This window comes from Ursus americanus, chromosome 31 (genome assembly GCF_024610735.1).
Source record: "Ursus americanus isolate L20-20 chromosome 31, mUrsAme1.1.p, whole genome shotgun sequence".
In the NCBI taxonomy this organism is placed as follows: Eukaryota; Metazoa; Chordata; class Mammalia; order Carnivora; family Ursidae; genus Ursus; species Ursus americanus.
The window spans coordinates 32,124,959-32,269,137 of record NC_142157.1 but is presented as its reverse complement, the minus strand read 5'-3'; the positions used below and the strand labels follow the sequence as shown (position 1 = coordinate 32,269,137).

General features: G+C 41.3%; 2 protein-coding genes across 8 annotated transcripts; one reads left to right on the top strand and one right to left on the bottom strand.

Annotated features, from left to right (window-relative positions):
• Positions 1–30,297: 30,297 nt before the first annotated feature.
• Positions 30,298–106,400, top strand: TASOR2 (transcription activation suppressor family member 2). Of its 7 annotated transcripts, XM_045812949.2 has the most exons (25): positions 30,298–30,840; positions 53,693–53,780; positions 56,157–56,290; positions 60,387–60,532; positions 60,818–60,913; positions 61,958–62,030; positions 65,469–65,560; positions 67,684–67,821; positions 67,968–68,092; positions 68,172–68,191; positions 68,282–68,381; positions 70,277–70,377; positions 71,050–71,153; positions 73,913–73,985; positions 74,084–74,146; positions 77,044–77,763; positions 81,178–81,420; positions 84,911–85,790; positions 87,412–87,841; positions 90,719–94,573; positions 100,117–100,242; positions 100,891–101,044; positions 101,771–101,876; positions 104,640–104,821; positions 105,227–106,400. In XM_045812949.2, exons 2-25 carry the CDS (start codon positions 53,770–53,772, stop codon positions 105,343–105,345), a joined length of 8,091 nt encoding a protein of 2,696 aa, XP_045668905.2. In that variant the 5' UTR covers positions 30,298–30,840; positions 53,693–53,769; the 3' UTR covers positions 105,346–106,400. The 7 variants fall into 7 exon arrangements, with proteins under 7 accessions (XP_045668905.2, XP_087713882.1, XP_087713884.1 ...); XM_087857756.1 differs by lacking the exon at positions 67,684–67,821; XM_087857758.1 differs by lacking the exon at positions 81,178–81,420 and having other exon boundaries at positions 30,299–30,840.
• Positions 106,401–107,380: 980 nt separating this feature from the next.
• Positions 107,381–138,116, bottom strand: GDI2 (GDP dissociation inhibitor 2). Its single transcript, XM_045812954.2, has 11 exons — positions 137,821–138,116; positions 128,866–128,973; positions 126,959–127,058; positions 124,608–124,742; positions 118,447–118,645; positions 118,081–118,212; positions 111,381–111,480; positions 110,016–110,187; positions 108,644–108,788; positions 108,390–108,444; positions 107,381–108,307 (listed from the first exon to the last, which is right to left on the bottom strand). Exons 1-11 carry the CDS (start codon positions 137,863–137,865, stop codon positions 108,161–108,163), a joined length of 1,338 nt encoding a protein of 445 aa, XP_045668910.1. The 5' UTR covers positions 137,866–138,116; the 3' UTR covers positions 107,381–108,160.
• Between the last annotated feature and the right edge of the window lie 6,063 nt (positions 138,117–144,179).

The window sequence follows — 144,179 nt, the reverse complement described above, 5'->3', positions numbered from 1 at the left end:
TCCTGCCCTCTCTGATGTGGCCTCTTCGCTACATTTAGTCGGGAGTTTGTTTTGCCAGACTGTAGGTGATTTTCTGGGTTATAAACACTAATGTGAGTGTTACCTCGTTGTATCCCTGAAACAAGGCGAGCTTCGGGTCCTCCCACTCGGCCATCTTCCCTGCAATCCCTGCACGGGTCAGTTTCCATGCTAATGCCGGAGTGTTTTCATTACCATGGCCTTGTAATATAGTTCGAAATCAGAAGTGTGCAATCTCCAGCTTTGTTGTTGTTTCTCAAGATTGCATTGGCTCTTCAGGGTCTTTTTTGGTTTCATACAAATTTTAGACTTGTTCTGTTGCTGTGAAACAATCCCATTGGAATTTTGATAGGAATTGCATTGAAGCTACAGACTGCTTTTTAATGATACTAATTCTTCAATCTATGAATGTGAAATGCCTTTCCGTTTAGTTGTGTCTTCCTCAGTTTATTTCATAAATGTCATAATTTTCAGTGTACGGGTCTTTCACCTCCTTAGGTCAGTTTATTCCTTGGTGTTTTATTCTTTTCAATGGAATTGTTAATGGGATTGTTTTCTTAAGTTCTTTTTCTGACAGTTTGTTATTAGTGTATCGCAATGCAATAGATCTTTGTATATTGATTTTGTATCTTGCAACTCTACTGAATGTCTTCTGTTTTGTTTTGTTTTGGTTTTTTTTGGTGGACTCTTTAGGATATGTCATCTGCAAATAGTGACAGTTTTCTCTTTCTTTCCAATTTGGATGCCTTTTATTTTTCTTGCCTGATTGCTCTGGCTAGAACTTTGAATACTACGTTGAATAAAAGTGGCAAGAGCAGGCATCCTCATCTCGTTTCTGATCTTAGAGAAAAAGCTTTCCATTTTCCCTGTTGAGTGGGATGTTAGCTGTAGGCTTTTCACATACGGCCCTCATTATGTTGAGCTATGTTCCCTCTATACTCACTTCATTACGAGTTTACAATTATCTTTCACATCTATTGTAGGAATATCTATGATATTAATTAAAAGTTCTATTTAGCAAATATTTACTGATTACCTAATTTAAGGTAGGCAATTTTTAAACTAACTGTTACATTTTTTAAAGAAATGTCATTTTATAAGATCGTAACTTTTTAATGAGATAAGACAGCTATTTGGAAAATGGTATATTAGCGACTCCCACGCATCGTGAATTGAGAGGTCTTAAGGAGTTAGATGGCCTGCCAGATAACTTTCTATGAGTGGGCAATTAAATCAGTAAATAAAACAGCGTGATGATGTGGAATGTTAAGAGAACTCTCCAGAAAGAGATTCACTTACAGGAGGGAACCTAGTGTTCAACAGAAGTGTCTGTGAGAAAGAGGCACTCATTTAATAAATTGTATTCAGTCACATGTCTGTGTGAAAAAAGATAAAATTTACTTCCTACCTCACACCACACACAAAAATTAATTCCAGCTGGATTAAAAATCCAAGGGTAAAAAACAAAAATGTGACTGTAACATAGAAGAAAACTGTCATAACACCAGGATAGGAAAGAATTTCTTAAGACGCAAAAAGGACAAAGCATAAAGGAAAGTGTTAGTCAATTTACACAGAAATAAAAAGCTTTTGTATGACAGAAGACCCCATAAACAAACTGAGAAGATAAGCCACGGACAGAAAAAAGAGAGTTGCAATCCACATAGTCAACAAAAGATTGATCGCTGGTATAATACGATGAAGTTCTACAAATGTGTGAGAAAAAGATAAACCAATAGAAAAAAAATAAGCAAAGTATATGGATGGGCAATTCACAGAGAAAGAAAATAAAGCCTTGGATGTGCCAGTGAGATGCTATTTTATACCCACCAGATTGGCAAAAAGTTTAAAGTCTGACAATAGGAGGGTTGGTGATGAAGTGATGAAATACAAACTCTTACACATACCCAGCGGAAGGGCAAAATGACCTCACCACTTTAACCAAGCCTAGTAAATTTGAAAATGCACCCACCTAAGGCTTATTTGAGAAACTTAGAGTTGCAGCCTCTTGTCCCAGAATAATTATTAGTAAGACTCCCTTTCATCTCCCAAGTGTTTTGGGGTCACACAATAAATTATATGGTCATTCTCCGTACACCCTATGATGATGCTCTTCTGCTCTCTCCCAAGCATGCTTAAGAGATGTGCAGAAATCTTCATTCTTCATGTTTTCATGCTTTCAAGAGAAAATACAGAATCGTCTAATTGTAAGAGAATGAAGCAATTGTGTCATTTTATTAATGAAACAAACTACATTTAACAAAAATGTTTTAAAATTTTTTTTAAGAATTAATTTTTTTTAAGATTTTATTTATTTATTTGACAGAGAGAGAGACAGTAAGAGAGAGAGGGAACAGAAGCAGGGGGAGTGGGAGAGGAAGAAGCAGGCTCCCAGCGGAGCAGGGAGCCCGATGTGGGGCTCGATCCCAGAACCCTGGGATCAGGCCCTGAGCCGAAAGCAGATGCTTAATGACTGAGCCACCCAGGCGCCCCTAGAATTTATTTTTAATCTCTACACTCAACCTGGGGCTCAAACTCACAAGCCTGATATCAGGAGGTGCAGGTTTACTGACTGAGCCAACCACAGCCCCCAAAATTGTTTTTTAATTTTGAATAAAAAAGGAAGGGGCAAGAGAATATTTGCAATATGATGCCATTGTATAAAACCATACTTTCATGTACACCCCAAAAGAACAGGAATATGCAGAGAAATGATAACCCTTCCATTTCAAGATAATGTTTCCCGGGGGGGGGGGACTTTGCAAAATTTTAGTTCTAAGAAAGGAGGATTTCATTTATCTTAAATATAACAAAAGATTAGCATTTGTTTAATTTTCATGGTAAGTACATAAATATCTATTATTTATATTTTTGTATGTTTGAAATACTTCACGATGAAAAATAAACATCCTTCCCCCTAATTCTCACAAGAAACATGCAAAGAACACTGAATGAAATGTTTTTCAATGCCATAAAAATAGAAAGTATAAAATGAAGTATTGACATAAGTCCAGGCCAAACATATCTGTCCTATTAATAGTTAGAGGCTAAATTGCCCAGATTCCAAAACAAAATAAAAAGTAAGAATAATTCTAGAAAATACGGGGCACCTGGGTGGCACAGCGGTTAAGCATCTGCCTTCGGCTCAGGGCGTGATCCTGGCGTTATGGGATCGAGCCCCACATCAGGCTCCTCTGCTATGAGCCTGCTTCTTCCTCTCCCACTCTCCCTGCTTGTGTTCCCTCTCTTGCTGGCTGTCTCTATCTCTGTCGAATAAATAAATAAAATCTTTAAAAAAAGAAAAAAGAAAATATACTAACTAAATGATTAATTGTTTTAACATGTTATTAGCTGTAAAAAGCAAATTAAAAAACAAACAAACAAACCCTCACAAGTGGTAAAGCCAAACCAGACTGTGGTGTTGTGTTTGCTACTGGATCAAACACGAATTGAATACTTACTATCCGCTAGATGCTTTACACATGCTGCTGTTAATGCTCATAGAACCCTACGTGGAAGGATTCTTACCTGTTGACTTTCCCAAGGTTGCACATGGTAGGTGTCAGAGCTGTGATTATACCCAGGTTGGTCTGGGTCCAAAGCCCTCCCTGGGGTTTTTCCTATGACACTTCACTGAAGACGTAACAAAATCAGTCAACCATAACATACACCAGAGTATTCCCACCTCAGAATCACAGACATGCCAAATAAAACAAGAATTAACACATTTTTTTATCCTAATGGGGGATAATTTAATCCTAATTAGTTTATTTTCTAATATTAAGTGAGAATACTTAATATTAAGTAAAAAGCGAGGGAAACCTATTACGAAGCCATTACTGGCAAATGTGTAAATTAGGAAAACAAATTTTTTTAAAGTAGTGTTCATGCCCAATGTGGGGCTCGAACTCACAACCAGGAGATCAAGCATGGCATACTCTACCAACTGAGCCAGCCCAATGCCCTAAATGAGGAGACTTTTAAAAGTTGTCATTACATAGCAAGACAGTGTTTAGAAACCTCATACCTATTGTCTGATATCTGTCTGGGAATCTATTTTTAAAAATAGCAAATATAAAATAAATAAAAGAAGATATTCAAGATATTTAATTGAAGATACTCAAAACTTGTAACATTTAAACACAAAGTAATGGGTAAATGGTTAAGTGAATTATATACCTTTCAGAACACTAAGGGGTCCTTAAAAATGTTTGGAGCCAATATAAAATAACTTGAAAAATTATAAGGTTAGGTCAAAAAATCAAAACTAAAAATATGAAGATAATATGATTACATCCATTTTTTTGAAGAGTACCAGATTGTGTGTGGGGGGGAATATCTCAAAAGTAAATAAACCAGCCTATTAACAGTAATGGGTGGGATACGTTTTTTGAGGGATTGATAGGTGTTCCTTCTACTTGTCTCTGCTTTTCATGTTAACTATAAAATATACTGTCTTCATGATTTTTAAAACTGTACCACAGATTTTTATAAGTTTTTACAAGTTTTATAACTTGGTAGGGTAAATCTACCTTTTCTTTTTTAAAATGTTAGCTCTCACGTTCACTTCTTCTTCCAAATGGGTAAGAGTTAGGGGTTCAGGGTAAATATTAAGATGATGGTGCCACCCAGGAAAAGGAGCACCCTAGGAGCAAAGTTTGCACCGTGTCAGCTTGCGGCATCAGAGAGCCCCTGACAAAGACTGAGGGAGTGACTTCGCCTCCCTTTCTGCATAAGCAATAGCCACAAAAGCAGAGGAAGATGGATGTCAAGGTGGTCACGTAATGCTTTAAAAGACTCTTGCTTTAGGATGCCAAGTACAGGAATGATTTCATGCTTCTGAATTTATTTTTCTTAAGATTTTGTTTATTTATTTGAGAGAGAAAGAGAGAGCGTGCGCATGCATATGAGTGGGTGGGAGGGGGCAGAGGGAGAGAGACACGCAGACTCCCCACTAAACATGGAGCCTGATGCGGGGCTGGGTCCCAGGACCCCAGGAGCACGACCTGAGCGGAAGGCAAACACTGAACTGACTGAGCCACCCAGGTGCTCCTTATCCTTCTGATTTTATCCTGATTCGCCTTAGCTTCAAGCCTTATCTTCATCTTTCTATGGCAGCAAATACACATCTGATAACTCTCTGTCAAAAGGGAGAACATGGCGTGCCTGGGTGGCTCAGTCGTTAAGCGTCTGCCTTCCGCTCAGGTCACGATCCCAGTGTCCTGGGATCAAGCCCCGCATTGGGCTCCTTGCTCAGCGGGGAGTCTGCTTCTCCCTCTCCCACGCCCCCCCTGCTTGTGTTCTTTCACTCTCACTCTCTCTCTCTGACAATAAATAAATTTCTTTTTAAAAAAAGAACGTGCTCATGAAAGACAGCCTTTAATTATTCATTTACTCAACAAATTCCTTTTGAGAGTCTGCTCAGAGCCAGCTGTCATTCTCAAGGCTAAAGTACAGAACAGACAAGTCCCTGGTGGTCAAAAAGCAGGAACTTCTCTCAGAAGCAAAGGCAAGAAATAGGGCAAAAGGGTGGATAACCATGAGAGACTATGGACCCCGGAAAACGAACTGAGGGTCTCAGAAGGGAGGAGGTAACAGGGGATGGGTGTTAAGGAGGGCGTGTGCTGTGATGAGCACTGGGGGTATACATAACATCAAAAATAATGATGCACTACACAGTGGCTAGCTGAACGTAATTTATTTTAAAAAGGCGGATTTCGTTCTCAGTGCAATGGGAAGGCTTTGGAGGGTATTGAGCGAGAGTCTTTTAAAGACCAGGGAGTATTTTTATTGTAGTTTCTCTCTCTAAATGGAAATACGACATATCTACCACACAGGCATCAAATGCAAGACTGTCAAGTCTTGGCAATCTGGAAAATGTTCAAAAGTGTTCCACTCAGACCAGTGTCTCCTTTTTATAGACAAAACCAAGGCTCAGAGAAGTTTTATAACCCCGGAATCTCTTTTTGGACTAATGGGGAATCACATCTATGGTCATCTTTCCTTCCCACCCATCAGCCAGGTTTTATTTTTTCTGTGTTGGAAGTGGATAAATGCACACTCCCAGGCCCCGCCTCCTAAAGCAAATAATTATAAGAGCAGCACCGATTTTTCTAATAAAGATAGCCTTCATACCACATTTTTCAGTCTTCCAGGTCCTATAACATTCTCCTTTATCTTTAGAAAAAGGATAGCTTGGATGAGGACTGAACTCATAGGGAGTCCAATTGTCTTTCCTTGGTTAAGCCCATTTTTCTAAACTTGGTTAATAAAAGAATAATCTGAGATCTTTTTTAAAAATTTATACTCCCAAGTTCCTCCTGGAGATTCTGGACTGCAAGAAAGGGACCTGGGAAGCTGCCTTATAATTTTTAACTATTGCTAAGGGAGATTCTTTCCATAGAGGAATTGGGCAAAGATTGGTGCACCTTGTCCTCCAAAGGTTGTGAGGAAGCACGCTCAGCAAAAAATCCGTATAGGGAGATGATTTTTCTGATGATATGGGTATTGAAGAGTGCCCAAAGGTGTGCACAAGGATTCTTCAAGTGTTTGTTTGCCCCTCCCAATCCAATCTTCTGCTGCTGTTAAATTTGCAGAGACATTGGGAAGTTGCTTTTGGTGTTTGTCCAGTGTTTGGTTGTAACCAGTGGGAGACAGACTGTATTGGGCTGACTGCACTGGCTGGTATGGGAAGTCCTGCTCTGATTAGATTTAAGGCACTGACGATGCTGTTGCTAGTAATAACAGGAACACTGGTTGTCTATCGGACGCAGTGGTAAAGCAGTCCCTAAAGCCATCGCCAGTAGCTACCTGAAAGAAGGCGGGGCTTTGGGTGACCAAGTAGCTGCAGCCACAAAACACGTTAGTGAAAATAAAGCTTATGACGGAGCGAGGGGTTGCTTGAAAGTGCTTGGGAGAATTTCTCTTTCAATTCTGTCCGACTTTGTCTTATGTTTATGGAAGCTTTCATGAGAGGCATACTCAGTTAAGAAGCATCTTCTTGATGAATTTAACCCTTTGAACATTTTGGATGTTTCTCTATCTCTGTTTGTTTTTTTTTTTTTTTTGCTGGGCAGTCTGTATCATCTGATATAAATACAGCCACTCTTATGATTAGCAATTATAGCTATCTTATGATTAGTATTTACACGTGTATATATTTTCCGTCCTCTTACTCAACTTATCTGTCCATATTTAAAGAATGTCCCTTATATTAAGCATCTACTTGGTTTGATGATCTCCACCCTTTAATTAATGTGCATTTACAGTCAATGTAATTAGTGATAGGGTTGGGTTTGCTATTTATTTTCTATTTTCCCCATTAGTTCTTTTTTCCTCTTTTCCTGCCTTCTCCTGGGTCAAGGATCTTCAAAAAATTTTCCGTTTTGCCTCCTTTATTGATTTATTTTCCATACCTCCTTGCTTTATTTTTTGGAAGTTGCTCTAGGGTTTACGTAAGATTAGACTTAAAACAGTCTCCTTGCAAAATATATTATCATACTTCATGATTTAAGAAACCTGCAATAATTTGCCACATTTTCTCCACACCCACCCTTTGTACTATATTCTAGTATTTTCCTTCTACATGTGCTTTAAACCATGATACATTGTTATTTTTTCTTAAACATTTTTTAATGATAGCTTTGTTGAGAGATAATTTATACACCATAAAATTCACCTTTATAAAGTGTAGTTTTCTTAGCATACGAAGATTTGTGAAACCACTACCATCCTCTAAGAACATTTTAATCACCCCAAGAAAAAGCTTGCTACCCATTAGTAGTCACTGCCCATTCCCACCCTAACCCCAGCCCTGATAATCTACTAATGTGCTTTCTAGAGATTTGCCTACTCTCCAAATTGCAAATAAGTGGAGTTATAATATATGGTCTTCTGTGACTGGCATCTTTCACTTGGAATAATGTTTTAAGTTTTTATTTTAATTCCAGTTAACATGCAGAGTCACATTAGTTTTGGATGTACAGTGTCATGATTCAGCAAGTCCGTCCATCACCTGGTGCTCATCACGACAGGTGTACTTCTTCATCCCCATCACCTGTTTTACCCGTCACCCATCCACCTCCCCTCTGGTAACTAGCAGCGTGTTCTTTAGAGTTAAGAATCTCTTTCTTGGGGTGCCTGGGTGGCACAGCGGTTGGGCGTCTGCCTTTGGCTCAGGGCGTGATCCCGGTGTTGTGGGATCGAGCCCCACATCAGGCTCCTCCGCTGGGAGCCTGCTTCTTCCTCTCCCACTCCCCCTGCTTGTGTTCCCTCTCTCGCTGGCTGTCTCTATCTCTGTCGAATAAATAAAATAAAATCTTTAAAAAAAAAAATTTCTTTCTTGATTTGTCTCTCTCTCTCTTTTTCCCCTTTGTTCATTTGTTTTGTTTCTTAAATCCACATATGAGTGATATCATACGGTATTTGTCTTTCTCCAACTTAATTCACTTAGCATTATACTCTCTAGGTCCATCCATGTTACTGCAAATGACAAGATTTCATTATTTTTTATGGCTGAGTAATATTCTATTATATATATAAAACACTTCTTTATCCATACATCCATATATCAGTCAATGGACATTTGGGCTGTTTCCATAATTTGGCTATTATAGATAACGCTGCTATAAACGTAGGGGTGCAAGTATCCCTTTTAATTAGTATTTTGTATTCTTTGAGTGAATACTGAGTAGTATGATTGCTGGATCATAGGGTAGCTCTATTTTTAACTTTTGAGGAAGCTCCATACTGTCTTCCAGAGTGGCTGCACCAGTTTGCATTCCCACCAACAGTGCAGGAGGGTTCCCCTTTTTCTAGATCCTCGCCAACACCTGTTGTTTCCTGTGTTATTGATTTAGCCATTTTGACAGGTGTGAGGTGATATCTCATAGTAGTTTTGAAATTTGCATTTCCTGATGAGGAGTGATGCTGAGCATATTTTCATGTGTCTGTTGGCCATCTGGATGTCTTTTTTTTTTTTTAAAGATTTTATTTATTCATTTGACAGAGAGGGAGACAGCCAGCGAGAGAGGGAACACAAGCAGGGGGAGTGGGAGAGGAAGAAGCAGGCTCCCAGCAGAAGAGCCTGACGTGGGGCTCGATCCCATAACGCCAGGATCACGCCCTGAGCCGAAGGCAGACACTTAACGACTGAGCCACCCAGGCACCCCATCTGGGTGTCTTCTTTGGAGAAATGTCTGCTCATGTCTTCTGCCCATTTTCTTTTCTTTTTTTTTTTTTTAATAATGATTTTTTATTATATTATGTTAGTCACCATAGAGTACATCCCCGGTTTTCGATGTAAGGCTCAATGATTCATTAGTTGTGTATAACACCCAGTGCACCATGCAATATGTGCCCTCCTTACTACCCATCACCGGTCTATCCCATTCCCCCACCCCCCTCCCCTCTGTAGCCCTCAGTTTGTTTCTCATAGTCCATAGTCTCTCATGTTTCATTCCCCCTTCTGATTACCCCCCCTTTCTTTATCCCTTTCTTCCCCTACTGATCATTCTAGTTCTTATGTTCCATAGATGAGAGAAATCATATGATAGTTGTCTTTCTCTGCTTGACTTATTTCACTAAGCATTATCTCCTCCAGTGCCGTCCATGTTGTAGCAAATGTTGAGAACTCATTCTTTCTGATTGCTGAGTAATATTCCATTGTATATATGGACCACAACTTCTTAATCCAGTCATCTGTTGCAGGGCATCTCGGCTCCTTCCACGATTTAGCTATTGTGGACATTGCTGCTATGAACATTGGGGTGCATATGGTCCTTCTCTTCACTACGTCTGTATCTTTGGGGTAAACACCCAGTAGTGCAATGGCTGGATCATAGGGTAGCTCAATTTTTAACTTTTTAAGGGACCTCCACACGGTTTTCCAGAGTGGCTGTACCAACTTGCATTCCCACCAACAATGTAGGAGGGATCCCCTTTCTCCACATCCTCTCCAACAATTGTTGTTTCTTGCCTTGTCTATTTTTGCCATTCTAACTGGCGTAAGGTGGTATCTCAGTGTGGTTTTGATTTGAATTTCCTTGATGTTCTGCCCATTTTCTAATTGGATTATTTGGGTGTTTTGGATTTGAATCGTGTAAGGTCTTTATAGACTATGGATACTAACCCTTTATCAGATATGTCATTTGCAAATATCTTCTTCCATTCAGTAGGTTGTCTTTTGTTGACTGTTTCCTTTGTTGTGCAGACGCTTTTTATTTCAATGGAGTCCCAATAGCTTATTTTTGCCTTTATTTACCTTGCCTCAGGAGACATTTCTAGAAACATGTTCCTATAGCCAGTGTCTGAGAAATTACTGCCTCTGCTGTCTTCTAGGACTTTTATGGTTTCGGGTCTCATATTTAGGTCTTTAATCTATTTTGAGTTTATTTTTGTGTGTGGTGTAAGAAAGTGGTCCAGTTTCATTTTTTTTGCATGTAGCTGTCCAGTTTTCCCAGCATCATCTGTTGAGGAGACTTTTTCCCATTGCTTATTGACTCCTTTATCAAAAATAATTGATTATATAATCATGGGCTTATTTCTGGGCTCTCTATTCTGTTCCATTGATCTTTCTGTCTGTCGTTGTGCCTGTACCATTCTGCTTTGATTACTACAGCTTGTTTTTTAAAGATTTTATTTATTTATTGGAGAGAGAGAGCAGAGATAGCGAGAGAGAGCAGGAGCAGAGGAGAGGGAGAAGCAGGCTCCCCGCTGAACAGGGAGCCCAATGCGGGGCTTGATCCCAGGACCCTGGACGGAATCATGAACTGAGCTGAAGGCAGACACTTAACCTACTGAGCCACCCAGGCACCCTTGCTTTTCTTTTTTCAGATTGCTTTGACTGTTCCAGGTCATTCGTGGTTCCATACAAATTTTAAGATTATTTGTTCTAGTTCTATGAAAAATGCTGTTGGTATTTTGATACGGATTACATTAAATTGGTAGATTTCTTTTTTTTTTTAAAGATTTTATTTATTTATTTGACAGAGATAGGGACAGCCAGCGAGAGAGGGAACACAAGCAAGGGGAGTAGGAGAGGAGGAAGCAGGCTCATAGTGGAAGAGCCTGATGTGGGGCTCGATCCCATAACGCCGGGATCACGCCCTGAGCCGAAGGCAGACGCTTAACCACTGTGCCACCCAGGCTCCCCTAAATTGGTAGATTTCTTTGGGTGGTATGGACATTTTAACAAAATCTGTTCTACCAATCCATGAGCATGGAATATCTTTCCATTTGTTTCTGTCATCTTCAATTTCTTTCATCGGTGTTTTGTAGTTTTCAGAGTGTTGGTCTTTCACCACTTTGGTTAAGGCTATTCCTGGTATTTTATTATTTTTGGTGCATAGTAAATGGGACTGTGTTCTTAATTTCTCTTTCTGCAGCTTCATTATTAGTGTATAGAAATGCAATGTATTTCTGTACATTGATTTTGTATTCTGTGACCTTATGGAATTCATTGCTCAGTTCTACTAGTTTTTTGGTGGAGTTTTTAGGATTTTCTATGTATAGTATCCTGTTATCTGCAAGTAGTGAAAGTTTTACCTCTTCCTTACCAATGTGGATGACTTTACTCCTTTTTGTTGTCTGATTGGTGTGTCTAGGACTTCCAATACTTTGTTGAATACAAGTGGTGAGAGTGGATGTCCTTGTCTTGTTCCCGTTCTTGGGGAAAAGCTCTGTTTTTCACCATTTTGAGTATGATGTTACCTGTGGTGTATGTTCCCTCTAAACCTACTTTGTTGAGGGTTTCTGTCCTGTATGGATGTTGTACTTCGTCAAATGCCTTTTTTGCATCTATTGAGATGATCATATGGTTTTTATCCTTTCTCTTGTTGATGTGATTATCATATTGATTAATTTGATTATACTGAGCCAACCTTGCATCCCAGAAGTAATTCCACTTGATTATGGCTAATGATTTTTTTAATGTATTGTTGGATTCAGGTTGCTAATATATTTTGAGAATTTTTATATCTGTGTTCATCAGAGATACTGGCCTATAGTTCTCTCTCTTTCTCTCTCTCTCTGTCTCTTTGCTTTGTAGTATCTTTATCAGGTTCTGGTATTAGGGTAATGCTGGCCTTGTCCAATGAACTTGGAAGCTTTTCTCCCTCTTCAATTTTTTGGAATAGTTTGAAAAGAATAGGTATTAACTCATCTTTAAAATGTTTGGTAGAATACCTGTGAAGGCATCTGGTCCTGGACTTCTGTTTGTTGAGAGTATTTTTTATTATTCAATTTCATTGGTGGTAATTGGTCTGTTCAAATTTTCTATTTCTTCCTGATTCAGTTTGGAGAGATTATATGTTTCTAGGAATCTATCCGCTTTTTCTAGAGGCTTTTTTTGGTATTTATTTTCTTATTAAGTTTTTAAATTCCAGGATAGTGAACATAGTGTGTTATATTAGTTTCAGGAGTACAATATAGTGATTCAACAATTCTATGTATTATTCAGTTCTCATCATGATAAGTGTGCTCTTTAATACCCATTGCCTATTTCACCCATCCCCCCCACACACATTTCTTCTAGGTTATCCAATTTGTTGGCATAGGATTTTTCCATAATATTCTCTTACAAGCCTTTGTGGTGTCAGTTGTAATTTCTCCTCTTTCATTTCTGATTTGGTTTTTTCAAGTCCTCTCTCTTTTTCTTTCTTTTTGATGAGTCTGGCTAGAGTTTTGCTAATTTTTTTGATCTTTTCAAAGCACCATCTTCTGGTTTTGATGATCTGTTCTATTGTGGGGTGTTTTTTGTTTGTGTTTGTTTCTATTTTGTTTCTACTCTAATCTTTATTATTTCCTTCCTTCTTCTGGTTTGGGGTTTTGTTTGTTCTTATTTTTTCTAGCCCCATTAAGTATAAGATTAGCTTGTTTATTTGAAATTTTCTTACTTTTTGAGGTAGGCCTATATTGCTATCAGCTTCCCTCTTAGAACATTTTGCTGCATCCCAACGATTTTGGACCATTGTGTTTTCATTTTTATTTGTCTCCATGTTAGATAAATATTCTGGAGAATGTTCCATGTGCACTAGAAAAGAATGTGTATTCTGCTGATTTAGGATGGAATGTTCTGAATTTATCTGTTAGGTCCATCTGGTGCAGTGTGTCATTCAAAGCCACTATTTCTTGTTGATTTTCTGTTTGGATGATCTGTCCATTGATGTAAGTGGGATGTTAAAACTCCCTTACTCTTTTTTTTTTTTTTTAAAGATTTTATTTATTTATTCGACAGAGATAGAGACAGCCAGCGAGAGAGGGAACACAGCAGGGGAGTGGGAGAGGAAGAAGCAGGCTCATAGCTGAGGAGCCTGACGTGGGGCTCGATCCCGTAACGCCGGGATCACGCCCTGAGCCGAAGGCAGACGCTTAACCGCTGTGCCACCCAGGCGCCCCAAAACTCCCTTACTCTTATTATATAACTGTAGATTAGTTCCTTTATGTTTGTTATTAGCTGTTTCATGTATCTGGGTTCTCCGATGTTGGTTGCATAAATATTTAACAATTGCTATATCTTCTTGTTGGATTGTTCCCTTTATGATTATATAGTCTCCCTCTTTCCCTTCTTATAGTCTTTGTTTTAAAGTCTATTTTGTCTGAGAGAAATATTGCTACCCCTCACATCCATGTGCATGATAAATGTTTCTCCATCCCTTCCCTTTCAATCTGCATGTGTCTTTAGGTCTGAAATGAATCTCCTGTAGGCAGCATATAAATGCATCCTGCTTTTTATCCATTCTATCCTATGTCTTTTGGTTGGAGCATTTAGTCCATTTACATTCAGAGCAATTATCGATAGGCATGTATTTATTGCCATTTTCTTACTTGTTTTGTGGTTGTTTTATAGTTCTTCTCCATTCATTTCTTCTCTTGCTCTCTTCTCTCATGGTTTGCTGGCTTTTGTAAGTGATAGACTTGGAGGTCTTTCTCTTTATTCTGTACTTATCTACTACCAGTTTTTGATTGGTGGTTACCATTAGGCTTATATATAACATGTTATGTATATAACAATCTATACTAAGTTGAGGGTCATATTAAGTTGAACCCAATCTAAAAGCACTAAAGTTTTACTTCCCTCCTCCCACATCTTAGGTATTTGGTGTCCTATTTTACATTCTTTTATTTTGTAAATCCCTCGACTGATTTTTTACAGATATACTTAATTTTACTGCTTTTGTGCTTCCTACTTTTCTTATTCCTGCTATTAGTCTTTCCTTTCCACTCAAAGAGTCCCATTTAACATTTCTTAAAGGTTGGGTTAGTGGTGAGGAAATTCGTTAACTTTTGTTTATTTGGGAAACCTGTATCTCTCCTTCTATTCTGAATGATAATGATAGCCTTGCTGGATAGGATAATCTTGGCTGCAGTTTTCTCCCTTTCAGGACTTTGAATATATCATGCTGCTCCCTTCTTTTTAAAAAAAAATATTTTATTTATTCATTTGACCGAGAGACAGACAGCCAGCGGGAGAGAGAACACAAGCAGGGGGAGTGGGAGAGGAAGAAGCAGGCTCCCAGCTGAGCAGGGAGCCCGAATGCAGGGCTCGATCCCAGAGCCCTGGGATCACGCCCTGAGCCAAAGACAGATGCTTAACGACTGAGACACCCCGGTGCCCTGATGCTGTTCCCTTTTGACCTGCAAAGTTTTGCTTAAAAATCTGCTTATAGCCTTATGGGGTTTCCCTTTTATGTAACTATTATCTTTTCTCTCTCTCTCTTTTTTTTTTAAATTCTCTCCTTATCAATAGTTTTTTGCCATCTTAATTACTAGGTGTCTTGATGTGGACCTCCTTGCGTTGATTTTGTTGGGGGCTCCCCGTGCTTTTTGGATCTGGATTTCTATTTCCTTCCCTAGATTGGGGAAGTTTTCAGCTATTCAAAAAAAGTAGCTGTCCCCTTTTCTCTTTCTTCCTCTTCTTGTATCCTGATAATGCTAATGTTATTACACTTAATGGTGTCACTGAGTTCCCTTCATCTGTTCTCATATTTTACTTTTCTTTTTTCTCTCTCCTGTTTAGCTTAATTGCTTTCCGTTAGTCTGTCCTCCAGATCACTGATCCATTCTTCTGCCCCTCTAGCACCTGTTCTGAAATTAGTAAGCAAATCTCCCTCCTGTGTACCCCAGGGGGGTTTCAAACTGCTCTCTCTATGCTGTATATCAGCAAGACTGTTTGTTGTGCTGTCTCTTTAAGGAGAGGGACTCAGTTTCCTTTCACTCTCTAGCTTTCCCAGAGTTGAGCTCCCTGATTTTTAAAATTCCAGGTGTTAAGACCCACTGATTGTAAGAAATCATGAAGTTAGGTCCTTTTTGTTTTCAAAGCCAAACATTAGGGGAATTCTTCTTTCCAGTGCAGGTCCCCTTGCCTGGGGTGACTGCTGTAGGGTCTGCTCCTCTCCCCTCTTTGCGCCCATGCTGTCTCTCCCTCCTGCAGACAGTCAAGTGGGTCAGTTTGGCTCCCAATTGTGTCCACCCTTCCTACCCTCTTTTAGGTAGCCTCTTCTCTACATTTATCCGTGCAGAGTCGGTTCTTCCAGTGTTTGGGTCATTTTCTGGGTTATTCACACTGATGTGGGTGTTATCCAGGTGTGTCCATGGGAGCAGGTGAGCTTAGGGTCCTCCTACTCTGCCATCTTCTGAATATAGCGTCTTAAGTTGACAGTTTTCAATTTCACTTTAAGGATATTTTTCCGTTGTTTTATGACTTGAGTTATTCCTAATGAAATGTCATTTGCTATTATTATTGTTTTTTCTAAGTATCAGATTTTTCCTTTTTTCCCTCTGGTTGCTTTTAAGATTTTCTCCTTATCATTGGTTTCTAACAATTTCATTGATGTTCCTAGATATGCTTTTGTTTGTAATTATCCTCCTTCGGATTTTTTTCAAACTTGGTGGGGCTATGGGTCTATATTTTTCATTAAATTTGGCAATGTTTTAACTGTTGTTTCCTTAATTATGTTCTACTCTGTTCTTTTTCCTGGAATTCTGATTATACATATTTTAAACTGATGAGTATTTCACAAGGCACTGGAGTTTTATTTTTTTAGATTTTTCTCTCTGTACTGAAATGTAGTTTCCATTACTATGTCCTTCGTGTTCACTGATCTTTTCTTCTGCAATGTCTAATCCTCTGTTATGTCCATCTAGTGAATTTTTCATTTTAGATATTAATTTTTTTCAGTTCTAGAAGTTCCACTTGGTTTCTAATATAGTGCCCATTTCTCTTATTTCATGTTTTCTTTAATTTTTGAACATATTTATAGCAGCAATTTAAAAATCCTTATCTGCCAAGGGCAATGTCTCTGTCATTTCTGACTGTTTCTATTGACTGATTTCTTTCTTGTCATTATAGGACACATTTTTTCTGCTCTGTTCTATGTCCAATGGTTATTGAAGGCAGAATATCATAAATTTTACATCATTGAGTGTTTGGAATGTATTGTCTTCAAAGAACATTGAATTTTGTTCAAGCAGTCAGTTTACTTGCAAATCCGTTTGATTCATTCAAGCCTTCTCTTAACTTTGTTAGGGCATGTCTGTAGTACCTTTCCTTTCAGGCTAGTTTATCCCTACAAAAGCATGGCTTTTATTAATTTCTACTGGATGCCCCTGGTGTTCAACAAGGTCTTTCCACTCTGGTAGGTTAGAAATGTTTCCCAAGGGGTGCCTGGGTGGCACAGCAGTTAAGCGTCTGCCTTCGGCTCAGGGCGTGATCCCAGGGTTCTAGGATCGAGCCCCACATCAGGCTCCTCTGCTATGAGCCTGCTTCTTCCTCTCCCACTCCCCCTGCTTGTGTTCCCTCTCTCGCTGGCTGTCTCTATCTCTGTCGAATAAATAAATAAAATCTTAAAAAAAAAAAAAAGAAAGAAATGTTTCCCAAGCCTGTGAGCTCTGTACTAGGTAGTTCTTTCTTTTCTTTTCTTTTTTTTTTTCTTTTTTTAAGATTTATTTATTTCTGGGGCGCCTGGGTGGCACAGTGGTTAAGCGTCTGCCTTCGGCTCAGGGCGTGATCTCGGCATTATGGGATCGAGCCCCACATCAGGTTCTTCCACTATGAGCCTGTTTCTCCTTCTCCCACTCCCCCTGCTTGTGTTCCCTCTCTCACTGGCTATCTCTATCTCTGTCGAATAATAAATAAAATCTTAAAAAAAAAAAGATTTATTTATTTCTTCGAGAGAGTGAGGGGGAGGGGCAAAAGGAGAGGAAGAGAGAGAATATCATGCATACTCCCCAGTAAGGGCAGATCCTGATATGGGGCCCCATCCCAGGACCCTGAGATCATGACCTGAGCTGAAATCAAGAGTCAGCCACTTAACCAACTGAGCCACCCAGCCACCCCTGATACTTGGTAGTTCTATAGCCCCCCAGTAGTCTTTCTCTGGAAGTTGTTCTTCTCCTGACCTCTTAGACTCTTTCCTTATCCAGGTGCAGTTTAGTACTCTGTCAGAGACTCAGAGGAATCCCTATAAAGATTTCTGGAATTCTCTGAATACTTTCTCCTCCTTGTGTGCTGTCCCCAAAATTCAAACATGTTACCCTCTTGCAGCTGAAATTTGTCTCCTCAGTTCAAGAATACCATGGTTCTATGTGAGGCTCTCCTTCATGTCCAGGGTGCAATAAATGTATTTATTCAGAAAACTAGAACAATTATAGGATTCGCATTGTTCACTTTTGTCAGGAATTGAAGTCTTGAACTGTCTGTTGTCCAAGTCTGAAATAGTTGTTTATTCATATATTTTCCCCAGTTTTCCAGAAGTATATAGTATAGTAGGAAGACTGTACTGGTACCATTACTCCATCATGGCCAGAAAGAAAAATGCTGACTTTGGTATTTTTAGCTTTAATCACTCTTAATGCATTGCTAAGCTATAATTTGCCAATTCCTTATGCCACTGGATTATTTTGAAGCAAACCCCAAACAATATAATATTTAATCTTCTAATATTTTAGAACATATCTCTGAAATACAAGGAATTTTTAAATATAAACCCAATGCCATTATCCTCATCTAAAAATAACTCTTTCATATTAAAACTCTAACTAGTATTCTAGTTTTCCTTATTGTCTCCAAAAAATGTTTTACTATTTGTTTTAATTGGAAAGTAAGCAAGGTCAGTACATTGCTGATATACCACTTAAGTCTCTCTTGAACTAGGTTTCCTCATCTTATTTTCCCTCTTGTAATGTATTTTTTAAAGAAACTAGTCATTTTTTTTAAAGATTTTATTTATTTATTTGACAGAGAGGCAGCAAGAGAGGGAACACAAGCAGGGGGAGTGGGAGAGGAAGAAGCAGGCTCCCAGTGGAGGAGCCTGATGTGAGGCTCATCCCAGAACGCTGGGATCACGCCCTGAGCCGAAGGCAGACGCTTAACGACTGAGCCACCCAGGCGCCCCAGAAACTAGTCATTTTAACTATAGAATTTTCCACATTCTAGATTTTGCTGCTTACATCTCTGTGGTGTCATCTCTGTGGTTTCTTTGTTCTTTGTAGTTCCTGTACACTGAAAGCTGGATCTATAGTTCAGGTGTTTAATTAGATCAGGGTCTTTTGGTAAGAATACATCAAAGATTGTAAAATTCCTATTGCATTAAATCAGGAAGTTTCTGATGCCTGTATTTTCCTCTTTGTATAATAATTAATTTGATCAGTTGGTCTAGGAGTTGTCAGCCTGATCCATCTATTAAAATAACTAAAAAAAAAAAACCCACCACAATTCTTTTTTTTTTTTTTAAAGATTTTATTTATTTATTCGACAGAGATAGAGACAGCCAGCGAGAGAGGGAACACAAGCAGGGGGAGTGGGAGAGGAAGAAGCAGGCTCATAGCGGAGGAGCCTGATGTGGGGCTCGATCCCACAACGCCAGGATCACGCCCTGAGCTGAAGGCAGACGCTCAACCGCTGTGCCACCCAGGTGCGCCCCCACCACAATTCTTTACTGCATACCAACCCGTATGTTAAGAAATTAGATTCACAATCATATTTGATTATTATATTAATCTTATGAGGTAGGTTCTCTTACTATCTCCATTTTATAAATAAGAATACTTAAGTACAGAGTGCTTAAACTATCTGCTCAGCTGGTGAGTGCCACAACTGAAACTTGAACTTAGCTAGTCTGTCTCCAGAGCTTTCACTAGGTTCACTAGGTTTACTTCATTCTCACCAAGGCTTTGCTTTATGGCAAAGGTTGACAAAAAAATTTTCGTGTAAAAAGTCAGATGGTAAATAGTTTAAGCTTTATGGGACAATTACTATTGCAAAAACTCAACCCTGGTCTTGAAGTACAAAAGCATCCATACTCAATGCAAAAACAAATGTGTGTAATGGAGTCCCAATAAAACTTTATTTAAAAGGTAGCCAGCTAGATTTATCCTGTGGGCATAGTTTGCCAATCCACACTTTATGGCAGTAATTCTCTTTATAAATGCCATCAATGTTTTCATTTCGTCTTCAGCCCTTAAAAGTTTTGCTCTTTTTTTTTGCTATTATAGCATGTGCTCTTTTGGCTTGAATTGCTTTTGTGTTGCTGTTGTTAATAAAAATCAGGTTTAGTGCTCTTGAATTGGCTTGATGGTCTTATACTGGTTTGGAGTCATTACTATTGACGACAAGGTAGTGTTTCTTCAAATCTCAACTGCAACAGAAGTACCTGAAATGCTAGTAAGAAAGAGTAGTTCCTGACTCTTACCCAGTTAAAAATATATACCCCAGAGTCGGGGTCCAGCATTTGCATTTCTTTCTCTTTTTTTAAGATTTTATTTATTATAAATAAGCATGCAAGCAGGGGGAGAAGCAGAGGGAGAGGGAAAGGAAGATAATCTCCAGCAGACTCCATGCTAAACCCAAAGCAGGGCTTGATCCCAGGACCCTGAGATCATGCCCTGGGCTGAAACCAAGAGTCAGTTGCTTAACTGATTGAGCCACCCAGGTGCCCCAGCAGCATTTGCATTTCTAATAAGCTCCACAAGTGTGCTGGTTGGGTTCTCTGGAGAGCAGATGCTAAAATTAGAGTTAGGAGTCTAAAATGTTTATTGAAGAGTGTTCCAGTTTGACTCCTCTGGGAATCAGATACCAAGATGGGATAGATGTTGAAGGGATTAGTGGAAATTCCATAAAGGATAAATAGAGGGAGAGAACAGGGAGAGGCAGGGAGAACCTACAGATGTGCTGAAAGTCTAATAACTGTGAAAAAAATACAGAAGATTTTAATATAAGGATTCTCAGGCGGCAGCTCAGCCCTGAAAAAGTCTTGGCCAGGCTGATGAGCGTCCCTGAGCAAAAGGTACCCACTGGAGGAGTCAGATGGGAATGCACCAGCACTAGTAACCCCGGTGTGCTCTGTAACGATCTGGGAGCATCCTGGAGGAAGCTCGAACGCCATGATGGGGTCCAGTGGGTTGGCAGTTGGAGTCCATGAGTCAACTATGCTTCCACAAGAGGTTCTCTTGAAGGAGATCACTTCTGTTGCCACCACAGTCTAACCCTTGCACCACACAGATCCATTTCTCAACATATATTTGGGGAGCAGTTACCTCCATTGTTACCAGGGGCCTCTCAAGGGGAACTTAGAAAATTTATAGGATACACTACAGCCTCTGTCTGTGAAGTTAGTCTCGTCTTTTTCCTCCTCCACTATCCATTTTAAATGTCTCCGTCATCCCTCACTGTCAGCTATCATCTCAATAGGTCGTGATGGCTCACTTGGTGTGACTCAAACCTTGATTCTTGAGTGGTCTGCACGCATAGTGATTATTTCATACATTGGAATTGCTATGTTTGTTCATTCACAGTTATAATGGGGCATGGGAGGACCAAGACACACCCAATTGGCTCCTGGGGTAAAAGCAGCCCTACCTCGTCCTGCTAATCAGTATAAATTGCTACTCTCAAGATAGTGACTTGACTTCTCGCCTGCTGCTCTCTGGCTATAAGAGGCCAAAATGTCCTGGTGGTAGCTTTAGCTTGTAATGTAGAGGGCACATGTTGAATCTCTTGATAAGAGTGTGCCTCTTTGGGGAAAGACAGGGAGATGGCAGAGTAGAAGATCCTAGGCTCACCTCGTCTAATGAATACAACTAGATAACTAGCAAATAATCCTAACTACCCTAGAAATCATCCTGAAGACTGGCAGGACAAACTCCACAACTAAAGAGAGAGAAGAGGCCACATCAAAGAAGGTAGGAAGTATGGAAATGAGGCTTGGGAGAGAAACAGATCCTGGCTGCTACAGAAGAGAGGGAGCCGTGATTGCAGAGAAGGGTGAGAGAGAGCGGAACACACAAAAAGAACATTTCCCCATAGCCATGGGCTTGGAAAAAGAGAAAGGCCAAATTTCATGAGTTCGTACAACCAGTGGGGCTTAAAGCCTGGAGTTCTAAGGTCAGCAAGCTTGGCGGGGCATGGATCCCAGAGGGTACTGTGCTGATCCTGGAGAGAAGGCAGGCAAACGACCCAGGGGCAGGCAGTGCGGAAACAGCAATTTGAAGAGCTCCCAGGGCGCAGAGCAGGAGGGTATTTGTTCTTCTCCGAGCACGTACCTGAGAAGCCCCACTCACAGAGACCCCTCTGGGAACAAAAGAGCTGGCTGGCTCCATTTCCCTCCCCAGCACCTCAACATAAACACCTGTGGGAGGGAAGCAGCACAGCACTGTCTAACTTGCTTACACCCAGCCCCACTCCCCAGTGCTCTGGTGGGACTGTCCCTCTCAAGTCAAGCTTGCCTCAGTGCCAGTGCAGCAGACCCCTCCTCCAGAACACCAGCACAAACCCCCTGCCTATAACACTTCTCCCCATCAGAGAGTTTTCCACGCCCTCGGTTCTGGTAGAGGTAATGACACATCTCATTTCATAAGCAGACCAAAACTCACCTAGTTAAAACTCACCACATTCAGGCCAGAGACCAAAACACTGCCCACAGTAGGCAAGGAGACACTCTGCAGAAGACTGGCCTAAAGGACAGAGCAGCCAGAACACAACAGCGGAGGGCACACAATACACCCTGGAGACATTCCCTGAAGCACCAGACACTGGCTATTATATGACCTCTTCTTCATAAGGCCATTGCTTTCAGGAGCAGGAGACATAAATGGCTTTTCTAACACAGAGAAGAAAGCAGAGACAGACAAAATGAGAAGCAGAGGGATTGATCCTAAATGAGAGAATAAAATAAGGCCATAGCCAGACATCTAAGCAAAACAGATATAAGTATGATCGTGAGGATGAAAAGGTAAGCAGAGTCAGCTCTCAAAAAGCCTTCCAAAGCATACAAAATTATTTTGACTCTTGTTAGGAAAATAGTCATAAGTAATATTAAGCAACTTCTTTCAAAATCACTTCCAAATGAGTAATCAAATAAAGACTATCTAGGGGTATCTGGGTGACTCAGTGGGTTAGGCACCTGACTTTTTTTTTTTTTTTAAGATTTTATTTATTTATTTGACAGAGACAGCAAGAGAGGGAACACAAGCAAGGGGAGTGGGAGACGGAGAAGCAGGCTTCCTGCTGAGCAGGGAGCCCAATGCAGGGCTCGATCCTAGGACCCTGGGATCATGACCTGAGCCAAAGGCAGACACTTAACGGCTGAGCTACCCAGGCACCCCTAGGCACCTGACTCTTGATTTCAGCTCAGGTCATGATCTCAGGGTCATGAGATCGAGCCCCATGGCAGGCTCTGTGCTCAGTGGGGAATCTACTTGAGATTCTCTCTCTCCCTCTGCCCCTCCCCCCAACTCACACATGCTTTCTCTCTCTAAAATATATTTTTTTAAGATTTTATTTATTTAAGCAGGAGAGTGAACAAGAAAGAAAGCATGAGCGGGGGGAGGGGCAGAGGGAGAGGGAAAAACAGACTTCCCACTGAGCAGGGAGCCTGATGCAGGGCTCAGTCCGAGGACCCTGGGATCATGACCTGAGCCAAAGGCAGATGTTTAACCAACTGAGCCACACAGGTGCCCCTTAAATAAATCTTAAAAAAAAAAAAAAAAGAATATCTAATATTCTTTCTGCAAGTAAATGCTAATCTTCACTGTTTTTACCTTATGATTTTTTTAGTACTACTGTTTTTAAAGGTTTTGAGCTATGAATAATACAAATGTCAGTTTATACACACATATACATTTATATTTGTGTGTGAATATATTTATGACATTATGTATATTGTGTATTATATATATATTTGTATTTATATATATTTGCGTGTGTATAACTTTACATCAGAAAAGTGGTGAATGTGACCAGATTTTCCATTTCCTTTTGATAGTCTGGGACTTGAGAGCAGTGTAAAAAAAGTTATACACACACTATTTCCTTAATTTCTGTGCGAATTTTTATTTCCATCTTACTGATTTAGGTTTAGTTTGCTCTTCTTTTATGAGTCTCTTAAGGTGGAGGTTAGATGATTGATTTGAGATTTTATTTCTTAATATAGGCATTTACAGGTATAAATTTCCCTCTAAGTATTTCTTTATCTGCATCCTATTGGTTTTGTCATTTAGTGTCTTAATTTTCACTTAACTCAAAATATGTCTTTTAATTCCCTTTTGATTTATTCTTAAATCCATTGGTTACTTAGGAATGTATTACTTTCCACATTTTTATAAGTTTCCTCATTTTTTTCTGGCTCTTGATTGCTAATTGCATTCCACTGTGCTCAGAGAAACACATTAAATTTAATGAGGTTTGTTTTATGACCTAATACATTGTCTGTTCTGCAGAATGTTCCATGTGCACTTGAGAAGAATTTATATGCTGTTGTCAAGTGTTCTGCAAAAGTCTGTTAGGTCTAGTTGACTTGTAATGTTGTTTAAGCCTTCTACTGTTGTCTTTATTGATTCTATCCATTATCAAAAGAGGAGTATTGAGGTTTCCAACTATTATTGGCTATTTCTCCCTTCATTTCTGCAATTTTGGCTTCATGTATCTTATAGTTCTGTTATTACATGAATATCTATTTATGTTATATTTTCCTTAGAGATTGACCCTTTTATCATTTTAAAAATTTCCTCTTTAGTTCTAGTAACTTTTTTGTTTTAAAGTATATTACCTTAATACAGCCATTTCTGCTTTCTTATGGATGTTATCTTCATGCTATATCTGAATCCTTTTACTTTCAATGTATTTATATCTTTGAATCCAAAGTGGATCTTCTGCAGACAGCTTATAGCTGGATCATTTTTAATCCATCTTACTGATCTCTGCATTTTGATTGGACTGTTTAATCCATTCCCATGTTATTATTGACATAGCTGGACATATGTCGCACATTTTATATTTTTGTTTTCTATGTCTCGTGTCTTATAAGTTCCTCTGTTCCTCCTTCACTGCTTTCATTTGCATTAAGTGAATATCTTCTATTGTATCATTTTTGTTTCTTTAATTTTACTTGTTTTTTTTTAATGGTGGCTCTAGAGTTTGCCATATACATCTTATTAGAATCAGCTCAGATTTATACCAGCTTAATTCCAATGATGTATAGAACTGCTGCACCTATATAGCTCTAATTCTTTCTCCACTCTTTTGTGGTCTTATTGTTATTAATGTTAAAGCCCAACAGTATATTGTTATAATTGTTACCTTACTATCAGTTGTCATTTCCTTAGCCTTTGCTTTGCTCCCATCTACCTCCTTTGTGCTTTTATTAGCAGATATAACATACATATATTACATTTCTATATGTTATAAACCCAATAAATCCAATATTATATACATATTATTTCATGGCTTTTAAAATTAATTAGAATAAAGGAGAAATTATGCACTTATACTTTTTATATCATTACATAATTAACTTTACCAGTGTTCTCTGTTTTTTCACATGGATTCATATTACCATCTGGGGTCCCTTGGTTTCAATCTGAAGAACTTTATATTTTTTGTAAGGCAGATCTGCCTACAACATATTTCAGTTTTTGTTTATCTGGGACAGTCTTTTATTCACCTTCATTTTGATAGATGTGCTGGATATAAGATTGTTGGTTGACAGTTTTTTCCCTTTGAGCACTTTGAATAGTGCTTCTACGTTCCATTATTTCTTCTAAGTAAGCCTTTAATCTTATTGGATATCTCTCGTAAGCGGCAAGTTCTTTTTCTATTGCTGCTTTCAAAATTTTGTCCTTGTCTTTGACTTTCAGCATTGTTACTGTGATGTGTGTGTTTGCAAATCTCTTTGAATTCATCCCACTTGGAGTCCATTGAGCTTCCTGGTTGTGTATATTATTGTTTTTTAAATAAATTTGGGGAGTTTTCAGCCATTGTTTCTTCAAATATTTTTCTTCTTTCTTTCTCTCTCCTGGTCCTCCCATCACACATATATTGGGGTACTTCATGTTCTCCCACATTTCTGTGAGTTTAACATTTTTCTCCATTCTTTTTCTCTCTTTATCAGCTTACATAGTGTCTATTGATCTATCTTCAAATTTGCTAATTCTTCCTCCAGTTCAAATCTGTTGTTGAGCCCCTCTAGTGGTTTTTTTAATTTCAGTTATTGTACTTGTCAACTCCACATTTTCCATTTGGCTCTCTTAAAATAATTTCTCCTTACTGATATTCTCTATCTGATGTGACTCTGTCATATCTATTTCTTTTATCATATTTTCTTTAGTTTGTTAAACATATTTATAATGGCTACTTGAAGTCTCTGTTAAATCCAACTCTAGTCACTTTTATAGGAGTTTCTGTTGCTTGTTTTTTTTTTCTCAGTGTCTAGGTCATACTTCCCTGTTTCTTTTCACACCTCATAATTTTTAGTTGAAAACTGCTACATTTTAGATAATAAGTTTCCTCGATTCTGTGTTTTGGTCTTTTCTCCTCCCTTTGGGTCTTGTTACTATTATTTGCTTATTTGTTTAGTGACTTGCTGGATTATTTTAGTGATATCTATTTCCCCATTCACACAGTGTGAAGCTTCTATTATTCCTTCACAGGGAGGCATAGCTCTGGGTATGCCAACAGTCATCCTGGTGTGACAGTCATATTAGTAGAGCTATCTTCCTCTGAAATAGATATTTTTTAATAACTCTACATTAATAGTAAAAAAAATTGTACTTAAAAACCTTTCTATAAAGAAAAAACAGACCCTGCTGACTTCACTGGCTAATTCTATTAAACATTTTTCCAAGAAATATTAGCAATTTTAATCAAAGTAATTTGGAAATTAAAAGAGGAAGGAATACTTACCAACTAAGTCTGTGAGGTTAGAGTTACCTGATAACAAAACTAAGATATTACAAGAAAAGTAAAATCTATAGACCACTATCCCTCATGAATGTAAATGCCAAATTTTTTTTTAAATATCTGCAATTCATGTTCAGTAATATACAAAAAGAATAATGCATCCTAACTAAATTGGGTTTATCCCAGGAATTCAAGGTTGGCTTAACATTTGAAAATCAGTTAATGTAATTCACCAAATTAATAGACTAAAAAGGAAAACTATATAGTCTCCAGTAGATGCAGATAAAATTCAGCACTTACTTAGGATAAAAGCTCTCAAAAACTAGGAATAAAGGGGAAAATTCTCAACCTAAAAAAGGACAAAACGCCAAAGCCAACATTATACTTCATTTATTTATTTGACAGAGAGAGAGGCAGCAAGAGAGGGAACACAAGCAGGGGGAGTGGGAGAGGAAGAAACAGGCTCCCAGTGGAGCAGGGAGCCCAATGCGGGGCTCGATCCCAGAACGCTGGGATCATGACCTGAGCTAAAGGCAGATGCTTAATGACTGAGCCACCCAGGCACCCCCAAAGCCAACATTATACTTAATTGTCAAAAACTGAATGCCTTTCCACTAAGATATATAAAAGATGTTCGTTCTCACCTCTTCTATTCATCATTGCATTAGAGGCCTTAACATAATAAGGAAAATACAGATTGGAAACAAAGAAAAGTATTTTTATTTGCAGTCAGTATGCTGGTCTTAGAAAATCTTAAAGAATATACATATACAAATAGCTATCAGATCTAATAAGTGAGTTCAGCAAGTTGCAGGTAAAAAGTTAATATGGAAAAATCAATTGTATTTCTGTGTATCAGCAACAAGTCATTATAAATTGAATTTTTTTTTAAAGATTTTATTTATTTATTCGACAGAGATAGAGACAGCCAGCGAGAGAGGGAACACAGGCAGGGGGAGTGGGAGAGGAAGAAGCAGGCTCATAGCGGAAGAGCCTGATGTGGGGCTTGATCCCATAACGCCGGGACCACGCCCTGAGCCAAAGGCAGATGCCCAACCGCCGTGCCACCCAGGCGCCCCTATAAATTGAATTTTTAAATACCATCAAAAATATAAAGAGATAAATATAACAATGTGCACAATACCTGTATACCTTAAGCTTTAAATACTGCCCAGAGAAATTTTAAGACTTCAGTAGAGATATCATGTTCATGAATGTGAAGATGAAATATTAAGAAGGTAATTCTCCCCAAATTGATCTATATTTTCAACACAAGCCCAAACAAAATCCTAGCAGTTTTTTTAGATAGAAAATAATTTAGTTCTAAAATTTATGTGAAAATCAAAAGACTTAGAATACCCAAAACATATATGAAAAAGAACAATGTTGGGTGTCATGCAAATTCAAACCATAACACACCCTCCAGAGTAACTAAAAAAGTTGCCAAAAATGTAGGGCAACTAGAATTCTCATATGTTGCTTGTGGGAATGTAACTTGGTAAAACCAATTTGCAAAAAATTTGATATTATCTATTGAAGTTGAACTTATGTCTTTTTCATTGCCACAATAATGCTGCATAATAAACCACCACAAATTCAGTGGCTTAGGACAACAGCATTAATTCTCATGACCATCAGTCTTCAGGAGGTCTAACATTCTGTGAATCTAAGGTGGGTTTATGCTGCACGTTGGATTCTCATCTGCTCCATGTTTGTTCTGAAGGCCCAGGCTGAAGGGGCACAGCTATTTGAGACACAGTCTCCTTATGTACATCATCTGAACTCAAGAGTCAAATGAACTACATATGAATACTTAAGACTCCTGCTCCTGTCATGTCTGCTAACATTCTATCAGCCAAAAATATTTACATGACCAAGAGCAATATCAATGGAGTAGAGAAGTAAATTTGGCCAACAGCAGGAGGAGAGAATAAATACTTGCTGAAACAATTCCAAATTATCATGTCCAGTGTGGTATACACCCAATAGAAATGATGCACATGTGTACCAAGAGACATGAAAAAAAATATTCAGGCAGAACTTTCATAGTAGCCAAGAACTGGCAACTATCCAAATGTCTATCAACAGTATAATGGACAGGTGCCAGGCTGGCTCAGTCGGTAGAGCATGCAACTCTTTTTTTTTTTTAAGATTTTGTTTATTTATTTGGGGGGAGGGGCAGAGGGAGAGGGAGAAGCATACTCTCTGCCAAGTGTGGAGCCCGACACAGGGCTCAATCTCAGGACCCTGGGATGATGACCTGAGCCAAAGCCAGATATTTAACCGATTGAGCTACCCAGGCACCTCAAGCATGCAACTCTTAATCTCAGGGTCGTGAGTTCAAGGCCCACGTTGGGTATGGTATACATTAAGAAAAAAAAACAAAACCAAAAAACAAAACCAACACAGTAGAATGGATAAAGAAAATGTGCTATGGCCACATCTACATATATAGCAATGAAAACGAAAGCATGAGTACCCATGAAAACATGTCTCACTAACAATGTTACTCCAAAGAAACTAGGCACAAAATTATTCAATTTATATGAGGTTCAAACCACAAGCAAAACTAAATGGTGAAGTTTAGGGATGTATATTTAGGCAGCAAACCTAATATAAAGGTAAGGGAGAGATTACCATGGAAGTTAGATTTGTGGTTAGGTATCATGGTAGGGAAAGTGACACAAGATGGTGCTTCTGGAGTTTTGGCAATGTTCTATTTCTTGACCATGGTGGTCATTTCATGAATATTTGCTTTGTGATAAATCACGGAGTTGTACATTTTGGTTTTGTGTATTTTAAAAATAAGTCGTATTTTGTTGTTTCTACACCCAACCCTCTTGTTTTTGAACACACCTAGTTTCACTTCTAAGGACTTTGCACTGCTTTGCCTTCTGCTTGGAAAGCTCTTCCTCCACATCTTCCAAGGACTGGTTTGGTCTGCTTTTACTATTGAGATTTGGCTTCAAATGTCCCTTATTCAGTGAGCTCTGGCAATTGTCTCTTCGGCCCCAGGCCTCTAGCCTCCAACCCGATTCTCTAGCATTTCCAGCTTGCTTTCACAGCTGTATTGTTCAATCAAATTCTGTTTTTGTTGTGGTGGTGGTTTACTTGTTAATGTTTGGTACCCACTTCTAGAGTAAGTTCTGTTATGTGCAGGGTGCTTATCTGGCTTGTTCACAGCTGTAATCCTAGTGCTTACTTTAGTAGCTGGCCACAGTAAACAGTAAAAGCTGCTACTGAATGACTAAATCCTCTGTTCCCAGCATGTGGTACATACCTGGCTCATGGTAAGCGTCTGCAGAGATTATAAACTTCTAGAGGTGTTTTCCTAGGGAATGAGCGCTTAAATATTACATGTGTGAAAATGAAAAGAAACCGAATTCAAAACGGAGTCAAGAAGCAATGAAGGGTGCCCAATAAGCACCAGTACTGGAAGCTTACTTTACATACCCCAGCAGGAAGATTTTCTCCCTGCTGGCAACAACCCAGCCAATGAGAAGCCACCACGACCCTGAACTCTGGCTCTCCGCCAATGAATTGTCACAACCACCTCTCCCAACGTCTTCCTTTGCTCTATAAAAGGACACTTGCCGTGGTTCAGTATACTCTGCATGTCTTGAACTACAGTTTCTCTGGTTATAAGTAAGCCTGGTAACATATCAGTTCTGTTTTTAAGGTTAACACTCTTAAGGTTATTTTTAAGGATTTACTAAATTAAAAGATTTTATTTAATGTCACTTTGAGGCAAGACCAGTGTCACCACCATACCCTCAGGAGACACAATGGCAGACAAACACCACAACCCCGAGTGAGGCAGCTGCTAGAACAAACACACAGACTCTTCAGGGTGGCTACACATCTCCCCCTGGACGTCTTCCGTATCCGGCCACGCACCAACCTCCTGGCGACAGCAGGCTCTGTTTCGCCCTTCCCCCAGTTGCGCACGCCAGACTCCGTCCTCCAATCCCAGGGCGAGCTGCAGCCTCGCGCCTGCGCACAGGAGAGAAGCGAGCGCCGCGTGGACGCCGGCCGCAGTCCGCGCCTGCGCATTGGCTTCTCCTCAGTGATTGGCTCCCGCCGTTCGCCACGGTTCAGTTTTCACTTTCTCTTTTTCCACCCCCTACCCTCTTCTTTTCCCGAGGCCAGAGGTTTTACTTCCGGTTTCCTACCGCCGCACCTCAGATAATCGGCATGTTCTCTCAGGCCGCGGGGCGTCTCGGTGAGCGTTCCTTCCTATGACCCTGCCGGAGAAGAACGACGTTTGGCTAACGAGCGCGGTGGTGCCTGCGGGCTGGGAGCCTGGGCGCCAAGCCCTCGTGGCCAGCGCGGCCCCAGGGCGGGGAGGAAGCCCAGGCTGCGACGTGGAGGGTCCTGCGCGCCCCTGAAGAGCCGGTGCAGACAGCGCTGAGGGCGTCCGCTGGGGACCCCGGGGGCGGAGAGTCGCGAAGGCGCCTGGAGGGCTCCCCCCCGTCGGGGAGAGGGCAGAGCGCGGCGGGGGACTACTAGGGTCCGGACGTACCTGTCACGTTTGGCCGCGGGGGACCGAGAGAGAGGAAGTGCATGTGTGGAGAGGCGGATACCCATAAGCATGGGGAAGAAATTGAACAGTAACCTCAAATCCTCGGGGGCAGCGGCCGCACGGGAGACAGGTAAACCTTACCCGCGGTGGGCGCTTCTGTTTGTGCACCTGGAGGGAGGGAAGGAGCAGCCCCCGCCTCCAAAGCTGAGTGTACGGCGTAGCTGCTTGGGCTTTTGTGGTTGTCTGCTGGGGGCTTCGAGGCTGTCATGCACAAAATTGTTTAAATTCCGGTGGACATTGCATGCTTTCCTTGGATGGTGCGTGACTAACGCTCTCTTGCCTGTTTGCTCCGCTCTCGGGGTGAAGGGGCGGGAAGGGGGGCGGTAGTTTTCAGAATCGTTTTTGCCATGCTGCTGTTTAAATGAGTCGGCCTGTTATAACCTGTGGCCATTCTGAATATTGCTGACGCTTCGATCCTGACTTGATTCTGCGGCGTCGGTATTTTGCACGTTCTTATAGAGCTTCGGACGCCCAGAACTGGAGAAGCATTGCCTTTGAGTTGCTTGTCAGAGGACAGCTTCATCCTCGTGCACGCCACGATAAATACTGAGTTCAAGCTTTGCTCATTTGCTTTGGACTCGCTGTTAAATAAATTGTAAAGGCTTCTGTATGAAGTCTGCATCTCAGGTCTCCTTCTGTCGTGAATCCATGGCAGTGCATGACATTTTCTCCTTTAAAGTAGTTCTAGAAGGAAGGGGTCTATCCCTAGGGAGGGTCATGTAGCAGAGAGCTCAAGTAGTGCACAAGGAATGTCGTAGCTGTGTTGGTCCACGCAGCCCAGCAGTTTATCCGAAGGTGGCACCGAGCAGCAGGTTGTAGGGGCACATGGCAGGTTAACCTCAAAACTTGAGGAAGACACTTTGAAAATCCTCTGGTTTCACTTAGTACTTGTCCATTTGAAATCCAAAAATTTAAATACACTTGTCTTACCCTTCTTTATTTTCCCTATAAGGTAGTTAGAATGGTAGGGTTTATGAAAGGACATTGTAAACTTAAGTGTTGAGCGAGTATCTGTTATTTTAGTAACGTTAGTGATGGAAGGCCCACAGTGTTTTCCTGAAGAAGCTTTAGAAGAGGAAAAGGGTGTGATACGTAAATTTATAGGATCTGAAATTGGTAGTAAGCCTACTCAGTTTTATAACAAAGCAGATCTTCTTTAACAGTGTAAGAATATTTTCTGTTGAAAACTGCCTTCCAGAGCTGGAGAATGCTGTGCAGTATGTTCAGCACTCCAGTAAATAACCCAGACTAGAGAGAAGTAAAAAGGGACAGGTTGTATATAATTCTTTTTAAGAAAGACCAAGAACAGTGTTTGAAATTTTGGGTTTTCAGGACGTTGGCCCAAATGTAACCACTTCTCTTTTTAGAACTGTATTTATAAGCGTCTCCTGTACTCCAAACGTAGTTGCTTAAATGAATTAAAATACCCAAAGTGCCTAAAAACTTGTCTGAGACATAGTGTTTAACAAATGTAGTATGGTATCTGCTTGGTATGATTAAGTAGGTATGGTATCTTTATCAAATGAGTCTTTCCGTTTTGCCGGATATTTATTTTCAAGTTTTCCCCTATAACTAACAATGATAGTATTTCTGTAGAGTTGATTCCCTGTAAGAATGCTGAATAATAATGCTGTGAAATTGTCCTCAAATATCATACCCTTTAATAAAATGCACTCTCAAAAGGTACGCTTTATCTCCCTGCTAGCCAGCAGTGGATGATAACAGTATTTCTCGAACGTCTTACTAATTTTTCTAATAACTGAAAGTAACTTCTCATTTTAATTTTTATCTTTCTTGGGTGATAAAAAAAGAAACATCTTGGCTGGCTCATATCCTTTGCTCTTTTTTTTTTTTAAACGGGTTCTGAACTCTTCTTTGACCCATTTATTATCACACTGTTTTAATTATTGTACCTTTATAATATATCTTGTTACTTTCTTTTGAAAAAAGCTTTGGGCATTTTTTGCATTTTTCTTCCAGATGATGTTTAGAACCATCTTTCCAAGTTCTACAGAAAATCTTGTTAGGATACTGTTTGTGACTGCATTGAATTTATAGATTAATTTGAGAAGAGACATTCTTTTGAGTTTTTCCTTTTAGGATGGTAGGTATGTCCCTTTGTTTCTTCAGTTAAAATTTTTGTTGCTAAGTATACCATTTATAGGTACTGTTTTAAAAAAAAAAAAGTATATCTGTGTACCTAGCTTGGAAGGATATCTACCTTACAAGCGTCACTGTGTACCTCTCCCCAGAAGCAATGTACTGCCACCGCCACCATCACCATGGTCATCCGGAATTTTGCATTAATTATTCCCTTGCCTTTCTGTACAGTTGTATCACATACATATTTTTTAAATCAACCTATTTACTTTCACCTGTTTTTGAGCTTTATCTGTGACTTATTAAACGTTATGTTTCTGAGATTCATCATTGTCGAAGCATGTGCCTGTAGTTCAGCAATTCAGAAGCTTTTTGGTCTCATGGCTCCCTTTATGATTTTAAAAACTAGTGAGGACCCTAAAGATCTTTCATTTATGTGGATTATATCATTAGATATTAAAACCGATTGATCTTAAATATGGTACATATGGCATCTGTTGGTGTATTTATTGGTATCTCTAAAAAATAATAATACAATATAAATAACATTTTAATGAAAAAACTTTTCCAAAAAAAAATAAGTGGCATTGTTTTTACATTTTCACCAATATCTTTAGTGACTCAGTTTCATGTCTGCTTCTGCATTCAGTCTGTTGCAATATATTGTTATGGTTGAAGGTATATGAAGAAAATCCAGACTCATCTGTGTATTTAGAAAACAGAGGAATGTTTTAATAAACTTTTAAGATAGGTTTTGATGAATATCAAAGGAAAATAAAACTAATAGTTTCTTTACAGGTTAGCTGCAGTGTAAAATTTGAAGCCATGTCAGTGAACTTCTCGAACTCTGTGACATGTAAACTCATTGGTCTGTCTTGCATTTTGAAGGGATCTTTTATCCACACATTGGTCATGCAATAGATACTAGTTCTCTGAGTTGTGTAGATCTCTCAGATGATGACACATTTCAATATAGATCAAAAAATCCACCTAAGCACCATCACCACTTTGGGAACCACTGCTATATTTCATTCATTTTCATTGAAGTATAATGGTCTACTCTAAGAATATATTATAATTGCATTATATTCTTAGCTGTTTTATTCTTTATGAACATATTGGTTATTTCCAACATGGGGCTATTATAATCAGTGCTGCCATAAACGTTCTTGTTCATCCTCAAGTGTGTATATATGATACTTTTGCTTGGGCATATTAGTAATAGAATTGCTGGATGCGTTGGGAGGATATATGCATGTTTGGTTTCATTAGATAATGTCTAACTTTTCCCAAATGGTAGTTCTGATTTATACACCACTAATTTTGAATGAAACCTCCCATTGCTTCCCATTCTCTCCATGTATGGCATTGTCCAGCTTTTTACTTTTTGCTAGTCTGGTGGAAATGAAATATTGTGGCTTTCAACTGCGTTTCTGCGATTACATAAAAAAAGTTAAACATTTGTTTTCTTTGTAATGTTTAGTCATGTTTTTGCCACTTTTTCTATTGGGTACTTGTTTTAATATGTATGAATTTTTAAAAAACGCGTTATATATACAAGTTGAACTCTTCCTGCTGCTTAAAAAATTACTGGAATAATTTATTTAAACATTTAAAACATACATAAAGACCATACAAAGAAAAGTCTTCTTTCCTGTACCTATCCACCTCATTCCCCAATGTTTGTTTTTATATTCCTCTTAATCTGATTTGTGCTATGCTACATTTTTTCCCCTCCATTTTTCAGTATATCCTGAAAATCTTCACAAATCAGCATATAGGTAGATGCTTATTCTACAGCATAGGAAACCAGTTTCTCATTGTGTGGCTGTACCAGTTTATTTAACTAGTTTGTAGTAGATAATTAGTTTCTGGTCTTTTGCTGTTAAAAACAGTGGTGCATGGAGTAATTTTGTAGAGTTGTCATTTTGTATCTGAGCAGGTATTTCTGTACTATTAATTTCCAGAACTGTGATTACTGGGTTAAAGCCTTTGAAATTTTGAGACATATTGCCAGACTGCTTTTCTTGGGATTTTGCACGCTTACCTGCAGTATGCTGCAGTGACTGTTTTCCTAAAGCCCCCCCTCACAGGGTGCATTGCTCAACTTGTGTGTTTGGTAGTTTGATAAATCAGTTTACAGATAATTATGACTGAATCTGAGCATCTTTTCATGTGTTTAGAGGCCTTTTTTTCTCCTTTGTACTGTTCATATCCCTTGTCCATCTCTGTTTTTTATTGGGTTGTTGGACTAAAGGACTTTTTTTTTTTTTTTAAGATTTTATTTCTTTGTCAGAAAGGGAGAGAACAAGTAGGGGGAATGACAGGCAGAGGGAGAAGCAGACTCCCTGCTGAGCAAGGAGCCCAATGCAGGACTCCATCCCGGAACCCTGGGGTTATGACCTGAGCTGAAGGCAGGTGCTTAACCTACTGAGCCATCCAGGTGTTCCTGGACTATAGGACTTCTTTACCCACTCTGGGTACTAATCTTTTGATAGTTAAATGGATTGCAAATACCTTTTCTCTCTCTTCATGATGTTTTTTGATGAACAGAAGTTGTTAATTTTAAAGTTTTTCATTTCGTGTCTATATATTTGGAATTGTTAATTGTGGATAGTTTGGAGTATAGATAAAATTTAACTTTATTCTCATGTAGATAACCAGTTGTGGTAGAATTTACCATTGAATCCACTTGGGTCTGAAGGGTTTTTTTGTGGCAAATTTTTGACTAGTGATTCAAATTTTTTACTGGTTACATGATTTAATCAAGATTTGAAAAAGATGTCCGTATTGCTTAGATTTTTCTAGGTCCCTGTTTTGTCTGAATTTTTAATATTTATGGCTGTTAACAGTGCCCTCTTGCTGTCTTTAATGTGTGAAGCATGTGTAATTATGTCTCCTTTTTTCAGTTTTGATATTGAATATTTCTCCCTTCTGTACTGTTAATTCATCTTGCTTATAATCATTTATGCTTTGTGATTTTCTCTTTAATACATTTCTTCTTGTTTTTTAAATGCGTTTATTTTGAAATAGCTGTAGACTCATGCACTTGTATGTTTTAGATGTCTCTTTTAAAGAGCATCTGTTGGAATTTTTTAATGCAATTTTAAAGCATTTCAGCTGGGACATTTAGCCTATTTACACTCACTGTAATTACTCTCATTTTGCGCTTTCTATTTGCCCTGGCTATTCTATATTTCTTTTCTCTCCCTTCTGTTACTTTTTATTTATTTATTTTTATTTTTATTTTTTTTTGTTTTTTAAGATTTTACTTGTTTATTTGTCGGAGAGAGAGAGAGAGAGAGAGCGCGAGCGCGAGAGCACAAGCAAAGGGAATGGCAGGCTGAGGGAGAAGCAGGCTCCCTACTGAGCAAGTATTCCCCAATCCGGAACTTGATGCTGGGACTCGATCCCAGGACCCTGGGATCCTGACCTGAGCCCAAGGCAGCCGCTTAACCAACTGAGCCACCCAAGCGTCCCCCTTCTGTTATTATTTAAATATCAATTTAGTATCTTTATCATTCCATTTTCCCCATGTACTAGTTTGGAAAATACGCTTTTTTTTCCTTTTCCTAATTCTCTCAGAAATATCATGCATCCTTGACTTTTCAAAATCTAAAAAATAAAACAAAGAAAACCCCAATAGTTTTATCTTCCTCTTAGATGGTACAAGAACCTTAGAAGTTTAACTTCATTCAGTGTCCCTGCGTGACTTATATGTTATCATATATTTTAATATTTTAAGATAATAATCTTACTGGACAGAAGAGGGCTTGTTTAGAATTATTGTGTTTTAAGGTCAGTGTTTATTTACATTTCCCACATTTTTACTACTTTTCTCTATTGCTTCTTTTATCTTTTAGAACATCAGTCTAGGACCATTTTCCTTCTGCTCAAAGCGTGTTCTTTGCGATGGTTTTTTTGTTGTTTTTGAAGGATTGCTTGATGATGAACTCTTTCCATTTTTGTTTACCTGAAAATACCTTTGTTTCACTGTCACTTATGGCAGATGTTTTTGCTAAATATAGCAATTTAATTTGGCAGTTGTTGAGCACATTGTGAATCTCATCCCTTGTTCCTTTGTCTTTTCCATTATTGCCACTGAGAGGTCGGCTGTGTCTCAGTTCTTTTTTCTCTGGCTACTCTGGTATTTTTCTCTTTTGTCTTTAGTTCTGTGCTATTTCAATGCAATGTATCTTTATCTTGCTGGGGATCGTTTGGCTTAAATCTGTAAGCTGGAGGTATTTTGAAATGTGTTTATTAGCTATTCATAATTTCTGAACTGTGAATTTCCATTTCTCTTGATCTATCCATCTTAATGTATAAATCAGTCTTTTATCATCTGTGTAGTATTTTTTCCTCTTCTTTTGCTTTTCTCTTCACTTTGTTTCCCTCAGCTCCACCAACAGAATGCATTGCCAAACTTGTGGATTTTTGATAATCTGATAAGTGAGAGGTGAAATTTGACAATAAAACTCTGGAACGAGTCTTTTGGGGAGAAGGGGTAGGACTATGAGTATCCTTTCAGTTTTTTCATCATAATTGGTTTATTTAGATGTTTCTTCTGTTTAGATCAGTGTTGGCAAATTATATTTTTATAGTTTTCAAATTAATTGGTATAAATTGTGATATTTTATAATTTTAGGAATGTTTTCCTTGTATTTGTGGTTATAGTCTCCTTTTTGTTCTGCTTTTTAATTTTTCTGTTTTGAATATATTTGCTAAAAGATTATTTCATTTATTCTAAAAGTAACATTTTTTATTTTTATTGATTAACTCAGTTGGCCTTTTGTTTTTGTTTTAAATTTGGCTTCTCTTTTTAACATTACTACTTTTATCATAAGAAATATGTCTGGAGCATATTTTGTTTTCCCTTAATAAGAGAAGGAGAATTGGAGAATTAAATCTCTTGCTTATATTCTGTGTAAAGACTCACTACCTTCCTTGGCATGGTGAAATAGACCCTGTTTAGAACTTTTGAGTACACCTTCTCCCTCCCTGGTTAGAAGAATATTCAAGACCCCAACTTGTGAGATTTAGTTTGGCCAGTTGAAGTACCTGTTTTACCCTGTGGTTTTCCCCTACTTCTCTGTGAGCCACTGTTAGTGAACAGTCCTGTTCTTTGCGCAGGACTTTCGGGGTGGGTATTTCTAGGGGTGTAAGCAGTAAAAAAAAAAAAAAGTCACCTTTGTTATGGCATGGATTAGGTCACTTTATATTTCATCATCTGTAATCAAAAGAATCCAGAGCAGGCTTTAAAATGTAATTGTCTCTGAGAAAAATTTATTTTTAGGATTTTCTTTTAAGAGGTACAAAACAACTTAACAGTGTCCTTGTAATAAAGTACAGTTTAATGCAACCATCTCATTGGAGGCTGATAGTTTAATTTAAAGCACAAATTAGGAGTGCCTGGGTGGTTCATTTGGTTGAGCGTCTGCCTTTGGCTCGGATCATGATCTTGGGGTCCTGGGATCAAGCCCCACGTTGGGCTCCCTGCTTGGTGGGAGTCTGCTTCTCCCTTTCCCTCTGCCTCTCCCCCAGCTTGTGCTGCCTCTCTCAAATAAATAAATAAAATCTTTTTTAAAAAATAAAGCACAAATTAGTAAATCCAGTTTGGTAAGGAGCCAGAAAAAGGGCAGTTACTTTATACCCATGTCTAAAAATGACACCATATAAACTTAAAAGGTGCATAACTTGAACATGGAAAGTATGGTCTCCAAAAGAACTTATATAGCATAGCAAGAGAACAAATTTTGTAGATATAAGATTATAAGCATCTATTTGATATACAAAAATACTTTTTACTGTCAGGTTGGATTCTGAGGATGTTAAAACAGTCTTCAAAAATTGAATATTAAATCCAAAAGTAAATATGCCACAGTTAAATGAAAAAGTCCTAGTACATAGGTATATCTCATTTTATACAATGGATATAAACTTCCAAAAATGTTTTTAAAAAAAGCAATTTCTCTCCCTTTCGATATACTAAATTCTCAAAGTGATTTGCGGTTTTAAGTAGTACATAATCAATCTACATGGTTCTTTATGAATTTAAGTGAATTTTGTGAGTTAAGATTTTCCTGTATGTTTTCTATATGTAGCACAGTAGTGGTAATGATTCTCTAGGATCTCCTGAATAGTTCCTCCAGCAAATGCAGATATGTTCAGGAATGCAGATGCATGTCTTCAGTAACTTTGTTCAAGCATGAGCCAAAAGTAGAGATGTCCTTGGGTCAGGCCAAATACTTCATGCGCCCCCAAAGTTCTATTTTTGGTAGGTTTTGTTAGGGCTGCCTGGCTTAGTGGGTGAGCACTCCCGTCCTGACCACAAGTGCTAATATCAGCATCTCCTGGGGATCCGTGGAGCACTCAAAATCATATTCAGTAGACCTTCTATTTTTGTAAATTATACAGAAAAGCCTTATGAAACTTTAGCTGGTGAATTTATATAGACGATAATGGGAAAGCATTATAGGGGCACTGATTTAGAGTAATTGGGGATCACTGTAGTGAAAAGATGTGGATTTCACATTAGGTCTGGGGTTGGCAATCCATCATCATTACAGCATCATTACTGAGAGCCTGTGAGCAAGATCCTTGAAGACATTGAAGCTTGGAGCCCTCACTGTAAAATAACAAACACCTGAGGGTATTGGGAGACATCAGAGGAAGACCAAGGGCACTTTGCTTCTTTGACCAGCCCTCGAACCAGATCGCAGCTCCCATTAACCCTCTACCCGGTGGCTGGGGTTCTGGGGTCTGCGCCTGCCTTCCGCGGGCTCGCGGTCAGCCGCCCTCGTTGACTTTTAAAAGGTGCCGCCCCGCGCTGCCCCAGCCGACAGGCCTGCTGGGCCGAGGTGCAGCCCCCTCCCCCACACACCATGAGGTGAGGAGGAGGAGGGGCTGGCCTCCACCCGCAGCTCTGCTCCCCAGTGCTGCCAGGGCGCCCCACCTGGCCAGCGGGCTGTCTTCCTTAGCGCGGGGTGCAGAGGAGACTGGGAGAAGGGACAGACGAGGTGTCTAGCCTTCAGGGGACTTTGGAGAGTGAAGCTTTGGTGGGACCGCCAAGACAGGTCGGATGGTACTTACAGGTTTACGGAACTCCTTTGCTCCTAACTCCACCGAATTCTCTCAGTATGGTAGTGAGGAAACCCTTGCAGAACTTCTAGAGAGAGGGCATCACGTCTGACAGCTCTACTGTGTGTATAGATTTACAGTATTATAGGTCATCTTCTGAAGTGACAGTCCACATGTTTTGTTCTTATAGCAAAGGTCGTTTGGTTTTTATTCCTTCTGGTATGATTATCTGGGCATTAGAAAACATTTAAACTTCGTACATGGCAAACTTCTTTATATTTTTAAAAAATTTTATGAACATCATATCTTTCTTCTATAGTATTTTATCTTTTTTAACAGGGATGCTTTGTTTCGTGGATCTCTATTATTTTGCCTCATGGGAAATGTTATTTCCATTTATTTTCTCTGCTTTGTCTTCATATTTAAAAACTAGCTTGCTGCTACTTAAGGCTATGGGAGATCTTTTTTTCCAAAATGCAAATTGCTTTACTTCTCCCAGATTGTATTTATGCTTATGTAAAATTTTAGAGAATACAAAAAGTTACAAAAGATAAAAAATACCTATATTTGCCCTACCTAAAGATAACTCAATATGGAGTGTTTCCTGTGGTGTTAGGAGCTCTTCTGGACCCTGGGGGTCTTTGGTGAACAAGTATGTGCCTCTATGGATCTGACATTCTGGTGGGGAAGATGCACCCCCAAAAAGTAAATTGATAAAAGAATTGGCATGTCGTAAGGAGTGCTTTAAAAGAGAACACCTACTTTAGGTGGGGTGATCAGAGGTTTATCTTAGTGACTCTTTCCATAATTTGGCTATTGTTGATAATGCTGCTATAAACATTGTGGTGCATGTGCCCCTTCAAATCTGTGTTTTTGTATGCTTTGAGTAAATACTTAGAGGTACAATTGCTAGATTATAGGATAGCTCTATTTTTAATTTTTTGAGGAACCTCCATACTGTTTTCCAGAGTGGCTGCACCAATTTGTATTCCCACCAATAGTGCAAGAGGGTTCCCCTTTCTCTACATTCTCACCAACACCTGTTGTTTCCTGTGTTATTAATTTTAGCCATTCTGACAGGTGTGAGGTGGTATCTCATCATGTGTTTTTTTTTGTTTTGTTTTTTTTTTTTAAGATTTTATTTATTTGAGACAGAGAGAGAGTGCACAAGTGGGAGGAAGAGAGGGAGAGGGAGAAGCAGACTATCTGCTGAACAGGGAGCCAACATGGGGTTTGATCCCAGGACCCAAGCTGAGGGCAGACATTTAACCAACTGAGCCACCCAGGCACCCCTGTCATGGTGGTTTTGATTTGCATTTCCGTGATAATGAGTGATGTTGAGCATCTTTTCATGTCTGTTAGCCATCTGGATGCCTTCTTTGGAAAAGTGTTTTTTCATGTCTTCTGCCTATTTCTTAATGGGGTTATTTGTTTTTTGGGTGTTGAGTTCTTTATAAATTTTGGATACTAACCCTTTATCAGATACATCATTTACAAATACCTTCTCCCAATCCGTAGGCCACTTTTTAGTTTTGTTGATTGTTTCCTTTGCTGTGCAGAAGTTTTTTATCTTGATGAAGTCCCAGTAATTTATTTTTGCTTTTGTTTCCCTTCCCTCCAGTGACGTGTCTAGTAAGAAGTTGCTCCAGCTGAGGTCAAAAAGGTTGTCTGTGTTCTCCTCTAGGATTTTGATGGTTTCCTGTCTCACATTTAGATATTTAATCCATTTTGAATTTCTTTTTGCGTATAGTGTAAGAATGTGGCCCAGTTTCATTCTTTTGTTGCATATGGCTGTCCAGTTTTCCCAACACCATTTTTTGAAGAGACCGTCTTTTTCCCATTAGATATTCTTCCCTGCTTTGTCAAGGATCAGTTGACCATATAGTTGTGGGTCCATTTCTGAGTTCTCTCTTCTGTTACATGATCTAGGTGTCTGTTTTTTGTCAGTACCATACTGTCTTGATGACTACAGCTTTGTAATGTAGCTTAAAGTCCAGAATCATGATGCCTCCAGCTTTGCTTTTCTTTTTCAGGATTACTTTGGCTATTCCACGTCTTTTGTGGTTCCATACAAATTTTAGGGTTGTTCTAGCTCTGAAAAAATGCTGTTGGTATTCTGATAGGGATTGCATTAAATGTGTAGATTGCTTTGGGTAAGATAGACATTTTAATAGTCTTTATTTTTCCAATCCAGGAGCATGGAATTTTTTCCCATTTCTTTGTGTCCTCTTCATTTCTTTCATAAATGTTCTATATTTTTCAGAGTACACATGTTTTACCTCTTTGGTTAGGTGTATTCTTAGGTATTTTACTGTTTTGGGTACAGTTGTAAATGGAATCAATTCCTTTATTTCTCTTTCTGCCACCTCATTAATGCTATATAGAAATTCAACAGATTTCTGTACATTGATTTTATATCCTGGACTTCGCTTAATTCATGTATCCTAACAATTTTTTTGGTGGAGTCTTTTGAGTTTTCTACAGAGTATCATGTTGTCTGCAAATAGTGAAAGTTTGACTTCTTTCTTGCTGATTTGGATGCCTTTTATTTCTTTTTGTTATCTGATTGCTGAGGCTAAGACTTCCAGTATTGTGTTAAATGGTAAAGGTGGGAGTGGACATCCCTGTCTTTGTTCCTGACTATAGAGGAAAAGCTGTTTTTTCCCATTGAGGAAGATATTAGCTGTGGGTCTTTTGTATATGGCTTTTATGATGTTGAGGTATGCTCCATCTATACCTACTTCGTTGAGGGTTTTTATCAAAAGGGATGCTGTATTTTGTCAGATGCTTTTTCTGCATATATTGAGAGGATCATAGCATTCTTATCCTGTCTTTTATTAACATGGTGTATCATGTTGATTGATTTGCAAATATTGAACGACTCCTGCAACCCAGAAATAAATCCCACTTGATCATGGTGAATAATTGTTTTAATGTACTGTTGGATTCAGTTTGCTAGTATCTTGTTGAGAATCCATGTTCATCAGGGACATCGGACTATTTTTTTCCTTTTTAATGGGGTCTTTGTCTGGTTTTGGAATCAAGGTAATGCTGGCCTTGTAGAATGAGTTTAGAAATTTTCCTTCCATTTCTGTTTTTTAGAATAGTTTGAGAAGAAGACGTATTAAATCTTCTTTAAATGTCTGGTAAAATTCCCCCAGGAAGCCATGTGTCCCTGGACTTCTGTTTTTGTTCTGAAATTTTTTATTATTGATTCAGTTTCTTTGCTGGTTATGGGTCTGTTCAAATTTTCTATTTCTATGTCAGTTTTGGTAGTCTGTATGTTTCTAGGAATTTGTCCATTTCTTCCAGACTGCCCTGTTTGTTGGCATATAATTTTTCATAATATTCTTTTATAATTGTATTTCTGCGGTGTTGGTTGTGAATTCATTTGTGAATTTATTTATTTGGGTCTTTATCTTTTTGATGAGACTGCCCTAGGGGGTTATCAATTTTATTCTTGCAAGGAACAAGTTCTTAGTTTTGTTGACCTGTTTTTGTTGTTGTTGCTTCTGTATCGTTTATTTCTGTTCTAATCTTTATTATATCCCTTCTTTTTCTGGCTTTAGGCTTTATTTGATGTTCCTTTTCTCGCTTCTTAAGGTGTAAGGTTAGGTTGTGTATTTGAGACTTTTCTTGGTTCTTGAGGTAGGCCTGTATTGCAATATACTTCCTTCTAGGGACTGCCTTTGCTGCATCCCAAAGGTTTTGGACTGTCATCTTTTCATTTGTTTCCATGTATTTTTTTAATTTTTCTTTAATTTCCTGGTTAACCCATTCATTCTTATAGTAGGATGTTCTTTAATCTCCATGTATCTGTGGTCTTTCCAAATTTTTTCTTGTGGTTAACTTCAAGTTTCATAGTGTCGTGGTCTGAAAATATACGTGGTATGATCTTCTTTTTGTGCTTGTTGAGGGCTGATTTGTGACCCAGTATGTGGTCTGTTCTGGAGAAAGTTCCTTGTGCACTTGAGAAGAATGTGTATTCTGATGCTTCAGGATGAAATGTTCGAATATATCTGTTAAGTCCATCTGGCCCAGTGTGTTTCAAAGCCGTTGATTCCTTTTTTATTTTCTACTTAGATTATCTGTCCATTACTATAAGTGGGGTGTTAAAGTCCCCTACTATTACTGTATTATTATCAATGAGTTTCTTTATGTTTGTTATTGATTGATTGGTATATTTGGGTACCCCCAAATTGGGGGCATAAATATTTACAGTTGTTGACGTCTTCCTTTTTTTTTTTTTTTTAAATGATTTTTTATTATATTATGTTAGTCACCATACAGTACATCCCCGGTTTCCGATGTAAGGCTCGATGATTCATTAGTTGTGTATAACACCCAGTGCACCATGCAATACGTGCCCTCCTTACTACCCATCACCGGTCTATCCCATTCCCCCACCCCCCTCCCCTCTGAAGTCCTCAGTTTGTTTCTCATAGTCCATAGTCTCTCATGTTTCATTCCCCCTTCTGATTACCCCCCCTTTCTTTATCCCTTTCTTCCCCTACCGATCATCCTAGTTCTTATGTCGTTGACGTCTTCTTGATGGATACACCCCTTAATTATGATATAATGCCCTTCTTCATCTCTTGTTATCATCTTAGGTTTAAAATCTGGTTTGTCTGATAAAAGTATGGCTACTCTGGCTTTCTTTTGGTGTGGTAGGATATTTTTCTATGTTATTAAAGCAACAGCTTTTATTTGGGAGCATTTTTTTTTTTTTAAAGATTTTATTTATTTATGTGACAGAGAGACAGTCAGCGAGAGAGGGAACACAAGCAGGGGGAGTGAGAGAGGAAGAAGCAGGCTCATAGCGGAGGAGCCCGATGTGGGACTCGATCCCGGAACGCCGGGATCACGCTCTGAGCCGAAGGCAGACGCTTAACGACTGCGCCACCCAGGCACCCCTATTTGGGAGCATCTTAATTTGTTTTTTAGATTAAGTATGGCAAAAAATAATGCATAAATTTAAAAAATACTCTGCAGCAACAAAAATTTACACATTATAAGGCATCATAATATAAACAGGTATATAGTAACTTTGTTTTGACAGTCTGACGTTTGGCTCTCCTACTTTATCCCACAACCCAGCAGCCCCTCTGTGATTGTTTTGTTTTCACCTATTAATGTAGTTAGTTAAATTTATGGATTTCCTATTTATTGAACCAATTCTTAACAATCCTATAATGAATCTGAATTGATCTCTGTTATTTTAATATCCTGGTAGACTTTCTTTGCCAGTGCATATATTTTAGGATTTTAGTATCAATATTCATACTAGAAATAAGTCTTTAATTTCCTTTTTTATTTTGGTACTGCATTTGGCTGCTTTATTAAAAAGTTGGGAAGCTTTATTCCTTTTACTGAGTTTTGGAACAGATTAAATAGCATAAATATTACTTACTCTTTCATTTAGTTACCAAATACATGTTTACTGTATGCCAAGCATTGGGCTGGATGCTGAGTAATCAGAGGTAAACAAAACAAATGGTTTCTGCCCTCATAGGGTTTGGTTCATTAGGGAATTAGCCATTAATGAAGTAATTATGAATATGTAGTTATAAATCATGACAAGTACTCTGAAAGAAAGGAACAGAGTGCTTTGAGAGAAATATCATTGAAGTTCTACTTGAGATCGTACTTTTTCTGTGTTTGAGGACGTGCTTATTGAGTACATACGCACTAAAAGGTAATTCTTTTTACGTGAAATATTTATTGAAGATTTGATATGCTCTTAGCTCTGCGGTAAATAAAATGAAGTCTTCATAATTATAGAAGTTAAAATAAAAAGTACTGGTAACCATAGCTACCAGAGTTAGAGGGTATATTCCACATTTTTTAAATGAAGAAATTAAGATTTAGTTTAAGTAGACACTTCTAGTTTAATATGTCCAATTGTATACATCCTCTAGAAATCCCACTGAGGTGGTAGGAAAAGAATAAAGATATGAATTGACAGAAAGAATGGAAAAGTATCTACTTTTCCATACCAGGTGAAATCACCTTTGGGAAACTAGAAAGAAGATGGTCCAGTGATAAGTGACTTTATGGGTTAGGGGATACTGAAGGCTGAACAGCAGTAAACCGACAAGAAGCAAGCTGATTCCCACCAGTCAACCTGGCAGCTCCTCAGGATTTGGGAATTACAAGTACTTCTCAAGGCAAGATCATAGGATGGAGTAGAAGTAGAATGATTAAGTGAAGATTTTTGTAGTTTTGATGCTCTGGATTCCCTTCCCTGCTCCTTGCACCTAGACAATTGCCTAGCTCTCTTTTATCCAGAGCACTGAGAGATTACCTGCAGGAGAGAATTGCACTCAGGAGGCAGGCTCAGACAGCTGAGGTGGAGCGAAGCACCTACACGAAAATGAGGATTAAGTGGAAGTCAACATACTGAACAGTGAAGCCAGAGCTGTCTTTCTGTGTGACACTCACAACTAATAGTCAAGCTTATGCTCCCCTAAACAAGATAGTGAAGGATTCTTTTCTGGAGAAACATCAACCCATGATAAAATATTTAACAGATACAGACTTTGGGAGTTCACCTGATTAAACAGCTGCATCACCATCACATCACGTGAGGGGGGGGGGGGGCTTCTAGTCAAGAGACACTGTTCATGCACCAGACTTTCAGTCAGCTGTAAGTGCCTCACAGGTAAACATAAATGGACAGCCAAGGATCACCAGCCATTTGGTGGAAGTCTCTAACATGAAAGAAACCAAACAGGAGGGGCTCCTGGGTGGCTCAGTCAGTTAAGCCTCTGCCTTTGGCTCAGGTCATGATCCCAGGGCCCTCGGATTGAGCCCGAGTCAGGCTCCCTGCTCAGAGGGGAGTTTGCTTCTCCCTCTGCCCCCTCCCCCTGCTAGCTCACTCTCTCGCTCTCAGATAAATAAATAAATATTTTTAAAAAAGAAACCAAACAGGAATAAACAAGTAGGAAATAAAAGGAGCTTGGTAGAAATAGATTTACTGCAGGTAACAGAGGAAACTTGAACCAAATAAAACTCTGGTACCTTTTGGGAGAAAAGATATGACATCTGTGAAAGAAGAGGTTCTATTTTTTAAAAAAGATAAATTATTCAGAAAACAGAAAAGGTCTCTGTGAGAGCAGAGAAAGATATGTAAGGATTGGATAATAAAGCTGAAGAGTTCTCCCCCAAAATAAAACAGCCAAGAATTAGAAAATAAGAGTGAGTGAATAAGAAAAATGGAGAACCGGTCAAGGAAGTCTTTTGTCTTATACAGTGGGAGGAAACATCATCTAAGTCCCAGAACTGGAAGCGGTGAGCTTCTGGTTGAACGTGTCTTCTGTCTGGTGTCCTGAAGAAGAAAACACGAGAACAAAACCAAATCATCAGACCGAACGTGTAGTTCCAAAAGGAAGAAGACCCGATTAGTTCTTAATCATTCTACTTCTAGAAAGAAGAATGGGGGGGGGGGTGGAGGTGCAGTTCTCAAACTGCACTTTGAACAAATACAGGAATAAAAGAAACCTTGTAAACTTGAAATTATATGTAAGTACCGTTGGGAAGTCCCACCAGTTCTGTGAGAAAAGGCAGAGTTGGGCAGAAGGGGCATAGCTCAGAAATCACCAGCAGCTGTTTAGTCCAGAGGCAGTCCCGTCCTAAGAGAGAATTGCTGCATACCAGGCTAAGACTGAACAGCCGTACGGTGTCCATTAAGGAAAGCAGAGAGGAATTGGAAAGTGCCTTGGTGGCCCAGAGATCTTAGAATGTGCTAGCAAAATACCCCTAGAAGTGAGTATATGACCTTGAAAAGCAAGGGGTGTGGCTCTTAGTAATAGTAGTCTTGAAGAGGAAAACAAAGCTGGAAGTATAGGCCCTCCTGAACCAGATTACATTTGCAGGTTAGAAGAGGACTGGCAACAAAGGCACCGTATGCTTTTTTCAAAAGTCCTTGGATGCAGGAACAGAGAAGGGTTATCTCTTACATTAAGAAACCTAAAGACTTCTCTGACCCCTCCCTGCACCCTGAGTCTTCTGCTGGTTCAGGATAATTCATCTTGTTCGAACACAAAAAGCAAAAAGAATCTGCACAGCATCCTTACAGTGATATGTGGTAGATTGCATTTCTTTGTTGGTTTGTTTTTGGTTTTTTTAACACAATATTTTTAATATTGAGATAGAATTCATTGGTTTTTAGTATATTCACAAGGTGTACAACCATCACCACCATCAATTGTGTTATGAACCCCAGGGCTTTATTTCCTCTTGTATTCCTTCCATGATTCTGAAATTCTTCCCACTAAAAACACGGTATTTTTCCCTCCCCGTGGACTTTGAGTTTGGCCATATGACTTGCTTTGGGCAATGATATCAGGTACAAATGACAGTATGTCAGTTTCAAGCCTAATAAACCTTAAGAGGACTTGGGTATTCTCCATTTGTGCTCTGCACCTCTGGCATTTCCATGAGAAAAACATGCCTTCCTAACTCATTGGTCGAAGCAAGATGGGGGACAGATGGATCAGGGCTGCCCCAGCTGAGCTAAGCCTAATTCAGCCAACATTGTAGAAATGTGAGCAGTAGTAAATGATTGTGGCTATAAATTACTGAATTTTGAGATGGCTTGTTACTAAGCAGTAGTTAACTGACACAAATGTGTAAGAAAAGGCTAAGGTAGGGGGATGTGCACCACAATTTTCTACAAATGTTAAGAAAAGTCCAAAATACTGGTACAGTGTAGATCAGGGCTGGGCGAGCCCTTGCCTGTGGTCTTGCCTATTTTTCTAAATAAAGTTTATTAGAACATAGTCATTTCCATTCATTTATGCATTGTCTGTGGCTGCTTTTATGCTTCATCAGCAGAATTGAGTCTTTGTGACAGAGACTGTGTGGCTCACAATCCTAAAATATTTACTGTCTGGCCCTTTATGAAAAAGCTTGTGGACCTCTTGAAGTAGGTGAAAAGTTGTAACCTAAAATTCCAATATAAACTTAAAAATAAACTAATAATACATCGTTTCCACACCTGGTAGGATGGCTGTAATCAGAAAGATAATAACAGGTGTCACAATGATGTGGAGAAAGTAGAACTTTGCATGCACTGTTAATGAGAATGTAAAATGGCACAGTCAGTTTAGAAAACAAAATGGCAGTTCTCCAAATGATTAAACATAGATTTATCATATGATCCAGCCGTTCTCTTAGGTATATATTCAGGAGAAATGAAAAAAATGTGCATACAAAAACTTGTACCTGAACATTCATAGCAGCATTATACATAATAGCCAGAAAGTTGAAACAGACCAGATGTCCATCAGTTGATGATTGGATAAAAGAAAATGTGGTATATCCGTAAAATATCATTTGGCCCTAAATGAGCCAATGAAATGAAATGTGAGTGAAGTACAGTACAGGCTACCATATGGGTGACCCTTGAAAACATGATGCTGTGTGAAAGAAGCCAGTCACTAGGGACCACTTATTGTATGATTCCATTTATATAAAATGGTCCAGTATAGGCAAATCTGTACAGACAGAAAGTAAATTCGTGGTTGCCTAGGCCTGGGCATAGGGAGCAGTGAAGGGTGAGGATGGTGGCTAAGGGGTACAGGGTTTCTTTTTGGAGTGATGAAATGATCTAAAATTAATAGTAGTGATGGTTGCACAGGTCTGAATAAAACTAAAGCCATTGAATTGTATACTAGAAATGTGTGAATTGTGTGCTATGTGAACTATATCAAATAAAGTGTTAAAAAATAAAAATAAATGAGGGGCGCCTGGGTGGCACAGTGGTTAAGCGTCTGCCTTCGGCTCAGGGCGTGATCCTGGCGTTATGGGATCGAGCCCCACATCAGGCTCTTCCTCTGTGAGCCTGCTTCTTCCTCTCCCACTCCCCCTGCTTGTGTTCCCTCTCTCGCTGGCTGTCTCTATCTCTGTCAAATAAATAAATAAAATCTTTAAAAAAAAATAAAAAAAAATAAATGAAGCACAGAAGTTATGAAGACCACAAAGCAGAATTATAAGAATTTGAGGAAGAGATAGCCAGACCACAGAAGGATGTGAAATGGACACTAGCAGAACAGAAAGGAAAAGGAAGAAAAAGATTAAACCATTTCAGAAGCAGAATAAATTATGAGGCGCATGGGAGACTAGGTACCATGCGAAAGGACATAAAGATTAGATGTGAAATGTTATGATATGTTTATTTTACCATGATTTTTACTGTGTAAAACAAAACCAAAGATAACGTGAGAAAAGTGAATAAAAGCCAACAAATAGATCTTTCTAAAAAGTAAATACTGAGATAGTGATATGGAAGACCACCAACAGAGATCCAAAATATACATGCAAACTTGGAGCCCCCAAAGAAGAAAATCAAAACAGTGCAATAAATCAGATACCTTAAAGTATAATTCAAGGTATTTCCTTAAAAAAAAATTTTTTTTTAATATACTATTGGAAGGATGCCCAATGTTCCAAGGAAAACTGGCCCAGCACTGAGACATATTCTGGTAAAAAATTGGGACTGACGAAAGATCTTAAGGGAAAGAAAACCAGCTTTGTGGCGGAACAGAAGCAATGCCAGCAAACTGTAGGCTCAGGGCTTGAACTCACAACCTTGAGATCAAGACTTGAGCTGAGATCAAGAGTCAGACATGGAACCGTTCAGCTGAGCCACCCAGGCACCCTGATTTTTTTTTTTTTTTTCAAAGAAGTAATCTTTATTTTTCCTGCTCTTTAGTTCTTTTTTCTTCCATTTAATTAACTTCTGATCTTTATTATTTATTTCCTTCCCATGTTTTCTTTGAACTTACTATGTTTTCTGAGTTCTTGAATCGACTCTTTAGTTCACTGATTTTCCAGTGTTTTTTTTTAAATATTTACATTTAAAATTAATGGTTTTCTTGTAGATATTTTTTTCTTGTAGACATTTTACATGTGTCTAAGTTTAGATGGTGTTTACATTGTCATTCAGTTCAACCATTTTAAATTTCATTATAATTTAACTTGTGAGTCATTTATAAGTAGGGGTGTGGGTTTTCTTTTTTAAACACGGGGCTCTTGAGATTAATTTTTTTATGGTCACATTATAATTTTACTAGATCTTGGTCAGAAATTGTGTTCTATACTATATTAGTATTTGGTGCATTTTAAGTATATAGTTCAGTGAATTTTGATAAATGTGTGTGTACCCTGTAACCAGCATACAAATAAAAAGAGACTATCTCTGTCACCCCAGAAAGTTCCTTTGTGCCTATTTCACTTGCAGTCAGTTTCCTTATACCTACCCCGGCAACCACAACCACTGGTGGGATTTTTATCACTATAGATTAGTTTTGCCAATTCTAGAACTTTATATATATACGTGTGTGTGTGTGTGTGTGTGTGTGTGTGTGTGTGTGTAAATGGAACATATATGGAATCCTACAGTGTGTACTTTTTTATGTCTGATTTCTTTTGTCCAACTAATGTTTCTGAGATGCATGCATGCCTTAGCAGTTTTCCTTTTTTATTGCTGAGTAGTAGTATATTATATGAATAGGCCATAAGTAGTTTGTTTATCCATTCACCTATCATGAACATGTAGGTTTCCAGTTTTAGCTTACTGAGAATAATGCTGCCGTGAAGGTTCATGTACAAATCTTTTTGTGGACATCATTTCTCATTTTTCTTGGGTAGATATCTAAGAATAGAACTGCTTGGCTGCAAATAAGTACGTTTAACTTTAGAAGAAGCTGACAAAACTATTTTCCGAGTCGACTGTATAGCTTTATATGCCTACCAGGAATGAATGAGAGTTCCAGAGGTTCCTCATCCTTGTCAGCACTTAGTATTTTCTGTCTTTTTAATTTTAGCCATTCTGGTGGGCAAGCACCACTTTTTATTTTGAGACAAAAACATCACCTCCCTAATAACTAATAACATTGACTATCTTCCCATGTACTTAACTTGCCATTAGTATGTCCTTTGTGATGTGTTTAAGAGTTCTTTGTATATTCTGGACACAAGTCCTTTGCAAATATTTTTCTTAATGATGTCTTCTGAAGCTCAGAAGCTTTTAATTTTCAGGCAGTCCAGTGTGTCAGTTTTTCTTTCATGGTAACTGATTTTTGTACCCTACACAATCTTCACCTGCCCGCTGGTCAGGCTTTTTTTCCTGTGATCTTTCTCTAGAAACTTTACAGTTTTAGCTCTTAGGTTTATATCTATAATTCATTTCCAGTTGAATTTTATGGTTTGAGGTAGGGGTTGAAGTTCATGGTTTTTTTTTTTTTTTTTTTCTGTTTTGGTTGTTATAGCACCATTTGTTGTAAAGATGTTCTTTTCCTATTTATTTATTTTATTTTTTAAAATTTTATTTATTTATTGGACAGAGAGAGACACAGGGAGAGAGGGAACAACAGCAGGGGGAGTGGGAGAGGGAGAAGCAGTCTTCCCGCCAAGCAGGGAGCCCGATGAGGGGCACACGATCCCAGGACCCTGGGATCATGACCTGAGCCAAAGGCAGATGCTTAATGACTGAGCCACCCAGGCACCCCAAGATGTTCTTTTCCTTTGAATTATATTGGCAGTGTTGCTAAAATTGAGCTCTCATGCTGTTCCACTGATCTGTATATATTATCTTTACATCAACACCATAGTCTCAACTTATGTTCCTTTGTAATAATCCTTGAAATCAGGTGGTGAGTCTTTTAACTTTATTCTTTTCTAAAATGGTTCTAGCTGTTCTGTATCCTTTGAATACAAGTTTTAAAATCAGGTCATCAGTTTCTGCAAACTGGGAGTGTGGGGAACTATATTTATACATCAGCGTCGTATCTCAGCATCTCCCAGCAAGGTCACAAAGCTCCCTAGTTACCGGAGAACACAAGTCTAGACTGAAGCTGGATAATATAGCGCTCCACAAAGGATGCCTCCAAAAGCACTTGATGTATCTATCTGTTCAGAGGAGATTTTTGGTTCTCTAGAATTCTAGGCCGAATTAATGATTGGTGACTGAAAATTAAGCAGAGACAATTTGAAATTCAGTAAAATGAAACATCCTATAAGAAAGGAAATTACCCAGTGTGGCCCAGCTGTGATTAGTGCATACAATTTAGAGAAACATTGAATTCTGATACAGCAAAATCAGTGATACGAGTTTATATAGGTATTTTATTTAGAAACATGGAGTTACACAAGAAGATACAGCTAAAGTTGAAAGTGGTCACCTAAGAGGAATGGAAATAGGGGCTCCCTTGGAGCTTGTGGACAGCGATTAATAAGCCTAGTGGTATTTGGCTTTTTATTTTGTGTATATGCTTTGTTGAAATTTATTTTAAAAAACAAGGGGAGGGGCGCCTGGGTGGCTTAGTCGTTAAGCGTCTGCCTTCGGCTCAGGGCGTGATCCCGGCGTACCGGGATCGAGCCCCACATCAGGCTTCTCCACTAGGAGCCTGCTTCTTCCTCTCCCACTCCCCCTGCTTGTGTTCCCTCTCTCGCTGGCTGTCTCTCTCTGTCTAATAAATAAATAAATAAATCTTTAAAAAAAAAAAAAAAACAAGGGGAAGAAAGTTTAAGTAGCTTTCTCCAAGTCACAAAGCTAGAAAGACCTAGGTTCAGAATCCTGTCTTGCCAAGACCCCTGACTCCCTCCCTTGAGTCTGAAGAGGAGCTTGTCCTGAACATAATTGTTTCACATACAATTCTGAAATTAATGACCTCAGTGTTAAAGACCACTCTTTCAGATAGACATGCAGTCTCCTGTTTTGTTTTGTTTCCTGTATTCCCTAGCTCCAGCCCAGAGCCATACATGTAACAGAAGTACAGTGAATATCTGTGGGACATGGGTGAAGAACAGTTAAAGCAGGATGGAAAAATCGTAAGTCATCAGAGAAGCTAGATTTGGGGGTGGGCTTTAAACATGAGGACAACTTAGACATGAAGTGGGGGAGGAGTGTCAATGTCAGATTTTGTGGAACTAATGAGGGAAATTATATCAGGAGTGCTCGGAGTTGGACATTTTTCCTTTGTGTATGGAGGGGAGATAGACTTTATCGAGAAAGTGGGCATCAAAGGCTTTAAATATTCTTATATTTTAGGTTTCAAGTTTTCACAGAAGTTATATTAGCTTTTGTGATTTCTTACTAATAAATACTAGGATAAATGTCTCCATGCATGGTAACAAATAAAAAAGGAATTTGATAAATTATCTAGGGCAATGCATAATGCCTCATACATAAGAGGCCTTCAGGAGGGCAGTCTGAAAAATCATAGTGTTAGAACTGAAAGGAGCCTTAGATAATTCCAACTAAACGAGACCTTAGAATAAATAATGTAACAAAGTTCATAGTGTGTTTTCAGTTGCCAAAAAAAGTGGTTGAAACAGTAGGAAACATTTATTATTTTACATCTCTCAGAAAACTCAAAGGCAGGGTGGCTCTAGGTGAATTTGTTCAACAGTTCAAGGACTTCATCAGTGATGGAGATTCTGTTTTGTTCCACCCTCAATATGTTTGTGATCAGTCCCATCTTGGTTACAAGGAATTCCAGGCAACAAACACATCCTAAGACAAGGCTAGGGGCGCCAGGGTGGCTCAGTTGGTTAAGCATCTGCCTTCCACTCAGGTCTTGATCCCGGGGTTCTGGAATCGAGTCCTGCTCAGTGGGAAGGCTTTTTCTTGCTCTCACTCTGCCCCTCCCCCTACTCGTGCACGTGAGCTCCCTCTCCCTCCCTCTCTCAAATAAATAAATAAAATCTTTTAATTAGAAAAAAAAAAAGACAAGGCCTTACGTCTAGAAGAAGATGGAGGCAGGGAGAGTGCATCTTTTCTTCCAGTGCTTTTGTAAGAAAGCTTTCCCAGAGTTCTCTCTGCTGATGTCCATTCACATCACATTAGCCAGAGACCATATGAGCTTAAATTCTCTCTCTTTCTCCCCTTCTCATCCCCCCCCCCAACACCTCCCAAGCCTCTCCTAAAGCATGGGATCACCCAACACCTAAACAAAATTGTGGCTTGGGGGATGGAAAGAAAATGGGGCATGATTATTGGGAAGGCAGCCGACAATGTCCTCACACTAATGACTCAGAACAAGTTAGTGGTCAGCCTACACGAGACTCCTGGTCTCCTGTTTCCCAATTTAATTTTTCCCTCTAGACATAAATAACCTATTTGCTTAATGAATGAATATTATCAATATTGCTACTTTTTCTACAGAATTTTGAATATATCCATACAATTCTGCCTCAAATGCTTTTTGAAAAAAGGTGTACTAATATAAAACTAGACATGCTAATTTTTTGTGTGAAGCATATTGAATTCTTCAAATCAACTACTGTGGTTCCTTATATGTATAATGTTTCTGCCTCTGCTCCTACTGTTTCTATTACCTAGAAAACATGCAGGCTAGCCCCTTTTTTGGCTCCTTTATTATTTGAATACCTACTCAGATTTCAAGTATGAATGCCTCTGAAACTTCTTGACATTTCCCTGTCTTAATGAAATCCCTATTATGCATCCACTGCATTGTGTTCTAGATTCTCCTACACATTTAAAGTACTGATTTCTGTATAGGTTTGTCTTCCTTTTCTAGTCTAAGCTATCACTGTAGAGACGGTTTCTCATTTCTCTTGATGAATCCAGGGTATAGCATGGTACTGAATATGTAATAGGCACCACTAATCGTTTTTTTTTAAAGAATGGATGGGTCGGGCGCCTGTGGCTCAATCAGTTGAACCTCTGGCTCTTGCCTTCGGCTTGGGTTGTTATCTTGGGGTTGTGGGATTGACATCACATCAGGCTCTGCACTCTGCAGGAAGTCTGCTAGAGATTCTCTCCCTCTCCCTTTGCTCCTTCCCCCATCTCTTTCTCCAAAATAAATAAATAAGTCTTAAAAAAAAAGAATGGATGGATCATATACTAATTTTGTTTTCTATTTGATTTTGTTATTTTCAACCAGTGAAACATGAATGTGGTTCTATAATCTTTACTTTTTATTTTGAGGCAAAAGTGATTCCTATAAGCATAACTCATTTCTGTGAAGAGATTTTCTTTAGAACTTAAATATTGAAGGAAAAGCATTTCATTTAATATGTTACAAATTTAGTCTTAGCTCTGGAGACTTGTCAAAGGAAGTAAACATTACATAATTGTACCTAATGTAAATTAGATGTTCAGTAGACATTTGTTTATATGGTAGATATGCCGTAAATAGAACTATTCACTTTGTGATTTAATTTTTTCTTTTCTCATTTTAGCATTTATGACATTAACAGAGAACAGGACTATGTCAAGAATTCTGGGGGTATACTTGGTGAAAATGAATTAAGACCACCCTCCCAGCTACATTCTTTCTTAGAGAAGACCGAGCCAGGGTTCATATCAGAAAAGAGTGGGTATTAAACTAAATGCTATGAGTTATTACTAATGAATCCAAGTAGAACAGTACAATTTAAATTTTTTTAATTTAGATCATGTAAAATGAAAGGACTTTCTTTAAAAAAATTTATGATTTCCAGTGACTACAAATTTCATTAATCCAAAATAATCATTAATCCAAAATTAGTAGGTGATTAAATTTTTGAATTGCATCAGAAAAGGTTCAAGGGAAATTGTCACATTTCTCTATTTGAATTTCTTTGAAATTATGATTCATTTTACTTGGTTTTGAATTGAGATATTTTAAATACTAGAAATAATACATGCTTATGTAAGAAAAACCTGAATTGTAGTAATATATGTAAGGTAAAAAGTTTAAGTTCACCTTTTTCCACTTCCATTTCAGTAACCATTGGTTTAGACGCCGTTAACAATTTGGTTTCCCATCTTTCTAGATCTATTTCTGTAAACTTTCAAACACAATTTTTTATGTTTTTTTTTTTTTTTTACCAAAATGACATTATATAATGCATGTTATTTACTCAGTAGTAGAGTAGATATCTATATGTGTCAGTACATACAGGTTTACTTGGTTTTTTTATGTAGTAGTTGTAAGGTGTTTCCTTATTGGTGCCAAGTTAGTTTATCACCAGGTTTTTGCTGCTATGGATGCTGGTGCGTGGAGTAGCCTTGTACCTATCTCCTGTGCACTCATGCTAGTATTTCTAAGGAAAAGATTCCCAGAAATGGACTGGTTATTAGGTATGCACATTTAAGTTTTTGTTCGGTCCTGCCAAATTGTGCTATAAAAAAGTTGTATTTATCTTAAACTGTCAGTCCCTTAAAAATAAAGGTAACATTTTAGGATTAGATGATTAAGAAATGGGTTCTTTAGGGGCGCCTGGGTGGCACAGTGGTTAAGCATCTGCCTTCGGCTCAGGGCGTGATCCTGGCGTTACGGGATCGAGCCCCACATCAGGCTCCTCCGCTATGAGCCTGCTTCTTCCTCTCCCACTCCCCCTGCCTGTATTCCCTCTCTCGCTGGCTGTCTCTATTTCTGTCGAATAAATAAAATATTAAAAAAAAAAAAAAGAAATGGGTTCTTTAATTATCAACGGGCCTACTTAGACTAGGTCCAATATGTAGGCATCGACAGTGTTAACGGAGGTAGGTTGCAGTCCATACTGTTCGGTTCTGGGTGTTCCTGTCTTTGATGAGTGCTATTGTATAATGCACAAATAGGAGGAGTGGTCATGATAGTCCCAGGGAGATATAGAAGGGGCTAATTTTTGTTAGAATTATTGTGACACTTAAGTTGTTGGCATTAGTTCATCTCATTATTAGCTTTCAGACTAGGCGCTTAGAGAATAGGAAACAGATACGTGTGCCATAGCATCGGAGATCAGTTTATCATTTTCTAATCCCTCTTATTTATTAGAAGTTAAAAAGAGAAACAGGTATCCAAAAGCAGACACTCCGTATTGCTGATGGATTTTGAGAAAGGGGGAGAATCCAGCTTATGTCAAGCTTGACTTAACTTTTAAGACTGAACCACAAATAGTGGAGAAATATGCCCAAAGTTAGGTGCTATGGGAAAGAATATTAACTCTGTTTCTAGAATTATTGTGATTGAACTTGAATTTTCCCCACTTGTTTTCCATTGGTCACTTAAGCCCTAAGGGACACTCTCACTTTACAGACAGGTACTTTTCAAGTTGTTTCAGTATTTCTCTGTAGAATAGCCCCCTCTTCATTCTCTCAATATTCTGATAACCTTGAGTGTTTAAGTGAAGCATGTGTATTGCTCAGCAAAAATGCAGCCATCCATTTATTGAGTGCTCATAATGTTTTGTACACTAGTTTGACTCTTACGTGAGAGTACATCGTGTGAGAAGAGGTAATGTCAAATAATATCTTGATAAAATGTTTATCTCCTTAGTTATACAGCAGGAAACTTGTGCTTTCTTAAAGTGTGTAGTTGACCTCATTTATTATAATTCATGAAAGATTCAAGATTTACTGTGGATTTCTAACAGTTTTGCTTTGGGCATGCTTTTTCTTCTGTTAACTATAAAATGGTTACTTGTAAAATATATTGCTGTTTGGAGAATGCTGACCTAAAGGGGAAGCATTTTTAACTATAAATAGTTTAGGAATAAAAATATGTTAGCACAAAATCATTTCCTACTGTTTATTTTAAACCATTTTCTCTGTTCGTAGCTTTATGGAGAACAGTATTCCTCACATTGGTAAATAGTGTTCTGTGACCACATATATTTGGCACACTTCAGATGGGCTGGTTTTGTTTACTTTTCAGATTGCACTATTTTTCACAGTTTTTCGTTTATTTTTGTGCATTGACCCTCAAAAATGTGGCTATATGTAGTATTTGGAAAAGTTAAAACCTGTGTCTTCATATTACATTTTGTGGAATTTAAGAGTTGATAACCATAGAATGGTCATTTCCAAAGCTCTGACAACTTTTATTTCTTTCGCTGTAAGCAACGTATTTCTAAAATATTGAGCCTCAGAGTTTACATAGATTTTTAAATATTATTTTGCCCTTTTACAAATATTAAATACAAGGTTTCCCAAATTAGGATTTTTGGAGGAATCCTGACTTGCTTTTGGGCTAGCAGGGAAGCTTGTTTGTAAGACAGAATCACAAATGCTTAGGCTTCCCAGTTTGTTTTGAGCTGATATAGTTAAAGAAAGCCATCATTTTAATTATCATCCCTGTTGTTTTGCTATTTGAACCTCTTTAGAATATCCATATTTTTTTATAGCATTCATATACTGATATTGAAGGAAGAAGTGAAACTGAGAAAAAGTTGAACAACTGATATGGATCAGATGTACAAACTTCAGGATATTCTTAAATGTTCCATCCTCTTTTCTTTCCTTCCTTGCTACTTAAGTCTTTGACTTTTGATACTAGGAAGTTTATTAAAGCATTTTTACGTTACTTGGATAATTGAAGTGTTAGGACTGTTTGTCCAAATTAACTTTACTGAAATGTTTGTTTTCATTTTTATAATAGTTTAGTTTTTTACTGTTGTTCAGAAGTTAATTTTAATTAAAGTGCTTGTCTTTCCTTTAGCTTTTGAACTTTAATTAGCAGAGTTCTGGTAAAAGCAGGAAGCCATATTAATGTATTTATTTATACTATATCACCAAAACTTCCAGTGCTCTGTATATTATTCCATTCTCTTTATTATTTGTAAATAGTTTGTTACTTCCCTGCCTTGACCTTGTTAAAGAACATAGAGAAAGATAAAAATAGAAGGGAGTAACCAAATCAGGTAGTTAAATGTTACAAGAATTCATTAGGCTCAATTCTTGCTAAAGTAAAAACTTGTAAAACAAAAGGCACAAAGCCTCAATCAAGGGTCAAGTCAGTAATTCTCTGTGAGGAAACATGCCTTTCTTGGGAGGGTCATATCAGAATTTCTGGGCTAGCACATGGGTAGGGTTTGAAAAAAGCACTTTCTAAAAGTAATAAAGTTTTATTTTTGTGAAATGAAAAAAAGTAATGACTTCAAATATAACCCATAAGAAGTAAAGTCAACAGATGTGTCTAGGCCATGAGGAAACCCCAAAGGTAGAACAATTTCTAATGTGTTTGAGTGTGCAATGGTAGGCCCCTTAAAAGGAACCTAACAGGCTTACTTGGGGGATTTGATGAGAAGATGGGAGGGGTAAGTTTATCAAAATGTGGCATAAGTTTAAAAAAACTTAAGGTTGAGAAACATTGGTCTAAGTGATTGCTGACCACCACTTTGATGCTACCACATTTGATCTGCTTGTCCCAACTGTGGTTATAACACACGGTTTTAAACCAAAAGGCCCAAGGAGTCTGGCAGGGTTTATTTTACTGTTGTATTGAAAGTAATTCACCCTCAGTAACTCACCTCTGTGTAATGTTCTTCACATGAGAGGTCTTTTAAGATAGTACAGATAGTACGGATGTGGAGCCAAAACACAATGTAAGTGTCTGAGTTTTACAGGAAGGAAGTAGACGAAGTATTCAGTGATACTTAGTATGCCGCTTTTAACCCCATCCTTTGGTTATCTTAAACAGTTGCATTATTTTTGTTTGTGTTTTACAGTTTTTGAGACAGTGTCCTTGAGTTCAGACTCTGTCTTCCAGAAGGCAGTTTCAATTCTTCATACTTCTTACTTGGACTCTGCATCTGAGCATGGTTTTCAGTACAGTCAAGTGACTTTGGTGAAAAATGACATTTTCTTAAATGAGGTGAGGTGCTTGGTACACACTGTGTCTGTGTGTTAGTTTTATTTTAGTTTTTAAGAAATAAACCCATCATTGTGGTATAAAAGCCTATCTAGTTCTTCTCAGCTGTCACTTTCAAATGAGATAAATCCTTGGAAGGTAATAAGAATATGTTTTAGTAGGGACTAGGAAAATAATAAATTTCGTTAGTTCTTTAACAGGAGGAATTCAGATGATGCATTTTTAAAATTTAATTTGCAAGGCAAAATAATATGTTTATAGAATTCGATTATTCTCTCTTTTATACAGTACAAAACTTTTTACCAAGAAAAAAAAGCAAGTAATTATACTCAGGAAGAACTTCAAGAGACTTACGGGTTTCTTCTGTTTGAAACTGAAAATCAGGTAAGGGCATTAGGTCGTAGAACGTTAATTTTGTGATAGTAGCGTACAAAATTAATGATATCATTAAACTTAAATATTGGTATTTCACATCTCTGAAATTTGTAAGAGTACTAGTTCTCCACTCTTTTTTGTTGCTGAGTCTGGTGGCAGTGGAAATGATCGTGACAGCTAGTCCTGAAAGAGATTGGATTCCTTTTTGCAGGCCTTCTTTAATTTCATCGAAATACATTTGTCAGCTCAGGGTGAGATTTGGATTAATACGGTTTCCTAAGTATGGGCAATGCCTTTTAATGGAGTGAATGGGTATTTCTCCATTCTGGATCATCGTTCACATAGATACTTTGTTTCTTGTGGAGGTTTTTCAGGTTTCAGTTACATGGTTTTAGGGATAAGGTGAACACTTTTGGCAGTTGAGTTACTTGAAATTATTTCATGCCTGTGTTTGAAGACGGAGCTTCCGTATTGTTGCTCGTACCCAAATTGTGGGAGAAGGAAACTGCTGTGTGGAACGTGTCCCCAGAGATGTATGTGGCTTCCTAGATACAGTTTTAACAATACCAGAGATTTATAATTCAACTTAAAATAATTTAGTATTTTGATTGGGTTCGTGATTTTTAAAGGGTAGACTTGCTTAAAGAATACTTACGTTAGCACATAACGTAGGAATTATATAGTAAGACCAGAAGAGTTTGTGTATTTACTTAATCATCTACTTACAAATAAGATACACTATGGATTCATACTAAAAAAGGCATTAGGGGATAAGACATTTTCAAATTTAGTGATTCCAAAGCTATAATTGAAGTCTTGAAGAGAGGACTTAATCTGGGAGCTTGTTTAATTTACTTTTGCTGATGGCATTTTTAACAGAAATGATAAAATTTCGTGAACTATTAACCAAATACAGTTGCCTTACATAAGCTTACTTTGTGCCGTAAATACATACCGTGTACAGATTCTGTATTTATTTGAAAGCTTATAGTGTTATTTCATTGTCTCTCCTAAGACTGATATGATAAGCAAAGTACTGTCTTTTATTTAAAGGCAAAGTTAGTATGTCAGCGCGGACTCTGTGTGGGCAGCAGTGCTATTACCACTCTCGGTGACCCAGCAAAAGGTAAGTCTGTGAGAAAGAAAGAATCTCTTCTTTTACAAGATGAGGTGGGGTTTAGTTCACTTCGTAAGACACTTATATTAAAAGCCAGTTTCATTAATGATGAATAATAATCTTTAGAATCAGGGCTTTAAACATATGAGCTTCAGGTCTAAGACTTAAGATTTTCCAGTAGGAGTTACATGATAACTTTTTCTTAAAGGTTGGTTGGACTAGAAGAGATGCTGAAGGTAGTTTTCAGTACCAAGAGATTAGTGCGATCATCCAGGGCTAATGAGGATGTCTTCTAAACTATCAGAATGGCAGTAGGAATAGAGAAGAGATGGAACTGGCCAGACTTGGCAACTGTGGAATGTGAGGAGTAAGAGGAAGGAAGTATTCAGATACAAGCGTGTAAACTTAAACTACAGTGATGTTGTTAATAGAGGAGAGACACAGAAGGAAAGGAGATTGGTAGGGAAGCAGGAGTTAAAAGAGAATGGTCATCTTACAGTTAAGAATGTGGATTAACACTACATTTCTTTGAGCTTCAAGCTCCTCATCTGTGAAATCGATAAAACTGTCTCTTAGATCTGCTGTGAGGATCGTGTGAGGCTACATGAAGCACTTAGTTCTCAGTAAATGGACGCTACTCCTTTCATGAATTGAACTTGAGAAATAGTGAGATTTTCCTAGGTGTTTCTGAGACATACCCTGCTGATGGTAAAGAATAGCCGGGTTAGAACTGGAGATGGGGCTCAAGGTGGCAGGACTAGGTGTTAGTTGAAGCCAAGGATACTGTTAACGTGGGGCAGTATCAAAGGAAAAGATGGCAAAGAACAGGACTGTGACTCTCTGTGGGCCCGGCAGGTGGGGGGGAGTGGGGGAGGGTGGAGAAGGGGAGAACAGTCCAGTGGAGGAGGAACTGGGGAGTAGAGTTTGACAGCAGAAGGATTAGAGGACAGGTATGTAGCACTCACTATTAGGTGCTACCAGTGTGGAGATCAGGAGCGGCTAGCTTCCTGCTGACCTTTTCTTTTTCACAGCTCTATTGAGATGAAATTCATACACCCTGTAATTCACCCATTTCAAGTGTACAGTTCAGCTTTTCTTAATGTATTCATAGAGTAGTGCTGCTGTCAGTGCAGTCCATTTTAGAGTGTTTTCATCCCCCCAAAAAGAAGTCCTGTGCCTATTAGCAGTGATGCCCCCTTCCCCACTACCGCCAGCCGAGGCAACCACTACCCTGCTCTTCACCCCTCCAGGTTCGCCTCATTCCGACATTCCACATACATGGAATCCTGTGTGATGTTTTGTGACTCTTTTTCTCAGTTTAATGTTTTCAGGGCTCATCCACATTGTAGCTCATACCAGTACTTCATCTGCCTTTTGGTGGAATAGTGCCCCATTGTGTGGTTTTACCACGTTTTCTTTATTCTTTCAGCGCTTGAGGGACCTTTGGTTGTTTGCACTTCTTGGCTCTTATGGAAACGCTGCTGTGTGCGTTCACGTACAAGTGTTTGTGGAGTCATGTGTTTAGCCTTCTCTTAGGTGCAGACGCATCAGTGGAATTGCTGGGTTATGTGTCACTCTGTGTAACACAAAACGGTTTAAAATTTACATTTACATCTTCTAAAGGCCATGACAGAGAATATATTCATAAACCCGATAACATTTTACATAAAACCTTTTTTTCTTCCTACTCTTTTTCACCCCCCCTCTCATTGTAAAACATAACTAACATAGGAAGAGAGGAGGGTATAATGTACCCATTCCCTGGGTTTAACAGGTCACGTTGTGCATTATTCCCTTCATTTGGTTAAAATTTGTTGTTGTTGTTGTTGTTGTTGTTGTTGTTGAAGAATTTGAAAATAAATTACAAGTAAATACTTCAGCTTTCGTTTCCAAAATATAAGGCCCTTGTTCTATATTACTTTAGTCCCTAATTATATGGTTGATGTTTGAAAGGCTGGCTTCAGTGGGGTGCTGGAGTAGAAACTGCATTATTCCTAACAAATATACTTTGTTAAAACATACTGGAGTGGGTAAGAAGGTAGCACTACTGCCTGCGTGTATTTTATAGTTTTGTCTCAAATAGAAATGGTTAGTTCTGTGTATAATAGTAATATTTTATATGAATGTAGTGTCTTACAGTTTTAAAAGTTTATGGATCTTTTTAAATCTTCCTGAAAACCCTGTGGCTTATGTGTCCAAGCCCCCCCCCCCCCCAAGTCACATGGTTAGTAGTAGCAACTGAATGCCTTGGTGCTGGAACCCAAGCTTCTGACCACAAGTTCATGGCTCTTTCCAGGATATCCAGGTGGTCTCACCATTGTCTCATATTTCAAGAGATGCCTCAGTTTAGGAGTTTCTGTGGGATCTGCTCTTCCCTTGCCATTCCCCTGCTGCTGCTGCCACCCAGGGACCCTTTCCTGTCTCAGCTCTGATGGTAGCTTTCTGGTTGGTCTTGCTTCTGGCCTCTCCCTTCTGCATACTCCACTGTCTTGTGAGTGGCAGTCTGTTGCTGAAAACCCTTGGTGGGTCTCTGCTGCCCACAGGGTGAGGTCTCGCCTGAAGAGCAAGTCCTGCAAAGGTCTTTACCACTCAGTTCCAAGCTTCCCTTTCAGCCTCAGTTTCCCCTGCTTTCGCCCCTGCTTCCCCATGCTGTGGCCCACCCTCCTGCACAGTTTATAGTCTTATGCTTCCATACTTGCGTTCACTCTGTTCTCTGAGAATGTCATTCCTCTCTCTGTTTAAAGAACTCCTTTTCTAAGCAAATATAAGTGCTTATTTCCGTTTCTTTGTGTCCTCAAATACATGTGTCTGACAAATAGCTAGGCACCTACTACATACTGGGCTGTGGTGTGGCCGCAGTGGTGAACAGAACAGCCGTGACCCCTGCCTGAACTGGAAACCTCACAGACTAGCGGCATAAGCTGCTTCAAGGCAGGACCTTGTTCTATTTACTTTGGTGCCACTGCTGCCCAGCACGTACCTGGCACGTAGCAGGCTTTGGCGCTTATTATTAAATAAGAGTCCTTACTGAGATTTTTTGCAAAAGATAACTGAGCATCGAATTACTACAGATAGGCCTTTTCACTGAATGATTGCCTTAAACAAAATAAACTTAGAATTTGCCAAGAATTGTGATGCTTTTATCCCTTTTTAGTTATTGTACCCCGTGTGTGTGTGTGTGTGTGTGTGTGTGTGTGTGTGTATGGTACCTAATTAGAACATTGGTTGTCCGTCAGATACATCCTGTCTCATCTTAGCTCTAATGTTTCCATACCTTTAGAATATCTCAAATAGTTTTTAAAAGGTAAGCAGTTTCAAAACAGTTTAATGTTGACTTTTGTCTTTTGTGTTGTCTTGTTCAGTTAAAGGTAGCACCTACATGTGAAATGTATATGAGTAAACAATCCTTTTAAAGTGTGAATTAATCTATATCTTATACTTTTATAGGTGTGTATATTTCCAAATACTCAGACTATCTTCATGCAAGACCATGGTATCATGGGAAGTCTGGTTATGTTGTAATTTTTAACCTAATTAAGGTAAAGCCCAAATGCGCTTCTATGTAATTCTTCTTTTAAAAACTAAAGGTTATCAGTCTGTGATAATGTTCTTAGTATATCATTTGCTAAACATCATAGTCACTGAAGACAGCTGTAAATTCAGAAAAAATAACTGTTGTTCTTGCTTTCCTTTAAAGACAAAGCTTTTTTTGTTCATTTGATAGATGATCTATGAATATGTCTTTAAAAAACAAAACAGCTTTCTAAATAACATGTAAGGTAATGAGTAAAAAGCCTTCCTCTCACCCTGGTCCACAGTGCCACTTTTTAAACATTAAATAACAACACAAGTAGCAACCTATAAAAACAACGTGATTACAGTTGTAAGAGAGGAATTTAGAAAGCGACTTTTCATTTTCTGGTTTAAATTGTTGAAATAAGAGAGCCTTTTTTCCTTTATCCCTGAAACATCCAGACCTGTTCACAGTTTTATGTGGCATCTATAACTGCTGATCTCAGAAATTCTTAAACACCCTCAATAGTTCAGTATAAGTGAATCGCACAATTAGAGTTTTTACTCAAGTAGTTTGTAGGAAAACTCTGACTTTAAAGATTGGTGGGCTTTGTAAGGACATACTCCGTGGTCTCGTTTTGTTGTTTTTTGCTTTGGTCTTAGCTCTTACTATCTTGAGTTCTCACTATCTTGAGTTCTCTGATTATAAGCCAACACTACTGATGTGGTTTTTTTGAGTGTGAACTGTTCACATTCCAAAGTGTGTCCCCAAGGACTGGAGGGAAGGTAGCCTCACAGTGGCGGGCAATCCCCGCCCCTCCTCCCTCTGTCCTCCTGCAGGAGAGCTGCTGCGGTAGATGGGCCGTCGGCTCACACAACCCTCCTTAGGTGTTGTAGCTCTGTCAGATTGTGCTTCGCCCTGGGTTTCTTGGCCCTGTACCCCCCTGTCTGGTGGATATTGCTGGTCAGTTTTTACCTATATGCTCTCAGTTCTCCTTACTTTACTGCTCAAAAGCCAGCCATGCCCAAGATCATAAAATGTTGGAAGGGGGCGCCTGGGTGGCACAGTGGTTAAAGCGTCTGCCTTCGGCTCAGGGCGTGATCCCGGCGTTATGGGCGTTATGGGATCGAGCCCCACGTCAGGCTCCTCTGCTATGAGCCTGTTTCTTCCTCTCCCACTCCCCCTGCTTGTGTTCCCTCTCTCGCTGGCTGTCTGTATCTCTGTCAAATAAATAAAATTAAAAAAAATAAAAATAAAAATAAAATGTTGGGGGGGGAGAAGATACAGGTTGATTGCTCACTGAGAAGTACTATTTATATTCTTCGGCTTTTTATTATTGCTCCTGGTGGTCCTATGAATGAAGAGGCAGGACCTTAACACCCCCACCCCCAAAAATTCTTCCTGTAAAGATAAAAATAAAAGTTTCCTATAACTTTACCTCATTTTGGTAGGTATTTTGTGTATTTTTTCACATATGTCATTATATTATTCACAACAGCTTTCAAAATCATTGTATGATATTTCATTGTATGGTAACCTTGACTGCCCCCTCCCCCCGCCTTGAAAGACCTGTAACCCTTGATGAAGAGAAATCTGTTGTCAGAAATACTATCGACTATTCAGTAATCGGGCCCAGCTAAGCACTTTACTGTATATTTGCCCCTTGCTGATTTACTGGGTCCTGGCATAGTAGAAATACCTTGATCTAAAAATTACAATTGATGGCTAATACTTCAGTTTGAAAATTCATCTTGTGAAATTTTGTATTTCATTTGTCACCTTTTATGTGACAGTCTTTGACTAAGCTAATCTGTTCAGTTGGTGGGCTATCTAATTTTTCTTTTACAGAAATGTTTCTCTTAAGTTTGGGGTGATTCATGTACTCCTTTCATGTTGTGATAAAAGCTGTGATCATTTACTTCAGAAGGATGCCCAGACATACCAGATTTTTAAATATAATGTTAAGAGGCTCGTGGATAATTAAAACTATTGTTGGCCTTAAGATAATTCGCTCAGAACCATAGTTGTTAACACAGTTTGTTTAAAACATATCCACATCCTTACTTATTAGGCTACTTTTAAATGAATCCTAGAGTAAGATTATTGCCATTTGAAGACATCTGATTAGTCTTAATATTTTTATTCTAGGGAAAAGTCAAATTTGTGTCTGAGAATTATACCACTAACTATACTAGTCCATCTTCTGGCTATGATTGCCACGTGGCTGCAAATACTAACAAGGTTTCTCACAAGACGAGTCATTTTCGCGCATTTGAACTGAGTCAGGTATAGTCACCTGGGAATAAATCATTCCCAAGATACGTTTCTGAATCTCATGTGTTAAATGTCAGGACTGGGTGGAGTTGAGATAAACTTGGTACCAATGGAGTTCCGTAGTGCTACTCTGATAATCCTTATTTCTTTTCTTTCAGTATTACCTCTATGAACTTTCAGGCAGCTCTGTTATTGAGCGACCCAGGCAGATCTATCCTTATATTATTGTAGCTTTTCAGTACAGGGAACCTAAAACGATGGCAGCATCAGCTCATAAAAGCATGTAAGTAATTATGCACATACTTTGTTTTACTGGATATGTTCTGATTGCTCTTATAAGCATGCCTTTCCTTTTTCCCTAGATGTGAACTCAGTGAAAATGGTAAGAAATTATTTAATTGGTTCTTTTATGTCTTTTAAGTAAATGTTTTGCTCATAAATAATCAGTGTCTTTCTTACTCATTTCTTAAAGCCCTTACCTCTTCGTGGCAAGGCAAATTAATTATTCAAGGCTGTCTGCTGTGTGATATAACTCTTTGGTCCTCTTATAGTACATCTGTTCCAACACAACTGTAAGTATTGAGTTTGTGTCCTTTACTATTTAATTTTTTTTTTATTCTCATTTTGTGGTCTTGTTTGTTGTTACTGGTGTGAAACAAAGCAATTGTACTTGGTTTTTGATTAGAGTACTTTGGGGTAGATGTATAGAGCATAGGAAACTTAAATTCAGGTCTAAATTCTGACCTTGGCTTTGAAATAGTTTTATAATCTTTGACAAGTCACTTTGGAAGTTTTAGTGTCTTAATCCATTCATGGGAATATGACCTCACAGACTAAATTGAACTGATACTAGATGTTTGACTTTTCCAAGAAACAAATTGGATTTGCCTGGATAACAGATGCAGCAGATTATAGGCACTTAATACTATTATTGAGTCTTTATTAAGAGTTGCAGGAGCTGATTTTGTAATTTTCCCATGATTTTCCTAGACCCCTATTAAGTAGAGTAGCTATTACATATATTTGCATTATAATGAATTATTTGCTTCTGGGGCACTGTGAAAGGCATCTTATGAAATCTTTTTATTTAGTCTGTTCTTAGTTTGCACCCCAAACTGTTGAAAGATACACCTGTTTTGTTGAAATATAAGCTGAAAACAGGTGTGCTATCAGAATTCATTTTTTTTTTCTGTTGACTGACTTGTTCTAAGAGGGAGAATGGAGGGTTATTACAACCCAGAGAATAAAGTAAGAATTCTGTGAACAGAGGCACCTGGGTGGCTCAGTTGGCTGAGTGTCCCACTCTTGACTTCGGCTCAGGTCACGACCTCAGGGTGGTAAGTCGAGCCCTGCATCGGACCCCACGCTGGGCGTGCAGCTGCTTAAGATTCTCCTCATCTCCCTCTCCCCCCCCACGCCCCTCCCCTGTGCATGCGTGCTCTCGCTCTCTCAAAAAAACCCAAAACAAAACAAATTCTGTAAATAAATAAATGGAAGAGCTGGGAAAGTTCGTTGTCACTGTGGAGTACAACTAATGAGCGTAGAGAGAAGTGGCTGGAACCATTGCCTAAATGGTTAACATCACCAGTGGTGGAATAAATATCACGTGCTTCCTATCAGGATGCATAGAGAATGACACAGTGCCACCCGTGTGCTATTCCTGCCAGTCTAAACAGCAGGAAGCATCAGCCATACCCAGATTGAGGGGCGTTCTGCAAAATACATAGTCTGCATTCTTCAGAAATACCAAGATCATTAAAGACCAAGAGACCGTCCAGATTGAAGGTGATCAAAAAGACATAACTAAATGCAGTGTGTCACCCTGGCTTGGATCCTAAAACAGAAAAAAAATTGTTTTCTTTTCTTATAAAGCCCCTTAGTGAGACAGTTGGCAAAATTTGAGTAAGGTCTGTAGGTTAAATAGTGGAACTTATTAATTTCTTGATTTCGTTAGTTGTTTTGTGGTTGCATAAGGAAATGTCCTTTTTTAAGGACACACACAAAGAAGTATTTAGGGGCAAGGGGCATTTATAAGTCTACAAGTATTAAAAATGAGTTTTCAGTGAAAAGTCGGGGAAAGTGGTGAAGAAGTCTGGATGTGATTCATTCAGTAGCACTGCATGGTAAGCAGTCCACTATTGTCAAAAGTTGGCAACTCTTACATAGCATAATTTTTAGAAAATTCTCATTCCAGCATGCATAATTCTTTCATTCATCTAGGTATTTTGCTAATTTCAAAAATACATGCATTCAGAAAATATGAACATATTTTTAAACTGTGGTCTGTGGGGTCATATATTTGAAAATCAATAATATTTATAAATATGCACATTATTTGATTCAGATTTTATCATTTTAAGGACTTTCTTGTTATGGTATTTTGTTTGCACTTATTAGAAAATAAAGAATTATGAAGCTATAGTTTAAATGTTTATTGAATTGCGTGGTGTCGTTTTTTTTTTTTTAGACCACATGAGCTAGATTTTAAGTATGTAATGAAAGTGTCATCTTTGAAAAAAAGACTACCAGAAGCTGCCTTTAGAAAACAGAATTACCTGGAGCAAAAAGGTCTGTTCAGATGCAGTGATACACTGCACGCCCTGGGCTTTGTTCAGTTATTTTCGTCTGTCACACGCACACGCATACACGCTTGTTGTGGCTTTGCCCTAAGTGATCCGCAAAAGGGCCTTTTGTAAAAGTTGTAGGGTTGCTGTGATTTAGTGCCTTGGAGGCTAACTAGAAAGTGAAAGGTGGTTTCTTCTAAGGTGGTAGAGACTAGCTTTACTATAGAGCACTGAGGGAATTCAGCAGAGATGATTACGAATAGTTGGAAACTCATAACCGTGCCTTTCAAGGAGAGCAGAGGCTTTGTGGCGGTGTTTTTTATATATTTATGGACTTCTGACTGAAGAAGAAAAGCAGAAAACATGACAAGGAAATTTCCTGGTCATTTAGATTAATTCATGGAACACTGATGTCTGTATTATTTATATAGTATATATTTGTCTTGTTAAATCCTGTCGTAGAGTCCATATTAATGAAAGCATTGTTTTCAAATACTTGACACAGTAACTTCTTATTGAGGAGTTTTATAACAAAGACCATTGAATATTAAATGTTTTTTTAAGAGTATTTCTAGTTCTTTCATCTTTTTAACATACCAAATGAAAAACTTGGTATAAAAAAGCGTAATAGTATTTGAAAATAAGAAATGTTCTGTTTTTCTGATTTTCTCCATAGTCTGTTGCCAGGATATGTGCTTCAGGATGTATGAGGTGGAACTGTCAAACAAACAAGGGGAAAAAATAGATAAACTAACAGAGTACATTAAAAATAAGCAATTGGTAAGAATCACCTATTTAAAATGTAATTAGTATTTCTTCCTTGAATTAAGAAATTGCTATCTCATTATTAGTTGACTGTGCCTGGAGTGAATTATTTTAGTTTGCTGAAAGGATTTACATCACTTAATATGTGACATATTCTTAATATTTATTATCTAATATTTTCATCCCCCTTTGTGTCTCAGTTTACTTTCGTGTTTCGCTGGTTAGTTTGTACTCCTGATTTTAAGAATAAGAGGAAAGTTTTCGCAAATCCTTTGTTGTTCTTGTTTTATGACAGAAGAATTGAGTAGATCCCTAGTGTTTCTGAATTAATCAAAGGACCACTTCTGAGATCCTTCTTTAAAAGTGGCCTGTGTTGATCTATGGGTATGTAAGGGAAAAGAATCAAATGCTGGTGCTCCCACTGTTTCCATATTGTAGAAAGTAAGATGCTAATGAGGAGTATGTAACAATCCAGACTTCTGTCCATTTCTCCCCAACGAGGGGAGGCAGCCGGGCGGCAGATGCGGAGCAGGGGGCTGTCAATGTCTGCGGGGATGGAGGCTGTGTTGCTCTGCAGTAGCATAGTCCATTTTCTGTTCGGAAAGTAAAAGGAAGAGAGCCCAAAGATGTTTTCAGGACATGTATTCCTGAAGCGACTGTAAGTGCAAATGGTATCACAGATCGCAGATCACAGATCTGTGAAGTCACAGATCACAGATTACATCAGGTCCTTCCTCCTTGGTGTCCATGCTTTTTCTTCTTTTTTTTAAGTTTTTATTTGAATTTCAGTTGGTTAACATACAGTATTATATTAGTTTCAGGTGTACAGTACCGTGAGTCAGCACTTCCGTCCAGCACCCGGTGCTCATCTTGACAGGGGCTCTCCTTCATCCCCATCACCTCTTGCCCCACCCCCACCCCTCCCCTCTGGTCACCAGCAGTATGTTCTCTAGAGTGCAGAGTCCATGTCTTGTTTTGTCTCTCTCTCTTTCCCCTTTGCTTATTTGTTTTGTTTCTTAAATTCCACGTGTTGAATGAAATCATATGGTATTTGTCTTTCTCTGACTGACTTAATTCACTTAGCATTATACTCTCTAGCTCCCATGCTTTTTTTTTCTTGCCTCGTCATTGTATGAATAATTTTTACATATTCATCTCTCCACCTAGACATTGAGTTCTTTGAGGGCAATTATCATCTCTTAAGCATCTTTGACGCCTTGGTGCCTGTGCCTGGTGTATAGAGGACAAGCAATAGATACCCCTTGGATAAAGTGTATGTGGGCTTGTACCTAGAACACTGACCTTCAAGAACAGTACAGACCAAGGTGTCTTTAACGGGGTGTTAAGGACATGTATGGCTGTGTTTTTCTGTGTGTAAATGGAAGAGTCTACTAGATATGTAAAAGACTGTATGATTCCTCCCCACAAAGGTTCAAATAGGAACTTTAGCCCTTTCAGTACATAATCTGAGAGACCAGTAAGGCATCTATTTCTCTTTTATTTGCACATTTCATCTGTATCGCAAAACTAAAACGCAGAAGAATGTAGAGGCTGACTCTTGTCACTTTCACTTTTTACAACAGTAGAAAATGAAGCCAGAATTATACCTGCAACTTACTAGGTACCAAAGCTATGGGTATATATAACTACTGGTATATTTATTCAGTAATTTTTTTCTTCAGTCCCTACTGTGCGCCAGAAGCACAAATACAAATACAGTTCCTGCCAATCAGAGAATTTGTAAGACTGGAGGAAACAAAAGCAGAAACTATCAGGTGCCCAGGGGCTTATCAGAGAAGCCTGCGGAGTGATTGTTCCTGTGGTCGTAATCATCGGAAGTCTTTTTTTCGTACTTTAACTGTTACTGAATAATTTATTGATTCCCCATATTTGTAGGCTTATGACCTATCAGTCTTTGAAATAGAACGTTTTCTCACTTTATTCTTAAAAATTGTTTATTTTGTTTAGATTTCTTTTTTAACTGAAAAATTACAATATGAACATTGGATTTTCTCTTTGTTATGGATATGTAAGCTTTTGAAATGGTGACTAATGGAAAAGCTGTTATCTTTATGATTTACAATGGCAGCTTTTAGATAACTTCCCCACTATCTGGGGAAAAATTCCCAGAGTTACTGGAAACATGACAATTTCAGGATTTTTTTTTCTTGACCTCCAGATTCCCCTGAAGACTGTGGTAGAGGAAAATAAGAAGAAAAATTTATTTTTATTTGTATCTCGTGTTGCCACGGGACCTAATTATATTATTTTCTATTATTTTCTTCTCTTAGGATGCTGTAGAAAGGATTATTTTATTGGATGCTATCTTCCAGTCTTGAGTTCCAGGATTCTGTGATATTTTTTGTGTAAACATGAGCTTAAGATGCTAATCCCAGGTCTGAGTCACCTTGAATTTGTAGTGGCTGAATGGTGACAGATTGGCTACGTGGGCAGCAGTATGAAATGTGAAGCATCTTTATGAAAAACTGAAATGTCTTTTCTAATTGATTTGTTACATAGTTGAGCGCTATCCTAAAACTAACCTTGATGTTCTGGTGCTTATACACAGGCCTCACAGGGCCAAGATTATTTGAGCACTAAGAAACTTGCAGTTTCTGATGCTGGGGACAGAATTCTCCTGATTCTCACAAACACATTTCAAGAATTGTTTTATATTTATACTTTTCGTGAGCTCACAGTTCACTGCAGAGTGTGGTAGAGGGAGAAGGAGAGAGGGACTAAATCTTCTTTCACTTCTTTTCTTGATGTTTAAGGCACTCATCAAATGCTTAGAAGATCGGGGGTTTTTCATCTTATTTACATCGTCAGCCTTAATACCAGAAACAAGTAAGGACAACTTTTTAGAAAACCTGTTTTTTAGTATGTTCACTTTTGTTTTATAAGATCAACAACCTAACTTTTCTTATGATTTTCATTCTGTGTAGATTTTGGAGATGAGCAAACAGGTCTACATGGGTTACATTTATTCCATGCATCCCTTCCAGCAGGTAAGGGCACAGTGACATCCAGTTCTTAGAGTCTGCGGGATATTTTCCAGTCTTCATCTTGACCTCTCAGCAGCACTTGACCCTGGTAACTGTTTTCTGCTCTGAAATCACTCTCCTTTAACCTCCCTGAGTGATCCCTCTTTATCTCCTTTGCAGACCTGGCCTTTCCTCTGAGCTTTACATGCCCATATTCAGCTGCCTGTTGACATGTTCACTTAGATATCTCAGGTGTTCCTCAAACTCAGCACGCCCCAGATGGAGCTCCCCATGCTAGTGAACAGCAGTAGCTAGGGGATACGGTCGTCACCATCTGCCCAGCAGATAGGACTTGGGACCTTCACAGATGCAGCTCCCTCCGTCCAGACTGCTCATCTCCTTCCCCTTCGGCAGCCGAAGTTGGCTCCTACGGGACCACGGATGGGCTCGTGGGGGCAAAAAAAATATTACTCCTACAGTATATAAATAGGTGTATCTGCGGTATTAAAATTTTAGAGGGTGATCAGGAAACAAAGTCTAAAAGGGCTCTGAGGCAGAGGGAAATAAGGACTAAAATGAGAGGAGCAGCCCTTGAGTCTGTTACTGCTGTCTGTCGGGTCCACTTACTATGACAGTATTGCTTCCTGCTACCACGCTGCCCTCAGCAGTATCATTTCAGTATTTCTTTGTGTAATTATTTAATGCTTGCCCTTCTTGTATTTTATTGTATTCCTATCACCTACTGGTGCCAGGCAACTGAAAAATAACAAATGTTGGGGCCTTGGCTGATTCAGTCGGAAGGAAGAGCGTGTGACTCTTGATCTCAGGGTCGTGAGTTCAAGCCCCATGTTGGGTGTGGAGAGTACTAAAAAAAAAAAAAAATAGACTTAAAAAAAATAACACGTTTGCTGAACAAATAAATGAAAGTAAATGAGTCACTTCTTTTTGTCCTGTGAAGGTATTTCCCTCAATTTTATAATCACACTGTGTATCTTTAAACACAAATTATATACAGCATTTATAAAGCTACAACCAATACAAAAATGTTTTTAAAGTTGATTTTTAAAAATTGTATTCAGTTACTCAAAGCAGAGAATTATACTGTCTTGGGCATCAGTTTGGACGAAGCACGACATTACCAGTTATAAGAACATAATGGCAGTAGCTGTGCGTGCTTCTCAAGCATTTGCTGTGTCTAGTAGTGTGCTGGGGGTGGCTGGCTCGGTGGCCCTGACAGCAGGTCTGCGTGTGAGGACTGCTTCAGAGCAGACGGACTGAGACCTGAGTTTGCCCACAGTCAGATAGCGGACTCCTGAGCTGCCTTCCAGCCCCGATCCCGTACTGCCTCCCTCTTCTGTGAGAGCTCGGACATTAGCCTTATTTTTAAATGTACGTCCAGACAATGAGGAACACTGGTCCCCACACCACTCACGGTCACACAACACAGGGCTCCTAGCAGAGTGAACAGTGGACAGTTACACTACCACGTTCACATCTTCCTCTGGATCCTTGAGATATTTTCTACGTGGGCGCATTCAGAGGTTCAGAACTGTGGTGGTTTTAAATGCACACTTTGCTTAGCAGACTTTAAAAGTTCCTTTTCATAGACTTTATAATGGTTTATTACAAATCATTCTGTTTCCACCTTTCTACCTTTTGAAATAACAAAGTTGTCTAGGAAAATACTACTTGATTGTGAAGTTAGTGCTACATAAAAACTTTTTAATATTTTTCCTTCACTTGTTACTTTTTAAATGATGAACTGCTCAAAGAAAGGAATTTTTATTTTAATGTGTAGTCACATTTTCCTGTTTATCCGTATTTGCTCTTCTTTTCCTTTTTGTAATATCAGCTCAAGGGCAAGTGTATTCAGCTAGGACTAACTTGATGTTTCTTAATTTTGCAGTTAATTTTTCTTTAAACAGAGTGGCATGACTCAGTTCAGTTCAGTAGACACCAGAGACCTTTATCATCTGTGGGTTGGGTTTTTTTTTTTAAGATTTGATTTACTTATTTGACAGAGACAGCATAAGTAGGCGGAGTGGCAGGCAGAGGGAGAAGGAGAAGCAGACTCACCGCTGAGCAGGGAGCCCGATACAGGTCTCCATCCTAGGACCCTGGGATCATGACCTGAGCCTAAGGCAGATGCTTTACCAACTGAGCCACCCAGGTGCCCCATCTGTGGGGTTTTTAATATAAGAGTTACTGATGTCTTACATTTTTAGGACTTCATTGCCCATTTCTCAGTGACCTGACCTTTTCTCTCTCTTTTTTTTTATTTGCTGAAAAATTAGCATTTCAGTCAAAGAGTGAGCCAAGGAGAGAGAGTGGAACACAAGACTAGTCAGTTTAGTTTATTTCTTTAAAAATGTTTATTTCGTTTTAACACCAATAGTTACCATGAGGTTTAGGGATCACTTAAAGGTTTTACTTTCTGCAGGTCAGTTAGTTTGCATTGTAACTTCTTTAAAAGAATTTGAAGTAGGTTAAATAAAGTACAGATAAAATAAGACCGATTTTAAAAGCAGGAACTGAGCATTGAAAATAGTTGAAAACCAATCTGCGATGGCATGTGAGCTCGTGCTGGGCTCCTGGCCAGATGAGGTGGAGCTGCTTTCCTCACTTTAACCCAGTGATTGCACTGGGATCACTCGTTTTTGGTTCTTGTGTGTGTGTGTGTGTGTGTGTGTGTGTGTGTGTGTGTGTGTGAGATTTCATGTAAATAGAGATACATATATTCATGAAACGTACCCATAGGTCTTCTTTTCACTGCCAGTTAGATTCCCATCTGAAAGACTACCATATTTAACCATCCCATAGTTTTGTAATCTAAAGCGTTTTCTTCCTGTATGTTTTTGTAAAATTAAAAAAAAAAAAAAAAAGACCAAACTTGAGGTTTGAATGTATGGTATATGTTTTAGGGCTGAAAGAATCGAAAGGTGAAGATGACATCTCATCGAAGGTGACACCTGTTTTACCTGCCCTTAGTTGTGCCCTGCTAGAAGCAAAGAAGTCATTTACTGAAGAAGGAGTCTGTCCAAACACATTAGTAAAGCGTAGTTTCCAAGAATTGTACAAGGTAGACAAAGGTCCTTCATTGACCGCTGCTTCCCAAAATGGAATTCAAGGGACTGCATTCTTTGGCCAGCTGTCCAATGGATTTGATTTGGTTCCTCCAGCGGAAAAGTGCCCTTCACAGTCTTTAACTCAGCTGAAGTCTTACTTTTCCGATCCTGATGGGTACGTTTTGGAAGTGTCTACTGCGGTAGATTTACTGGCAGAGCGGCCTCAGTCCCCTTGTATCTCAGATGGAATTTGTGATGCTGGATTTTCTTTAGTAATGACTCCAGATCCTGAATTTCTTGACTCAGAGGTAGAAGTAAGAAAAGAAACTGAAACCGAAAAGAATCCTGAAGAAATGTTTAAAGCCAGGCAGGGAGCTCTGGTTCCGTTAAGCGCAGCATCAAATCTGAGAGTTCAGCCTAAGAGAAAGGCCAGCGTGCCGCCCGCCGTGCAGAGTAAAAGGGTGAACTTGTGCCGTCCCTTCCCCAAAAGAACTCCTGCTGGAGCAAGCAAGGGCTCGGACTCTCCAGCAACTCTCAAATTAGTTAAAGGACCGTTCCCTCAGAAAAGAAAAAGAGGTAAGTACGATTTCTGTGGATTATGAAATGAGCATTAGTAGTAGCTGTGGTACTCTTAACGCGGGTCCTGCCTGATTGTCGTGGCCCAAGCTGGGCAGTACCAGGTAGAAGTTTGCTAGAAACACCAACATTTCTCTCCAGGTGATTTGTATACATGCTAAGATTTGAGAAGCACCGATCTAGATGGCAGATAAAAATCAAGAAATAGGAAAAACTCTAAGATACCTGGAAAGCCCACTCACCAAAGGCTCATACTTCATTTGTTAAGTGGTTCCACCTGTCACTCATTTATACTCCGTCCTAAGCAATGATGAGTCAGTTTCTGAGCTATCCTCGGACAAATAAGGGTGAAGAAGAGGTTCTTCTAAAACCAGGCTCACCAATAGCAGCAGGAAGTGATAACCAGTAGTTTGTGTATAAAGAGGGAATTAAATGCCGGGACTCTCCAAACCGAAAGCAGTCTGGGGCAGACTTTCCCATCCTTGTATGCATCAGTTTTAAAAATACACCTGGATCCTGCCATAGACCTACTGAAACTGTCCAGTGGCCTAGAGACTTGTATATTGAAACAGCTTTACAAATGGCTTTGTTGCCCCCTGTAAACTGCATGAGAATCAGAGTGGGGAGCCATTGACTGTACAGTCAGATGGGCTGTGGCAAACACAACACAGCGAACAACATGATTTTGGCGTAGAGTCATCTTAGTTGTGTGTAGTGTACTTTGCTTAAAAGTAGGGAACCATATGCTCCGTGACCCCTTACAGAAGGGGTCAGCCAGCTGGGCCAGAGGGCCCTTCAGGCGTTTACCTGTTGTCTCTGGCTACTTCACACCTTGCTGGCAGAGGTGAGCAGCTGTGACTGAGATCGTATGACCTTCAAAGCTGAAAAGATGTACTGGCAGCCCCTCACAGAAAAGGTTTGCTAACTGTATGTGTAACATTTTGAATTTAGAAATGTTGGTGCCTAAAGAGGAAAATATCAGGGATATGCAGATCCTCAGAATTCTAGATAATTAAGACTTTAGCCTGTGGCTTAATAAATAGTTATTTCTGGCTTATTATAGTTTGAGAAATGGGGTGTGTATCCACACACACGTGTGAGGATGATGGAAAGTGTGGCAGTATAAAGCAGTGAATCAGACTGTACAACCACTTACAAATACAGTCCAGGCCAACCATGTTGAGTTTCTGCTGTATATATAAATAAGTAAATATATATATATAACACCAATTTACTTCAAGCTATTAAACAATCTGTAATTCAACATAGATGTTGTCACTGTTTCTCAAATGTTTTTAATTTCATCCATTGTAAGAAATGTTTTCTGTTATACAGTCCAGTGCATGCAAATACATACATGACTGAAAGAAAAATTTCAAAAAACATTTACCCTAACTATGCATAATCTGTATTTTCAATTCTGTTTCATTTAAGAGAGGATTCTGGTTGCAACCCATTAAATTTATTTTACAGTCCACCAATGAATTGTGCCTGCAACTCCCAGAAACATGGGGACTGAGTGACGCAGATGATCCCTGAAAGATCACCTTCTCCCGTGTCTCTCTCCCTCCCAGGACCTGTGCTGTGTGCGGTCTCACTGCCTGCCTGTGCAGCTGCTAGGAGCCTCCCCAAGCTCTTGGTCCTCTCGTCTTATTTTCTTTCTTTTCTCAGTTTAGTCTGAACTGTTTTCCTGCTTGATTTATATTTTGCCTTTTTTGTGCTAAAAATTTTAGAAAATAGCTGCAGTAGAATGAGAAGTCTTGAAAGAAAAACAAACGGTATGTTGCTTTATTACTTGGAATAGTTTAGTAGGGAGGAAAATAATTAGACCCAGGGAAGTGTACCACGTTAAGAGATGCAAGAGCTTTTTTTTTTTTTTTTTCTTTAAACCCACTCCTTTCTCAGACTCCCAAACGAATGAAATGAAATTGGTCTCTCTCCTACGTTTCAGTAACAGTCATCACAATTTATTAAACTGGTATCGTGTTTCCTTTTCTCAGTTAGAAATACAGTTGATCCTTGAACAATGTGGGCATGACAAGTGGCCTCATACAGTGAAAAATCTCTATAGCTTTTGTCTCTCCAGACTTAACTCCTGATAACCTCCTGTTGACCAGGAGCTTACTGATAATACAAGTCACTGACTGACACATACTCTGTTTTACTTATTATACACTGTATTCTTACAACTATGTAAGCTGGAGAAAAGAAACTGCTGTAAGAAAATCATAGGGGGTGGCCCCTGGGTGGCTCAGTCGGTTAGGCATCCAGCTCTTGATTTCAGCTCAGGTCATGATCTCAGGGTTGTGGGACTGAGCCCCACGTTGGACACTGCACTTAGTTTGGAGTCTGCTTGAGACTCCCCCTTACCCTCTGCTCCCCCCATCCTCCCACTCGAGTACTCACGTGTGTGCACTCTCTCCAATAATAAATCCTTAAAGAGCAAATCATAAGGAAGATAATAATACATTTACAGTAGTATACTTAGATTTATTTAAAAGGAATCCATTCAAACCGTGTTGTTCAGGGGTCAACTGTAGTGTTTTCTGTATAACGTAATTTTAAAATACCTGCCAGTACTCATGTGTGATATTTTTATTGATACCTTTGGGACTAAATTTTTGGTGGGAACAGCTGAAAGTAAGTTTTCAAAGAGAGTATTTATTAACTTTTTTTTTTCCTTAGAAGGTTGAAACACTTTCTGTTGTTAAATTAGCAGGGTAGTCATGAGGTGTTTTTCTACATCCTTGCCTCTTAGCTGTTCCCTTCCATGTGAGAAGCAAAGCTGAGCACTTTGTAAGAGGTGAACCACCGTAAGAGACTTGTAGAAAGTTAAATCAGGTGAAGCCTTCTTCAGTGGACCTTCCTCTGTCTGCTCTCTGAAGACGATTTTCCGAGTGGTATTAAGACTTGTATATTTAGGAATAGTCAAGTGAAATCTAGAAGATGGCTCTTTATGAATATACAGTCACTTGTCTGCAGTGCAGTTACATCTAATCACCTCGTGGGCGCTGTGTTGCCTTTCCATAAATGGGATTCTCCATTCCCCAGGGCTGTGAACTCCCATCTTCAGCCTTCACCTGCCTCGTCAGTCAGGAAAGATGATGGAGAATTTTTTTTTCTTTAGTTAAGTCATGCCTTGTTTTTATAAAGTTATTACTCTGACCTTCTTCTTCTTCACCTGACAGGCTATAGTCCAGCGCTTAGAAAGTCATATTTTTTTTTATATTTATCTGAGACCTTTTAACTCATGCTTTATTAAAAAAATATTTTAACGAAATACCCCAAATTTTATATTTTCTTCTCTGTTACTAAAATTACCCCTCCGAAAACAAAAGAAGTCAAAGGAGAAGCTGTTGCTGATAAATATTTGAGCCCCCTACCCCTTAAAAAACGGTGTGTTTTCTACATAAGGTGCTGACGTGCTGGCTGCACGGTTTGTACAGACAACCAGATTGGATAGGAAAAACCAAGAAGCTCCCATTTCTAAAGATGCTCCAGTGGCAACGAGTGTTAAAAGGGCAAGGAAACAAGAGAAATCTCCAGTCAAAACTGTTCCAAGGGCTAAGCCACCCGTGAAGAAATCTCCACAAAAGCAGAGGGTAAATCTAGTAAAAGGCAATCAGAATCCCAGAATCAGAAAGCAGCCACAACCTGGTAAGAAAACACTTCCTGTCAACTTAAACACCACAATGCAGATTAATTGAGATTGCAAGATAGTGTATTGAAATAATCTAAGAGCATTTGAAATTTACCAACAGTTCCTGCTATACCCTTGAGTTCAAACACTAACAGGACTAAGTAGGCGGGTTTCCTGTTGTAAATAAATCTGTCAAGTGCAGGTTCAGGCCTTCAAAAAATAGATCCTACTTTTTAGTTTGCATAAAGCCTGAACATGAGCCGTCTACAAGAGTGTCAGTGTAGAGAGGCTTTCTTATAACTAAGTGCACACAGACAGTATCTGGCAATATTTTTCTGGGCTGTAATCAGTTTAAAAAGTAGAAGGTATAAGTTTATTTGTCCAAAGGGAGTTAAAAAGAGATCGTTGAAGACAGTAATCCAGAACCCTGTGTTTGGTTTTAAAAGGCATTAGATTAATTTTAAAAGCGGTTTTACTTTCCTAGTTTCGCTTCAGTGAATAATAAAGTTTAGTTATATGAATAAATGCCCAACTGCTCTAGTTCTGTATTTTCAGCTGCTAGACAGAAAGCCCCACTGTGCCCGCAGAGTTCACCTCCCAGGCGGAGCTCACCGTCGTGTCCATGTCCTGTCTCACCTCACGTGTGTGTGTGTGTGTGTGTGTGTGTGTGTGTGTGTGTGTGTGTGGTGTGTTTCTTCCAGCCTGCGGGGTCTCGGACTTCTACTTCGTCTTCCATATTGAGGCCTGTGGGGTTGCACGTGTGTTGTTTTTCTTGTTTTGACGAAGATGTAATGTCCTCACATGTTTGTATTCCTATCAGTTTTCTGTCTAATCTCCCTGATTCTGCTCTCTCCCTCACCTATTTTTGGATTTTTAAAAAACCTCACGATTAGCGGGAATTCAGAAAATATTGTTTTGTTGAGGTGTTGGTATTATGGATAAGTGTGGGTTTTTTTCTACTTTTTTTTTTTAATATTGTTTCATGACAGAAGGGTTTTGTTTTGTTTTCAATGAGTGATGATTTTTTAAGAGCTCGTCCTGTGATTTGAAAACCCAGTGTTGCGGTTTTGAGACACACACATACCAAATGGAAACTCTGCTGGTTTTTGGGCGGTTCATAAGGAGGCTTTACCCCACACCTCCCTATTGCCCTCCTGCTGTTTCTCGCTCAGCGTGTCCCTGCTCTGCCACAACTCCGTGCTTCCCCACACGTGTTACCCCGATGTGCATTTCTCCTCCACCACATTCTGTGCAGCTTGGTCCTGCCTCTTCCGTGAGGCGTTTCCCGATGCTCTGATCTTCACTCAGCTCTCTGTTTCATTTGTTCTAGGTTTTTGAGAACACTGTGGAATCAAATTCACCCTCTTCTCTGATCATTTGGTGTGTCTTTGTCCTGTCTTCCAATGAATTTGTAAACATTATGAGCATAGATACACGTATAAATGCCATGTGTGCTTAGCTGTGTCATTTGCATTATTTGTACCGAATTGGTACAAATATTTGTAGATATTTGTAGACTAATGGATTAATGGGAGGACTGCAGTTGGGTATTGGCAGAGAAGTGCACCCAGAAAATGAAAAGTTTTTTAAGTACGTGTTCAGACATGGGCTGATTTGTGTTGTAAATGTCTGTATGATTGTGTAGCCACATCCCAGGTTAAAATTTTAAGATTGCTACCTTTTAAATAATCTCTTAATTTTCTTTTATTTCTTAGTCACCTATACTAATCTGTTTCGTTTCGTATAGTTGAAGTATCAGAACTTAAGGCTCAATTTTGTTCCTGAAACTAATGCTTTTCTGCCTCTTTTTTCAAGTTTTCAGTATAGGTCTTATTTATTGAACTCTATATTTTTTATATATTTCATTTGGTGTTGTCTTATTTGTATTTTTTTTTAAAGGGAAGAAAGGGATAAAGAAAGGGGGGTAATCAGAAGGGGGAGTGAAGCATGGGAGACTATGGACTATGAGAAACAAACTGAGGGCTACAGAGGGGAGGGGGGTGGGGGAATGGGATAGGCCGGTGATGGGTAGTGAGGAGGGCGCGTATTGCATGGTGCACTGGGTGTTATACGCAACTAATGAATCATCGAACCTTGCATCAGAAACCAGGGATGTACTGTATGGTGACTAATATAATGTAATAAAAAAACATTAAAAAATAAATAAAAGAGATGACCAGTGTTCTATTTTTAACTGATTGAGAACTTCTAACAAGTCAGGAATTAAATGATTTATCTGAGACACATATTTGTTAAAATGAAGCCTTTTTCTTCAGTGCAGTGTTCTTTATATTAGGCTTTACTCACACCTGTGTGAGAGCCATAATAGTAATGACAGTGGAATGGAATTAGTGTAAATAAACACATCAGGTCACAAAATGGATTTCGTGTTTCCAGTAGATCATGGGGCTGATGAGGTGATTCTCTGCTCTGGGTCACTTTCTTCCACCTAATCCCCTTGGGTTTTGCTATTTTAAAAGTGGACAGTGGTTGATTGCTTTTATCCTTCCCGGCATATACATACCTTCTCGTTGTTTGATGACCTCACAGGCCAGGGTTTTCTCTTTAAATGGAGTAGTCATTGGCCTTTGCAGGCAGGTTAATAATTCATTTCAGACCTGCTGCTGCGGTTATAAAGAACACAGTTGGCTTTTCTGTCCATACACCTGCTGCAGGGCATTGTTGCCTGGTATTGTGAACTCCGTCTTTCATGGTAGCCGCGTGTGAGGAGGCTGAACTGCATCCTGAGAAAGCAAGGAGGCCACTGTAGAAGGTCGGCTTTCTGCTTAAAGGCAAATGGGTGGATCGGATCATCTACAGGAAGGAGAATTACCGGTAGACAAGGAGATTTGCTCTTTGCAGACAGAGTACAGAGGAAATGTTTTCAGTACAGAAATTAAAGTTCTTGAAGGGGATGAAATTGGTGATTCTGAATGAATAATCTTATGACTCTTCTGATCTGTTTGTATCATTACATATTCTAATGAAACATCAGTACGGTTAAAAGTTGTCTGTAGTTTGAACTTAGGCGATTTCTCTAACAAAGCACTTGTTAAGGGACATGCTTTCCAAAATATGTTAACATACTATAATATACACTTCAAACTTAGAAATTCTTATGTTCTCACTAGATTGTAAGCTCTCTGAGGGCAGGACTCTTGTTTTCTATTCTTGTTTTTTTTTCCCCTCTGTATATTTCTTTAGCTGAGCAGTCTACCTTGTGTGTAGTTCAGTACAAGCATTTTGGAGAGGTGATTTCTTTTTAAATCAATATGCACATTCCTTAAGATTTGTTCCTTTGGTAAATACATTATATTAGAACTGGCAGTTGGAAGAAACCTGTCTGATAGTAAAATTTCAACGTATAATCTATGTAACATATCCAGAGGTTCTTCTTGAATATATTGACTTAACCATTGATTTTTCACTAAGCCATTGTAGTAATATAGCAGGAAATTAAAATATATGGAAATCAAATGTTACATGTCTTTTTCTTTTATACTGAAGCAAAAGGAGAAACTGGGTCACAGCTTCCATCAGAAATCTCATCAGTTGGTCAAGAGGATGTTATTAGCATAAATGCAGCTCAGAAGGAAGATATCTCCGTGGCTCAGGAAGACCTACCTGAAAACTCCATCGTCGGCTGTGACTCCCAAGCCCTAAATATGCTCGCTGACCTAGCGTTAAGCGCCGCTACTTCTGCCACGTCGCCGTCGGAACCCGCAAACTTCCCCTGCTCCTCCGAGTCACCAAAAAATGATGCTTTGCTTTCTAAAGAACATTCTGTGCGCGGTACCTCTGACCATGAGTATCACAGAGGAGTTAAAAATCAAAAAGGCGGACTGTTACCTAAGCCCCCTTCTGAGAAGAAGAGTAATCCGGGGTCAGACTCCACTGTCAGCCCAGAGGAAGACAGCTTGACTCCTGGCAGTCTGGCCCCTGTGGAAGCCCCATCAGCACTTCCCGAGGAAACGCTGGAAACTAATGATGCACGCCAAAGCTCTTTTGTTGCCGTGGAACATTCCTATGCCCTGCTCCTTGCGGAACATTCAAAGAAGCATCTACAGCAGAGAGGAATTCCTGGCCCTGCCTTCACCAAGAACGGCCCAAAAGGCCCCGAAGCAGGAACCCCGGTGGGGAAAGTAATGCCGTTCCGGCACCAGCAGAGCACCTCCCCGCTGCAGAAACTGTCTGAGGACCCGGCGTTCAAGCGCAGGAGCAGATTGCTGTCCTCCAGCCTGAAAGATTCTTACTGCTCTCATACCGTGTTCAGCTGTGACGGCTCCTTTAAGGTCACTTTCACATGTGACACGGAGTATGTATTCAGCTTGGACAGCAAGTATACCAACAACCCACTGGAGAAAACTGTCATCAGAGCACTGCATGGGTAAGTAGGAGTGACGCTCCATGAACGTGGACGTGACTTTTGTGTTGAGATAAATGTAGTGGGAAGGAATCCTTGTGCCAGGCTTTGGGGAAAGAGAAGTACTGTATGTGAACCCAGGAACTTAGTAATAATATCAAGCAGTCGTGTTTACTAACAACGAAGAAAATGAGGCTGGTTTGGCCACTGTCAGTGGTCACGCGGAGACCTTTTGCAAGCTGACTTTAGCCCTGTGAGCAGCTTTCCATTTTGAGATGCCCCTACATAACTTTGTGGTCTTTGAATTATACTATTTAAGTGAGATCTTAATGTAAAATCGTGAGATAGAGAAATAATGCTTTACAGACTGAATTCCGGAAGAAACATTTCAAGAGTTACTTCCAGCTTGTTAAGCTGGTCAGATTGTTCTGAGTGAGCAGGATTACATTGGATTGTTCTGTAAACCTTTAAGGGGCCAAGGCAGGAACAGCAGAGGGACTGAAAGCACGGGCTTTGGAGTGTGGTCTAACCCAGGTTTTTAACGTAGGTTCTCCCACTGAACTAGCTTCTGTGACCTGGAAGAGGTTCCTGTTCTTTGGGGAAGTGCTTCTCAGTCTTCACTGTCGGTACAGCTTATCTAGGGACCTCATTGAAGCACAGATTGTAACTCAAGCCTGAGAGTCTGCATTTCCAACAGATTTCTGTGTGATGCAAAGGGTTCTGTGGGGAACCCTTTGAAGTATGGGTTAGTAACAGCTACAAGTCAGGTTGCTGTGTACTTGCGGGTTTTGCGCAGTGACTGGCACAGACTAGCAAGTGGTGACCATTACTATTCACGAGGCGTGCTGTCTGTGGGGAATGGCACTCAGCTGCCTCTTCGTGCAGTGTTTCCCCTGGGAGCCACTAAATTGTACCAGACTGCTCTCCGTGCTCCGGTTACAAGCTCGCACTCGTGGGAGCATACACTTAACGTTCCCATCTACTCAGGAGGGTCAGTTCTTTAGCCTTCATCCTGCTTAACTGAAGCCCAGCTCTGCAGCCCCTCTGACTCTTCTCCCTGCCGCTCTCTGCTGTACTTTCACTGGGCAAATGGCCAGAAATGTTTTCTTCCTGTGTGGTTTCAGGAGATTTTCCAGGACTGTAATCTGAAAATAGCGTAGTTCTGCTGAATTGGCCACAGAGGTATTTTATTCTTCAGACTTTCCCAACTACTAGAAGATAAACTCAAAAATGGAAAAGAAGTGAGTTGACCAGACTTGGCAAAAATGAGGATTTGGGTGGTTGCTGGAGCCATTATTCACATAATAGGCATATTGTGTCCAGGGAGAGTTGGAGTAGAGTAAAAGAAAAGTCCTAGACCAGGACCCCAGAGATCTCTGTTCCAGTCATGGCTCTACTGCATAAGGGTTTTGTGATCAATCTGAAAGAAATTACTTTTCAAAGCTCTGATTTTCAGTTCCCTCTTCTGACTCTGGTAAGTGAGGGGATTAGATCCGTTGTCATTATTTGTTAAATCAACTTCTTTTTTATCTTATTCACTGTTTCACATTTGTGTATTTTTATTATAAAAATGAATACATTTAAAACTAAGATTAAAAACACCAGTTTCACTGATTTTTCCATGTTTTTTTCTTTAAAATCTCAGGCCCTGGAACACTGACTTACCTGATAACGTGGAAGAAGTGAAGCTTTTACTTCATATGTGGGTAGCTCTGTTTTACAGCAATCAGAACAAAGTCATACGCTCATCCCGAAAAGTGGTAGAACACAGCAACCCAGCAAAATATGTGTCTATAAATAGCACATTAGAATCTTTTGAATTCAGTGAAATTGAGGAGTCCTCCAGTGTGGAAAGATGTTCTGCAGACCCTCTGCTGGAGACCAGCGAAACTCCCAGAGGTCATGCTGCCGAGGTGTCCTTCCCTGACACTAACTCCTTGCTTCCCTTCATGAAACCACCACCCAGAGGAGGCTTGGAATTCTGGGTACAGAATGGACAGAAAGAAATTTTTGCAAGAGAGGGTCATCCAGATACCCCAAAAAGCCAGAATTTCATTTATTCTTGTAATAATGAGGTAAGTAAAGCTGAACACTATACGTGCTGACATTTTTGAAGAAATTCCGTATTTTTTCTTGATATGATATATAAAATCATATTCAAAACACGGCATTGGTTTCTTTTAGGAAGGTGGATTCTCCATCTATGTAAAGATGAATAATACCAACAATTTAGTTTCCGTAAATGTTGTTCTGGATTGTCTGCAGGTGGAGCTTTTCTCCATCCTGATTGAAGAAGCAGAAGTAGAAACAAACCATGGGGGTCATATGGGTCTGGAGGCCAGCCATAATGGGGTCACTTATTAGTTGTATAATTTCGGGCAAATTACTTGTTCTCTCTGAACATATTTATCTTTTAAAAGAGGTAAATAATACCTATTTTTACTTAGAATAGGTTTTTTGTTTTGTTTTGTTTTTTGTTTTATTTATTTGAAAGAGAGCAGGAGCAGGGTGGAAGGGCAAAGAGAGAGGGAGAAGCAGACTGTCCACCGAGAAGGGAGCCTGACAAAGGGCTCGATCCCAGGGCCCTGAGATCATAACCTGAGCGAAAGGCAGACGCTTAACCGACTGAGCCACCCAGATGCCCTAGAATAGTTTTTAAGGAGCAAGTGCAGGAATAAATATTAGAAGTCTTTGATAAACCTTAAACTGAAATTGAATATGTTAAAAATTATTTGTGAAAACAAATGCTGGAATAGTAAGTACAATGCTGGACTCCCTAGGTCTGTCGGTAACTATTTGTAAATATGGAAAATACACTTTGTTTCTTTCCATTTTCTCAACTAATGTTCAGCAAGACCAGATAATCACATTTTAACTGGAGTAGAGAAAAAAGTTGAATCAAAAGTCTATAAGTAAATGGATTGACAAAATATATGCCTCTTTAAGGTTTCAGCCTTGATCTCTTCCAGAATACTTTTGCATGGGTTTGGGCACCTGCAGTGCCTGTCTTAACATTGAGTAGACAGTGTTTCTATACCTGGGGTTACTTGGGGATTTGCGGGTCCAGGGGCGAGCCTCAGAGAGCTGATGTCTCCAGATGCTCATCTTTATCGAAATGAAACTGTTGGTGTGCTGTGGGCCAGACAGTGGTCCGCGCTCTTTATTCACAGTTGCTCAGTCTCACACCACCCGGTGAATAAGGACCACTGCCCCCATCTTACAGATGAGGAAACTAAGTCTGCTTCTCTCTCTCCCTCTGCCCCTTCCCCTGCTCGTGCTCTCTCTCTCTCTCTGAAATAAGTAAATAAATAAATTAATAAATCTACCTTAATTAAAAAGAATCTCTACCTTAGAACAAGAAAATGTAGTTTAGAAGACTTTCTTACTACCTGATCAAGTATTTTTTGTTGTTTTAATCTGTAATCAGCTATCATCATTACTAATTCTAGGAATGGTGTTTTTGCAAATGTGAAAGAGTATTAAGAAGTAGAAAGAGTATTAAAACTAATTTCTATAGCATATACTTAAGGTTTTTTTCCATCATCTCCTTGGCTACTGTGCCCGAACTTTAAAAGTGTGTGCACGTGCACTGTCCTCCTTCCGCCTTCCCCATGTGGGCACACTAGATGGGACGAGAACTCCAGCACCATAGGCATTAGAAACCATTGGCATGTTGCTCTTAGTCGTGTGTTTAATTTTGTGTGTGAATGAAAAGAACTAAGTAAGAAATAAATAAATAGTTCTTTTTAAGTATCAGGCTTTATATTAAACACATTACATTTCAGCAATAGTAAAAAAATATCTGTCAATATAAACATAGGAAGTTGATGACAATTTGCATTTCACTAAGTCCACAGGCCTGGTGAGATTAGCAGCCACAGCATGATTGAAGGGTCACAGGAAAGTTTTCAGAATGACTCTTACCATCAAGACTTTTCTATGCTTTGTGTCTGGCCAGTCATGTCCTCTTAAAACTCTTGAGTCTCATCTCTACCCTGCCATTTACATGGGTCAGTGTCTTTCTTTGTTTAAGACATTAGTCTTTTTAACAGATCTGAGACCCAGGTCCTGACTTTCAGCATGATCGCCTCAAGGCGTGTCAGGAAATCTGTGAACGTAATGTTCCAAATATTACGGGTGTACAGTCCATGATGACCGGTCTGTTGTACTGTGTTCTGGACAAGACCATGCTTTAGCCTTAAGACAGCCCGTTTGTGAGGTCATCAGAATGTCCAGAGGTATTCCGCTAGTGTTCAGCCAAAGTCCTTCCTGCTTCAAAGCAGTCCTTCTGGTTCGGTTTGTTAATGCAAACCACATGTGTTTTCTGTTGTTCTGTAATGAGAGATGGCCTCCAGTTACAAGCAAAGAAGGTAGCTAGGGGGTAAGGGATCTTTATTTCCAGCATGGAGATTGACACCTTGGAAAAACCACTACAAGAGATCATAATTTACTCTTTCCTCATGGGAAAGTTCTAGACAACAGTGTATCTGCAGTCTCGTTGAAAGCTGTGTTTAAAATAAGTTATTCTTTGCTTTAAAAACTGTCTTTTAATCTTACTAAAAAATACTTAAAACCGAGTCCTTTTTTCTCGAGTACTGCGTTTCTGCATTAGGTGATGCTAGGTAGCAAACAGGCTGCGTTTTTCAGGTCTCTGCATTGTCATGGGTCCAGCCACTTTTCTTCCCAGAAGTCAATTTAAAAAAAAAAGTCTGTGCAGTTAAAGCTTTGAAGCTCTCATTTGTGTATATTTAAAGAAAAATTCCTGTTTTGGGCTGTTGTAAGTCTATCTAAAAAGAGAGGGATTTGCTTGATATCTACCCTGTGATATTTTTGAAAGTTAAAAGATTCAAAATGAAAAACAAATCGATTCTCGTCCACTCTGTTTTTCACCATATGTAAATGTGAAAAAAGAGTCTATTTGACTCTTGATTTTTTTCCTTTTGTCATTTCAGATAATTGGGGAAAAAGCCAAACAAGACCCATCAGATAAACTAGAGACTTCTAATCTTATGCTCTCTAGTATTGGAAGTACCCAAACTAATGGACCTTCTATTCCTGAGGAAGATAAAACCTTTGAGCCACTTGATAGCACAAGAGCGTCGTACAGTGATACCGTCACACAGACCCCGTTCAGCAAGACTTATGATGGGCTCAGCAATCAGTCGGTGATCTGTCAGAAGCCGGCGTACAGCACCCTTGAAAGCAAAGTTGATATTTTTCATGCAGCAGTGCAAACAAAAACCAGTGCATTACAGGGCCTCAGCCAGCAGAACAGCCCCGTGAGCGACGAGTGTCAGCCTGCCTTGCAGAGGAAGGATGATACAGAGTACGTGATGATTAATCTGGAACCAGTTACATTCACTCTCGAAAAAAATACCTACGTACCGATACAGACAGAAGTCGTAAATAGAAGCGACGAGCCTACAACCTTTAATACAGAGTTGATGAAACAAGAGTCACCTGCTACGAGTCTTAGACATCCTGTGTCTGCGTTTGAAAAGGCACAGACACAAGGCCTTAGGGACGTTCCCTCTCCAGCAATGTCCAAACAAAAAGGCACCAAGTACCTTTGTGCCTCCTCAGTAAGTAGAGAGACACTTGGAAAAGAAATGTGTTCGCTACAGAAAGAGATCCCTGCTCCAGGCTCATCATCGCCATCTGATAACTCAGTGGTGGCAGAGGCGTTGTCACGAGTTAGAAGTTCTAATTATTCATTACCCAGAGAAGAAATGAAACGCTCTCAAGAATTTGTCCTGCAGACTCAGAGTCTCTTTGGCGTATCTTCGGAAGAGATCATAGAACCGTCCCAGGTTGAAGAAGTGGTCTCGGCATCTGCCTCTGCCACTTTGGGGAAAAGTTCCTCACGTAACTGCATTCCGTCGGTGGGTGATACGGCAGATAGCTCCTCAGAACCGGGGAATGACACGAGTGGTCTAAAGAGCGAAAACAGGAATTTTGAATCCTTTAATTCAGCTTTTACCAAACAAACCAGCCTCTCTGTGAGTAGAGAGGAGGCCAGCTTGGAGTTCTCAGAGGAAGATTCTGACATTGACCTCACTCTCACGATATCGCCACCCACCAGCCCCAGAGAAGAGATGCTGGCGGGGGGACTAGAGCCGCGGCAGGAGGCCCCAGTGTCAAATTTGGAACTTCAGGACACGACTGAAGAGATCATCGGGCCAGAAGAGGTGACTCTCCTAGAAAACCCAGAAGCGGATTCTGCTAGTTATACATGTGTGTTCCCTGCAGTGCCTGAGAAAGCGTTAGAAAGTAAGGAGAGAAAAGGGGATAATTTACAAACAGTTACCTTAATACTTTCTAAAGAAACTTGCGCCCTTGAGATTGCAGAGGAAGTGAATGTGACCTCGGACTTTCCCTTTGCTTCTTTCATTGAAGAAGTGTCACCAGCTTCCAGTCCTGACCCCCAAGACCCAGCCGAAGCAGCACAGCCATCTCAGGCTATGTCTCTGTGTAGTTTACAACTGGCCGATACGCGGGGTGAGAGCAATGACACATTCTCCCGGGTCGAGTCGGTAGATTTGGCCTTAACGGAGAAAGACAGTTCTTTTGTTGGTCCTGCCCATCCAGTGGGACAAGATAACTTAACTGGAGTACAACAGATGCCGCTTTCTGCTGAAATGCCTCTAGGAGGAAGTAAGCATCCAGGAAGGAAAGATAGCCGTTTGACCCTTTCTGGGAAAGTAACTGAGGAAATTGTCCCAGGGGAGCATGGTGAGGGTTTCTCTTTCTCAGAAAAGATGCCATGCTGTGATACAGCGGAGCTGAGCCAGCCTGCCTCGGCTGCCAAATATGGAGAGGATGTCACGCTTGCTCTAGAAAAATTAGTGACATCAGGAAATCCACTGCAGCCAGTTAGCGTACAGAACAGGAATTTAAGTCCTCTTGGCTTGGAGACTGGTGAGCCTCCATCTAGTCCTAGAAAGATGATTGAAAATAAGTCTTTGGCGGACCCATTTGTTTCTACAGCTGCTCCAAGTGGTATGGTGAACGTGTCACTAAAACAGGCCAGCCCTAAAAGTATTAAGAAAAATCTCTTTAGCAGCGATGTGGAGACAGATGGAGGCGTTTACGTGCAAGCTCAGTCCTTGAGTTCTGGCTCCGTTGGCGGAGCTGATACACAGACACACGGGCACTCAGATGTCCCCAAACTTGCTTTTCCCTCAGATGGTGCTGCCTTACCCCACTGTCCCAGACCCACGGACCCAGAGACTGGGTTCCAGACACAGGAAACCCCAGTAGTGAGAATGGCCAGTTTGCTTACGAATAGTGACGCTGAGGCCAAGTTCCGTGAAGAAGCCACAGATCCAGGAGATGTTGACTCCCAGTCAAACACCACATCTCCAAAAGGCAAACAAGAAACAGTTCATGTGCTGCAAGATAGGGCGGTGTGGGAAACAAAAGATCTGAATGCTGGGCTTTTCCCCACGTGTGTACCTGCAGATTCATACCATCAAACAGCCGTCACCGGTGGAAATACCAGTAGAGAGCCTTGTGCTGCCATTGTTCCCCAGTCTTGTGCCCCTCTTGTTTGTGGAGTCTCTGAAGAGCAGATGGCAGATAAGGGCTCTGGTGAGGGGCTCAGAGCTGAGGAGAACTCAGGGACCGTGGGTGGAGACGTGGATGTCAGTGGGAATTCTGACATCCATTATGAGCCGCTTTCTGGAGAGTCTGATCAAGACTCTTGTGGGGACTGTAGAGATAACAAGTCAGAGGTAGAGGGTTCCTGCACTTTGAGGTGTAGTCAAACCAAGAAAGAAGAAGATGCTTCAAAAGATGATTATGACTCTTTCCTGAGCCTAAATAACAGTGATCATGAAGAGTGGGGCTACTCTACCCACACCCCAGGGCTGGAGATGGGCACTGCTCCCAGACACTGGCTCGTTGGATTCAAGAAAGAAGACAGGTGTGTGCCATCTTATATCCAGATCCGAGACCTCCGTGGCATCCCCAGGACTTACGCTAATTTCACCGTCACCAAAGAGCTCACAGACACCACGAGAGCTCTGCACAGCCTGAAGAGACACCCCAGTTTCACCGCACAGTGTGGCTTGCTCAGCTCCTGGACGAGTACCTGGCAGGTGGCAGATGACCTCACCCGGAACACTTTAGACCTGGAGTATCTGCGGTTTGCACATAAGCTAAAACAAATTGTAAAGAAGGGAGATTCTCGCCGTTCTGCCTCCTCCACCAGTGTCTTTGCGAAGGAGCCCCCTCTCCAAAGTGGTGCTGGAGCTTTCCTCCTGACGAAAGTACCTGAGCCGCCGGCCCTGCCCCTTGCCTCCCGGAGCAGAAGTCCCCTTGTGGTAACAGTGGTGCACTCCGGCACCAGGCAGCAGAGTCCGCGCGAGACAGGCCGCACGCTCGCCAGTGTGGACGGTTCTTCCTTTTGGAAGGAGAGTGGTCCCAGTAGAAATCGTCTTGCAAATTCTGAAAGAAATCAGACTGTTTCATTCCACCTCAACAAACTGAAATATAACACTACTTTAAAAGAACCCCGGAACGATATTTCACTTATTCTCAACGAATATGCTGAATTCAACAAGGTGATGATGAATAGCTGCCCAGTCGGTTTCCCAGAGAAAGGGTCAAACGTGGCTTCTGGAGAAGCCGCCTCTCGAGAGCTGCTTTCCTCTTTCCCGCGGGCAGCCTCCTATGAAGACATGATCACAGACCTGTGCGCCAGTTTGCATGTCAAACTGAAGAGCGTGGTCAAGGAGGCCTGCAAGAGCCCCTTCCTGTTCTACCTCCTGGAGACCGAAGACCAGTCCTTCTTTGTGAGAACAAAGGTACGGTGCCGGCTTCATCTCGGAGTGCGCATGAGTCTGGCTGCCATCTAAGTCTAATTTAGAGGTCGTACAGTTAGCGTTCTCGGCTTCAGAGAGAAATCAGGACAGGAAGTGGCCTTCGAGTCTGACAGCTGTGTCTTTATGTGCATGCTAAGTGTTCCTCTGCCGAGATCACAGATCCTGCTATGGGTCCCGCGTCACGAGTCACCTCTACTTGTCCTGTCTGTCCATTTCCGTCAGTCTGGAGTAGGCCCTCTGTCATTTGTTACCTTTTGTGACCTCGACAGTAGTGAAGAGTGTAGGCCAGTTAAGTGATAGTTTCCTTCCATGTGTGTTCATCTCCTGTTTCCTCATGATTTATGCGTTTTGAGTGAAAATGCCCATACGATGTTGTCCTCTTAGTGCCTCGTAGGAGACGGCACACCGCGTCGATTTGTCCCATTCCCGTGTATTAGTTCTTTTCACGTGAGATGGTTTCTGCCGGGTTCCTCCACCTCCAGTGTAAAGCTAATGAATGTGCTGTAATTATGAATGAATGGGGAGGTAGGATAGGATATATATCAGTATCCTGTTCCTCATCAGACTTGCACCCCCGTGACTTAATATCCATTGACTATTCTGGCCTGAAGCAGCTACTAATATAATGGGGGGGTTTCAAAGTCCATCCTTCCTTGTGCGTGTATCAGTGGGCGTTCTGCTGCAGGGTCGAGCTTTCCCTTCTCCCCCATTTGCTTATTTCTGTCCCGTGGACCCGCATTCCATTGTATTTTATTCGGTTACCATCCAGGCCCTCGTCACTTTTTGTTCATCCTACGTGTGCTCCTTAACCCCCACCTCCCGCCCCGCCCCCCAGGGAGCAGCAACAGTTCTCTGTAGGTCAGAGTCTCTTTCTTGGTTTGTTTCTGTCTTTTTTTTCCTTGTTTGTTTTGTTTCTTAAACTCCACATAGGAGTGAGATTCTGGGGTATTTGTCCTTCTCTGACTTATTTCACTCAGCATTATACCCTCTTGGCTCCATCCACATCTTTGAAAATGGCAAGATTTCATTCTTTTTTATGGCTGAGTAATATTCCCGTGTGTGTGTGTGTGTGTGTGTGTGTGTGTGTGTGTGTGCGTGCGCGCGCGCGTGTGTACACACACATACATCATCTTTATCCATTCATCAGTCAGTGGACGCTTGGGCTGCTTCCATGATTTGGTAATTGTAGGTAATGCTGCAGTAAACACAGGGGTGCATGTACCCCTCTGAATTAGTGTTTTCGTATTCTTTGGGTAAATACCCACTGGTGAGATTGCTGGATCGTAGGGTAGTTCTATTTTTAACTTTCTAAGGAACCTCCGTACTGTTTTGCAATGTGGCTGCACCCGTTTGCATTGCCCCCACCAGTGCACAGGGTCCCTTTTTCTCCACATCCTCGCCAGCACTTGTTTCTTATGGGGGATTTTTAAAGTTTTATTATTATTATTATTATTTATTTGAATAATCTCAGCACCCAGTGTGGGTGCATGACACCGGGGTAGAGAACTGCTCTTCTGGCAAAGGTGGCCAGGACAAGCCTCCTGGTGCTGTCACGACCCCATGATCAAGAGTTGCACAATCCTCCAGCTGAGCCAGCCAGGCGCCCCTCTTATGTTGAGTTTAGCTTTTCTGACAGGTGTGAGGTGGTGTCTCGTGGTTTTGACTTGCATTTTCCTGATGATGAGTGATGTGGAGCGTCTTTTCATGTGTCTCTTGGCCACCTGCATGTCTTTGGAGAAATGGCTGTTCATACCTTCTGCCCATTCTGTAATTGGATTATTTGGTTTTTGGGGTGTTGAGTTTGATAAGTTCTTTATATATTTTGAATACTAACCCTTTATCAGAGATGCCATCTGCAAATATCTTCTCCCATTCTGTAGGTTACCTTTTAGTTTTGTTGATTGTTTCCTTCATTGTGCAGAAGCTTTTTATTTTGCTGTAGTCACAATAGTTTATTTTTGCTTTTGTTCTCCTTGCCTCAGGATGTGTCTAGTAAGAAGTTGTGGCCGATGTGAAAGAGGTTACTGCCTGTGCTCTCTTCTAGGATTTTTATGGTTTCATGTTTACATTTAGGTCTTTAATCCATTTTGAATTTGGTTTTGCGTATGTGAGAAGGTGGTCCAGTGTCATTCTTCTGCATGTGGCTGTCCAGTTTCCCCAACACCATTTGTTGAAGAGTCGTTTTCCCATTAGATACTCTTTCCTGCTTTGTGGAAGATGAATTGATTATATAGTTGTGGGTTTACTTCTGGGTTTTCCGTTCTCGTCCACTGATCTATGTGTCTGTACTCCCTTGTTCGAATCGCTGCTGTTTTGTAATTGACTTGAAGTCTGTAATTGTGATGCCTCCAGTTTTGTTTTTCTTTTCCAAGATTGCTTTGGCTGTTCAGGGTCTTTTGTGGTTCCATAGATTCTTTGTTCTAGGTCTGTGAAAAACGCTGTGGTATTTTGATAGGGATTGAATGAAATAAGTAGATTGCTTTGGGTCGTATGGACATTTTAACAATATTTGTTTTGGTCCTTCATTATTTATGGTAATGCTCAGATTGTCCCAGACCCAGGAGTCCTTCATAGGGGCTTCCATGTCCTTCTGACAAGTCCCCATGATTGTTTGGATCCCTATCTTTTCTTCCTTTGTGGTATAACTCCATGTTCCAGATTTATCTCCTGTATTCCTTGCTCCAGCCTTGAAGTCTGCCATTTCTCTAAGGAGTGCTGATTCTTTTAAGGGAGGAAGGGCATTTGGAGTTGGTGTCTGGGCACTGGGTTAACTCCATGCCACTGGGTGTCACTGCCTTTCGGCTGTCCCAGCAGAGCCAGGAAATCTATGGATGTGTTTACAAAACTGAAACGGCTGCACACGCATCCCAGGGCCAGTCCAGCACCAGGAGGCTTGTCCTGGCCACCTTTGCCAGAAGAGCAGTTCTCTCCCCCCGGTGTCAAAAGCCGCCAAACCGCGGATAGTCCCACCCCTGGCCTGCAGCTCACCCCTGGACATCCAGCCCCTCTTCATGGCTTGGGGCGCCCACCCAAAGCTGGTGCCCAAACACACCGCCTCCCTCAACCCTCTACACTCGCAGCAGGAGCTGGTTCAAAGGACGGCAGTCCTTGATACCCATTCTGGAGTCCCAGCGTGTAAGGGGCGGGGGATTCCTGCCATTCTGTTATAACCTTCACAGCTAATGGGACAAGCAAAACACCCTCAATGTAAAATCCACAGGCCTTGTAATGGCGCGGGTGCTTGGATGTTGTGAGGGCAGCGGGCCTCGTCGAAGGGTCAGGGCCTTTTTCGTAAGGAAGCGATGCTGGCCTCTTGTATGAAGTGTGGACAGCTAGACTAGTAAGTGTGTTGCTTCTGAACGTTCGCCTAGATTTGTTTCAGAGGTGGTTTATGTCAACACGTCCAAGAAGTCCAGAGTATCTGTCATGTAAGTGTCACTTGGCAAGCCCACGAATGTTGAATTACTAACATTAAACATCAGAAGAAGTTTGTGACCATCACCGCGGCACAGCGTGGTAGGGGAGGCCAGTTCTGCGAGTGCGGGGCTCTGCGGAAGCCGAGCTGGTGGCGGCTCCCTGGTCGCCCTGCCGGCCTCGGGGTGGGCGGGCAGCTGGTGGCACGCGGCCGGCAGTGCGGAGGGCCGTGCTGTCACACCGCTGTCCGGAGCGAGAGGCCGTTCGCCCAGCCTGAGGTCAGTGGGGGGCCCTGAACAATGCTTGTAAAAGATAAATAACGTCATGTTTGTGTTGAGAGGAGCTCTTTGGCTACAGTGTGGGGAATGGACTGGAAACGTGATGGGTAGCAGGCCGGCGTGTGAGGCTAGAGTCAAACACATGTTCTCTCTAAGATGCCTAATGGCTCCTATTTTGTACCCTTTAAATATGATTTTAGATTATTTAAAGTAATGGATTTTTATTCCCCATCAAGGATCCTTTGGTTTCCAAGGTTTTCAAATAAGCTGTTGCCAGGTCTGTCCCCCCAGCCCCTCTGCCGTCATCTTTGTTCTAGTTTCCATGCCGCCTTGGTGAGCAGTGGAGTTGAAAAAATGAAGCAGTTTTTTTAGGTGCTTGGCCTCCAAAAGTAACCTAAAAATGAAATTTTTTTTTTTTAACCTTGAATTAAAGTTCATTTTGTTTGGCTGATGACATACACTGTACCTTGACCGGTGCTGGAGTCAATCCAGGGTCAACTCAGTAGTATCACAGCCACAGTGAGCAAAAAACCCGCTTTATATTTTGCTTCCATCTGCTCAAAAGCAACAGTGCCATTCACACCCCTGACAGAGCGCAGGGGATCCTGGTTTGTGTGCGGGGGAGAGAGCGAAGCAGCCACACGGCGTTCAGGAGCGCACGTGTTTCGTGATCCTCTTTATCACGTGGCTGCTGTTTACGACAGAAAATGACACGTTTTGTGCAAAGGTAAAACTAATCTTCAAGTGAGAAGGTGGACACAGTGTAAAATCAGCTTCAGAATAAAGATAATCTTGAGCAAAATGTTTTTAAGAACTCAGAAAGCTACCCCGGATAAGTCTCCTGTGCTGGAGGGTGCTGAGGCGTGCGGGAGAGACGGGGCGTCAGGCCCCGTTTCTCCGTAAGTGGAGGAAGCGCTGGGTGGTCCATCGTGACCGCGATTCAGGGTGCGTGAGAAAACAGCCCGCTCCACGGCCCGTGGCGAAGGTGTTGAACGTCTCCGAAGTAGTTTGTTCATAGTAAATTAAGTCAGAGCTAAAAATTTATATTTAACTATTTTAGTGGGCTCTTTGTTAAAAGAGATCTTACCTGGAGGAGTTTCTTTGAAGATACGTTGCCATGCGTTTTGAGCGAAGAATGGAAATAACCAGATTTGAGTTGTTTTGAGATCCAGGGGAGGTGGACACCGTCCTTTTACAAAGGAAATAACAAGTGCTGGTCAGACCACAGTGTCCTGGTGCCAGGAGGAACGTGGAGGTGTGCGGCGGAAACGTCCAGAATCCTTCAGACAGCAGCGGTGCCAGCATGGCGGAGGGGGCAGAGTGGAGTTCCTTCCCGGTACACGCACGTAGGCTGCCCGTCAGGCCTGTGGCAGGCGGGCCCGTGAGCGCGGGCACCGCAGGGCCGGCCGGGGGCTCGCTCCGCGGCTCTCCATGACGCTCCACGTGTGCAGAGGGGGCATTTCCGGGAGTTCTAGAAACGTTTTGACTAGAGGTGGCATTTTTGGAGGGACTGCCTGCCTCCCCAGGGTAACTGCCTCAGATCGGGTGGGAGCCTGTGTCTCCGCATCGGTCCGCTGTCGGCCGCTCGACGGACATAAAGGATCGATGACAGCGTGCTTGCCTTCGACGTGAGCCTCGAAGGCCAGTGGTGAGCCACGCCGCGGGCTCCGGTGGAGATGTGGACGCTCATTTAGGAGGAGGACTAACGGCCACTGACGGGGCCTGGTTAGGACAGTCAGTGACTAGACGTGCTTTTCGATGCGTTTCGTGGACTGGGAGAGTAATCGTGAGCAGACGCCTTTCTGTAGTAACGGCTGTTTGTAAACCTTCCAGAGCGTCCTGAGGAAAGGAGGCCATACGGAAATCGAACCTCAGCATTTCTGTCAAGCCTTTCACAGAGAGAATGACACGCTCCTGGTCGTCATCAGAAATGAAGACATCGCCTCGCACCTCCATCAAGTACGTCCGCCCCTGTTTCTTATAAGAAAGGTGCTCCGGGCGTTTCCGGGGTGTCCCGCGGGGGTGTCCCGCAGGGTAGCGTCCTTAGCGAGGCGTGGGTGGGGCACTTGGGGCTCGGAGTGGGCACGTCATCGTAGCTGGGGGGGAGAGGGTATGGGGACATTGCCTCGGCTGAGAGTAAACCTGCATTTCTTAGGCCCAAGAGTAGTTGGGCTCTGAAAGGACTTGTGCAGGTTTTCCGGAGTCTTCGTGAAGATTTCTACGTTGAGGAAAAGGAGTTGCCCGGCCCCGCAGCACCGGCTGGGCTGCAGGGCTGCGGTCAGGGCGGGAACGGAGCCGGACACAAACGGCCGAGTGAGCCTGTCGCCTGCTTCGCCACATCACGGGTCCCCACACCTGAGCGGTGCTCTTCCCTCGCTCACGCTCTCCAGCCCGTGGGGTCTGAGACCGCGTTGTAACGGACGAGGTCTGAGGGGCGTGCGTGGGGAACGAGCGTGTTCCGCGGGAGAAGCGCGTGGGCTTCCGAGAGGGGTCGCGGAATTCCCAGTCATCCAGGTTGAGCGTATTTTCAGCTTCCCTGAATCTCGAAACCGGATAAAAGCGACCCCGCCAACCTCTCTTCCCCGGGGACCCTTTTGTGCTCGCTAGATTCCCTTTCTGCTGAAGCTGAAGCACTTCCCCAGCGTCCTCTTCGCTGGCGTGGACGGCCCCGAGGACGTGCTCGAGTACACCTACCAAGAGCTCTTTCAGACGGGAGGCTTCGTGGTCTCGGATGACAAGATCCTGGAAACTGTAACATTAGGTCAGTCTTCTATTTTCCTTCCTTGGTTCTGTCTTTGAAATCTAGTCAAAGCCGTTTCTCTTCACCCAGCGGCCCGAATACTACTTCATCGAAAAGAAACGGACCCAGAGCACTACCCACCACCACCTCTTGGGGCCTTCGTTTTGCACACGTGCTCTGCTGAGCGATCTCCCGGGTGTCACCGGCTCATCTCCAGCACCCACCCCGCTTCTCCGTTCCTTGTCTCCTACACTTGCCCAGCAGCCCTCTCTCCTCCGTGTCTCTCGCTGTCAGCCCTGCCGTCTTGGTGATGTTCTAGAAATCAGAAATATGGCCCCTAAAAGTCTTCTGAATTATGTGCTGAACACTCTTAATTCCCTTCCCTCTGCGCAGTGATTAGACGGAGAGGGCAGTTAGAGCAGCGCTGGGCAGGTGCTAATTTTAGGGGTGATCAAAACCTGCCCCCACTGATGTCACATTAGAGCTCACCGTAGACGCCACTCATGGCTCAGAAGAGGGGAGTGGACCCCCACAAGCATGAATTCCGCGTGGAGACTGAGTTGAGAGTATTTGCAAGCTAGACAGCTGGACGTCCTGCTTGCCGCGTGCACGCGGGGGATGTCTGGGGTCGGCACTCCCGCCGCGGCCTGGGCGTGCAACGGGCAGGGGACGGTGTGCGCTGGCCCCGAGTCTGCCTCCCCGCGAGTCACAGTTCCCGGCCTCTGACTAGACCTCTTCTCTCTGTAGCTCAGCTGAAGGATGTGGTCAGGACCCTGGAGCAGCTGAATGGAAACGGAAGGTGGAAGTGGCTGCTTCACTACAGGGAGAACAAGAAGCTGAGAGGAGACGTCAGGTGAGGCCTCGGGGCGCAGCCAGCGTGCTTTACCCGAGGGCGCAGGTGCACGACAGGTCCTAGCGTTTGCTGTCTCGGGGCTGTCAGGGAAGGCAGGTGGGCTGGAGCCGCCTCCGAGAGCGTCAGGCCGAGTTGGAGCGCTCGAGGCCAACAGCAGTGAGTTGCAGGAGTCCTGAAATGTCCATTTAGTGAAGCTGAGGCTCTACGACCGTGAACCGGAGGTAACAGAGAACGCGAACCGCGCGGGCTTGGGCTTGCCGCACTCGGATTCAGATGTTCGGGTATCAAGTGGCCACAGTTACAGGGATGGAAACCTTGCGACCAGAATGTTTTACCCCTAAACAGCGGACTATGAATAGGCAATGTACAGCTGGGATTTTCCAAAGTATTTTTTTAATCGATTTCCTGGCTGAAGAGATGCGGGGCGTGCGGGTGCCCCCGGCTGCGGTGAGGCTGGGATGGGACTGGGCACGGTGTAGAGCCCCGAGAAGATGCGACAAGCCCCCCCACCCCACCCCAGGAAGTGACTGGCAGGCTTTGTCAGGCCTTTACAGCGATGGCCCCGCCCCCGCCTCCTACAGAGACCGACAATAAAAACCTACTTTCAGGTGGTGGAAGTTGAAGCACGGGGACAACAGAGCTGATCCAGGTCAGACAAGTTGTTGTGACGCTGGGCTTCAAGCCTAGAATGTGCACCTCTAAGATGACCACTCTCTCCTGTCTCACCACACTGCTCCCCCCCAAGGACAAACGTAGGCCTGAGCATGAGGTCTTGAAAGGGAAGTGGCCGAGAGCAGAGGTCCAGGAGGGGCTGCACCTAGAACTCGTGCAGGAGGAAAAGCGAGCCAAGAGGTCCGAGTGGACCCCAGAGCTGGTATTGTCAAATCCGGGAGGGATTTCCCCGGGGCGCGTTGGGGGCGGGGTTGTGTAGAGGGGTTGTGCAGAGGCCCACCTGGAGTTCCTGAGGAGGGGGCTAGCCAGCACTCTAGAGGAAAGGTTCAAGTTCAAGGACTAAGGCAAGCTCCGAGGTCCCACAGTACACCTGCGAAACTGGCAAGGGCCCGTTAAGTTTCACAGAGAACTTTAGGTGAACAAACAGGCGCGCCACTGCCGGCCGTGTGATAGGCACTTCCGATGGTCCAGTCTCACATTCGAGAACGGGCGTAGTGGGAACTCGTCCGGAAACCTATCCTGTGGCCTCTGAAGATATTTACCTACAACTAAAGCCAAAAAAACCCCTAGCTTTTAAAAACTGTTTCTACAAAGACGTTTATAGCAGTGGGTGGTTATCAGGAACTACAAACCGCCTCAGATCCATCTCTAGGCAAATATGACAGATTATATGGGTTCCATACATATGTATTTTTAAAAACATATGCATGGGGCGCCTGGGTGGCACAGCGGTTAGGCGTCTGCCTTCGGCTCAGGGCGTGATCCCGGCGTTGTGGGATCGAGCCCCACATCAGGCTCCTCTGCTGTGAGCCTGCTTCTTCCTCTCCCACTCCCCCTGCTTGTGTTCCCTCTCTCGCTGGCTGTCTCTCTCTCTGTCGAATAAATAAATAAAATCTTTAAAAAAATAGAATAAAATAAAATAAAAACATATGCAAAATAAGGAATACATGTATAAAAGCATGCAGTGTGATGCCCAGCACATCAGTCTATGTGTACGAAGGGGACAGCCTGGAAGGAAACGCAGCCGTGACACGGGCAGCGCTCGCCCCTGGAGATGCAGGGACCTGGGGGAGTTTGCTTTCCTCCAGCGAACAGGAGAGGCTGACAGAGGACAGGCGAGCAGATGGGGAGATGTTTACAGGTTAAACACCTTCCACTAAAAGAGGAAGAAAAAAAGGTAGTTACAAGATTTTAAGGGAGGTCATGGGGCACCTGGGTGGCTCAGTTAAACATCTGACTCCATCTCAGCCTTGGTCGTGATCTCAGGGTTGTGAGATTGAGCCCCGCATCGGGGTCCACGCTGAGCACAGAATCTGCTAGAGTTTCTTCGTCCCTCCGCCCCTCCCACCAGTGCATGCATGTGCTCTCTCTAAAAAGAAATCTTAGGGGCGCCTGGGTGGCACAGTCATTAAAGCGTCTGCCTTCGGCTCAGGGCGTGATCCTGGCGTACCGGGATCGAGTCCCACATCAGGCTCCTCCGCTGTGAGCCTGCTTCTTCCTCTCCCACTCCCCCTGCTGTGTTCCCTCTCTCGCTGGCTGTCTCTCTCTGTCACATAAATAAATAAAATCTTTAAAAAAAAAAAATCTTAAAAAATTTTAAGAGAGATGAGAAATTACAATTATGTAGCAGCGGGAATTACCTTAATGAAGCCGATCTGACTAAAAAGCGTGGTGAGTGTAGAACAGGGTTTGGAAGCACTGCTGTACCATAAAGCACGCAGCTGTCGACGCACTAGAAATGACCCAAGGCTGGCCAAGCAGCGTTGTTACGCGAACATGTCAGTGTCCCTCTCGCTTGCAACGAGGCCTGTATTTTCTAAAAACCTGTATTGACAGAGGGAATCAGCAAGCGTGTAATGTTTTGAGGGAACCGGACGGGACCACAGTGATGGAAGCCAGGTGTGTCGTGGGAAAGGACAGAAAAGGGAAAAAGCATCTCAGGAGTCTGTTGTAACAGAAGAGATCAAACTGTTAAGGATGGTGAAAGCAAGAAGTCTAGGAATGAAACAGCTAAAAATGAAGATACAGTGAAAAGTAAACCTGCAACTTTATACGGAGTCTAAACTCGGTTCTCCTTTGTCTCTATGCCAGAGTGGAGTCAGTTGCACATAAGAAGAACTTACTACTGAAATCCTGTCAGGGTGCAAATCTCCTCGAGCTGCTTCCTTATCACCAGTGTGACACTCGGGCACCAACAAAAGCCGAACGTTTAAAGTGTCTGCTAAACCTGCAGATTCAGCACGTCCACGCCAGGTTTGCGGTCTTCCTAACAGGTAAGCTCACAGCCTTCGTTCTGGCCACTCTAGAAATGTCCCGGGTACAGACATCGGATGTCCGCCTGCCGTCTGCCGCGTTCTCATACCCGCGTGGCAGGCCGCGGGCGCGGGTTCGGTCTGGCGAGCAGGCCCGATGCCCTTGTTCATCCCCGCGCACAGGCACTTCTGTTTCAGGTGAACGAGTGGTAACGCAGCTGTTTAGACTCCGTAAGGAAGGACTAGTTGCCATGGGTGTTCACCCCCGGCAGCTGCTCCCTGGAACCTCCCACCCCCCTCCCCTCCATGGATTAAGCAGTTCCATAAAAGTTTGGTTTGTTTTTTTTTTAATAAAAGGGGTTCTAACACTTAAAAAGTAGACATCAATGAATTTTTCACCAGAATATTGTATTTTTTGTTTTACAGAAAAGCTCACTGTGTCCAGAGAAGTCTTTGAAAACAGCGGCATCCTTGTTACAGATGTAAATAATTTCATTGAAAATACACCAAAAATAGCAGCTCCGTTTAAGAGTAGCTATTGGTAAGGACACTTTCCAGAACTCTCCTGTGTGAACGGGACATGACAGACACTGACATTTGGATCTGTGAGGAAACCAGTTGTTGGCAAACTCTGTTCTTCACCTTCCTCATCATGCTGTCAATTTTCAGTGCGTATTAGGGGTGGAACTGCTGTTGGTCTGGCATTTCATCTGACTGACCCCGTTGTCACCTGCACTTCATCTTGCTCCCACGACAGAAGCTAAGATGTTGTGTTGAAGTTGTCCCTGTTCAACAGCCTCTCCTGTTTCTAAGGCATTTCTTGGCGGTTCTGTTTAAAGATGAAATTACCAGTTCTGGGTTTATCCAGGTGACCAGCTGGCTCAGACAGCGATGCCGCCGCCAACTGATCCCTCGTTTCCGTTTACTTTGAAACTGTTTAGATAAACAGCAGTTTTCGCGTATTTGAAAAATCAATGTTCTACAACTTGAGAGTTTTCCTTCGTTTCTTTACACTTTACTATCAAATCTTGGCCTTCATTCACAGTGGGACGTCAGCTGTCCACTAGCTTTGGGCTGCAGTGTTCAATATTACTGTTTTAAATTATTTTCATTTTTACAGAGAGCCTTCAAAGCTATGAATTAAGCTCAATGTTAAAAAGAATTTTACAAACACGTTTACCTAGTTGTAGCAAAAATACGTCTATTTTAACAAATAGCTTTGTTTTTGCATGTTCATGTCTGAAAGGCGTATGTAGTGCATGTTACGGTCTGTTTTACAGGCTTTCCCACCCTTGTAGAAGCTAGGATCCTATGTGGTTTATATGCTGTTGTCCTAGCAACACTACAGTAAGTTATGTTACAGATTTATAAACTGTCAGTTTTCACTCAGTTTTTGTAAATATTGCACTACAGAATCAACCCTCTGAGGAAGAAAATCATTTATTTATGGTATTAGAAATAATTTCTACCGTAATCTTTAAATTCAAAACCAAGCAAAAAATGTTTGTAGATACATAGTATCTATTTGGAACAAGTTTTTGGAACAAATTTTGTAACTAATTTGTTTCATTTTTTAAAATAAAGACAACTAAAAAATCAACTTTCTGGGACTCCTTTATAGCAAAATTTGAATTTGTGGGGAATGTTATGGGAGTTTTTAGGCCATTTACGGGAAATGACTTTGCTTCCACGTCTGTCACTCTGGCCCTACCGCCTTGCCCCATGCTTCCCCTCCCGAGGCAGGGCGCCGAGCCAGGATGGACAGGCTTTCACAAGCCTTTCGTCGGCTCTCTACTTGCTACCCGAACACGGCCGATGTCACACTGTTTCTTGCTTGGAAGCCCGGTCACTTGATCTGATGAGAGGACTGTGTATGGGGCGCACCGAACCGGAAATGACTGACCAGTGACTGAGCACCTGCCTTTTGCTAACCTTTCTGATTGATTGTGCCCGGGTTGGGGCAGGGCGGGGGGGGGGGGTTCTACCCTCCCTCTCGCCGAAGAGCCCTCCACAACCCACAGGGCTGTGTCCATAGCACCTTTTCTAGAACCGCTTTCACACTTAAGCCATGGAGTCGCTCTCCTCTGCACCGTCCACTCTCCCAGACCGCCCTCGCCGTCCCTGCTCCCCACGGGCCTGCGCCTGAGTGTCACAGCTGTTCGGTACGCGTGTGAAACGAAGACTATGAGAAGCTCCTGACAGTAGAGACGAGTCTGCGGATTTCTAGCCCAGCGTGCACCTCTGCCCGCGTCACTGGCTGACAGCTTAAGGGGAAGCAAAGGCTTGCTGGGATTTCAGATCCTCTTACCATATAAATAAAGCAATGGTTTCTCAACTGGGTCACTCTGTGCCTCTGGAGGTGTGTCGAGAACATCATTTGGGGCCTACTCACAGTGAAGCCGACGACAGGGATGTTCGGATCCGTCCGGATTTGGGCCTCCACATGCGGTCAGGATGGAGCGCACCCTTCTATGCGGCGACCGTCGGCTGCACGGGAGAGGGGGAGCCACTGTGCCAGAGTCAGGACGGTACTCACTAGCTCGTAACACCAGGACAGAAACAGACCAAGCGAGAAGGAACTGGTTTCCAGAGTTTGGCTTTATTTTGCAGTACAGAAATCATGTGGAGCCGTCTGAGACAGACATCACTGAGGGGGAGGCTCTGTCAAACAATACTGCGTCGCAGCTTGGTCCGCTGAAGAAGCCACACCTGGGGTACAAAAGAAGCTTCTACGTTTACCTGCTTTACGATAGGTTTCTTCCCCCCTTGCTCTCATCAATTTTATAAGGTTAAAACACCGCACACAGCCTTCCTCCCAAATGACTCTCGAGCCTGGAACTGGGTTAGAATTTTAGGCCCACGTAACCCCAACCTGTGGCTGTGTTTGTGGGCGGGACAGGACACACAAGATGTAACGGTGTGGGGCCAACGCAGGGATGCTGTCCCAAGTGATGGAATGTTCACTTGGAACCTCGGGCCCAGGGGACAGACGGCACGCGGATGGTACTGCTCCAGCGCTCGAGCAGCAGAAGCACACGACCGAGGAGGCGACACTGATTAAAAGATACAAATACTGTATCGGGTGCTCCGTGTCAGGATCACAGGATTTTCTTAAAATGGATCCTTCGCTAGGGAAAAAAGCCAGTATCGGTTAAACTGAACAGAACGTGGTCACCCGCCCATTCTGGAGCCACTCCACGAAAACGGGTTAATACATGATATTAGAAAGGGAGGCGTAGTCACTGGTACAGTGCGCTGCAGGCTCAGTTCTGATTACAAAAGCAGGCCTTACAATAGTGACGTCACACAGTATGCGTCGTTTGCCAGAGTTAGTCTGTCTAACGAGGCGAGCACGTGCACTTAGTCTTCCCCGTAGATGTCGTTTTTCTTGCGCTTCATTTCCTCAAAGTCAAACTCGGACCCGGTCATCCTCTTGTAGATGTCTTTAATGTCGTCACAGGTGGTCTCAAAGTGAGTGGTAGCATCATAGGTGCGGGAGATGAAGATCTGAAACAAAACCACAAAGACGTGCGGCGGGGCGTCTCCCGACGACGCCTGCGCCCTGCCCTCCTCAGACCGCCACGCTCACCTGGCTCTCTGTTCCCAGGTCTTTCGGTACGAGCAGGTCACTGATGCTAACGAATCTGGAGGGAAAAAGAATGAGAAAGCGGATGCGCGCACCCCGAGCCCACACTCAGCTTCGCCCGCAATTCCAAACCCGCCGCGTGAGACCGGCAGGCGCGACGCCCGCACGGCGACCACCGGCGGCTCCCGGGGCTCACCCCGCCACGGAGTCAGAACGCGTCCTGCACTCGAGCTCATCTAAACGAGCACATCACTCACTTCTGTTCGATTGGTTCCAAAAGCTCCAAAGCCGGTCTGATTTCTTTCTCCGGCTCCTTGGTCTCCACAGTGGTGCTGACGATGGCGATGTACTTCCCTTGCGCGGCCACGTTGTGCGCGGAGGAGATCATGCAGACGTAGATATCTGCGAACGAGCAAGGCCGTCTCACTGCCCGGGCTCACGACCCTTCCGCCCGATTTCATCGAGGTGCGACTTAAAATTGCTGGCAATAGCCCCGATCTTCTAAGCTTAAGTTCTACGTGGAGGCAGACGGGGTCCTACGTAAGGCAGGCCCGTATCCAGCGACTTCTCGCCCACTGGAGACGACGGGTTTCTGTAGCCGGAACTGCTGGACTCGGACAGATCTCTTTTCCCGGCTCTGTGACCGCTCCCCAGACACCAGACAAACCTGATCACCTGCTCTAGAGCTGCTCCGTCTCCAAGCCTTGCATTTAGAAAGGCTTTCCAACAGCTAAGAAAGGATTTATTAAGTATTCTCATTTATTAGTAACAAAACTGCCGATCAGCATAAGCTGTTCTTCAGTCAGCATAACGAACTCCGACGAGTCCGTCGGCTCTGCCTGTCCGCACGCCCCTCGGTAAGTGCACCGTTTCTAACCGCAGGGTCGTTACTGAGCTCCCGTTCTCTTCTGAGGCTTTCCTCAACCCTGGGATCTGCTTGGGACCCCTGAACGCCCCCTTTGTTGCAGTCCTAAGCCTCCGTGATTCCGGCTTCTTACAGGGAAAATAAATACAGATAGCTCTGTTTAAAAGCTGATAACCCCTTTTAAGTTGAATTTTGAATAAATAAAAGATTTAGGCTTCTACCTGAAAGGATGGTGGGGAAAGGGGGGGGGGGGATGAAAACAACTGCTCAACACAGAAAGATGAGGAATTACAATTTTTAGAAGTCAGTCCTGATCCTAAGCGTAGAAAGCTGTTTTCTAGCACACTGTTAAACCCAAATATAAGTGTGAACTTGACAAATAATGACACAGAAGCACAGTCACTGGCTCAAAACCACAGTGGAGTTGGGTCACCTAATAAGCACGAAACCCCCGCAGGCCACAGTGTTCGAGCCAGGAGACACCGTGACCACTCATCTAGTCCAGCCTCTTCTTTCCTCTTTCTAGAACAAGAGAACAGAGGCCGGAAGTGGTAGACCAGCAGGAGGGTGAGGGAGGCTCCGGGATGAACGTGTGCCTTTCACGGTGAGGATTTAGGGTCTGAGCTAAATCCATCCCATCTCGTTTCCCAGAGGTGACCTCAAGTTTCTTCACTATACCAGAGCAAACAAAATTAAAAATCTGGGCTAGAACACAAAGCAAACTCTTAACGAAACTCCAGCATGTGCTGATCTTCCAAACTCACCTGACTTCCGGTTGACTTGGTTCTGGGGGATGATGATCTGGCAGGAGTTGGCGTCACTGGTGTTCTTGATGGGGTGGCTGAGGATGCAGATGACTCGGATCACCTGGCCCACCTTTTCCACCCGGTCTGTGACGTAGCTGGGGTCGCAGATGAGCTGCTTACAGCGGGCCACCTGTCCCAAGACATTTAAGTCGCATGTACAATGATCTGTGTCCACGAAGTTTTTAGATAGAATACTGATGCCATTGTCCCCTTCTGTTACCTTCATCAGGTTAACTGGAAGTTATTACTCAACTATAGATAACTTAAAACTGATTTTGCCAACAATCCCAACAAATTCTCCTGCAACAGACCCATGAATTCTAAGTCCTTTTCAAGTATTAGGCAACCTGGTGCACGGTCTGTAGAAGTTACAGGTTTTAGAATCGGGCAGACAGGTGTCCAATCCTGGCCGTACCCAACCTCGAACGGTTGTTGCTAGGATTAAATGAAAGACTGTATTTAAGGGCCATCGTCCTATGTGACTGTGCCCAGTAAGAAGTGAATGTTCTGTGATCTGAGAGGAAGCAGCCCTGGGAAACAAACTGAGATGCCACTGCACTAAAAAGGACTCTGAGATGCCACATGAACTCCTCCCCGTTTGTCCCTATTCCCTAAAGCCCATTCTGCTGGAAGCCCAAGGCAGTTACAAAGGATCTACAGTACTAAGGGTTCGTGAGACAACCAGGGAGTGTGGATTATGTGGACCTACCCCACAGAATGCCATCGGGAACACCAAATTCTTTTCCATCCTTAGCTTTTGAGCAGTTCTACCTGCCAGAGCGGTTATTTCATAAATACGAACGAGCTGGTTGGCAGACCCACAGCATGAGCCTCGCCCGAGAGCTCGCGAGGAAACGCAGACCTACTGACTCAGCAGAAGCACGTCCGCAAGGTTAACACAGACATATTCCACTCGGACTGGAGAAACACTAACACCTAGCCAGCTCCACAGCTAAAACCCAAATAACAAAATGATCAGTATTCAAGCCCAGATTCAACCAATAAATTCTGAATGGTACAAATAAAGCTAAATTTAAATGAAAATTTGGGAGAGAGGGACCAACCCACACTACATAACTGAAGAATACGCACCACTAAGACTTCATCCATAATGCGCGTCTGTCTTAATAATCAACACGACAGAAAGCAGTAAGTTTTTCTTCTCAATAAAGCTCAGCATCTTTAGTCCCAGTCATCACAAACACCAACTTGCCAGAAACAAACCCCACACTCGAATCCAGCATCGATGCCCATACCATGTGACATCGGGCAACATTTTCTTCACAAGAACACAGTATTTTTTAAATTGTAAAAGCTACTTACCTCTCCTTCAGATTTCACACCAATCACTTTTCCATTCTGCACAATGATTTCTTCAATGGGTTTATTGAGCATGTAGGTACCTCCATAAATAGCACTTAGCCTAAAAAAAATTTTTGAGATGACAATAATTTATAACTGGGTCAACTACTAAAGTCTTTCTTAGATCTTGAGTTACAGGCAATGTACAGTTGCTCAATTTCCTTCCAGAAGCCATTAGTTTAAAAGTCATTAAAGCTATAATTATAAAAGTCAAAACCATGAAACAAAGTCTCACATTCACAGTTCTGAATACCAAGTCCAAAAAAAGCACTGACCAGTGCACTGAACAGCTTATGTTGGTCTAATCCTCCCGCATATAAATAAAACTGAACTACAAAAAATGAATGAATAATAAAAATACCCAATCTGGAGGCCCTGGACAGTGACTAAAAGCAGACAGACAGTGGAGAGGAGACTTGAAGGAGTGAGCTGTGTGTGTGGCTCGTATGGCTCTTCCCCCCTCCCTGGTCCTGGTACCAGGAGCCCCTCGAACAGAAGCAGAAAGCCTGCAGTCTTGTTGATTCGAGGAGGCACAGGACAGAAGCTGGGGCTGTCAAAGGAGATGAAAATTGTAGGGGGAAATGCTACAAAAAGGGGAGCCACCAAATCTATAAAATCTCTTCAAATCCTTAACTACCTCCAAAAGGGCTTGTACCTGAGAAAGATTCCAAGGAATCCAGCAAAAAGCAACAGCTGAAAGGTGCCAGGACCGGAGCAGAGATTAGAGCTAAGGGCCTTAAGGACAAACGGGTCTGAAGTCTGAAACCGCCACGTTAGGCAGCCTGGTACGCACCTTGAGCTTCCCCTGAAACCCCAGGAGCGTCACACCTGTTGGACTAGGACTAAGGATTCAGCTGAAACAAAAACTGCCCTCCCCGCCCAATAAAGGGTAAAGTCAAACCTCCAGAAGTTCCAGGTGAGTGGCCAATGCCGACTCAAACAAAAATCACCCCCCAGAGAAAGAGCCCAGCATCTCTACAATGTACCAATAAACGTGTCCTGTATACAGTCAAATATTACTAGGCATGTGAAGAAACAAATGTGATTCCAAGTAAAGATTCAGGAAAAGCAATCGATACAAACAGGTGCCCAGATTACCGATGTTACAATACGCAGGGGCTAACGGCAGCTATCACAGATGTATTCGAGGACACTCTCGTTCAAACACAGACGTTTAAGAACATATTATTAGAAAGATATTCAGTGGGGTCAAAATGAGAAAACAGAATCTCACAAAAAAACTGTGTTAAAAAAACTGGAAGTTCTACATGTACAAAGTACAGTACAAGAAAAAAAAAAAGTTAAAACTCACTGAATGGGATGTATAGCCTTTTGGAAATAGAAAAAGGAGTCCATGAACTTGAAGACAAATCAATAGGCATTATCCAATATGAAGCATGGAGAGACCAAAAGACCAAAAAAAAAAAGCCTCAGTGACTATGGGATAATAGCCAGTGCCCACCGTGCACAGAATCGTCCCAGAGGGAGAAGACAGAGAAAATGGGATGAAACATCTTAAGAGGATAATGATTTTAAAATTCCCAATTTGACATAAACAATTAACTTACACATCCAAGCAGTTCAGCAAAGCCCAAGCAAAACCACACTGAGGCAAACCCTAGCGAGACTGTCCAAAACCAAAGAGAATCTTGAAAGCAGCCAGAGGGGAAAAAAATACCCACTCCATACACAGGAACGGCTACTGACGGCAGTGACAGCTCACTTCTCACCAGAAGCAAAGCAGACACAAGTGAGGGAACAGCAGCTGGAAAGTGCTGAATGAAAAATCTCAAGCCAACAAAAGTCCTTCAAAAATGAAAGGGACAGAACTCGTCGCCAGCAGACCTAGAACTACAAGAACGCCACGGGAGAGCTACAGAGAAATGTCACCAGACAGAAACAAGGGTCTATAAGAAAGAAAAGCAACAAACATGGTAATGTGCGAAAACGGTTACTTTTCCTTCTCTTCATTTCTTTAAACTGACGTGCAGTGCAGAAACCGTAGCACGGCATTGTGGGACTGATTAAAGTCCGCAGACGTGACACACAAGCAACAACAGCACAAAGGAGAGTGAGAAACATCAAGAATGTTGCAGAGTGCTTATGTTTTATGTCAAGTACTTAGCACAGTATTAACTCCAAATGAACTGATAAAGGGTGCATACTATAATCTGCAGAGCACTAAAAATTTAAAAATAAAAAGGCATGGCTACAAAGCCACTAGAGGAATTAGTCTGGAATTATAAAAAAAAATATCTGATTAATCCGAAAAGAGAAAACAGGAACAGAAGGGGAAGAGAAACAGAAGGGGGGGAGGGGAGAAAACAAACAAGACAAAAAATCTAATCCCAACCATATCAATAATTATACTAAATATATGTGAGCTAAGCAATCCCATTACAGGCCAAAGTTGTCACACTGGATAAAAAAGCAATATTCAACTATATTTTTGTCTACAAGAAACTCATTTAAATATAAAGACAAGTGCTTGAAAATAAAAGAATGGGAAAAAAATACAAGAAGAGTAAGCAAGCGGAAAGGAGTATCACCTGGTAGAAGAGCTTTAAACGTATGAAGTACAAACTGACAGGACTACATTGAGAAACCAGTACACCCACACTCTGGGTGGAAGACCCTCCCTCAGGAACAGAACTGGGGAAGAATCAGTACGAACACATGTGAACGACCCTATCGCTCCCCTTCTAGAGCGCGGCACCCAACACAGCAGGACGTATGCTCCCCGCAAGGGCAGACTCATTCACTGCAGCAGACCACTGATTCGACCATAAACTAGGGGGCCCCTGGGTGGCTCAGCTGGTTAAGTTTCTGACTCTTGGTTTTCGCTCAGGTTGTGATCTCAGGGTCCTAAGATGGAGCCCTGTGGTGGGCTCCATGGGAGGTAGGAGGGGTAGGACCCTCCTACCCATTTCTGCCCCTCCCCTCCCACCTCTGTGCACGTTCTCTAAAATAATCTTTAAAAAAAAATAAAAAATAAATGTGACCATAAATTACGCCTTAATTTCAAAGATTAAAATCTTACAAGTTTGTTCTCTGATCCTCATGGAATTTAATTAGAGATCAGTAACAATATGGTATTTAGGAACATGTCCAAATGTTTAACAATTGAACACTACACCTTCAAAAAACCCAAAGATTAAGATTTTATTTTTTTTAATTTATTTATTCATGAGACAGAGAGAGAGAGGGAGAGGGGGACGGAGCGGCAGACTCCCCATGGAGCAGGGAGCCCAATGTGGGACTCGATCCCAAGACCCTGGGATCGTGACCCGAGCTGAAGGCAGATGCTTTAATCGACTGAACGACCCAGCGCAAGGATTAAAGAAGGAAAAAAAGGGGCGCCTGGGTGGCACAGCGGTTAAGCGTCTGCCTTCGGCTCAGGGCGTGATCCCGGCGTTATGGGATCGAGCCCCACATCGGGCTCCTCCGCTATGAGCCTGCTTCTTCCTCTCCCACTCCCCTTGCTTGTGTTCCCTCTCTCGCTGGCTGTCTCTATCTCTGTCAAATAAATAAAATCTTTAAAAAAAAAAAAATAAGGAAAAAAAAACAGGAGACAGGATGCCACAGTGAATGATACATATTTAGAGAGAAATTTTAAACCTCTTAAATCCTCATGTTAGAAAGTAAAATCAATGATCTGTTTCAACGTTAGAAAGCTAGAAGAAAGGTAAACCCATGTAGGGAGAAGAAATTAAGAAAGAACAAAACCAATAAAATAGAAAATAAGCTACGGAGAAAATAAATAAAACTAAGAATCTGGTACTTAGAAAAGATTAATAAAATTGATAAAATCCTACCAAAAAAGGAGATAATATGAATGACCAATCGCAACAATGAAGGTGGGAACTTCACTACAGATCCCAGACACTGAAAGGATAATAAAAAAAAAAGTATTACGGGGTGCTCAGTCGGTTAAGCATCTGCCTTCGGCTCAGGTCATGATCCCAGAGTCCTAGGATGGAGCCCTGCATCAGGCTCCTTGCTCAGTGGGGAGTCTGCTTCTCCCTCTGCCCCTCCCCCCTGCCTGTCTGCTCTTTCAAATAAATAAAATCATTAAAATATATATATATTATAGACAACTTGATTATCAGAAAATTCAAGAACTTATGTGAAATGGTCAAATTTCTTGTAAAACACAACAGTGAAATAAATGGGACATCTGAGTAGCCTGATTTCTAATTCGTGTGTGTACACACGTACACATACACACATGCATGCAAAGTATATCCAACACTAAATTAAAAGGAAAATACATCATGAATAAGTGTTGTTGACCCTGGGAATGCAAGGCCAGTTTACTATCCAAAAATCAATCTATCTAGTTCACCATAGTAATAGCATAGAGAAGACAATCTGCATTATTAACTCAGTGTCAACACCCATTCATAAGAAAACTCCCAGCAAAGCAAGAATAAGAAGGAATTCATTCCAACAAAGCCATCTACAAAAACTCTATAAAAAACGTTTAGTAATAAAGCAGGAATGTCCACTCTCAACAGCAAACAACTTTATAATAAAACTGAGACAGTTTCATTAACAGCAGCATCTAATAACATAAAATACTTGTGAATAAACGTGAACTAGGTGCTAGAGCCCTCCATTGGAAGCTTCCAAACACTCAGACAAAGAACACCTAAGTCCACAGGGAGAGCAGCAGGCTCCTGGGTCAGAAAACTATTATTAAGATACTTCTCCTCCAAGCTGATCTGTACATTTACACTCAATCCCAATCAAAATCCCAGCATTTTTTCCCTAGAAATTGACAAGCTGTTCTAAAATGTATATGGAAATGCAAAGGACCTAGAAGGGCCAGAACAACTTTGGAAAAAGAACAAAATTGGAGCTGACGTTCACTACTTGATTTCAAGACTTAATGTAAAACTAGACTAGAATCAGAGGGCACCTGACTGGCTCTGTCAGTGCAGCACGCGACTCTTGATCTGTGGGTCTGGGGTCTGAGCTCCATGCTGGATGTAGAAATTACTTAAAAATTAAAAAGTCTAAGGGACACCTGAGTGGCTCAGTCCGTTAAGCGTCTGCCTTCAGCTCAGGTCATGATCCCGGGGTCCTGGGATCGAGCCCCGCATCGGGCTCTCTGCTCGGTGGGGGAACCTGCTTCTCCCTCTCCCTCCGCTCCCCACACCCTCCCCCCGCTCCCCACACCCTCCCCCCTGGCTCGTGCTCCCTTTCTCAAATAAATAAATAAAATATTAAAAAAAAAAAAAACTTTTAAAAAGTCTTTTAGAAAGAAAAACTAGAAAAATCAGGATGCTACGGTAATGGTGTAAGAAAAAATAAAAACGAATGGAACAAAACAGATATGATCTACGGCCAACTGATTTGCCACAAAGGCACCAGCACAACTGGAAAAGAAAGTTTTTTCAGCAATGGTGCCGGAAGAACTAAACACGGGTACAGAAAAAAAATGAACTTCAAGCCCTACCTCACCCCACACACCAACATTATTTCACAATGAATTATAAATTTAAACACAAAGCCCAAACTGTGAAGTTTCTAGAAAAAGACACCAGAGACAATCTTTGTGCTCTTGAGGTATGTGACACTTTCTCAGACAGGACCCAATAAGCACTAAGTATAACTAAAAAACTTGATATATTATCAAAATTTAAAACTTCCACTGAACAGAAGACAAGGCTCACGCTGGGAGAAAACATTTATAATACACATATCTGACCAAAGACCTGCCGCCAGACTTCAAGACCTCCTACAAATCACAACCAAAAAACACAGCCCAATCTTTAAAAACGTGCAAAAGACATCAACGATCACAAAATTATACAAATGGCCAAAAAGCTCCCGAAAAGGAGATCGACACGAGTTCTCGGGAAATGCGCGTTCAAGCCAGGATGAGAGTGTCACACCTACTTGGGTGATTCAAGTCAGGCGGACGGACAGCACTAGCTGCTGACTAGGCAGGGGGGCGGCACGGACCCCCAGGGCGGGCGCGGTGCGGCGGCAGGTGGCACAGCACTCTGCACGGCTGCCCGGCGGGGTCTCCCGCGCTCACACCTCCGCGCTCCGTCTCGGCCGAGCTCCACTCCCGCACGTTGGCCGATGAGACACGACAACCCACGTCCGCAGAGACTTTTACACCCAAGTCCATAGTATTTCACTCCGAAAACCCCCAACCTGAAAACCACCCAGACGTCCATCCACACGAAAATGTGGTCGATTTGCGAAGGGAAACCCACTCAATATTTTTAAAATGAACCACAGTACATGCAGCCACATAAACGGATCTCAAATATATTGTTAAACAAAAGCCAGACACAAATGAGTCCGTATCATATCACTGCCTTTGCGTGACCTTCCGCGACAGGCACGAGGACTCTACCGTGAAAGGAGTCACAGAGGAGCTGCTGCGGGGGTGGGGGGCGGTCGTGAGGTGACACCAGGGAGCTTCCCAGACAAAACCGCTTCCTCTCTTGACTGGAGTGTTAGATACACAGGTCTGTACACTCATCACACTGAATTTTTTACTGTGGATCTGTGGTTTCATTTTATATAAAGTTTATTTCAATAAAAAGAAAAGCACCTCAGAGCTCACAGACCTCTCATCATCCCCAAGCAGGGATCCTGTCCTTCCGCTGAAGAGGGGACCAGGTTAGCGATGGACACTGACCTTGCAAATCCCTGTGGCAGCTCTCCGAGGCCGTAGAGTGGGTAAAGGTACGGGCTTTTGCCATATCTTGCCAGAGACTCACTGTAAAGTTTAATCCTATTAATGGTTTCACAACATGGCTGATCTAAATAGCTAAAATAAAGAAAATAAATATCAGAAAATAAATATTTAAAATGTTTTTCTGAAATGATTTTATTTCACTACTTTCGTATTTTACCTAAAAGATTCTAACACTAATTTACAGCTGGAACCTTTCATAATATAACATGCTTATGTCCTTGTTTTGTTAGACTTTCCATTTTGGAGAACTGAGAAATTCAGTGACAGTTCCAAGAAAAATATAAATCTAAAACCCAAAACACTTACTCATCGGTTCTGTAAAGTGCCAGGGCATGGCCGGTAAAATCTATGACATCTTGTCCCAAGTCAAATTTCTTGTACACCTCTCGCATTGCGGTCTTCTTAGGATCGATGCCCTCAAAAGTTCTGGGATCTTTTTCATCAAAGTTGGCAACATACACTAGGAATTTTCTGAAGCGACGTTTTTCAAACAGTCCCATTAAACCTAAAGAATGTGTCAAAAAGCAAATATTCACACTAGGACACTGAGGAAAAGAGAGCGTGAGAGGCAAGTCTAAATGTGCCACATTACGGTGCAGGACTCCTCTGACGCCGTGTGCGAAGTGAGACAGGAGCTTTTACATGGGATGGCTTCCACCCACTAGCTTTAAGATGAACCTACGAGAGCTCAGTTATTAAGTCTTCAATTTTACAATCACAAGTAATTATAACCAGTACTTAATTAACTGTACTAAGTTTAATTATGTCTCTTATTAGGTACAAGGTGGATATGACTTTGAAAAACTATCATTCACGAGGGCATGCACCTGAACACTCTTCTTTTGACAACTCTGACCCAAACCAGCCAACCGGCTAAAATTCTGAATGCTCCCCCTTTTTCTGTGTGCTAACATTCACTCCAGCATTTCACAGGAGAGATGATTATGCTGCCACTTGCTTTAATAAAGTCCTAATCAGTTTACCACTTTTTATACTAAAAGCAAGGCTGAAGAGACAGGTATAAACTACTTTACAAACCCTGAGCTCTCTTACCAGTCAGCAGCCCTACCTGAGTATACAGCTGCCGGCAGACGAGGCCAAGGCAAAGGTGTTCTGGCTTTATCTCCTTCGCTAGTCCCCTTTCCTAACTACGGACTACTTTAAAAACAACAAACTCTCACGAAACGGTGTCATGTTTTGATATTTTTTAATATTATTGCCCCCAAGACTATAGCTGAAATCAACGAAACTGAAAATTAAAATGATCATGAGGCCATTCATGACGGCTGACTGCACTTAACATGTTTAGATTATATTTGCAAGCCAGCTTTAAAAAAATGGGACGGGGCAGCTGGCTGACAGAGTCAGTAGAGCATGGCCCTCTCGATCTCAGGGCTGGAGTCCAAGCCCCACACTGGGCATGGAGCTTACTTTAAATGAATCAGTCAATGAATGAATGATTTTTTGAAAATTAAAAAAAAAAAAGGGACAGAATGCATACATAGTAATGGTACAAGGCTAAAGAAAGATATTCTATGACCACACGAGCCCCAACTTACGTTCAGTGGTCAGGGGTAAAAATAAGACGGCTAATATACAGTTCAGTTTTCAACTGTCTGATGCCTTCTCTGATCACCCTACTTAAAACTGTGCCTCCCACCTCCCTTCATCTGTCCGCACAGCATTATCACCATGTGATATACTCGTCCTTATTTATAGCCTAAATCCCACTAATTTAAGCTCAAGAACAGAAAGCATTTTTTGTTTACTTTCCCCTTCTGTTGAACCCAGCCTACCCCAAACCTAGAAGAGAACATGGCACAAAACATGTGCTCCATATTCAATTCACACAGTGACTGATGCAAGCAAATATAAGTCAAATTATCCACATATTAGATACACAACATAGGAAGAAAAATGTTCAACTATATGATAAAAGGGTTAGAAAAAATCTTTTTTCCGAATTACTGTTTCCTGAGTAGTATCTTAACATCATTTCAAATGTTTCACTTCATTCACTTGCACACTTAGGTTTATTTACAAAGAAAAAAAACAAACAAACCTTAGGTCAAGACATTTAAAACATTAAGTTACAAAATCCAGAGCGGTTTCATGAAGAGAATAAATGAAAGCTTTCTACAGGTATAAGATCTGACCACGGAGAATTGGAAGAATACTCTTAAAAGTCCATACTTACCCAAAGCAGTCTACAAACTGAACACGATCCCTTTCAAAACACCACCAGCATTTTTCACACAACTAGACTACTACTAAAATTTGTACAAACCACAAATACCCTGAATAGCCAGAGCAATCTTGAGAAAGAAGAATAAAGCCGACAGTATCACGATCCCAGATTTCGAGATTTACAACAAATCTGTAATGATCAACACAGTCTGGTACTGGCACAAAGAGAGACCCACAGATCAGTGCATCAGGAGAGCCCCGAAATAAAGCCACACCTGTATGAGCAACTAATCTCCGACAAAGGAGGCAAGGGTTCCGGGGGGGAAAGACAGCCTCTTCAACAGATGGTGCTGGGAGAACTGGACGTCCACATGCACACCACACACAAATAAACTGCCAACGGATTAAAGATCTAAATGTGAGACAGGAAATCATAAAACACCTAGAAGAAAAGACAGGCAGTGACTTCTGACATCGGCCACAGCAACAGTCTTCTACATGTCGGACTACACCAAAATAAAGTTTTTTCCCAGGAGAGGAAACCATCAATGAAACAAAAAGGCAGCCTATGGAATGGGAGAAAATATCTGCAAATGATACATCTGACAAGGGGCTAAATCCAAAACACATAAAGAACTTAACTCACACGACGCAACATCAAAAAAAAGAAAAAGAGAGAGAGAGAGAGAGAGAGAAATAGTAATAAACTGATAAAAAAAAATGGGCAGAGGATCTGAATAGAACTTTTTCTAGTTCTATTTCAGAGGACAAACAGACACAAGAGAAGATGCCCCAAATCACTCATCATCAGGGAATGCAAATCAAAACTGCAATGAGACCCTGCCATTTGTGACAACAAGGATGGACCTAGACGGTATTTTGCAAAGTGAAATAAGAAAAAAAATACTGTATGATTTCACTTGCAGGTAGAATATAAAAACAGAATAAATGAATAAACAAACTTACAAAAGCAGAAACAGACCCATAAATACAGAAAACAAACTGACAGATGTCAGGGGTGGAGGGATGGGAGGCTGGGCAAAATGGGGAAGGGGAGCGGGAGGTCCAGGCTTCCGGTTACGGCATGAATACGTCACAGGGATGAAAGGTTGGCACAGGGAACATATCAAGGTCCCGTAGCAGCGCCGTGTGGTGACAGATGGCAGCTCACCTGGCAGCGAGCAGGGCAGAGACTGGCTGAATCACCATGTTGTACACCCGAAACTAATATAACATCGTGTGCCAACCATACTTCAATTAAAACAAGAAATTTGACCACAGAATTTTTAAAAAAAGTGAGAGTGGAAATCAGTGTCCAAAGAACTGTCCTGAAGTACAGTGCCGGTGGGCCTGACCTAATTCCGGCTGCTTCAGGCCGCCACGGCCTGGGGGGTCACTCACTCTGTCATGGGAAAGGTGACTCGGCATCAACAGAGGACTCACAGCAGTGAAGAGTGAGAACAAATACACGAGCTGGAGGTTTAAATTCAGACAGAAGATTTTGCTGGACACATGTCAAAGCCATTCATGAAAACTTCTCGGAACATTTCTGAACAGATCTACATTCAACATGACTTTAGAGGTCAAAGATACTTCTCACTGATTTGATTAAAATAACGCTTGGCCAATCAGCAACTACTTCCTGGAACCTTGAGGCGTCACGTGAACCGCCACGAGAACCAACCGTGAGTGCGGCTCCTGAACACGCCAGTGTGCGCTCAGGCCACACGGACAGAAATGCACTGTCCTGGCCAAGCACTAGTCTCACTGACCCCGCGTGAGCTGACAATACGGAGTTCTCGGTCTGCTGGCTCCCACCTTACTAAACTTGGATAATCCCGACAAATCAGAACTCCCGGAGAAAAGCAGCAAAAAGTGGCGTATGATGTGAGAAATAACTCTGCGATGGAAACCAGAAAGGTTCAGTATTAAAAAACAAAACAAAACAAAAACAAAAAAAAAAAATGGAAAAACTAGAAAGCAGAGGATAGTTGTTAAAATATTGGCTTTTAAAAATCTGTAATTTTAAACTATATATTAAGAGGTTACCAGTATGGGGTTTTAGAGTCAAACAAATCTGGCCTCAAACCAGTTCTATCAGTCATGAGCTTTGCTACTTTGGGCTTTTCTTTAACACTTGTATACCTCAGTTTTCCCATCTGTAAACTAAAGATACTAGTACCCACATCTCAGGGTGACAGCAAAGGGTAAAGAATACCCATGAAGTCCTTAGTACACACACGTCTGTACGTGATGTCCAAAACACGTTAGCTATTCTTAAAATTATACAATAATTATTCTTGGTCATCCTCCTGAGCTTCTCCACTTCTCCACCTATCCTTATCCCGTTCATTCTACCAAGGATTTTCCTGCCTGCCGTTCTGACTTCAAGATCCTACTCATTAACAGAAAAACAGTTGCTGAGAAAGTAGGGATCTGGCAAAAAATTCACACAACTGTACACTAAAAACAGGTAAACTCTACTGTATATAAATTAAACCTCAATAAGCCTAATCATAAAAACAGATACATAAACATACTTGCTTTATTTTTGGAAAAAGAGACATTAAGAAGGATCAACCAGAAACGAAAACAATCAAGTGGAAGGACTAGAAGACAACAGAATAAGGACAAGACTCTAAATTCTTGTCGTATAACGTTGATTTTCGAGTCATGTAAATGTTTTACATATTTAAAAAATTAAACCAGAAAAAGGAAAAATACAACTGCTACAAGGTAAGTCCTTCAATATTTGTTTAACGGAGGAGAGTGAAGCTGTTAACACAGGTAAGAGCTCAAAGAGAGAATAAAAGCTCAGAACACAAACTTTGTTGCAAGATTCTCTCCAAACTGTTGAACTCTTATTTCTATGAAAATACTTCATTTGAATAAAACTTACATTGTCATTTAAACTAATTTCTAACCCATGATTATACCACTAACTCCCTCAATTTAAGTAGGAGCCATTTCTTTCCCTCTCCCGCTGTCAATCCTAATTTAGCCACAAATCTCCGGGCTGATTTTTCACTTTCTGGCTAGAGTGCCTTTCAACATCTTCTCCCCTGATAGCAAGAAGGAAATAAATGGAGTTAGAGAAGCTGCCAAAGTAATTCAAATTAGGTTTTTAGGTGAGAGAACTTTCCCCACACTCAGGCCAAAATAATCCCTGAGAATTTACTGGCACTTCTCTTCTCTCTATCCAAACGGCTCCCCGCCCTAAACTCCTCGAGCACTTACTATAGTAACTCATCCACCCATTAGCCATCCAAATTCATCCTTTCCCAAACTGCTCTGCGCAACAACTCCAACACCTTCAAGGACAGAAGGTCTTTTTTAGGGATGTTTGCTATTGAAAAGAGGTAGGAATAGAAAATGTTGGGGCGCCTGGGTGGCTCAGGCGTTAAGCGTCTGCCTTCGGCTCAGGGCGTGATCCCGGCGTTCGGGGATCGAGCCCCCCATCAGACTCCTCCACTGGGAGCCTGCTTCTTCCTCTCCCACTCCCCCTGCTTGTGTTCCCTCTCTCGCTGGCTGTCTCTCTCTGTCAAATAAATAAATAAAATCTTAAAAAAAAAAAGAAAAGAAAATGTTAACCAGGAATCTTTGGTTGAGCCAAGAGAGGAAATAATTTTGGGCACAGAATACAATCACTCCATACTCACCGGAAATTCCTAAAAACAGAGATTTCAGAGAATGACAACAGCATCAATTAGAGGATGTTTCGCCAGAACAAAGTTCTCTTTGGCAGGTTGGACAATGAGGCGTAAGCGGTCAGCTCAGTACACAGGCGCTGGAGTAATACTACCAGAGTTTCTACTCTAATCTCGCCACTTACCTACATGACTTCAGGCCTGAGTTCCCTCATCTATAAAATGGAAACCCTACCCATACAGGTGATTCAAAAGTCAAATAAGAAAATGAATGTGAAGCATTTCACACAGAGCCTAGCACACAGGAAACACCCAAAAAAACAGCTCTTATGAATTATTATTAGTATGAAAGAGCACTAGCTGACCCACCCCAGCACCAAGTTCCATGAGACAGAGATAAGTCACTTAAACCCTCTCTGAGCTTCAGAGGTGGGGGTTTTTGAACATTCTCTTCAATGACGTCCTCTCAACTGCCCAGAACGGTGTCAGGCAAGGAACAGACATTCAATAAATATTATTGACTGGATGAGTGGACAGATGGCTGTCAGAACGAGGGACATTAAATGTGATTTCTAAGATTCCTTTCCATTATAAAATCTCAATGTTCTGAGAAAATAAAATAAAATTACTTACTAGATGCCAGGGCTTCTGCTTCAGTGGAAGGAACCTTGTAGATTTTTCCTCCCTTATAGACAAAGCTCCCTTCAGTCACTTTGAAATCCAGATAGCGAGTAACCTCTGTATAAAGCAGCATCTTAACCAGCTGACCTAAAAAAGTCCCACAGTTCAAACTGTAACTTAAGCCTTACTACCTTCAAAAACCAGCAGAAATAAAAGTACATTTATTGTGGCTTATACTAATGGCTATCCTAGTTTTTTCTAACATTGTCCAACAACCCCTACCAAAAAAGGTCTCGAATGCCATGTTCTAAATGGGACAAACAGAATGCACACCTATTGCTCAGCATAGTATTTTTTTAATGTTACAACTTCAAGATTAATAACTTTATCAACTTGCTTTTGTAAAACCTGTATTAATAATTATTACAGGTGTGAAGTTTAGAGTTATAGTACTATTGCAAATGGGTTTGAGTTTCCTTTAAGTTCCTATTATAAAGAGAGGCAACTAACAGGAAAAAATTTTCACCAATTTGTGCTATTCAGTTTATATTATTCAATCTGTACTAATTAAAATGAATATTAATTTCAGGGGCGCCTGGGTGGCTCAGTCAATTGAGCATCCGACTCTTAATTTCAGCTCAGATCATGATTTCAGAGTCGAGTTCAAGCCCTGCCCCAGGCCCCAGGCTGAGCATCGAGCCTGCTTCGGATTCTCTCTTTCCCTCTCCCCCTCTAAAATAAATAAATAAATCTTTAAAAAAATAAACAAAAAATAAAATGAACATTAATTTCAGATAAAGAATAAAACCAGGCATACAATTAAAAATATTACCTGTCTATAAACCAAAGAAATCTGGTATGCTAAAAATAGCGAACTTTTCGAGAAACAAAATTATTTTAAAGCTCATGTGAAAGGAAACACTAGGACAATCAAAATAAAAAATATATTTTTAAAAATTTTATTTGAGAGTGAGAGAGTGCATGCACAAGCGAGTGGGGCAGAGCAGAGAGGACAAGCAGACTCCCCGCTAAGCTCATGGGACTGGGTCCCAGGACCCTGAGATCATGACCTGAGCTGCAGTCAGACATTTAATCGACTGAGCCACCCAGGCACCACTTAAAAATTTTTTTTGAAAAAAAATAAAGTAATGAAGAGAGCTTTATGCAGCCAGGCGTTAAAGTAAATTGTACAGGTATACCGATTAATCCACAAATTAGGGGGGAAAAGACCCATGTCTAAGAACTTAATATATTATAAAAGTTCAATCAAAGTGGAAAAGATAAATGGTGTTGAGGGACAACTGATTAACCACTTTGAAAAAATAAATCTCAATCTCTACTTCTCAAACAGGTTAACAGAGGGAGCACCTAGCTGGCTCAGCTGAAAGAGCTGTGACTCTCAATCTCAGGGTCCTGAGTTTGAGCCCCATGTTGGGTGCAAACATTACTTAAAAAACAACAACACAAAAAAACCAGAAAAATCTAAAGTAAAGTTATCAAACAGGATAAGAAATTAACTTACAAAGTAAAATAGGTGAATTTATTTTTACAACGAAAAAATTAAACTATAAAACCATTAATAGCAAATATTTAATATTTTTATAACCTTGAGGTAAAGAGAAAAATTTTAAGCATACCCTTCCAAATCAAAAATAATAAAAAGAAGAAAAAAAATCAATCTGTATAGCTACATGAAAAGTAAAAGCTCATGTGCGAAAGAAAAATACAACGCGGCTATATAGAAAGCCAATCACAGACTGGAAAAAATACCTTCGATTACGTTAGGATTATTTATTCCATGGTCTTTATAAAGAGCTCCTTCACATCGACAAGGAAAAATTGAAAAACCTCAAAAGAAAAATGTATAAAGCCTAAGGCCGACCAATATGAAAGGCAATAAACATCTAGAAACCATTTCACTGTCTAACAAATACTTTTAAAAAAATCCATGGGGGCGCCTGGCTGGCTCCATGGGTACAGCATACGACTCTTGATCTTGGGGTCATGAGTTCAAGCCCCATGTTGAGCGTGGAGTCAACTTAAATAAATAATCAATCCATTATCTTGCCTTTAGGTATGACAGAGTGACAAAAATTGAAATGAAGGGGCGCTATAGACACTTCGGTTTTCATATACACTGCGCCATGTCCTAACTTTGTGTCTCCAAAACCAATCAGGAAGGAGTCACCCCCTCCTCCACTCTTATAAACTCCAGACACCTCTAATGGCCCACAGTCTACTCACCAAACTGCTGCCATCGACAAAGTCTACTTTCACATGCGAGGATTAATACGCTCTGTCAAGAGCTAGAGTCTACTTTTAAATCGGAGTCATGTACCGCCATAAATGTCAGAATGCTTTACCATTGGCCATGAGGAATTTAGGGATTAAGTCCACGTTCCAGTCTCTTCCTCTCCCCATCGATGCTGGTGGTGCTCCTGGTATTTTAAATCTTTTGTATAACTAAAACCAAAACAAAAATTACCCATAATGTAACAAAATTTGCTCTTCATTATGCTATGCAACTATTCTTCCACAACCTGGTTTTGGTATAATAACCGACCACCAACAGTGACGTAAGGTGTAACAACAGCATTTCACTTTTCATCAGATAAAACTTTTAGAGAAATTCCAATACAACTCTAAGTTAAATATACTACTAAACTAATGAATTCTAAAATAAGTATTACAGAGGTATTTTTTTACTAACAGAACAGCACAAATACAAAACAATTTGTCAATGACACACTAGCTATGCAGACACATCATTGTAGAAATCATTTAAACTCATTCTCTCCTGAATAAAAAGCTAAAAAAAGGTTTAATTTTGCTTCTGTAGTTATGTAAGGAGTCAAAAATAAATTCTGGATTCTTCAAATTTAAAAAGTTAGTTCCAGCTAATTTATAACTTATGTGAGTTGAGTAGGAGCTCTAGATAAAAAGAAGCTTATGGTCTAAAATTTGGGAATATTCATTTTGTTGCTAATGTGGAAGTGAATAAGCAAAGGTGGTGTATTTACTAAAAAAAAATATCCCCAAGTCCTTGAGTATATTCAAGGGGGTGGGGGCGGGGGAGACAGCTTGCTCATCTTACTGAAGATTAACGAATGTATTCAGGGTAGAAGGAATGATGCCAACATATTGCTCTACAGATTACTAACAATGAAGAGATCTGGTGGTCATCGCCTTAACTCAGGTGAAAGTGGGCATCAGAAGAGTGCGGGAGTCTAGACATTCTATGCTCCTGATGTGATATACAACTAAGCTAGTGTGGACTTTTCAAAAGGAAAAAAAAGTGGGGAGATTTCTGTAGATTAAGAGAATAAAGAGAAACAAGACCAAAGGCAATGTTTAAAGTAGTTAAAAAAAGAAAACACTGCCACCACACGCAATGTAAGACATTCTTGGCGTCACTGGGAAATTTGACTGTCATCTGGGTATTACTGCTAATTTCCTTAAATGTGATAACGAACGATATTATGATCATGTAGGAGAATGTTATTCTTAGCCAGTAAATGCTGAAATATTTAGGTCAAATAACATGATGTCTATTACTTTCAAGGATGCACACCAGTAACAAAAAAAGACATAAAGCAAATATTGCAAAATGTTAATGGCTAAATCCAGATGGAAGGTTGATCCACTGGTATTATTCTTTCAACTTTTCTGTAGGCCTGCACAGAGAAAACAATTTTGATAAGAATATGAAGTCTACTTCATCAGTCATGACTGACAGTAACTGATGACACATGGTACGGCTCGTCTCCACGCGTGTGGATGCTCAACAGACCTCCCGGAGGAACGTTCGGCTAAACACACTTTGGAAATGCCTCATGTGCCCACAGTCTAAAAAGGTAGGAGGCAGGGGAGTAGAGCAAAAAGAACCGAAGCTCTGGAGTCTGACGATCCAGGCTCACAATCCTCTGATTTTAGTAACACAGACTACTTTGTCATCGGAAAGAGGGGGATAAAAATCTCTCCTTGAGTAACTGGAGGAATACATAAAGCCAGGCGGAGAGCACGGCCCTGTGCGCGGCATGTATCAGACCCCGCACGAGAACTTGCACTTCAAGACGTAACAGCGAACTGCTCCAGATGGCAGTAAGGTCGCAACTTAACAAGCCCTAAAACTAACAGTCTCCGGAAAAATAGGATGCTACAGATAATCTAGTTAATAAAACAAAATTAAACCTCTTATAAAGAGTAAAGTTGAGATTCACAAGTAAAAGTTTAAAGAATGAAAGGCATACTAATGTATTCTAATACTTACATCTTCCAGAGGTGTTATAGACGCACTTTCTCCTCCATAGTACGGGTTTCTATCCATGTGAAGAACTTTCTTCCCATTCACTGACATTATACCTGACAGGATACATTCCTACAGGGAAAGCACAAGTATCTTCAAAAGAAGTGAAGTGTCACCACATGTTTCAGATACTTTTTCCCCCAGATACTTTTTTTCTAAAGCCCCTCATCAGGCACACCTGGATGGCTCAGTCAGTTGAGCATATGACTCTTGGTTTTGGCTCGAGTTGCGATCTCAGGGTCCAGGGGTCAAGCCCTGCATCAGGCTCCGCACTCAGCTAGGAGTCTTCTCTCCCCACCCCCATGCCTTCCCCACCCCCCGGGCTTGTGCATGCGTGTGCGTGCCCTCTCAAATAAATAAATCTTTAAAAAATAAAATAAAAGCCCTGAAATTAAACACCCTTAGAGCACCCAATACTTAACGTATGTACAACATATGACATAACTTAAGGACAACATAACATAACCCTAAAGCGACTAGGGTTCAAAGTGTGGTCTGTGGAACCCCATGGGCCTCAAGGTTAAGACTATTTTTTCACTGTTGACATTAGCACCGACGGTGCAAGACCAATGGTAGAGAAAAATTAGGGCAGTTGCTGCACACTGCGCTAGTCATTATACTCTCCACCACCAGGGGCTCGCAGTTTAAAAACAAAAACCAAAACAAAACAAGGCTAGTTTCACTCAAAAAGGTCCCTGATGAAGCATTAAAAATTACCTCTGTTAAATGTACACCCTTGAATGCCCACCTTTTTAATGCTCTGGGTAACAAAATGGGAAGTCCACATAAAGTAACGCTGGCTCAAGGAAAACCTTTTGTACAACTGATCTGTAAGCTGAACTAGCTACTTTTTCTCATGGATCATCATTTTATTTGAAAGAACAACAGACCAATTTATTCAGACTTAGGTATTTGGCAGATGTGGCTGCAGATTTCACACTATAATTAATCATTAAAAAAAAACCCTGCCATTTACATTTTGGTATAAATCAAAGAATATCCACAACAATGTGAAAGGCTATTAAAATGCTCCTCCCTCTTCCGACTACACATCAGCATGAGGCTTGATTTTCTTGGTACACTTCAGCTGGGGCAGCATCTCACAGTCTGAACACCACGGCAGATGAGAACCCAGCTGTCGTTAGAGAGCCAGAAAAGGTAAAACATGGGCACCTGGGTGGTGCAGTCAGCTGAGTGACACACTCTTGGTTTTGGCTCGCATTGCGATCTCAAGGTTGTGAGATCGAGCCCCGCGGCAGGGTCCGTGCTCAGCAAGGACTCTGCTTAAGACTTTCTCTCCCTCTCTCTGCCCACCCCCACTTGCACATGCCCACTCTCTAAAATAAAATCTTTAAAAATAAATAAATGGTTTAAAAGATGTAAAACAATGAAACTCTTCTCACAATTTTGTTTTGGAAGATATAGTTACACTTCATAAAACTTATATTAACATGTAATGGGTTTATCATTAAGTGAATTAATAATTTTTAAAAATTCTCAGTGTTGATTTCTAATGATAAATATTGATAGACATAACCCTTATAAATAAAACTCTTCAGGGTCCTTAATTTTTAAGAGTATAAATAGATCCCAAAACCAAAGAGTTTGAGAACTACAGCTCTAAAGGAAGCATCCAAGATAACCATAAATAAATTGGCAATAGAGGATTATAAATGTCCAGTCTCAAGAAAAGGTAAATAAAGCATGAATATACTAAGATATACCCTATCAAGACAGAGGGGGGAAAATCAAGAAAGAATATGATTAATGAATTAATGAGAAGAAACAGAGATGGGATACACATTCACTGAAAACTCTTTACACCCGTGTTTTGGTGACCAAGGCTTTATTTTTTTAAAAGAAAAGGGGAATTCCATGTATCCTCATTAATCCTTAGGGCTTTTCAAATTTACTCCAAAGACCCTAGGTAGCAGGGAACAATCTCATTCCCCTAGAAGTCTGACTTTGATATTTTTATTTTAAAAATTCATTAATTTTACTCCATAATGTATCTATTGATTTTAGTATTTTTAAAGGTTTTTAATTACTATCAGGTTCAAATTTTGCTCTAGAAAGATGCGTCTTATCTTATTTAGATCAAGACACAAAATACTATGAGTGCTTCAGAAGGCCACTTCATGCCCTATTCCAGTTCTAACTCCACCCCCACGCCCCATCCCCTCTCATGATTTCTAAGAGTGCAGATTCACTCTGCCTGTTTTTAAACTCTGAATAAATGGAATCATGCAGTATCCTTTTTGTATATACCTTTTATTCAACATTATGTTTACAAGATTCATCCAAATTATGTTTTGCGTGTTCTTGAAATGTACTTATTCTCACTGCTACAGAGCAGGGGTCCCCAAAGCACAGGAGCCAAGTCCAGTCTGCATGTGATTCTCATAAATAAAGATTTACTGGTAAACACCCATTCCCATTCATTTACATACTGTCTACATCTGTTCTCACTGTGCACGGCAGAAGTGTAGTCGTGACAGAGACTGTAACCTATTTCTGACATGGACCTTTACAGAAAGTCTGCCTAACCCTGCAAGCGGAGGACGCATCTCCCGAAGGCTGCTTCCCAACTCAGGACCACCTGAGAACGTGTTTGGAATGTAAATTCTAAGCAGGTTCTCAAACTTCACTTTGCATCCACAACACTTGGAGGTCTTGTTAAAACAGACCCTGGGACTCCCACCCATAGGACTGGGCTGGGGCTGAGAATGCCTCTCTCGCGAGTTCCCAGGTGATGTTAATGAGGCTGGTCCAGGACCAATTCCAGAACCATTACTAAAGCAGCACTGTGCCAACTTTAATAAGCGTAAGAATCAACGGGGGATCATGCTAGGGGTGCGCGGCTGGCTCAGTAGAGCACGGGACTCTAGATCACTGGACCATGTGAGTTCAAGCCCCACGTCGGGCTTAGAGCCCACTTAAAACAAAAAACTGGGGATGTTCAACTGTAGATTTTATGATTCGGTATACTAGGCCTGAGGCCTAACCTCCTGCTGTTCTAGTAAGTTCTCAGGTGTTGCAGAAGCAGTTGATCCAAGGACCATAATTTGGGTAACAAAGCGATAGAGGCTTTAGTTGAATGAATACACCGCACGACTATAAGACCATTTATTTATCCATTCTACCATTAATGGTCATCTGGACAGTTGCCAGTTTTTGACTCTTATAAATAATGCTCTATAAATATTCTCAACATATTTTATTATGCATTTGTTGGATATATATCAAGGAAAGCACAGCTATGTTCAACTTCAGCAGATAACTCCCAAACAGCTCTCCAAAGTGGTTGCACTAATTTACACTTTTGTCACAGCAGTGTATGAAAGTTCCTGTTGTTTCAAATTTTGCCCAACACTTGTTTCTTTTTAATTTTAGCCATTCTATAGTTAGGATGTGGTTTAATTTGCATTTCCTGACAACTAATGAGGTTGAGCACTTTTTTAGTTTTTTTAGTTTACTGATAATTATGGTATCTTCTTTTGATAAGTGCCTATTCAAGTTATTTGCCCTTTTTTAAAAATGGGTTTCTTTTTCTTACTGCTATATAAAAGTTCTTTTTATATTCTGGATAGATAAAAGTGCCTCACTGGTTCTATGCACTGCAAACTTCCACTCTGTGGCTTGCCTTTCTACTGTAAGGATGCCTTGATAAAGAGAACTGAAGGCATTTTACAACTACAAAAATCAACCCTAATCTTTTCAAAAGCAATTTACTTGTCCAAAAAGCAAAACCCAAAGAAGCAATAACATACATGGTTCAACATATTACATGAAAGTAAAATAAAATTTACTTTCACAAAAACAGGTTATGACAGAAACAGAGGAAGAGAAACAGTCCTATTTCCAGCCAACACAGGCAGACTCCAGAGCTCAACTTTTGGAAGCAAAATCACAGCAAGCAACTCAGAGTGTTGCATATCTTCTATATATAACTTTCCACACTCCCCTGCAAATAAGCATGATCCACTCACTGGACCATGGCTCTAAAGCAAGCACTACAGGTGGGAGGCCTAAAATAAAGGGCTCAATAATTTAAAGATTCACTGAAGTCCAAAGAGCTAATAACAACTACCTTTAGAAGCATTACTTAGAACAAATACGACAAAAGCTAGTTAAATCTGCAGGTTCATGGATTCTCCTAAGCCCCTCTATAAAAGATTGCTTTTACATCGCCAAAAGGATGAAATACATAGTAGCATTAAGTGTAATACTTTACATTTTGCTTTAAAGCATGGGATGAACTAATGCACTGATAAAATTTGTCAATCATATCTGGGCAAAGGGTATATATTAATGATCCCCAAATTTTAATATCTTACAAAATTAACTCAAAATTAAAACCCAATACTACTACCTAGCTGATGAATATAGAATAACAAGCAAAGCACACTAGAGCCAGAGAAAATACTCTACATGAATTTCCTTTTTTTGCACTAGAAAACTTGGTCCACCCATCATATATATCAACAATACTGATAACTTTTACCAGAAAAATCTATGTTTTAGTGACTATTAACCAACATGTTAGTTTTACATCTAACGGATGAGAGTACTCCACATTTAATTCAAATTCACCCGCGAAGGACCTGAGCAGGATAAGAATACAAACTTGCATCCAGAATAACTGGAAATATAAAACCACCTTCAGAATCTAAGTTCTTTAGGATAATGGCATCTGCCACTCACCTGGCATTTCATGTTCTACATAAAAAGAGGTATCCAGATCAAATGTTTAAAGGTCAGCTGCAGCCAAGTCCTAGTACCTGTTGCTGTGTGGGGGTGAGGGAAGGGCCCTATCAGTGGTATGAAGTTCACTTCCCTTCAGCACCCCACACATATCACCGGAGTTGCAATAATCAGAATAACTTATTTGGACAGCACCTAAATACATTAGGGGGGAAATACCTCTAATGTCCTGAAGAGGCCTGCATGGTGTTCCTATTTATGAACCGTGATCGACCTAAACAGCTTCCTAGGTCAGTGGTACTAAAGAGTATCCTGGTGTCTTGGAAAAATTAATGCCCAAACCGTTCCTGCTCTAGAGAGTAAGCTTCCAAGAGAATACAGTCACAGTACATTAATATTCTGACAGATCTTCCAAGAGACCAAACTAAGTACCCACTAGAACCCTAAGTCCTACTGAATTTTAAAGTTGTTACAAGGAAAAACAAAACATAAACGACAACAATAAAAAACCCAAACAGAAAATAAATGCACACAAAAATGTGATAAGGAAAACAAGGTAACTAAAAACTAATACTAAAGAAAAGTGACTTTTGAAAGCTACTTACCTAGAATTATGGGGAAAATGCATTAACTAGAACATTTTTAAATCAGTTAATCTCAATATTATATGTCAGCAACAACATAGTAAAAATAATTGTTTTCAGCAGAATGTTCCTTTAAATATCTGCCTCTTGAATGCATCCCATTAAATGCTGTCAAAAGATCATTTTTCTTGAAACTGGCTCTAATTATATCTTTCCTGCTCAAAATCCTCTCCCACTGCCTAAAAGATAAAGTTCAAATTTTTCTTAGTCTAATACATTCAACATTCTTAGTGATAGGCCCTCTCTCCAGCCCAATTTCCCAATACGCCTCTTCATACCTTCTGTTTCAGGCAAAATAAACTCCCTATTCCTTATATACATCCTGTTCTCGATACCAATCCATCCTGCTCACTCTGCCTAGAAAATCATGCCTCCTGCTCCAAGCTTACCAATATTTTTTAAAGCCAGCTTACATACCTCCTTCTTTATGAAGGTCTTCCTGCTTCCCCTGTCTGAATTCCCACACTTGAAGCTCTAGTCCAGCACCTAGTACTTCCTCATATTGACTATTCGTCACCCTCCATATGATAAGCCATTTGTTTATACACAGATGTGTTTACCTTTTTATTGCCCATAACTGACCACAACGGTCACAGTTTAAATAAGTGAAACTGGGTAAGCCACTACTCCAGTAAGAGTCTTTAATCAGGTACAAGGGGAAGGAAGGTAAAGGGGATTGCTGATGATCATGGATGTGAGCCAAAACATTTAGTTAGTGGTTTTTCAAACCAAATATCTCACTACTACTTCAAGATGCTAAAATGTGTCTGATTTTACTTCTATCCTATGGGGCCAGTAGGCTTGAAACTGATATGAAATACAGACTGCCTACAAGATATTTATACCTTCCAAAAGTAAGATATTTGTACAGTATTGACCCTATGATCACTACTGCAGTGGATAGAAAGTCCATCTACAAAACTCTAACACAGCAATGGCAAGGATTTTCAAGGAGCAAATCTGAGAGACAATTTAAGATTTTTAAATCAGATATTTTTAAAAAACTCCTTTAAATCACAAAATTTTAATAAAGAAAAAGGGTAAAATTACGTCTGGGATGTAAAATAATTTCTAAACATCTAATACTGAGAATATTGGTCAAATCTCACTAAAGTACACGTTTCTATTCGTAAGTCCTTACCAGAATTATTACGTAGAACAAAACAACACAGATATTTCTGAGAGCCACAGATAGCTGTGGAACTAGTTACCCTTTTATACTGTTTTTAAGAAGATTCAAGAATTTATTGCCAACCCCAAAGTCAATTACAAGCAGCGTATTAGGTGGTCAGATGTTGGCTATTCACACTGAAATAAAAAAAAGGAAAAGTCACCAGCCTAACAGCAAAGTAAGGGAGGAGGGAAAAAATGGAAGAGCAGACTGAACTAACTCCCAAAGCCAGCAGTCTGAGAGTACTTAATAAGGAGCGCCCAAGCTTACCAGGTGTTTCGATGGCTTCATTATGTTATAGCATTAACACAATAATTAATCCTCATGATGTGAAATCTTAGTTATCAAGTAAATTACGTTCCTTAGTTTGTTAAAGAAGTTGTGAAGTCATTTGGAAAGGCTTTTTTCAGAAAGTGGTGGTTCTTTAGAAGGATAATCTTCAATTCCTTAGAAAATTCGATTACACGAAATATTCCATTTCTCCTGGATAATGATTTTGTTCCAAGTTACAGGTTTTATGTTTTATTTATTAAAGTTACTATCAACATTTGTGGATCACCATGACCTTCATTTTATAAGGAACAACTGATACAAAACAGTGCCAATACTAGGCAACAGAGTAACTCTGACACATTTTCTTTAAAAGTAGCAAGTTAATAGCACTAAAAGTACTTGACATACAGCCATCACCTACTATTTCATACCCATAACTGATAGAGTATGCCTGTTTTTAGGTTATTAACTCTCTGGCACTAAATATTTATAAGCCAAAAAATAAGAAAATTAAGTGGTATGTTCACTCCAGTCCATTCTGATTTGAGGTTTCTAACCTTAGTGATCTTATTTAACGTTAAGCAGTATTTGTGTCACTAGAAATGAGGGTACACATTTACCATTACCAAATCATCCCACCATCACTACTCCTATCAATGGTGGTAATAATGTGAATGCTCTGCATGGATAGAATTCTCAAAGAACATCTCAGAAAGCAATCTAAGAAGGCTCATAGGGATTAAAGTTATCACAGCTGTAAAGTGAGGGCAGAAATTGGTCTGATTTCCAGTTAAGTACCTATCACTCATCAAAAAAGTCACAATTAACCCAAAGGAATACTTAAATAAAGTGCATTATATTAACTTGGTTGCTATCCAGTAAGACCGTGCTATCTCTGACACAAAGTGATGCTTCTGTTCCAGGCATGTAGAAACCCGCAGGGCAGATTTCCACTCATTTGTCCATGTCCAACGACCTAATCAAGAGCAAATTTGAAAGACCAGCAACAACCCTAGAAAAAACAGAACTGGCTCTTACAACACGCTGGCAGCAACGGGGCCTGTTCGCCCAAAATCCTCCATGAACTACTAGGCTTGCAATGCCAATTAGACACTTTAAAAATACTAACTGAAGAAAAACAGCCCTGCAGCTGGTAGGCCTGCCTGTTCATTTAGGCATCCCACCGTCTTCCAACTCGCCACCTAAGAAGAAATTCGACCAAATCCCGCACATTAAAAATGACTATTTAGTTTTCTAGGTAAGCGACCTCATCTATTTGGTACTACTTCCTAGCCAGTCACATGTCTGCTTCGGACTAGTCTACAGGAAAGAACCTGGCCTCTAGCAACCCATCACCGTTCCATTTCTTAGGGGAAAACCCCCAGAAGAGACAATGGACGCGGGAACGGACCAAACCAAAGGAGAAGATGGCAAAGGTCAGGAGAGAAAGCATCGGATAGGCACGCTTTGTGAACACTCATTTCCAATTCCACAGACGCTAAGTGGGATGAGAGTGGTTAAAAGGAATGTGTAATGCTTCTCATTTGAAGGGGGGGGCATAAAAAAGCTAATTTTCTCTAAGTTCACTGAACTGCATCAGTTACAAGACACTGATTATCCAATGACTTGTCACAAAATCTTGTGCCTAGCTCTTGTAGGCCGAGACCGACGAGCAGCGGTGGCTGTAGTCGAAGTAGGAAACGCAGCTGCGAGCGCTCCCGCCCTCCCCCACCCCGCCTGGTGCTTTTCCGTTTCCAATCGGGAGAGGCCATCAACCCGGAGAGGAGGCGGAGGGGCACCCACACCCCAAGCGGGCTTTTCTCTCGTTTCCCACCCACTTTTACTTCCCCGTCGCTCTGCATCAGGCCACCCCCCGGACCGGGTTCTCCATCTCCGGGTCTGTCCTTGCACTTCTGGGGCAGACCCGGGGCCCCCTGCGACCGGTCCGCGCGGCCGCCGCGAGCCTCCGCCGCAGGCCCCCCACGCCCCGGGACACGCCCCGGGTCGCGCCCCCCACGACGACGGCACCCCGCGTGCACTGGGACGCAGTCCTCCACGGCGCGGCCCCGCGGGGTGGGCCCGGCCTCCCGCGGCGCGGGCTGCAGGGCGCGGGGGAGGGGGACTCACCGTCAGGCCGGTGCCCAGCACGATCACGTCGTACTCCTCATTCATGGCGGGGGACGGCGACGACCGAGGCCCAGGGAAAGCACAAGGCGCGGGGACTCTAGGGGCCAGCGGCTATACGGCCACCCTGGAGTCACGGGGGAAGCGCTCAAGCCGGTGTCGGGGCCCGACGGAAACGGGGAGCCAGGGCGGGAGCCGAAACGGAGCTGGAGAGGAGGGAGGCTGGCCGCCACCTCAGACGGGAAGAGAAGAGCGGAGCAGGGAGGGGAGGGAAGACGGGGAGGGCAGGGAAAGGCGGGCGGCGACCCGGGCCTCCGCAGCCGGGGCGGGGCTTAGAGACGGCGCTCGGAGAGCCGTCGATCACACCCTTCCCGCTCTCTCATTGGCTGCGTTCCCGTCGCCCGACCAACCTTCGTCCTCTCTCGCTTCTCGCGAGAGAAGGGCGGGCCGTCCCTCTGGCGGTTCCGGTTCCCCGCCCGGCCCGCTGCCACCGTGGTTGGGGGCGGAGGAGGTGGCTGAGCGCGGGCCCCTGAGGGCCTGCTGTGGAGTGGGGGGAGCGCGCCCGTGGCCGGAGAGCGGCGGTCAGCTTCGTTACTCCCACTGTGGTGTGGGAGCCGAAGCACGCCCAGGGCCCCGAGACCTCCCGCCGCCCTTGGACTTTGAGCCCGTGGCGGCCACGTGCGCCGGAGCTTGCGGCGCAGGGATCTGCTGGGGACGCGGGCGGCCGCCTCGGTCCCCGCACTGCGGCCCTCGCACCCGCCGGGTTTCGTCTAGTGGCCTGGTTCCGGCTGTGGCCCGGGCGCTGTGCAGGCCTCGGCCCGGCGTGCAGGCCTCGGCCCGGCGTGCCCGCGCGGCCGCGCCTACTCCTGTCATTGGCAGCTTGCTTTGTGTTTCCTCCCATCCGGCCTCCTTTTTTCTGAATGAAAAAGCCCCCACCGTCTTGAAAGCAGTTCAGAGATCACAGGTTGTATCTTATTTCCCGCCCTGTGTCGTGCTTGCTGCGTTGCCCCATGTGCGGCCCGAGGAAATTCAATGAGAAGAAAAAAAAACTTTTTAAAAAGTAACCGTTGGCACAAATGAAGGGGAAGGCCAGACTGGAGTTGAAGCAGGTCTGTGCCTACTGAGAGCTATAGCTCGGGCCAGCCATAGAAATTGCAGGGGACCACGCAGGAATAGGGTTAGTCCATGAGCGTGGAAGAAACATTCCTCTTGTGCCTTCCGTCTCCTCTAGTCCTGCTCACCCCCAACTTTTTTAGGGTTCCCACTGGAATCTCCAGCTTTGGGTAAAGAGAGGGGTGTAAGGAGAGGCTTGTGTTCTCAACCAAAGAGAGGAGACCCTATAGAAGCAGTCCGAACAGTGATTCCCCTAAAGCCTTGGACAGCTGGTGTTTACAGCCTGTGAGAGGTCTGCATACTCAGACGAAAGAGCTGGTACTTCTTCTAGTGTTACTCTCAAACACAGCAGCAGAACTATTCAAAGTGAATCTTGGTGGCCTTCATATTTAAATCATTCAGATTCCGGAAATAATCTAACAATGTTGTACAATGTTTCTTCACCCCAGAAAGAGTTTAAGAAAGTGTGTTCTATCAGACGATGAACCTTGGGGCGGGGGGCGGCGGGGGAGGGGGGTTGAATTTACATACCTTAATTGGGCTTGTATACATCAGTCATGAATTTCTTTTTTTTTTTTTTTTTAAAGATTTATTTATTTATTTACTTGACAGAGATAGAGACAGCCAGCGAGAGAGGGAACACAAGCAGGGGAAGTGGGAGAGGAAGAAGCAGGCTCACAGCGGAGGAGCCTGACGTGGGGCTCGATCCCAGAATGCCGGGATCACGCGCCCTGAGCCGAAGGCAGACGCTTAACCGCTGTGCCACCCAGGTGCCCCATGAAATGAATTTCTATGAGTAGACAAAAATCAACTGCAAAGTTGACTACTGAACCCGTTATGTACCAGTGGGTATGGCTGATTTTTCTGTTGGCTAAACATGATGCTTTAAGAAAGGTCCTGCTGTTCCTCTCCAAGTATGTGCACACATATTTATATGCACAAACTCATAAACAACAGAAACTTCTCACAGTTCTGTAGGCTGCAAAGTACAAGATCAAGGTGTGTCTGGTGAGGGCCTGCTTCCTGGTTCAAGTTGTCTTTTCACTATGTTCTCACCTATTTGGAGAGGAAAGGGCTCTCTAGGGCTGCTTTGACAGTGTTACCTATATTTTTTAACTGACTTGAAATACCCATTTTTTAAAAGCTAGCAATAATGAGCCTGGCTGGCTCAATCAGTAGACCACGTGACTCTTGATCTAGGGTTCATGAGTTCCAGCCCCACCTTGGGGCATAGAGATTACTTAAAAAAAAATCTTTGGGGCACCTGGCTGGCTCAGTTGGTGGAGCATTCAACTCTTGATCTCAGGGTCCTGCGTTCAATCCTCACATTGGGTGTGAAGCCTACTTAAAAAAAATTGTAAAAAATAAAACATAAAAACTAGCAATAACAATAAAGGCCGGTTTCATGTATTGCCATCAACCTCTGAATGTTGAGGCTTTTAAGCATATCTGCTGAATTATGTTACCATGTTTTAAGTGAAGGCCATTTAATCAATATTCAGATGGAGTTAATGAGAAACTTCAAGGCATCAGATAAAGGATCTGAATTTAAGACTAATGAGGCTCTTCAATCCGATCCCTTACACTGAAGTTTAGTTTTGTTGGCAGTACAAGTCCCGTGGCCCTGTGGAAGGACCAAAAAAACAAAAACCAGCAACTGGTTTAATCGAAAATTCTATGCCTGCTCTAGGATCTTCATCACCTATTCTAGTTGCCAAGGAACTTGGTAGACAACAAATTATGGTGGGAAGTGGCTTGAAAGCCACTAATTGGTTCTGTGTTTAAAGGTCTCAGTTCCCAACAGAGTGAAACCTTAGGTTTGGGGGAAGTGGGTGATTGGTGGAGAGGAGTGGAAAATACCATCCCAATGAAAGATATTTCAAGTCTTTGTACAAAGCAAGAGTCCAGTGTGAGTGTTATTTATACCCAGGTGCTTGGGAATCACTGCTGATCTTTTGCACTGAGCCCCCCACCCGCACCTTACAAAGGGAGAACCTGAGTCTAAAAAAAAATCAGAACGAATCTTAGTCCCGGTCATCTTTCTCTCCCGAACCACTGCGACAGTTTCTCACCCAGTTTCCCCTTCTTTCTGGGCTGACCATTATCTTCCTAAAATGTGAATCAGATCATGTTCATGCTTCTATCTTTTGCATTTAGAATAAAGTGCAAACCCCTTACCATGGGCTAAAAGGTATTGTTGGACCTTTGTATTTCTCTCCAACTTCATCTTGTATGCTTCTCGCTCACTACACTCTAAACACGCTAGTCTTTCAGTTCCTAGAATCTGGTCAAGCTTTTAACCACCCAATGACCTCAGCACCTTGGGGGGGTCCCATAGCTACTAACCCTCACTTCCCCTCCTACACCTCTTTTCACAGCTGGCTCTTTCCACTTCCTTAAGTTTTGACATGAAAACCTTCCCTTGGGGCGCCTGGGTGGCTCAGTCAGTTAAGTGTCTTCCTTTGGCTCAGGTCATGATCCCAGGGTCCTGGGATTGAGCCCCGCTTCAGGCTCCCTGCTTAGCCAGGAACCTGCTTCTTCCTCTCCCTCTGCCCCTGCTGTGTGCTCTCTCTCTTGCTCACTCTGTCTCTCAGATAATAAAATCTTTAAAAAGAAAAAGAAAAGAAAAGAAAACCTTCCCTGACCACCTTATCTAAAGTAGGTTCCCCTCAACTCTTATTCTCTAATGGCCCTCTGCTCATTTCTTTCATTGATTTTTATTGGTAGTTACATTCTTTGCTTGTTTTTTGTCTGCCTGCCAATCAGAATGTAAAGTCCATGAGGGCAGGGATAGTATCTATCTTGTGTAGAATTATGGTTCTAGAACAATGCCGAGTACCTGGCAGATGATGAGTAAATATTTGATGAATGAATAAGAGACCTGGAAGTTGATCCCTAGATCGACAAGGACCACATGTGATGAAATAGGTACCAGTGCTCTTGATACTTTTGAGAAGGGCAGCTTTTCTTATTGCAGAAAATATTAGGATTATTATTTTAGAGGGTCTTAAAGATAGGGATCTATAAAATATAAATCTGTTTAATACCTAGAAAGTTAATGCTGAAGATAAAACATATTAGGATATCTAGAAAAAATGTTAATTAAATCCCCAAAATAAATATTTCCTAGTTTATGATAGATTCATTTACCCACCCCCCACCCACCCACCCAACCCCACAAAGTGCTGGTCTGCTCCCAGTCTCCATCTGATTCAGAGACTGGCTCCACCCTGGGTCCAAACTAGAATTCTAAATATCATCCTTGATTCTGTCTTCTTTCTCTCCTTCCACATCTATTCCTATTTTCCTTTGCTGTGTAACCAACCACCCCAAAACTTAGTGGCTTAACAATGTATCATTATCTCTAATAGTTCTGTGGGCTGATTGGGCTCAGATGTGTGGGAATTGCTTGGATCTACGATGCAGTTGTAGTCAACGGCTGGGCTGGAAGACTGAAGACCAGACTAGACTGGACATCCAACATGGCGCCCTCCCATGGCTGACAGCTGATGCTGGCTCTCAGCTGGGAGCTTAGCTGGGGCTGTCAACAAGAGCAGCTATGCAGGTGTAGCCTCTCCACTGGCCTTGTGCTTCTCAAATTATGGTAGTTATGTTCCAAGAGTGTAAGTTCCAAGAAACAAGAAATGGAAGCTGCTGGTCTCTTAAGGCCTGGGCCCACAGACTGGCACAGCGTCCCTTCTGCCATATTCTACTTGTCAGAGCAGTTACAGAGCACACCCGGACTCAAGAGGAGGAGCCATAAAGCCCACCTACCAATGCAAAGACTTGCCAGTGAATGTGTAGTCATCTTCAGTCTGCCACAACACCCCATTACATTCTGGCCCTGCCACCTCATAAAAATCCTTCCAGTCCCTTCAAAACCTCCAACCTTGCAGCCTCTACACTAGTACAGCCCACCATCAAGTTCTCTCCTAGATGAATGCAAAAACTTTCTTAATTGGCCTTTGGTTTAGGTGTCTCAAACTTGTTCTCTATAGTACAGTCCAAGTGATCTTCATCAAAGTCAAAGGTGGCGGAGCTGACCACATCTTTAGAATCTTTCCTAGGCCTCCACTGCTCTTAGGATCAAGTCCAAACACCTGTGATTTCCTAAGATGAGCGTCAGTGATCTGGCCCTCAATTACCCTCATCCCTCACCACAGCCCTCCTCCACCCCTCGCCATAGTTTCTGATTCGTCGCCACATTAGACGGTGTCCAGCCAGAAGAACACAAGGTGTTTTAAATAGAGGTAATATAACATAGGGAATTGGTTTTAAAACTTGAAAGGGCTGGAGAGGCAAAACAGAGAAGGTTCCCCAGAGGTTAGGAATTGCCTGAAACTCTGGAGCAAGAGGGAAAATGGTGCTATCCAGCCTTCCTGATCCCTGTGTCGTCAGGCTGGCCCAGCGCCATGACTGCCACTGCCAGAGCCGATGCCGTGACTGCAGATACGACCAACAGCAGGGGAACATGGCTTCTCCCGCCTCCTGTCTTCCCCCAGCAACTTCCATTGGCAGAACTCACCAGAAGCCAGTTGGCAGACGCCTCTGGGAAGGGTGGTTTGCTGACTCAACCCCTGCAATCCAGAGAAAAGCAGGGATGGAGCTGAGGGCCGACAGACCGTTGATGAGCAGAGCTGCTCCAAACATTTTTCTGTTCCACAAATTTGCCATGCTCCTTTCCTTCTAGATAGGCTTTTCCCTCAGTCTGGAACATTCTTCCCCTATCCTTCTACGGACACTGCTTTCTTCTTCTTTTTTTTTTTTTTTAAAGATTTTATTTATTTATTTGACAGAGATAGAGACAGCCAGTGAGAGAGGGAACACAAGCAGGGGGAGTGGGAGAGGAAGAAGCAGGCTCATAGCGGAGGAGCCTGATGTGGGGCTCGATTCCAGAACGCCGGGATCACGCCCTGAGCCGAAGGCAGACGCTTAACCGCTGTGCCACCCAGGAGCCCCTGTGCTGCTTTCTTCTGTTTGTAAGAATTCTCAGTGCAGATGTCACTTCTTCCATACATCTTTCCTTACTTCCCACTCTGGATTAAATTCCTCTCTTCTGGGTTACCATGTACTCTCTACGGCCCTTCTCTTAGTACATGGAAGCTGGGCTGTAACTGGGTGCTTCTGTTTGCTAGTCCTGTGGAGTTGTGTTCCTCTCAAGGGTAGAACTCTACATTTTCATCCTTTTTTCCTTACCACCTAGATCATACTAGGCACTAAATAAATATTTAATGCAGGGGTTCATAACC

What these genes read in the sequence shown, in the direction of transcription:
- TASOR2 (XM_045812949.2), top strand. An exon ending in GCGCATTTGAACTGAGTCAG is followed by an intron (nt 67,822 to 67,967) that starts GTATAGTCACCT and finishes CTTTTCTTTCAG; the next exon opens with TATTACCTCTATGAACTTTC. An exon ending in CCTGGAAACTGTAACATTAG is followed by an intron (nt 101,045 to 101,770) that starts GTCAGTCTTCTA and finishes TTCTCTCTGTAG; the next exon opens with CTCAGCTGAAGGATGTGGTC.
- GDI2 (XM_045812954.2), bottom strand. Translation starts at nt 137,865, where the DNA reads ATGAATGAGGAGTACGACGTGATCGTGCTGGGCACCGGCCTGACG. An exon ending in AGCAGAAGCCCTGGCATCTA is followed by an intron (nt 118,646 to 124,607) that starts GTAAGTAATTTT and finishes CACATTCTTTAG; the next exon opens with GTTTAATGGGACTGTTTGAA. An exon ending in ACCTGGGAACAGAGAGCCAG is followed by an intron (nt 108,308 to 108,389) that starts GTGAGCGTGGCG and finishes GTTTTGTTTCAG; the next exon opens with ATCTTCATCTCCCGCACCTA.